General features: G+C 52.0%; 1 protein-coding gene across 1 annotated transcript; it reads right to left on the reverse strand.

Moving 5' to 3' along the window:
- Positions 1-7,912: 7,912 nt before the first annotated feature.
- On the reverse strand, positions 7,913-119,924 carry LOC125433998 (nuclear factor 1 C-type). The gene is made up of 4 exons (XM_048499000.1): positions 119,697-119,924; positions 75,365-75,896; positions 12,935-13,009; positions 7,913-8,031 (listed from the first exon to the last, which is right to left on the reverse strand). Exons 1-4 carry the CDS (start codon positions 119,724-119,726, stop codon positions 7,949-7,951), a joined length of 720 nt encoding a protein of 239 aa, XP_048354957.1. The 5' UTR covers positions 119,727-119,924; the 3' UTR covers positions 7,913-7,948.
- Between the last annotated feature and the right edge of the window lie 23,550 nt (positions 119,925-143,474).

A 143,474-nucleotide genomic window follows, 5' to 3' on the forward strand; every position in this document is an offset into this window, starting at 1 on the left:
CCCACCCCCCCCCCCCCCCACCCCCCCCCCCCCCCACCCCCCCCCCCCCCCACCCCCCCCCCCCCCCACCCCCCCCCCCCCCCACCCCCCCCCCCCCCCACCCCCCCCCCCCCCCACCCCCCCCCCCCCCCACCCCCCCCCCCCCCCACCCCCCCCCCCCCCCACCCCCCCCCCCCCCCACCCCCCCCCCCCCCCACCCCCCCCCCCCCCCACCCCCCCCCCCCCCCACCCCCCCCCCCCCCCACCCCCCCCCCCCCCCACCCCCCCCCCCCCCCACCCCCCCCCCCCCCCACCCCCCCCCCCCCCCACCCCCCCCCCCCCCCACCCCCCCCCCCCCCCACCCCCCCCCCCCCCCACCCCCCCCCCCCCCCACCCCCCCCCCCCCCCACCCCCCCCCCCCCCCACCCCCCCCCCCCCCCACCCCCCCCCCCCCCCACCCCCCCCCCCCCCCACCCCCCCCCCCCCCCACCCCCCCCCCCCCCCACCCCCCCCCCCCCCCACCCCCCCCCCCCCCCACCCCCCCCCCCCCCCACCCCCCCCCCCCCCCACCCCCCCCCCCCCCCACCCCCCCCCCCCCCCACCCCCCCCCCCCCCCACCCCCCCCCCCCCCCACCCCCCCCCCCCCCCACCCCCCCCCCCCCCCACCCCCCCCCCCCCCCACCCCCCCCCCCCCCCACCCCCCCCCCCCCCCACCCCCCCCCCCCCCCACCCCCCCCCCCCCCCACCCCCCCCCCCCCCCACCCCCCCCCCCCCCCACCCCCCCCCCCCCCCACCCCCCCCCCCCCCCACCCCCCCCCCCCCCCACCCCCCCCCCCCCCCACCCCCCCCCCCCCCCACCCCCCCCCCCCCCCACCCCCCCCCCCCCCCACCCCCCCCCCCCCCCACCCCCCCCCCCCCCCACCCCCCCCCCCCCCCACCCCCCCCCCCCCCCACCCCCCCCCCCCCCCACCCCCCCCCCCCCCCACCCCCCCCCCCCCCCACCCCCCCCCCCCCCCACCCCCCCCCCCCCCCACCCCCCCCCCCCCCCACCCCCCCCCCCCCCCACCCCCCCCCCCCCCCACCCCCCCCCCCCCCCACCCCCCCCCCCCCCCACCCCCCCCCCCCCCCACCCCCCCCCCCCCCCACCCCCCCCCCCCCCCACCCCCCCCCCCCCCCACCCCCCCCCCCCCCCACCCCCCCCCCCCCCCACCCCCCCCCCCCCCCACCCCCCCCCCCCCCCACCCCCCCCCCCCCCCACCCCCCCCCCCCCCCACCCCCCCCCCCCCCCACCCCCCCCCCCCCCCACCCCCCCCCCCCCCCACCCCCCCCCCCCCCCACCCCCCCCCCCCCCCACCCCCCCCCCCCCCCACCCCCCCCCCCCCCCACCCCCCCCCCCCCCCACCCCCCCCCCCCCCCACCCCCCCCCCCCCCCACCCCCCCCCCCCCCCACCCCCCCCCCCCCCCACCCCCCCCCCCCCCCACCCCCCCCCCCCCCCACCCCCCCCCCCCCCCACCCCCCCCCCCCCCCACCCCCCCCCCCCCCCACCCCCCCCCCCCCCCACCCCCCCCCCCCCCCACCCCCCCCCCCCCCCACCCCCCCCCCCCCCCACCCCCCCCCCCCCCCACCCCCCCCCCCCCCCACCCCCCCCCCCCCCCACCCCCCCCCCCCCCCACCCCCCCCCCCCCCCACCCCCCCCCCCCCCCACCCCCCCCCCCCCCCACCCCCCCCCCCCCCCACCCCCCCCCCCCCCCACCCCCCCCCCCCCCCACCCCCCCCCCCCCCCACCCCCCCCCCCCCCCACCCCCCCCCCCCCCCACCCCCCCCCCCCCCCACCCCCCCCCCCCCCCACCCCCCCCCCCCCCCACCCCCCCCCCCCCCCACCCCCCCCCCCCCCCACCCCCCCCCCCCCCCACCCCCCCCCCCCCCCACCCCCCCCCCCCCCCACCCCCCCCCCCCCCCACCCCCCCCCCCCCCCACCCCCCCCCCCCCCCACCCCCCCCCCCCCCCACCCCCCCCCCCCCCCACCCCCCCCCCCCCCCACCCCCCCCCCCCCCCACCCCCCCCCCCCCCCACCCCCCCCCCCCCCCACCCCCCCCCCCCCCCACCCCCCCCCCCCCCCACCCCCCCCCCCCCCCACCCCCCCCCCCCCCCACCCCCCCCCCCCCCCACCCCCCCCCCCCCCCACCCCCCCCCCCCCCCACCCCCCCCCCCCCCCACCCCCCCCCCCCCCCACCCCCCCCCCCCCCCACCCCCCCCCCCCCCCACCCCCCCCCCCCCCCACCCCCCCCCCCCCCCACCCCCCCCCCCCCCCACCCCCCCCCCCCCCCACCCCCCCCCCCCCCCACCCCCCCCCCCCCCCACCCCCCCCCCCCCCCACCCCCCCCCCCCCCCACCCCCCCCCCCCCCCACCCCCCCCCCCCCCCACCCCCCCCCCCCCCCACCCCCCCCCCCCCCCACCCCCCCCCCCCCCCACCCCCCCCCCCCCCCACCCCCCCCCCCCCCCACCCCCCCCCCCCCCCACCCCCCCCCCCCCCCACCCCCCCCCCCCCCCACCCCCCCCCCCCCCCACCCCCCCCCCCCCCCACCCCCCCCCCCCCCCACCCCCCCCCCCCCCCACCCCCCCCCCCCCCCACCCCCCCCCCCCCCCACCCCCCCCCCCCCCCACCCCCCCCCCCCCCCACCCCCCCCCCCCCCCACCCCCCCCCCCCCCCACCCCCCCCCCCCCCCACCCCCCCCCCCCCCCACCCCCCCCCCCCCCCACCCCCCCCCCCCCCCACCCCCCCCCCCCCCCACCCCCCCCCCCCCCCACCCCCCCCCCCCCCCACCCCCCCCCCCCCCCACCCCCCCCCCCCCCCACCCCCCCCCCCCCCCACCCCCCCCCCCCCCCACCCCCCCCCCCCCCCACCCCCCCCCCCCCCCACCCCCCCCCCCCCCCACCCCCCCCCCCCCCCACCCCCCCCCCCCCCCACCCCCCCCCCCCCCCACCCCCCCCCCCCCCCACCCCCCCCCCCCCCCACCCCCCCCCCCCCCCACCCCCCCCCCCCCCCACCCCCCCCCCCCCCCACCCCCCCCCCCCCCCACCCCCCCCCCCCCCCACCCCCCCCCCCCCCCACCCCCCCCCCCCCCCACCCCCCCCCCCCCCCACCCCCCCCCCCCCCCACCCCCCCCCCCCCCCACCCCCCCCCCCCCCCACCCCCCCCCCCCCCCACCCCCCCCCCCCCCCACCCCCCCCCCCCCCCACCCCCCCCCCCCCCCACCCCCCCCCCCCCCCACCCCCCCCCCCCCCCACCCCCCCCCCCCCCCACCCCCCCCCCCCCCCACCCCCCCCCCCCCCCACCCCCCCCCCCCCCCACCCCCCCCCCCCCCCACCCCCCCCCCCCCCCACCCCCCCCCCCCCCCACCCCCCCCCCCCCCCACCCCCCCCCCCCCCCACCCCCCCCCCCCCCCACCCCCCCCCCCCCCCACCCCCCCCCCCCCCCACCCCCCCCCCCCCCCACCCCCCCCCCCCCCCACCCCCCCCCCCCCCCACCCCCCCCCCCCCCCACCCCCCCCCCCCCCCACCCCCCCCCCCCCCCACCCCCCCCCCCCCCCACCCCCCCCCCCCCCCACCCCCCCCCCCCCCCACCCCCCCCCCCCCCCACCCCCCCCCCCCCCCACCCCCCCCCCCCCCCACCCCCCCCCCCCCCCACCCCCCCCCCCCCCCACCCCCCCCCCCCCCCACCCCCCCCCCCCCCCACCCCCCCCCCCCCCCACCCCCCCCCCCCCCCACCCCCCCCCCCCCCCACCCCCCCCCCCCCCCACCCCCCCCCCCCCCCACCCCCCCCCCCCCCCACCCCCCCCCCCCCCCACCCCCCCCCCCCCCCACCCCCCCCCCCCCCCACCCCCCCCCCCCCCCACCCCCCCCCCCCCCCACCCCCCCCCCCCCCCACCCCCCCCCCCCCCCACCCCCCCCCCCCCCCACCCCCCCCCCCCCCCACCCCCCCCCCCCCCCACCCCCCCCCCCCCCCACCCCCCCCCCCCCCCACCCCCCCCCCCCCCCACCCCCCCCCCCCCCCACCCCCCCCCCCCCCCACCCCCCCCCCCCCCCACCCCCCCCCCCCCCCACCCCCCCCCCCCCCCACCCCCCCCCCCCCCCACCCCCCCCCCCCCCCACCCCCCCCCCCCCCCACCCCCCCCCCCCCCCACCCCCCCCCCCCCCCACCCCCCCCCCCCCCCACCCCCCCCCCCCCCCACCCCCCCCCCCCCCCACCCCCCCCCCCCCCCACCCCCCCCCCCCCCCACCCCCCCCCCCCCCCACCCCCCCCCCCCCCCACCCCCCCCCCCCCCCACCCCCCCCCCCCCCCACCCCCCCCCCCCCCCACCCCCCCCCCCCCCCACCCCCCCCCCCCCCCACCCCCCCCCCCCCCCACCCCCCCCCCCCCCCACCCCCCCCCCCCCCCACCCCCCCCCCCCCCCACCCCCCCCCCCCCCCACCCCCCCCCCCCCCCACCCCCCCCCCCCCCCACCCCCCCCCCCCCCCACCCCCCCCCCCCCCCACCCCCCCCCCCCCCCACCCCCCCCCCCCCCCACCCCCCCCCCCCCCCACCCCCCCCCCCCCCCACCCCCCCCCCCCCCCACCCCCCCCCCCCCCCACCCCCCCCCCCCCCCACCCCCCCCCCCCCCCACCCCCCCCCCCCCCCACCCCCCCCCCCCCCCACCCCCCCCCCCCCCCACCCCCCCCCCCCCCCACCCCCCCCCCCCCCCACCCCCCCCCCCCCCCACCCCCCCCCCCCCCCACCCCCCCCCCCCCCCACCCCCCCCCCCCCCCACCCCCCCCCCCCCCCACCCCCCCCCCCCCCCACCCCCCCCCCCCCCCACCCCCCCCCCCCCCCACCCCCCCCCCCCCCCACCCCCCCCCCCCCCCACCCCCCCCCCCCCCCACCCCCCCCCCCCCCCACCCCCCCCCCCCCCCACCCCCCCCCCCCCCCACCCCCCCCCCCCCCCACCCCCCCCCCCCCCCACCCCCCCCCCCCCCCACCCCCCCCCCCCCCCACCCCCCCCCCCCCCCACCCCCCCCCCCCCCCACCCCCCCCCCCCCCCACCCCCCCCCCCCCCCACCCCCCCCCCCCCCCACCCCCCCCCCCCCCCACCCCCCCCCCCCCCCACCCCCCCCCCCCCCCACCCCCCCCCCCCCCCACCCCCCCCCCCCCCCACCCCCCCCCCCCCCCACCCCCCCCCCCCCCCACCCCCCCCCCCCCCCACCCCCCCCCCCCCCCACCCCCCCCCCCCCCCACCCCCCCCCCCCCCCACCCCCCCCCCCCCCCACCCCCCCCCCCCCCCACCCCCCCCCCCCCCCACCCCCCCCCCCCCCCACCCCCCCCCCCCCCCACCCCCCCCCCCCCCCACCCCCCCCCCCCCCCACCCCCCCCCCCCCCCACCCCCCCCCCCCCCCACCCCCCCCCCCCCCCACCCCCCCCCCCCCCCACCCCCCCCCCCCCCCACCCCCCCCCCCCCCCACCCCCCCCCCCCCCCACCCCCCCCCCCCCCCACCCCCCCCCCCCCCCACCCCCCCCCCCCCCCACCCCCCCCCCCCCCCACCCCCCCCCCCCCCCACCCCCCCCCCCCCCCACCCCCCCCCCCCCCCACCCCCCCCCCCCCCCACCCCCCCCCCCCCCCACCCCCCCCCCCCCCCACCCCCCCCCCCCCCCACCCCCCCCCCCCCCCACCCCCCCCCCCCCCCACCCCCCCCCCCCCCCACCCCCCCCCCCCCCCACCCCCCCCCCCCCCCACCCCCCCCCCCCCCCACCCCCCCCCCCCCCCACCCCCCCCCCCCCCCACCCCCCCCCCCCCCCACCCCCCCCCCCCCCCACCCCCCCCCCCCCCCACCCCCCCCCCCCCCCACCCCCCCCCCCCCCCACCCCCCCCCCCCCCCACCCCCCCCCCCCCCCACCCCCCCCCCCCCCCACCCCCCCCCCCCCCCACCCCCCCCCCCCCCCACCCCCCCCCCCCCCCACCCCCCCCCCCCCCCACCCCCCCCCCCCCCCACCCCCCCCCCCCCCCACCCCCCCCCCCCCCCACCCCCCCCCCCCCCCACCCCCCCCCCCCCCCACCCCCCCCCCCCCCCACCCCCCCCCCCCCCCACCCCCCCCCCCCCCCACCCCCCCCCCCCCCCACCCCCCCCCCCCCCCACCCCCCCCCCCCCCCACCCCCCCCCCCCCCCACCCCCCCCCCCCCCCACCCCCCCCCCCCCCCACCCCCCCCCCCCCCCACCCCCCCCCCCCCCCACCCCCCCCCCCCCCCACCCCCCCCCCCCCCCACCCCCCCCCCCCCCCACCCCCCCCCCCCCCCACCCCCCCCCCCCCCCACCCCCCCCCCCCCCCACCCCCCCCCCCCCCCACCCCCCCCCCCCCCCACCCCCCCCCCCCCCCACCCCCCCCCCCCCCCACCCCCCCCCCCCCCCACCCCCCCCCCCCCCCACCCCCCCCCCCCCCCACCCCCCCCCCCCCCCACCCCCCCCCCCCCCCACCCCCCCCCCCCCCCACCCCCCCCCCCCCCCACCCCCCCCCCCCCCCACCCCCCCCCCCCCCCACCCCCCCCCCCCCCCACCCCCCCCCCCCCCCACCCCCCCCCCCCCCCACCCCCCCCCCCCCCCACCCCCCCCCCCCCCCACCCCCCCCCCCCCCCACCCCCCCCCCCCCCCACCCCCCCCCCCCCCCACCCCCCCCCCCCCCCACCCCCCCCCCCCCCCACCCCCCCCCCCCCCCACCCCCCCCCCCCCCCACCCCCCCCCCCCCCCACCCCCCCCCCCCCCCACCCCCCCCCCCCCCCACCCCCCCCCCCCCCCACCCCCCCCCCCCCCCACCCCCAGAAGAAGAAGAAGAAGAAGAAGAAGAAGAAGAAGAAGAAGAAGAAGAGAAGGAGGAGTAGGAGGAGTTTGGATTTATATTCGCCCCATTTCTCTCCTGTAAGGAGACTCAAAGGGGCTTACCAGGGGCGTACCGCCCATGGGGACAGGATGGGTCAAATTACCCCAGGTGCACCGGCTGGGAGGGGGGTGCAAAATCACTCCCACCCCCTCCTCCCCCGTGCTGACCTGGGGGGTCATTTGATCCCCCCTTTCTTTGTAGGCGGCCCATCTGAGCCACCTCTTTCCCTCCCCAGGCCCTGCTCAATGAGCAGAAAAGCTATAAAGGGAAGGAAAGGAGGAAAAGAAAAATATAATGCTTTGGGGGTTGGAAGCTTCCAGGAACTTGGGTAGACAACTCCTGAATTGCAAAACTTTTTCCTTCGAGGTTCCAGAGGAGCTTCCCCGTGCTTCAGTGGAGTATAATAATTAATCCTTCAAGTGATGTTTGTTTAGCTCATATTTAGAAATATTTTCAGCTAGAAATGGAAGCACACCAGAAGATATCTGACACAGCAGGGGCCGTCAGGGCAGTCTTCTGTTTCCAGCTTGAAATGATGCCCAGCGTGAAACACTGAAGCACAGTCTTTTTTCAAAGTTCCTTCCACGGCAATCAGCAATCAAGGGACAGTTGTGGGCTCACTGGGGGTGGGGGCAGGGCTCAGAGGGGTGGGGCCCCACCCTGAGCCCCACCCCTCAGGCCTCGCCCCTTCCTGGCCCCGCCCCCAAGCCCCACACCCGTGTTTATAAAAGCAGAGGAGACGAGGACGGAGCCTTGCGGTTGCTTCTGCTCTTCCCAGAGCAGAATGGACTGCCGGCTGCCGGCTGGGAGCCCGGGGGGAGGTTTGGGGGGGAGGTGTCCTCGAGTTTCCTTGGCCCCGCCCACATCGATGATGACATGGGCGGGACCGAGGGCGTCTGAAGACGACGAGGCAGCAGGACTTCCCGCTGCCTTGCCGTCTTTCTGGTCATGTAGGGGGGGCCAATTTTGCACCCCCCATGTGACCAGATTAGTGGCGCCCGGGGACAGAGGGTACCTGTGCCCCATCCCACAATCTCACCCCTCAGAAAGAAGCAGCTATGAACTACTCACTTCGGGAGACTTGGATAAGCTCCGTGACACTGAAGACGCCCGACGTGACAAAATTTTCCTGGAAATCTGTCGCATCTAAACAAAAGAGATTATTTGCACACATCAAAGAGCGTTCCGAAAATAGTTTTATTTGATCCCCCACCCACCCTGAAATTGTTAAATTGTTGAGGTTTTGAAGCTGGAAAGATGATTCTTAACATGCAGTCTAGCATGTCATCTTAGGAACCCCTCCGTCACTTCCTCTGTGATATTAAGAGGAAAAGATGTACAAACATTACTTCTTTTGGTGCTGTGTGGTTTCCGGGCTGTATGGCCGTGTTCTAGCAGCCTTCTCTCCTGACGTTTCGCCTGCATCTGTGGCTGGCATCTATGAACATCTATGTGGCTGCCAGCCATGTGATTTAGGCGAAACGCCAGGGAGAGAAATGTTGCTAGAACAGGGGTGGGTACTATTTTTTTCCATAAATGCATAAGAAATAGAAAATATTGTGGGAGGGTCAGTCTCTCCTCCGGCCCAGAGGGGGCGTAGGTTCAGGCTTCAGTTCCTCTTCCCGCTCCTTGCCCCTTCAGCGGCAGTCCCAAGATAGCAAATAACAGTCACTCGCCCTCGCCACCCTCCCCACCTTTTCCTCTCACGGCGCTTGCGCAATGTGGCGGGGCTCTGAGGGTGGGGGGAGAACTACAGCTTTTTAAAAACTCTCTCGCGATCCTCCCCGTCTGTTCCTGACACCGCGCCTGCGTAAGAAGGCGGGGCTCCCAAGAGGGGGAAGTGCGCACACGCGCGTGAATGACCAAGAGAGGCTTTTTAAAAATAATCCCAGTCTCGCGCCGCTTCTCCCGGCCGCCATTTTGACGACGGGTTCTTCTAAAGCAGGGGCCAGTCAGGGTCATCCAGCGGGCCGGATGTGGCCCGCGGGCCGTATAATGCCCAGGTCTGTGCTAGAACATGGCCATACAGCCCGGAAACCACACAGCACCCAAGTGATTCCGGCCGTGAAAGCCTTCGACATTACTTCTTTTCTTCCTGTAAATTGTCACAGAGGGTCTCTTCACTCAACCCCGTTTTGTTGCCGGAGTTCCAGAATTGCCGCTCAATTTGATGCCATTTTCCCCCAATCAATGCAAAAATAACATCCAAAGGAGCGTAAACTTGGCAAAAAACCGACCGTAAAGAAACACACCACACTGCAAATCGAACGACTCCCAGGTTTGAGTCATACAAGAGAGACACGAGATTAAAATTGATATTTTCAAGATGAAACTTCAGGATTGTAAACTCCAATAGCTAGACCAATTTAGAAGAAGAAGCAGAGATTGGATTTATATCCACCCCCTTTCTCTCCTGCAAGGAGACTCAAAGGGTCTTACAATTTCATTTCCCTTCGCCCCTCAAAACAAACACTGTGAGGTAGGAGGGGCTGAGAGAGCTCAGAAGAGCTACGACTAGCCCAAGGTCCCCCAGGTGGTGTTTGTTGGAGCGCACAAGCTAATCCGGTTCACCAGATTAGCCTCCACAGCTCAAGTAGAAGAGCAGGGAATCAAACCTGGTTCTCCAGATTAGGGTGCACCTGCTCTTAACCACTACACCACGCTGGCTGGTTAGGGACTCCAGTCAAACGTTTCTTCAGTCGAAAATTTGTGCGATCGATTTTAGTTTACTTCATTTTTCGTTTGTTATTTTTTCATAGGTGGTTTAACATTGGGGGGGGGTGGGGTTGTAACATTTTCTGCTTAGAGAACTCGTTTTGGGATGGAACATAAGAACATAAGAACTAGCCTGCTGGATCAGACCAGAGTCCATCTAGTCCAGCTCTCTGCTACTCGCAGTGGCCCACCAGGTGCCTTTGGGAGCTCACCTGCAGGATGTGAACGCAATGGCCTTCTGCTGCTGCTGCTGCTGCTCCCGAGCACCTGGTCTGCTAAGGCCTTTGCAATCTCAGATCAAAGAGGATCAAGATTGGTAGCCAGAGATCGACTTCTCCTCCATAAATCTGTCCAAGTTCTTTTTAAAGCTATCCAGTTGAGTGGCCATCACCACCTCCTGTGGCAGCATATTCCAAACACCCAATCACACGTTGTGTGAAGAAGTGTTTCCTTTTATTAGTCCTAATTCTTCCCCCCAGCATTTTCAATGAATGCCCCCTGGTTCTAATATTGTGAGAAAGAGAGAAAAATGTCTCTCTGTCAACATTTTCTACCCCATGCATAATTTTATAGACTTCAATCATATCCCCCCTCAGCCGCCTCCTCTCCAAACTAAAGAGTCCCAAACGCTGCAGCCTCTCCTCATAAGGAAGGTGCTCCAATCCTTCAATCATCCTCGTTGCCCTTCTCTGCACTTTTTCTATCTCTTCGATATCCTTTTTGAGATGTGGCGACCAGAACTGAACACAGTACTCCAAGTGCGGTCGCACCACGGCTTTATTTAAGGAAAGCAAATGATCAGTCAAATAACTAAAATACCCCTCCCACATATACCAGTACCCAACAAACGACGATTTTCAAGCTGTTAATTAGAAAGAAACCCCACCCCCCAGATTGTTTTGAAACATTCCAAAATCGACTTGGCCGTGATTAAGAATACTTAGAATTTAAACTGCTCCACAAACATAATCTTGTTATAATCTCTACAACAGCCCTGGGAGGTAGGCCAGTATAGCTATCTCCACACTGCAGATGAAGGGACAAAGGTTGAGCAAGAGAGGATTGACCAGGGCCACCTGCTATGTCTGCAGCACAGACAAGATCTAAAACAGCAGCCTCCTAGATTGGAGCTATTTTTTTAGACACCTTATAATGCCAGCCGAATTTGGAGATGAGACAATCAAGATTGCAGTGTGGATGAACAAAGAACAAAGGGTAGATCCTAGCATGGTTCTGTTTTCTGGAAGCCCATTGGTTATCTCTGACCTGGATTAGCTATAAACACTTCCTGGGTTGCGGCAAGGTTCTGGCCTTGCTGGTGTAACTCCCTGGACACGTTGCCGCCTCCTCTCCCTTAAATGTGAATTTCCCCTCCTCATTGCCCTGTCTGACTACCCAATCTCCCAGCATCCCTTGCCCACCCAACTGCCTTCTGACCTGCCTCCCTTTCCCCCCCATTTCTTGGACAGCCTGCCACATTTTAAAGCGCATTTTTTTAAAAAAGAAAAATCAATGTAATAAAATCAATTAGGAATTAGAAACACATCAATCACATGTAAAACTAATCCCAGCAGGTGGCAAGGAAGCATACATTTAAAAATTCAGGAGCCAAACCCCAAACGAGACACGGGTCCCTTCCACACATGCAGAATAATGCACTTTCAATCCACTTCGCAAAATCCAGTTGCAAACAATTGTTAACAGTGGGCTGGAAATGCATTATTCTGCATGTGCGGAAGGGGAACTCACTGCCACAAGATGTCGTAATGGTTGCCAGCATCGGTGGCTTTTTTGGGGGGAGGGGATTAGATAAATCTGTGAAGGGAGGAGCATCAGTAGTTCTTAGCCACATGGAGCCTCCTTCGACCAAAGCAGTATATCTCTGAATGTCACTGTCTGGAATGGGGCCAATGTTTGCAAGCCACAATGTTGAAGAGGACGCCTGTCTAGATGGACAGTTGCTCTGATCCAGCCAGGTCACCCTACACTCTATGTTATCAAATTTTGGCCAATTATGCAGAAAACATCTGATGCACAAAGGGGGCAAATGGGCTTTGCCCGAAGTTTTCTTGGACAGACGTGTTTCCTTAAGCCCGCTTTCACTTTCTATTCTCCCTGCAACAAGCACGACCCCTTCTAGCTGAATTTAATTTTGCTTCTCAGTCAAAGTGGGCAGATTTACCAATCAGCACAGCTTTGCCCTGGACCTCTTCCCTTCGCCCACAGCCAGCCTGCCTAGTCTCAGCCTCCCACTCCCTCACGCTGCTCAGTTCACCCTCCTCCCTATTGCTGACTCCTTCCTGCTTCTCTAAATATGTGCACTGGTACATCCATATAGCTTTTGCAAAGGAACAGCACAAGCATCTCTTTTTGTCTCCACCCCACCTCCCCTGCTCTGCTTCTGCCCACCCCGATGGTTGGGGGACATTTTAAAAACTTTATTTCAGACAAGTTTCTATTTTAAAAACAAGCCTTTCTTGCAGCAGCAGCAGCAGCAGCAGCAAGAGATAGATAGATAGATAGATAGATAGATAGATAGATAGATAGATAGATAGATAGATAGATAGATAGATAGATAGATAGATAGATAGATAGATAGATAGATAGATAGATAGATAGATAGATAGATACCGTGTTTCCCCGAATATAAGACAGTGTCTTATATTAATTTTTGCTCCCAAAGATGCGCTATGTCTTATTTCCAGGGGATGTCTTATTTTTCCTGTGTTCTGTTCGTCGGGCATGCTTCCAAACAAAAACTTTGCTATGTCTTACTTTCGGGGGATGCCTTATATTTCGCACTTCAGCAAAACCTCTACTATGTCTTATTTTTCGGGGATGTCTTATATTAGGGGAAACAGGGTAGATGATAGATAGATAGATAGATAGATAGATAGATAGATAGATAGATAGATAGATAGATAGAGAGAGAGAGAGAGAGAGAGAGAGAGAGAGAGAGAGAGAGAGAGAGAGAGTGCGTATGTGTGTGTGCAGCGGAAGAGAGGGGAAGATAATAACAGTGAGATCTGTGCCTTTAAGGTAGTTGATGAGCAGAGTTTAGAGAAGCAGCAAAAAGAGTTGTGGGTTGAGACTTCAGCCAGCAGCAAAAAGAGTTGTGGGTTGAGACTTCAGCCAGCAGCTACCAGGCTGACTCCTCGCATGGAAACAGAGAAACACAAGGAGAACCCTCTGCAAGCCCACTGCACAGAAAAGAATTCCAATGTAAGCATAATCGGCCATTGCCTTCCTTTATTTACACTTTGGGAAGAGAGTGATACAATGGGATTTCTGTACACACAAAGACAGATACATCCCCCTTCCCATTCTTGCTCACCCAACGTGATGATAGGTTTGCTGTCCTCTTGGTCTGAACCGATTCCCGTCCTCGGGCTGCTGCTTTGATCTGAATCTGAAAGATAAAAAATGCAAGTTTTGCATGAGATCGGCGTCTTCTGCTGGCGTATCTCTGGTACTTTTTGAACAGATGTAGGGGTGGAAACCAGGTCACTATCTGGGACAGCAGAATGTCAGGGGTGCAACTGAAATTTCCCACCCGCCCCCTGGAGACACTACTCATGCTTATATTTTTTTAAAACGTGGTTCTTTCTGTTGGGATTGTGCAAGTGTCTGTCACAACGCAGTGATAAAAGGGTTAACTGCTTGTATGTTAACAAGTTGCTGAGGTCACTGTTTATGACCGGATCTATTGATTAGTTATTGGTCAGTCAGATAGCCATTGCTTACAGGTTTGTGAGCACATACATCTGAAGTCATACTCTGTTTCTTGGTTTGAGCAGACACGACACCACTACCACAAGAACGAGATAGCACAGTGGTGGCGAACCTATGGCACGGGTGCCAGAGGAGGCACTCAGAGCCCTCTCTGTGGGCACGCGCAAACAGAGTCCCCCCCCCACACACACACACATCTAGGCTGGCCTTGGCCGCTGGGCTCGATTATTAGCATTAAACCTAAGACCTAGTTTTGGGGAAGCAGTGAAGGTAACCCTGTTAAGCGCTGCTAAACCCCACTGATTTTCACACGAAGAACTAAAGCGCGATCTTTTACCTGGGAGTGAGCTCAGTTGCTGGCAATGGGGCTTGCTTCTGAGTAAACCCTCCTAGGGTCGTGATTCACCCGTTCGTAGAGTTGCACAGTTGCTTCAAAGCAAAGCCACTGATTACCACCAAGCTTACTCCCGGGTAACACACACCTCGGTGCCAACCGTTTTTTTCTAAACTGAAACCTCAGTATTCGGGTTAAATTGCCGTGTTGGCACTTTGTGATAAATAAGTGGGTTTGGGGTTGCAATTTGGGCACTCGGTCTCAAAAAGGTTCACCATCACTGAGATAGCAGATAGGTAGCCAGATGTAACCAAACGTACAGTGATATACATGTGCAACAGGAAAGGAAGGATTTCTTATTTTATCTCCACGTGACCCTCCCTTTATAGTTAGTAAACTCATTTATAAAAAGCAACTAAGAATCTGTCACTTTCTTTTGTGTTCTCAGAGCTCAGCTCCACCTTTTAAACTCTTTCTGGCTTGTCTACAATGGGAATCGTAGCCCACGAACATCTGGAGGGCCAGAGTTGGACACCCCGGGCCTAGATGGTGTATTTAATGCAAATTTTTAATATTTCAACATGGCTGTTTATAAAGGCACAAAGGAGGGGGGGTTGGGGGGCGGGGGTGCAACCCCAGCGAGATGTTCAAAAGCAAACCGTGGCTGACCACAAGACCACCGTCTGGGTCCACTCTGGATTGCAGCACGAACAGCCGGATGCTAATGGCTGTTCTTTTGTAATATCATTTTAGCAGTAATGGACAATCTCGCCCGCCCCCTCGGCGGTGCTCCCCCGGCACTCTCTTTGCTGCCGGCATCGTGATTAACGAGCTGCTGCCACAGATTGGAGCCTCACTCCCCCTCGCTCCCTTTGCTGGCTGCCAGAAGCAGACGCAGGCCTGACCTCAGAACCTGCGCGGCGCCACAAAGCCAGGGCAGGCGGCACCGTTGCGGATCCCGGACCGGGACAAACGGCGGGGCTTCGCTGGCTGTCACATGAGTCCCAAACCTGGATGGTGATAATATGTGGTGTTGATTTCTCCCTGCCTCTCCCCACCCTCCCAGTCGGAGAGATTGGTGACCCGCCAATGGGGTAACTACTGAGATCTTGAGCCCGCCCCCCTCCCGGACCAGCAATTATATCCAGTATTGCTCATTAAGGTTAAACAAAGGTCTGGTGTGGGTTTTTTTTAAAAAAATTAAGGTTCGCTTGGGATTGCAGTCAGAAGGGCAAACGGACAGGCTAATAACGAAGCTGTGATGGTCATGCTAACAACAGCTCTAGAAGGTAGGCCAGCATTATTCTCACTACCGTCTTCAAACAGCTGCAATCTTTTGCTCACTCGCCTTGGATTCAGGAAAGCTCAATCGTATGGGAATCTTCTTCTGAGTGGTCTGCCAAAGCACAAAGAGGGTGCCTTGCCAAAGGCCGCCAACTGAGTCCATGGCAGAGACGAGATTCAAATCACCTACCCCTCTCCTCCTGTTGATCTGTGGACAATTCAAAGTCCTGGAATCAGGACCGGAGCGAGGGGGAACAGCCCCCGGAACACATGTGTGCCCTGCACCCACGCCTCACTATATCGCCCCCGCACCAGTGCACCCCCTGTCCCCTTGGCGCTACGCCACTGCCCAGAATAGACTACTTTTTAGAAAGATCTCAGTTCAAATCCCCATCTGACATGAAAATCACTCAGGGATAAGGTTGCCAACTCCAGGTTGAGAAATTCCTGGAGATTTGGGAATGGAGACTCAGGAAACAGGGGTTTGGGGAGGAGAGGGGACACCAATGGAGTAGGTGTCGTACGAATTCTATGCACGGTCAACGCAAACCTGTGCACCACGCGTGCCCTGCTTGGGGGTGTGCATTAACACCACCTACAGGATGCAGGCAGCTCTGTTTCACCGGACATGTCTGCACAATTCCAGCCTGCTAGCCGATCCCCCTATTCATGATTCTGGTGGGTTTTCCAGGCTGTGTGGCCGTGGTCTGGTGGATCTTGTTCCTACGTTTCGCCTGCATCTGTGGCTGGCATCTTCAGAGGTATATCACAGAGGGAAGTCTGTAACACACTGTGGTTTAGGAAGAAGAAGAAGAAGAAGAAGAAGAAGAAGAAGAAGAAGAAGAAGAAGAAGAAGAAGAAGAGGAGGAGGAGGAGGAGGAGGAGGAGGAGGAGGAGTTTGGATTTATATCCCCCTTTCTCTCCTGCAGGAGACTCAAAGGGGCTGACAATCTCCTTGCCCTTCTCCCCTCACAACAAACACCCTGTGAGGTAGGTGGGGCTGAGAGAGCTCTGAGAAGCTGTGACTAGCCCAAGGTCACCCAGCTAGCATGTGTGGGAGTGTACAGGCTAATCTGAATTCCCCAGATTAGCCTCCACAGCTCAGGCGGCAGAGCTGGGAATCAAACCCGGTTCCTCCAGATTAGATACACGAGCTCTTAACCTCCTACCCCTATGGCCATGGTGGCGAACCTTTGGCACTCCAGATGTTATGGACTACAATTGGCCATGCTGGCAGGGGCTGATGGGAATTGTAGTCCATAACAACTGGAGTGCCAAAGGTTCGCCACCACCACCCTATCGTTTGGGTCCAGCAGAGGGAAATCTGCCAGACTTTGGTGTCAGGGTATGTGTTTTTAAAAAACGGCTGCATCTGTGGCTGGCATCTTCAGAGGTATATCACACAGTTACACACTGAGGTTTAGAAAGAAGGTAAAAAGATACCCCTATCGTTTGGGTCCAGGAGCCGGAAATCTGCCCGACTTTGGTGTCAGGGTATGTATTTTTTTAAAAACGAAACGAAAACACACCCCACTTGGAGATGGAGGTACAGCACACAATTCAAGGCCACGAGAACTTTTCGTTTTCCATCACGCCGTGGGCAACCTCTGCGAGGGCAGGTGGCAGGCCGCGCGGCTCTCTTCGGAACTCCGTCATCCGACCCCACTGTCCGCCCGCCACCCCCACCGAGGCCTTTCCTTGAGAAGGAAACAGGCCTTGCTGTTTGGGCAGCCGGAAAAAAAGAAGAAGCACGAAACTGAACACTGCCGCAACCCTTTCCTCCCTCCCACCGCCCTGCTCCGCTCCTGCTTTCTCTTCCTCATCAGAAACACAACTCACGCCTCACGCGGGCTGCAGCCCAGAACGTGGCGTGCTCTGCTTTCCATCTTATCTAAAAATAATCAAGCTCTTTGGGCAGCAGCTGCAGACGCTGAGCTCAGCATTATCGGTTCCTACCGGCATTCTGGATTAGCCTGCTCCCCCCCACCACTCGACACGCGCACACACACACACACACACACACACACAGAAACTTCCAATTCAGTCTCCACTTTGCTCTCCCTTCTCCCCTCCCCACGCCCACGCAAAAACTCAGTTTCTGATGCGGAAACCTTTGGCCAAAACACACACGTCCCTGGATATTCTCGGCGCAAGTTTATTTATTTTTTTGAAGAGCAGGACGTGGCCTAAAGGCGATCCGAGCACCGCTGCGCCAAGGATTTCTCCTTTTTCCCAATACCCGTCTCAGTCCCAAAACGTTCACCCGGTTTTGCCTTTGGCGGAGGAGCTGGGGATGCCTTTTGTAGTAAGCCCCAGCGCGCACTCGGAAGAACCTGGGTGCGTTCAGATTTCAGTCCCTAGCCCAGGGGTGATTTCCTCGCTGGCGATATAGTCCCCCAAAATATCCAGGTTCCCTCGAAATCTCCTCACAGCCGAACCACGGAACACAGATCAGTCCCGTTTCTGGCATCCCCCCCCCTTATTATGGGATTTTCCTGGACCTGCTTGTATATGCACCTTTTTGAAAAAACACTCCAACGGGAGCTAATAGGAGATGGGGGCTACCCATTTGAGGGTCCATAACTTTGGCCCCCATGAACCAAACTTCACCAAACCTGGGGGGCATCATCAGGAGAGTCTCCTACTGATACCACCCACGTTTGGTGAAATTTGGTCCAGGGGGTCCAAAGCTATGGACTCCGAAAGAGAGTTCCCCCATCCCCCATTGTTTCCAATGGGAGCTAATAGGAGATGCGGGCTACACATTTGAGGGTCCATAACTTTGGCCCCCATGAACCAAACTTCACCCAACCTGGGTGGCATCATCAGGAGAGTCTCCTACTGATACCACCCACGTTTGGTGAAATTTGGTCCAGGGGGTCCAAAGCTATGGACTCCGAAAGAGAGTTCCCCCATCCCCCATTGTTTCCAATGGGAGCTAATAGGAGATGCGGGCTACACGTTTGAGGGTCCATAACTTTGGCCCCCATGAACCAAACATCACCAAACCTGGGTGGCATCATCAGGAGAGTCTCCTACTGATACCACCCAGGTTTGGTGAAGTTTGGTCCTGGGGGTCCAAAGCTATGGACTCTGAAAGGGAGTTCTCCCATCCCTCATTGTTTCCAATGGGAGCTAATAGGAGATGGGGGCTACACATTTGAGGGTCCCTAACTTTGGGCCCCATGAACCAAACTTCACCAAACCTGGGTGGCATCGTCAGGAGTGTCTCCTAAAGATACTCTGAAATTTTGGTGCTGCTAGCTTAACAATTGTACCCCTGACGGCAGGCACCCCCGCCCCCAAGGGGCAGGCCTAGACGTCTTCACTAGAAACATGCTGCAGTGAGGATGTTGGAACCTGGATGAAAAGGTGCCGATTCTTTTGAAACTTGGGTGTATCTAGATTAAATTTTCAGTGGGAATTCGGCCAGAGTGGTATGGTGATGATCTGCAGAATTGGGTTTGGTTTCCCGTTCCTCCATAATTGTGGCACACACTTATCTGGTGAACTGGGTTTGTTTCCCCACTCCTCTGCATGAAACTTGCTAGGCAGAGGCGTAGCTGCAGTGGGGAAACTTGCTAGGCAGAGGCGTAGCTGCAGAGGCGTAGCTGCAGTGGGAACACTGGGAGGTTTGTCCCAGGCGCTGCCATTGCAGTCACGTGGGAGGAGAAGGGGGGCATTTCAGGGCGCATCAGGGTATGTCGGGGCTGTTCATGCCCCGGGCGCAGTTCCCCCTCCCTCCATCACTGTTGCTGGGTGATGTTGAGCAAGCCACAGTTCTCTCGGAACTCCCTCAGCCCTACCTACCTCACAAGCAGAGGTGGGATCCAGCAGATTCTCACAGGTTACCCAGAGTAGGTTACTAACTATTTGTGTGTGCCGAGAGGGGGTTACTAATTGGTGATTTTGCCATGTGATTTTTGCCTTAGTTACACCCCTCCTCTCAGCAGTAGCGCGCAGAACTTGAAGCAGTCTAGCAGGAGGTGCACCGGCGTGCGTGGCAGCCTGCGCGCATTCGTTTCCCGCCCAAGGACCGGCGCAACAGCTGCGTCCTTGCCACAGCCCCGCCCAGGAACATCCCGCCCCTGGAATGCCCGGCCACGCCCCCATCGTGCCCTGCCCAGTCCCATTGGCGCTACACCACAGTTTGAATCCCACCACCATGGGAACCTGTTACTAAATTTTTTGGATCCCACCACTGCTCACAAGGTGTCTGTTGTAGGGAAAAGAAGGGGAAAGGAGCATGTAAGCCACTTTGAGACATCTTCTAGGAGATAAATGTCGGGTATAGATCCAAACTCTTCTTCTTTTTCACTGATGGGATGGGGATACACAGGGATGGCAGATTCGTGTTGAGGAACTGCTAGAGCAGAGGTGTCCAACTCTGGCGCTTCAGAAGTTCATGGACTACAATTCCCCTCAATTGGTCATGCCAGCAGGGGCTGATGGGGACTGTGGTCCATGAACATCTGAAGCTCCAGAGCTGGACACCCCTGAGATTTTGGAAATGGATCCTGGGGAGGGCAGAGACTTCAATAGAAAACAATGCCATCCAAAATCTCCAGGGGAACTGATTTCTGAAGCCTGGAGATAAATTGTAATTCTGAGGGATCCACAGATCTCTTGAGGGGAGCAACCCTATCTCTCAGCAAGATGAAGGGTTTTTTAATCTAATTTGCCACCCCGGGGACCCTATTTGCAAGGAAATGCAGCATATAAATGTTTTAAATAAATACATGTTGAGTCAATGCGCTAGCACACAGGTGTCAAACTCGTGGCCCTCATGTTATGGTGCATGATGCTGGCAGAGGCTGATGGGAACTGTAGTCCATAACATCTGGAGGGCCGCGAGTTTGACACCTATGCCGGGAGCAGCAGTGGCATAGTGGTTAAGAGCAGGTGCACTCTAATCTGGAGGGTTTGATTCCTAGCTCTGCCGCTTGAGCTGTGGAGGCTTATCTGAGGAATTCAGTTTAGCCTGTGCACTCCCACACACGCCAGCTGGGTGACCTTGGGCTAGTCACAGCTTCTCGGAGCTCTCTCAGCCCCACCCACCTCACAGGGCGTTTGTTGTGAGGGGGGGAGGGCAAGGAGATTGCAAGCCCCTTTGAGTCTCCTATAGGAGAGAAAGGGGGATTAGGAGGTTAAGAGCTCGTGTATCTAATCTGGAGGAACCGGGTTTGATTCCCAGCTCTGCCACCTGAGCTGTGGAGGCTTATCTGGGGAATTCAGATTCGCCTGTACACTCTCACACACGCCAGCTGGGGGACCTTGGACTAGTCACAGCTTCTTGGAGCTCTCTCAGCCCCACCTCCCTCACAGGGTGTTTGTTGTGAGGGGGGAAGGGCAGGGAGATTGCAAGCCCCTTTGAGTCTCCTGCGGGAGAGAAAGGGGGGATATAAATCCAAACTCTTCTTCTTCTTCTCTTCCTCCTCCTCCTCCTCCTTCACATGGGCACAGTGCACACACAAGCCTTCCAAATGCATGTCCACTGGTTTCTACCCATCCCACTTCTCAGAAACCGCCCCCCCCCCCATTCACCTCACAAACGTTTCTCGGTGTGTTTGGACAGCAGCTATTTTCCCCAAATCACCCCCAGCCCCAAATGCAATTCAGTTTATTATTTTTTAAAGGAAATGTGTATGGTCAGCTTGCTAAAAATATCCTGTTTCTGACGCCATTGTAGAAACACCTTTCATAGAATAAGTGAACAGAAAATCCAGAGGGCGGACAAGGAGCTGGTTTTTCTTTTTTGGACAATCGGCACGACTGTTCATTGACCCGTTCCCGGTTGATTGACAGGTTGCTTCGCTGCATTTCTCCCTAACCCTGCAGTTCACGGCAACTGGATTTTCGCAGATATGTACTCTCCCGTAGCCCAGGTGACACCTGTTACCTGTCCTTGCTGCTTAGCTGCTCCGCTCAGCATGCGATTGTTTCAATAGACAATGGATCAGTCATAAATCACACGAATCAGTGATAAATAAGTGCTGTGTTTTAAAAAAATCCTAGCCGTTGGTGTTTGTCTAAGTCGCCCTTAGTGACTCGAATGGCTGCCAGTCAAGTTGAATGTAGCTTTAAATCTATTGGCAGTTCTGACTGTCAGACCCAATTGGGGGGGGGGGGGGGACAGAGCAGCCTCAAGCTGGAGTGTTGCCCCCACACACACACACACACTGCAAAAGGGGCAGCAGTCAACACAGGGAGCAAATGCATCAACATCCAGCTGTCCCTCAGTTACATGGCAATGACACCCAGAAGTTGGGGTCTCCGTGGAGCAATGCTAGCACCTCATTGGATGCCAGCGCGGGGGGGGGGGCATTCCTGGGGGTAGAGTTGGCTCCCACCTAGTTTTAGGTCTAGGACAGGGGTCTGCAACCTGCTGCTCTCCAGATGTCCATGGGCTGCAAATCCCATCAGCCCCTGCCACCATGGCCAATTGGGGCTGATGGGATTTGTAGTCCATGGACATCTGGAGAGTCGCAGGTTGCAGGCCCCTGGTCTAGGAGCACAGCACCCAAGCCCTCAGACTTACACCACTTGAAAATCCATTTAGCCCTATGGGCAGCGGGGTTTCTTTATAGTTTTCTAAGTACGGACCGAAAAATCACGCGACGCACGCGGTCTGCGCAGTGGCTTATGTGCATTACAATTCTAAATTACAATATTTAGACGTACATAAAATGCAATTGCTATAATAATTATTCTTTTTCATTACAAATATCTCCAATGGGAGAACTTCGGTGACACCGATGCGGACAGCATCCTCCTTTGTTGTGGTTAACAAGTTCACCTCAATAAAGGCTACTGTTTTAGCTGTTGTCTCTTTTCATGCGTATTGGATGTCGAATAGGTGACTGAATAATTGTCTTTAAGCTCAGTTTCTTTATAGTTTTCCCTGCCTCCCTGGGCCACTGGAAAGCCATGTCCCTGGCAGCCTCAGGCTTTGGATGGGGCTGCGAGAATTTAATTTGTGGTCTTGTGTGTGTGTGTGTGTGTGTGTGTGTGTTTGCAACCATTCTATTATTTACATTGTGAACTGCCTTGCGTTCTGCAAGATAGAAAGCCAGCTAACACACGTTTTAAATCATAGGTGTCAAATGCGTGGCCCTCTGGATATTATGGACTACAGTTCCCATCATCCCCTGCCAGCATGATGCTGGCAGGGGATGATGGGAACTGTAGTCCATAACATCTGGAGGGCTGTGAGTTTGCCACCTGTGTTTTAAACAATACTTTTTTTGCATAAGCACCCTTTTGCAAGCACCTGGTGCAAACCTATTTGGCAATCATTCACAGCTGCTCGGCGCAAACTGAACTGGCTGCATGATTGGCTCATGTCTGATTGCAATCGCCCGCTCTGGGTTGGGAAATGTCTGTAGATTTGGGAGTGGAGCCCGGGGAGGGCAGGGTTTTGGCAGGGGACAGACTTCAGCGGGGTATAATGCCGTGCAGCCCACCTTCCAAAACTGCCCCTTTCTCCAAGGGAAGTCTAGACGACCTCTCTGTAATCTGGACATGAGTGGTAACTTGGGCAGATCTCTAGGCTCCACTTGGAGGCCATGTCTGATCAACCTTCAAGCTTTCGGATGGCATCCCTACTCGAAAACCTTCACCCTTAAAACTGAAAACTTGAGCACCCTTCAGCGGAGCCTATATCGACCCAACATCTAATAAAGCACTTTGTTCTTTCTTTTCTCTCCCCACCCTTTTGCGGATGCTTTCTTACATTTTTGTAATTTATTAGATTTTCAACCAGCTCGTCTTCCAAGGATATAGGTGGCACAAACGGTCCCCCTGCCCCACTTTATCCCCACATCGATCCCATGAATTAAGCCAGGATTAAAGAACAGGGAGACTGGCCCCAGGTCACCCAGAAAACAACAACAGCTTCACAGGAATTCGAACTCGGAACCTAATCCAACAGTCTGATCACTATACCACACTGGATTTCCTGCTCAGCTTGAAGTGTTCGAGGGGGGGAAACCCTGCTGAGGGAATGGGAGATGCCTGACAAAGGAAATGTAGAGAAGTTGTCCCTGTTTGGGTATACCCTCATTCTGCATCTTCGAACTTAAAGACTTTTTTCCTTGAGCAGCAGTGGCGTAGGAGGTTAAGAACTCGTGTATCTAATCTGGAGGAACCGGGTTTGATTCCCAGCTCTGCCGCCTGAGCTGTGGAGGCTTATCTGGGGAATTCAGCTTAGCCTGTGCACTCCCACACACGCCAGCTGGGTGACCTTGGGCTAGTCACAGCTTCTCGCAGCTCTCTCAGCCCCACCTACTTCACAGGGTGTTTGTTGTGAGGGGGGAAGGGCAAGGAGATTGTAAGCCCCTTTGAGTCTCCTGCAGGAGAGAAAGGGGGGATATAAATCCAAACTCCTCCTCCTCCTCCTCCTCCTCCTCCTCCTCCTCCTCCTTCTTCTTCTTCTTGTGACAGAATGGTCTTTGTGACCACAGAAGGTCTCAAGTAGATACAGGGATTGGGAGAGATCTTTCCAATTGAAAATTTGAGACAGTTTTTCTGTGGGCTCTGCTCCCTTCGTGCAGCCTTCAGTATTTGAACTGTGAAGCCAAAAAGAGAATCCCTTCTTTAATTCTCCTTTTGGGGATGCGGGGGTGTGTGTTTGTGGGTGGTGGGTGGGGGGGTGTTAAAGTCTAATCCGGGCAGTTTGGATCACATGGCTGGCAAAATCCAGACGTTCAGGTTTGGACATGGTTTCCCTCCAGGTGTAAAAAGGGTTAGGGTTAGGCACATCATTCTGGAAAGGACTCGACTTTTGACTCCTCTGCCCATCTTTTGCAAAGCTTAAGAGGCAAAACTGCCGCAAAACGATGGTCAGACTATGCATTGTCGAAGGCTTTCACGGCCGGAATCACTGGGGTGCTGTGTGGTTTCCGGGCTGCATGGCCGTGTTCTAGCAGCATTCTCTCCTGACGTTTCGCCTGCATCTGTGGCTGGCATCTTCAGAGGATCTGATGCTCTGAAGATGCCAGCCACAGATGCAGGCGAAACGTCAAGAGAGAGAGTTCAGCACCATCACCCAACTCCAGAGTCTCTCACACGCTCAGTTCAGGCCTTGATTTCAGTCAGGAGCGATCCTGACTTTTTCTTCCATGCCGGTTTGACTCAAATGGCCTCGTTTAAAGGTTGATTCTCTGCCATATCAAACCCACAATCCATCGTTTCTATGCCTTTCTTGGCTTCTCGGCCTGTCTCCTGTGAAACTGTTTTTTGTTTAATTACTTTGCTTGGAAATACCTCTGACTGCATGAGTTAAAGTTTGCCAATCTTCAGGGGAAGGGCTCCCTCCGCCCCGGCCTTGCCTTTTGGGCTGGTGAGAGAAAAGCTGCAGGACAGAAATGATGTCAAGCTACGTGATGATGTCATACCTGGGCATGAATCCAGGAGTGACATCAGACTTCAGTCAATACTCTAGAAACTCTATGGTTTTTGCCTGGATGTGACATCAGCACCTAGCCCAACATCATTTCTGCCCCTTGCCCTGACTCGAAACTTCCAGAGATATTGGAATACAATTCCTGTCATCAGCAACTTACGCATTACACTGAAACCGTGTCTGAAAAGGCATACCTGAATCAACCAAACCAACCACGAAAAGTAGAGAGCTGCTTGCTTAATTCGTATTGGGCAATTTCCTGCCTGGCGTCGAGGCTTTGAAACCAGGGCCGATTGTGCACAAGGCGTCCGCTGCGCGATGGGGGTGAATGTCCATTGCAACAAGATGGGCATATTTCCTCAAGCCCTGCTTTTACTTTCCATTCTCTCCACGGCAAGCAAGACCATTTCTGGCATGATTTGAACTTGCTTTGCTGCCAGAGTGGGACAGATTTGCCAGGGAGCACAGCTTTGCCCCAGACATCTTTCCTCCGCCCACGGCCAGCCTTCCTGCTCCCCCCCCCCCCACTGTCATCCATGCCTTCCCCTTCCCCACCCTGCTGCCAGCTGCTTCAAGTAACAGAAAAGAAGCTCACTCACAAGGGCTTAGCCAAAACACACCAAACTCTGCATTATTGTATTGATATATCAAAATATCAATATAATACTAACAGAGAGTGCTTGGAAATAACAAGCCTCTCTGTCCTCCAGTGGTGGCAGCAGCAGGAAGAGTGGGGGGAGGGGAAGAAAATTTTAGCAGTTTGTAGTCCAGGGAATTGCTTTGCCTCTTTCATTTGGGGGAAATTATTTTTGGAACAGTAATATCGATATCAGTGCTGTTTAAAGGGCTAAGCCATTCTTGACTACTGGGTGTAATGAGATCTGTGCCTTTAAGGGTTGGTTGATGGGTGGAGTTAAGGGAACCAAGTCCGGGAGAGTTCTCTGCAGAAAAGCTCCTCTCGCATGGAAACAGGGAAATACGAGGAGAGCCCACTGCAAGCCCACTGTGCAGAGAAGAGCTCCAAAGTAAGCGTTCCATGCATAATGGGCCCAGAACCATGTAGTGGTTAGAGCGCCAAACAGGTATCCAAGTGATCTGGGTTCAAAACCTCACTCTGCTGTGAAGCCTGCTGGGTGACTCTGTGCCAGTCTGTCATACTGTCGAAGTCTACGGGCCAAACTACATGTTTGGATTTCCAAAGAGCTGGATTGGGTCTCACAGCAGTTACAGGGAATGGGTTGTAAGAGGGAAAAAAGGGGAGACCAAATGGACTCCGTATGCCACCGCAGGGGAGGAAAGTCTCCCCCTCCCATCATTTTCCCAGGTGGAAACAGCACAGGGAGTGGGGTTATTTCCCCATTCTTCTGCTCCGTGTGCTCAGAATACTGCACGGGGAACCGGAAAAACAATAACTCCCCTCTTGGGTTGTTTTGGCATAGGAAAACAGCGTGGGGGGGGCAGTAGTCCCACCTCCTCCCAGGGTGGCATTCTGAGCCCATTAGGGCTCTCTTTTTAAAAAAGCTATTCATCACAGCTGCTGTGTGGCTGCAGAAAACGCAGGTATGTTCTGGGAAACCCGGGCACAATCTTTAAAAACCCAAATGTGTCATTTGGCCCTAATCTACCTCGCAGGGTTGACACCAGGATAAAATGGGACGGGAGAACTATGCATACCGCTCTGAGCTCCTCTGGGGGAAGGTTGGAAGGAAAATGCACTCGGTTTAGGAAGAAAACAGTTTTATCCACAGGGCGGATTGCAGGCAGCAATCCATGGCGAGGCTGTGGTTAAAAAATGCCAACTCTGCTGCCGAAGGGGAGCGTCGGTGCAGTGGCTCCTCTGGATTTACGAGTCGAAATCAGCTCTTCGACCTGCCTGCAAGGGTCGTTCTTGCTGTTCCCGAAAAGTCTGGACCGCCGCTTACTTCCACCTCAGCCTACGCACAGACTCAGAAACTGGTCCAGAGCCAGATTGCCTTGCCAAAATATTTTCTCTCTCTATCTCCTTCCATCTCTCTCTGACTCACATACACATACACTCCTCTTTCTTTCTTTCTCTCTCCATCAGCCACCTCTTTCGCCCGTGGGCACAGCCTATGGCATGTCAGAGCCTCGGGCCGACAACGGGATCAATTGCGTGCTTGATGGGTGGGGGGTGGGGGGAGGAAGAGAATCGGACGGAGAAAATTCAAGAGGATCCAAACCCACCACGATCGTTACACAGAGCCCTCGGCTTCGCCATGTGATCCGGCGGTGGCGTCTCTGCCTCCTCCCCCCCCCCCCCCCCGGATGTGTTTTATACACCATGTCAAAAGAGGGTTTCAGTAACACATACTGAGTTCCCTTGGTAGCGACAGGGACAGAAATTTGGTCCGGGTGTGAGATTGCTTCCTCCTTCCCCCCCCCCCCCAAATTTTGGCATTAGACAGTTTTACTTAACTACTTCGTAGGTGATGGGAACTCAAAAGCAAAAAAGCAAGAGGGTACCCCAGGGATAGCTTGCCTAGCAACTCCTCGTGGGTGAACGTCACTGCCCAAGGCAGCCATTTTGTTTTTCCCCCCTCTCCACTTGCCAATGTTTACTCCCCCGTGCGGCCATTTTGTGCTCCTTTAGTTCCTTCCTAAGAAAAACGATCTCCAAATTGAATTTCTCTCAAGCATCTCCCCTCCCTTAAAAAAGGAAGTGTTTGTTATACCAGTGCAGGCAAACTTTTCTCCTTCCCCCCCCCCCCACGTATCTTCCCCCACAAAATGGTGGTTCGCTCACAAACTCGGTTTAAAAGGCACCCGTTCTCAATTTAAAAGCACACCACTTTGTTTCAAAGAAATGTTCCGTTTGATACGTGCAAAGCGAACGCTTGCAAACAGAGCGACGCGGTCCGCTTATACGATGCCCTTGATATCTCAAAGGGGGAGAAAGAAATTTAAAATGGGGGGGATTCAGAGTTTGCAAAACACCGTGGCGTGGCGAGAGAATGCACAGTTCACGGGCTGTTTACTTTGGAACTGGAATCGTGGCTGTTAGTTTCATCCTCCTTACACAACGGAGAGATTCCCCCCTCCCAAAAAATTATTTGCTGGCCCCCCACCATTCCCCTTCCCGGCTCCCCTCCAACTTCTCCCCCCCCTCACAAAAACACACACGGCCCCACCGCTCGCAGGCAGCCATTTTGAAAGAAAAAACAGAAGGAAGCACAGTGAACTGCGTGCTGTGAAAAAGTTTCTCTTGCCCTCCCTTCCCCTCTTGGCAGCCATGTTTTTTTTAAAAAATATCATGAATTCCTGCAGCTGTCCTGGCGGGAGTGTGTGTGCGTGTGTGTGTGTGTGTGGGGGGAGATATCAACATCAGCCAAGGGGATAGAAAAGGGTGCCAGTGCTCTGAGAGGGCGCGAGGGGCATTCTTCGCCTCCCGCTCCATTCCTTTTTGGATTTAAACTTAGTAACAAGCTGCTGGCAGACAGAGAATCCTCGGGAAGTCTGTCTCGCTGGCGTGAGCAATTTGAGCCGGGAGAGAAATCGAAAGGGGATCGGCGGGAGCGCCGGGTGAGAAATTGTGCAAGAGAGGGGTTGCCCAGGAAGGCACCCCAAAGCACATGCCCTTGGCTCGCACTCAGACTGGGGCACCCTCCCTCCCCCCCTCTGTGTGCGGTTTGCAAAACTTTACAACGCACACAGCAACTTTCTGGAAATCATTAGCAATGGAGAAACGCCAGAGCACGCAGCCCGGGGACGGGGTGGCGTTTCCCACTTGGCATAGGGGAGCGAGAAGGGAATCCAAGATCCGACGCCTGAGAGGAAGGGGCAGTGATGTGGAGCGGTTAGAGCACCCAGGAGTGGGGGAAATGAAAAAGCGGCACGTGGCATGCAAAATAGGACGAAGTTAAAATGGTTTCTTGTACGGACAGAGACTGGGGGCAGATAGATTCCACATCAGCGGCCATGGGCAAATTGAAGAAGAAGAAGAAGAAGAAGAAGAAGAAGAAGAAGAAGAAGAAGAAGAAGAAGAAGAAGAAGAAGAAGAAGAAGAAGAGGAGGAGGAGGAGGAGGAGGAGGAGGAGGAGGAGGAGGAGGAGGAGGAGGAAGAGGAAGAGGAAGAGGAAGACAAAGAAGAAGAGGAAGAGGAGGAGGAGGAGGAGGAGTTTGGATTTATATTCCGCTTTTATCTCCTGTAAGGAGTCTCAGTGGCTTACAAATTCGTCCCCTTCCTCTCCCCACAACAGACAACTAGTGATGTCAGTGGAGTTGAGAGAGTTCTGAAAGAACTGTGACTGGCTCAAGATCACCCACAGGCTCCCTGTGGAGGAGTGGGGAATCAAACCTGGTTCACCAGATTAGAGTCTGCTGCTCTGAACCACTACACCACACTGGGCTGTTGTAGCATGGCTGTAGGGGTAACTCAGCTCAGACCTAAAGTATCAACCATGTGGGTATACCACCAGCCCATCATCTCCTTATGCCGCATTGCCAGCAAGGTCCCAGCACTTGGCATCTAGCATCTCACTAGAGCAGAGTCCCACTGGGAAACTGTCCATCCCTGGTGACGGCATACCAGCTTCTGCTCATGTCCCCCACACTGACTAATATTCTAATTTCTCAGAGGAATGCTGCCAGAAATAGACTGTTCATCAACACTGCCACTTCTTTAAGTCAAAGGAATAGGAGGAAGGTATGTGGGGGGGGGGAGGCGGGGGGGGGGGGCAACAGTATTTTCTCCACTGACACATTTTGGCCACTGACACATTTGGCCGCTGACGCCTTTGTGTTCAGCATACATTCCCTTTGGGTTAGATTCTCGGTTGTGCACATGTTTTTCCCTTCGCCAGAACTCCCCACGCTTCGATTCAGACCCTCCGCGTGGTTTCCGAAAACATTTCAAGTGCGGCTTTTTGTGTCCCTCCGCAGGAAGAACGAAAGGAATCGGCATACATGCAGCTTCCCTCTCCAACCCACCTTTCCCTGCCCACAAAGCAGCAGTTCCGGACGGCATTTCAGGAGAAGCAGCGGGACTAAAAAACAAAACTAAACAAGGTAGGTCTATTGCAGGAGTGATAAAAACATTGCAACGCTCCCCTCCACCCCACCTCGTAGAAAGGTGGGAAGCAACTTTCCCCACTGGAGGTTGCAGAAACCGCGCAGAAACGCAGGGAGGCGGTTGGGCAAAATTTATTTGCTATCTCCATTGTTACTCCCATGCTATAGACTTCATTGTTACTCATACTTCTATTCAGATGCCCTCAACTATTGACCTGGTTGCCTTCTTTGTTACTTCCTCTCACAGACAATGTTTCTTCACCCAACCCTGGACACTCCAACAGGTACATATACTCCACTTGCTTTCCCAACATCAGATCCTCTGAAGAGGCCAGCCACAGATGCAGGCGAAATGTCAGGAGAGAATGCTGCTAGAACACGGCCATACATCCTGGAAACCACACAGCACCCAAAATTCATTCATTCATTCATTCATTCATTCATTCATTCATTCATTCATTCATTCATTCATTCATTCATTCATAGTTAAACTTATAGACCGCCCTCCCCCGAACGGCACAGCAGGGATTCTATGAAAATGAGAAAAATGCAAGAAAACCCCTCTGCGGAGCAAACAGCCTCAGGGTAAGCACCGCACGCGTAAAGGGACATTTTTTTAGACAAGACGAGAAAAGAGACGGAACAGTGTACGATAAAGGCAAACAACACTGCACCTTGTAAAAGCATCAGGAAAAGACCCGTGCAAAAGTAGAGTTCGCCCTTGCTAAACCCACTGAAGTTGTATTGTCGAAGGCTTTCACGGCCGGAATCGCTGGGGTGCTGTGTGGTTTCCGGGCTGCATGGCCGTGTTCTAGCAGCATTCTCTCCTGACGTTTCGCCTGCATCTGTGGCTGGCATCTTCAGAGGATCTGCATCTGCGGCTGGCATCTTCATCAGATCCTCTGAAGATGCCAGCCACAGATGCAGGCGAAACGTCAGGAGAGAATGCTGCTAGAACGCGGCCATACAGCCCGGAAACCACACAGCACCCCGCTGAAGTTGCTGGGCTTCGAAAGAGGTAACTCTGCTTAGGACAACGACGTAAGGCGCTGGCGCGAGAGTTTCCCAACTCCGGAAGTTTACGGGATGCTGGAAATGTGGGAAGGGAAAGCCTATTCATGCCTCTCACACCCGAAAGTGCGTAATGCCTTCACCCTCCCACATTCACACTTTTCCTTCAGCATGCTCCATGCCATAAATGTCAGCTTCTCGGCTGATGTGGGAAGCTACTACAGTCAGTTCGGTAAGGCACACACGGTAAACTCCTCGCTGCGGCTGCAAAGAAAAACCACAATCGACGCACTAAATCCCTCATAATGGCACACCTGTGGTAATCAGGTGTGGCGGATTAAGGGAGGATAGATTTCAGCTTGCTAAGTGCTTATGGAAATTCCTGAAACAACTTATTTCCTCTCGCAGTGTGATGAGTCAGCGAGACCTGTGACGGTGGTATGAGGAGGGGCGGCCAAAGCTCTTCCTGCCTTCCAGGCATCCTTCCTGCCAGATCTATCCAACCTGGCCGGGTCTGAATCCATCCTAACCCCCCCCCCCCTTCTATCTTCACCAGGCCAACCAAACAGCAGGCATTGGGCATGTATGATGGGCATATGGGTTCGTCACCACCCCTGAAATCTTCTGCTGTCTGCAACGTTCTGAGGAAAAGAACATAAGAACATAAGAACAAGCCAGCTGGATCAGACCAGAGTCCATCTAGTCCAGCACTCTTGCTACTCGCAGTGGCCCACCAGGTGCCTTTGGGAGCTCACAGGCAGGATGTGAAAGCAACGGGCCTTCTGCTGCTGCTGCTGCCCGAAAGCACCTATGGTCTGCCTGTACCTCCTTGGCAATCCCCAGGACTGGCGAGTAATCTACATTGGTAGCCATAAATCGACTTCTCCTCCATAGAAATCTATCCAAGCCTCCTTTAAAGCTACCTAGGTTAATGTGGCCATCACCAACCTCCTGTGGTAGCATATTCCAAACACCAATCACACGTTGCGTGAAGTAGCGTTTCCTTTTATTGGTCCCACTTCTTCCCCCCCCCAGCATTTCTACAATGTAATTTCGGTTCTAGTAGTATTGTGAGAAAGAGAGAAACATTTCTCTCCTCTGTCAACATTTTCTACCCCAACATTTTCTACCCCATGCATAATTTTGTAGCCTTCAATCATATCCCCCCTCAGACGTCTCCTCTCCAAACTAAAGAGTCCCAAACGCTGCAGCCTCTCCTCATAAGGAAGGTGCTCCAGTCCCTCAATCATCCTCGTCCCTCAATCATCCTCGTTGGATTTATATCCTCCCTTTCTCTCCTGTAGGAGATTCAAAGGGGCTTACAAACTCCTTTCCCTTCCCCCCTCACAACAAACACCCTGTGTTTGACATCTCGAAGAACTGTGACTAGCCCAAGGTCACCCAGCTGGTGTGTGTGGGAGTGCACAGGCTAATCTGAATCCCCCAGATAAGCCTCCACAGCTCAGGCAGCAGAGCGGGGAATCAAACCCGGTTCCTCCTGGTTAGAGTACACCTGCTCTTAACCACTAGGCCACTGCTGCTCTCCTGTGACACCTGTTCACTGCCAGACGACGAGGTGTTTCCTCTAGAGCAGCGGTCTCCAGCCTTTTTCAAATCAGTGGGCACCTCTCGAATCCCAGCATAGACACAGCCACCAAATTGGCTGCTGTGCAGGGCGCAAGGGCATATTGTTATAAAACAGAGCCCAGGGCAAGAGGAAGAGCTGGTTCAGGCATGAAGGGGAGGTCGGGGGCCTTGGCGCAAATCCACTGGCTCTGAAAGACAGAAGTGCATCGGGGGGGGGGGGGAGCTGCAGAGGCTGCCCTGCCCCACTGCAGCACCATGAAGCGCTCAGATAGGAGGGAGGCGAGCAAGTGGGGCAGGTGGATGAGCGAGGCAAGAGGGCGATGGCAGCAGGTGATCGAGCAGTGGTGGCGAGCAGGGCAATCAAATGTGCCCTCCGTGTGACCCAGGCGAGTGGAACCTGGGTTCCGAGCCCCCTCATGCTCCCCTCCAGGTACGCCATTGAGAGGGCGGAGCCAACCACCAAATGATATACAAGTCTAACAGCAACTCTTCAACATTTCAGGCCTTTGAATCTGCACAGCCAGTCAGAAGCTTTGCTGGGCACAACCCCCCGCTGGCCACACTCACTTTCCAAAAGCACCCGGCAGCCACCACAAAAGTATCCGGGGGCACAACGGCGCCCACAGACACCATATTGCAGAACCCCTGCTCTAGAGACTACATGCTAGGGCTCTGGTGGCGAACCTTTGGCACTCCAGATGTTATGGACTACAATTCCCATCAGCCCCTGCCAACATGGCCAATTGTAGGGGCTGATGGGAATTGTAGTCTATAACATCTGGAGTGCCAAAGGTTCGCCATCACTGTGCTAGGGGTTCAAGTCCAGATGAACAGTCCGCAATGGACTTTCTAGTTACGAAACCATTTTCAAGTCTAAGGCACTGTACATCCATTCTTCCTTCCTGTCTGTCATTTTCTTCTTTCCTTCCTTCTCACCTAATATTTTTTCTTTTCCATCCAATACTCTATCAGCAGAGTTTAAAGCGGAGTCACTCTGGTAAGATGAGAAGGTTTAGTAGTCTTCTTGCACTCACTGCAACCTTCTAGCACACTTGGAAAAGAATACTCTCCACGCAAGATGTTCTTTCCATAGGAAGGTTTTTACTTTGGCAGTTGCAAAGTTACACAAGTCTATTCTATACAAGACTATCAGACTATACAGAACTCTTCAGCAATAACAAAGTTCAACACACACAGAACTCAACTCAGCCTCTATCACTATCTCAGTTATCTGAACTTAGCATATCATATACAATACATCCAACAGGATACTTTTCCCCACCCAGGTATCAGCCTCTCATTGAGCCCATGTAGGACCTGCTTTCAGATAGCCTGAATCCATACTCCCATCAGCCTCTGTCAGCATGGCCAATTGGCCATGCTGGTAGGGGCTGATGGGAATTGTAGTTCCTGAACATCTGGAGAGCCGCAGGTTCCCTACCCCTGGTCTAGTGTCAGAGTTGAACTAACCAATCATGTTAAAGGTTAATCTTTGCAACTTCTTGCCCGTAGACTGACTGTCTCCGTCGTCTGGGGTTTGCAAACTTCTGCTAACTAAAGAAGATGACCTTTTAGTGAACCTTTACTTTTTAATATATATATGACATACTCTTCCTTCTTACTCATTATGCTTTTCCTTCCTTCCTTCCTTCCTCCCTCCCTCCCTCCCTCCCTCCCTCCCTCCCTCCCTCCCTCCCTCCCTCCCTCCCTCCCTCCCTTTATCTGCCTCTTTTCCAAACTGGACTGTAACTCAGCAAAGATGCTAGTTCACACAAAATTCCCAGGCCATCCCCAGCAACACCAACCCCCAAGATTTCCTTCAGCAAAGCATGACCACTCAACTTGGCACAAAATGATGTACATTTCCAGCAGTACAAAATGCCGTCCTCCTGATCCCCAGATTTTAATAGTGCATTTGCTACCCAGGAAGCGGGGAAGATCCAGACGTCTCCAGTTCAAGTTTCCAATTATTTCCTGCACACAATGGCAGTTGTTTCAAACTACGGTTTCAAACAGCTTCCTTGGTCTACTGCAGAAGAACAGGATGCAAGTCCAGTAGAATTTTAAGGACCTACAAGGTTTCCAAAGTATACGCTTTCAAGAGGCAACGCTCCCTTCGTCACCTACTGGACTCAACCCCTGTTTTTCTCCCGTTTCAAAACAGTGCTCCTGCAAAATTCCCATCCCAGTTTGACCATGGCCAGAATGTACCGTGTTTCCCCGAAAATAAGACAGTGTCTTATATTAATTTTTGCTCCCCAAGATGCGCTATGTCTTATTTTCAGGGGATGTCTTATTTTTCTGTGTTCTGTTCGTCGGGCATGCTTGCAAACAAAAACTTTGCTACGTCTTACTTTCGGGGGATGCCTTCTATTTCGCACTTCATCAAAACCTCTACTGCGTCTTATTTTCAGGGGATGTCTTATATTCAGGGAAACAGGGTAGGATGAGGATGCTACATCTAACAAACCTTCCAAACTTTGGTGGCCTTTCTTCAGGGCAGAGAACGGACAAGGCAAGCTAGTGGTTAGTGTCACTATCTGTCTTCTGACCTTCTAATCTATGGTGGCATACATATTAAACAAGTCGAGAGGGGCTCCCCCTGCCCCGCCCCGGCAGCTTCCACTAATTTTTCTGCGTCTCCTTCTATTGTTACAAGGCACACGAGCTCAATTAAAAACATAACCAAGCTGGGAACCTGACTATTGGCTGGAACCCAGATGGGTAACAATGAAATGGTTAAAGGGAGCCTCCTCTACATGCCAAGGCAAATGCCCCAGCCAGACAGCGTGGGTCAATGCCATTGACTCGACATCTGATTGGCAGTCAGAGGTGCTCGATAGCACTTCCCTCCTCCCCTCCCCCCCCCAAAATAGCATGCAACTGTGCACAAGCCCGAGATTTTAAGGCCTGCGTAGGTTCCACAGCAGGGGGGGTCTCAAAATGGCACCATCAGCAACTCAGCGAAGCCGTTTGCAATCCCTTTCGCTGCAGAAGCAAATTCAAATAATCTGGCGGGCTCTGGGCTTCTCTAACCAGCCATTTGGCCGGCAAAACGACATTCTGCCGTGGATCTGAAAATCAGATTACAGCAATGGTTTCTCAAACGAGGGGTCGGGGAATCAGGACCCTGAAGGAGGCCTTTAGCAGGTGAACTGTGATGCCCAATAAGAGGCAGAAGAAAAGGTGAGCCTGGAGAGGAAGATTTGGTATAAAAAGTTAAAGACAGGTGCTGTGCAAGCACTGGGTCATTACTATGTATGAGGTGGTTTGCCATAGCCTTCCCCAGCGGTCTACACTTTATCCCCAGCAAGTTGGGATACTCATTTTACCAACCTTGGGAGGATGGAAGGCAGTGGCGTATCTGCCTGTGGACAAGGGAGGGCTCTTGCCCATGGGCGCAATGATTTCAGTCACGTGGGGGGCGCCAAAATGTCTCAGCCCCGCCCACTCTGGACGGTGGCCCACTGGTCCCGCCTCCCAGTCCCAGCAAGCCACCAGAGCAGGAGGACGGGGGAACTCCGCCTCCCTCCGAACCAGCATGCCTTGCCCACGGAGGGGCGCCAAACTCAGGTTTTGTCCTCGGGCTCCAGTTTACCTAGCTACACCTCGGATGGAAGGTTAAGCCAATCTTCAGCCTGCTACCTGAAACCAACTTCTGTTGAGATAGCAAACAACATACTGGACCTACCCGATGACAAACCCGGGCTGGCTTCTGCATAAATGTGTGAAAAGGCCAAAAAATGCAGACTCTTGCTCCATGTTTATATATCTTCTTCTATATATATATATATATAAATCTATTAGTGCATTTTTCTGCTGACAGGTAATCTCCCAAACTACTGGACCGATTGCTTTGAAATTTTCACACAATATTGCATTTGCGTGCGGCCAGGTTTCCATACTGTTTCCACACCTCCTGTTGTGTACATGTCACAACTGTGCCAGTTATTGTGTACATGCCACACCTGTGACAGTTGGAACCACAGTTCTGATCCGCAACTAAATAGCTTCATCTGCTGGCTAATGCAAAGCAACACCCTCTGATACAAGGAAAATCAACCATGCCTTCCTTTGAAAACCACTGCCATCTGAGTGAAGTGACATGGGATAGCTGACCATCTGGCCACATACTGCACATGGCTCACCCACCCTAGCATGGAGGGAAGGGGAAGGTGAGGAGGGTCCTGGGTTTGCTGGACCAAACGCCTCTCCAGTTTGGAACACAACGTAGCCTCATGCCTCCCAGCGTGTTTTATGCTAGATAATTCTCCTGCAAGGGAAGGGAGGAAAGGGACAGGACCAGCCATCTGCGCATGGCTCCACCCACCCTGTAGGCAGAGGAAGAGGAATGTTAGGGAGGGACCTGACCAGGGTTGCCATGCAAAGGAACGGAAGAGGGAGGGGATGAGGGGCCCCTTGCCCTCCCTCCCTTGCAAGCATCAGTAAATGCCACATGTTCAAACTGTTCGCTTCCCCTTTTCTTTCTTTTCCACTTCACCACAGCAGCGCGTGGCTGGGACCACTATTATATAATTAAATTTATATACCACCCCTCCCCCGAAGGGCTCTGGACGGTGCACAACAGCTAAACAACAAACAATAAAATACACAAAATACAGACTAAATAGAATATTAACTATAAAATAAACCCTAAAATAAACACAGCGTAAATATTTATATAGACCAATTGGCCATGCTGGCAGGGGCTGATGGGAATTGTAGTCCATGAACATCTGGAGAGCCACAGGTTGCAGACCCCTGATATAGACAAAATATAAATACAAAACATTAAGAACAGAATATGGACACTCTTCCATAGTAAATTGGACTGCATTTGATATCTAGCAAGTAGAAAGCAACGTGGAGTCACCACGCAAGCGATTCCCCAAAAGCAGAACAAACTTAGAACTGGGTCCCACTTCAACAGGTTCGACAAGCACAGCACAGAGTTGAAGTCCGGATTTTGTCTGACTCCATTGCTGACTTGTACGAAATATGATGCAATTTGGTGCGGTGGAATATAGCAACAAACTAGAACGGAAACCTACCACACCAATGACTACCAGAACCTAGAAACACCTAACGGTAACATATTTTGGTGCAGAAAAATACCCTTCCTTGTGCACACTATATCCTTTCCAGTTCATTGCTCACTTGGCAGGCTGCACTGTTAGCCGGCCAGATTTCCTCCAAACTCCGCCCCTCCGCCCAAGAGGTTTCTCTTGGCTCTGTTCCCACTGTTTTCCAACCTTCCACACATTGACTAAACCCCGCGCCCTGCAAGGCCTAAGCTGCCTCGCAAACTCAAACTTTGCAAAAACCAGAGCTGTGGTCTACCTCTCCAGAAGCTCCCTAGCAACTTACGGTTTGCAAAACACATCGGGCAGTTGTTTCCCTGGCCTTCCAACAAGGCATCCGGAGCCGGTAAGGAACTCAGTTTGTTTAACAATTTGCAACCGAACCTCAAAAGAGCCCTGCGGGATCCTCTCGAGGGTCCTGCTAATACAGCATCCTGTTTTCAATGAAGGCCGGCCGGATTTCTTAAGCACGACACACAGTGTCCACTCCTCGCCACCTCACCAGCAAGTGACTGCTATTTGAAGGTAGGCTGCTGCTGCACATGGAAGATCCACAGACAACACGGTAAGGGGCTCCAGCTCTGACCTGCATGACCCAGGCTAGCCTGATCTTGACAGATCTCAGAAGGAAAAAGGGAAGAGTGGGCAGCAAAGCGGGAAAAGGGTGTCAGCTACATTGGAATGCTGCCGCTGAATTTGCCTAATTCCCTCTTACGTGAACTAGCCGGCATTACATCATCCACGTGGCAGAGAGTTCCGCAAAGGAATTATGCACTGAGTGAAGAAATGGTGCCCTTTGCTCCAACCTATGCCGACCCATGATTTTTCATACTCAAGTGAAACAAACACACTCCCATGGGGAGAAAAAGATATCTTCCCTTTTATCTACTGCAACTGTGATCAATGCAGGGGACTTAAAAGGGGGGGGGGCAGAGATTCCAGTACACACAAGTAAATGAATCAATAGAGTCCTGAAATGTTAGACTCAGTGGTGGGATCCAAAAATGTTAGTAGCAGGTTCCCATGGTGGTGGGATTCAAACAGTGGCGCGAACGTCAATGGGGCTGAAGGGCATGATGGGGTATGCGTGGCACAGGCATTCAAAGGCGGGGCTGCTAATAATTTCTCTCCGTTACTGTAAAGCAACTCTTATTGTAAAAAAAAAAGTCTCTAATTTCCAGCTGAGGTATTCTTTCTGTCCGTAATTTAAACTCATTATAGCAAGTCCTATCATCTACTGCCAACAGAAACAACTACTTCTCCTCTAATTGACTACTGCCTGTCAAAATACTTCATACTTTCAAATACCTCTAATTTTGTTTCTGTAGAAATCAAAAGAAGGGAGACTTTCCAAAACAAGCGAACTTTTACCATATGGCTTTCTAAAACATGTTTTTTAAATCAGCCTCAACAGGGAGAATTATCCCTTTTCTACCCTCGCTAACCAGCCACATAGGAAACAACAGGACCTTCGCAAGTGATTTTTGGACCTAATGCCGGGATTTCTAACTGAAAAGCAGACCCAATTAGTAACTCCCTCTCGGCACACACAAATAATTAGTAACCCACTCTCGGGAACCGGTGAGAACCTGCTGGATCCCACCTCTGGTTAGACTGGACTGCAACACTTCAGGCTTCAAGCAAAGAATTGCATTTCTTGTTTTAGACTGCTTCCTTGGAGCAGCATAGTGTTGCGGTTAAGAGCAGCAGGCCCGGAGAACCGGGTCCGATTCCCCACTCCTCCACATGAGCGGCGAACTCTAATGCGGTGAACCAGGTTTGATTCCCCACTCCTCCACATGAAACCTGCAGGGTGACCCTGGGCCAGCCTCAGTTCTCCCACCTCACTATGGCCCCTTCTCGCTATCAATGCCGGGGCAAAATACCATCGCGTTGCCAAACCACTTCATGTAACTGTTTGCAAAAGTAGATTTTTGCCATTCAAGACATGCTTCAAAGAGCACTGAAAGCAGTTTGAAAGTGCATTATTCTGCATGTGCGGAATGAGCCAAGGTGTCTGTTGTGGGGCGGAGGTGCAGGAAAGGCAATTGTGAGCCGCTTTGAGACTCCTTATGGTTGAGAAAAGCAGTGTAGAAAAACCAATTCTTCTTTTCTATTCCAAAAACAAACCCCGGAACTAGAAAACCAACATGGCAAGCAGAGAGGATAAAAGCTTCCTCCCGACTAGTTTTCTGCATGCAGGGTGAAAGGAACATCCAAAGCTGCTGAAATACACACAGAGGCTCTGGTCACGTCAGAAGTTTCCACTGGTTATGAGGAAGGCAGCAATTCCCAACCCCTTCCCTCCAGACCCACGCTCCCCTTGGAGCAGTTCGGCTGTCAGAAAGCGGTGTCTCCTCTTTCGCTGACCTGGCCGTTCAGTTTTACAGGTCCTAAAAAACAGGGCATAGATTAATTTGCATTTATCATAGATCGACCAAGAGGTCTGGGGCTGTTTTGTGCCGTCGAGATTCTCTTTCGAATCGCAACTATGTCATTTCAACGCAGAATATGCATATCGTATCGATTCACTGGCACACAAGCGAATTTTCACCGGGGAAATTCGCAGCAGAGAAACCGAAAAGTCCGCGCCTGTTTAAATCCAGGGTTTGATTCGTGCCAGGCAAAAGTAAAACCGCTGTTACTTTATTTTTTAAAATGGGAAATGGGTGGGGGTCAAAATAGAAGCAGGAAACCGTCCTTAACAACCAGAGACTTTAAGAAGAGAGCCATGGAAGACCCTTCCCCATAATTTCAGCTATGGAACGGGAAGCTGACTCAGCAACGAAGAGAAAGCTCTCTGCGTATGCTCAGAGGTGCTGGCCTCCTTATGCCCATCTGATACACACCAGGGCTGCCTTCGTTGCCCACTATCATATACCCAGATGCCAGCAGATGAAAGCCGCAGGCAGGGTTGGGGGCGGGGGGGTCCCTCTACCTGCATTTTGGAAGAAAGAGAAAGAGGAGGAGGCGGCGCTTTGCTTCTGAAAGGCGCAAAGGATCCGTGTGAGGCCACGGAGAGCCTTGTGCTTGGCCGGCTGCCCAAGCAATTACCGTAAGAGGGGCACCAGCGTTACCATCAATAGCAGCTGGGAGAGGCCCAAGATGGAAAGGCGGGGGGTGGGGGTGGAGGAGGAGGAGGAAGGCTAACTAGCAGCAGGTTTTTTAAGCTGACTCCAAACTTTGTTTCCTTCAGCCTCCTTCACACACCGATGGAATTTTCTGTTGCAAGTGGGAAGCCGCCTTTTTAAGTCAGACTGCTGCATCGCCTATTCCAAATGGCGGCGAGCTCAACCAGAGGAGTTCCATGGCGATCGAGCCAAAAAGCCATCCTGGTCTCCCGTTTCCCACAGTGGCCAAAAACACATTCCCTTCCTCCCCACCACCACCACCACCAGTGGTGGGATTCAGCCGGTTCGCACCACTTCGGCAGAACCGGTTGTTAAAATCGTGATCGTAAACAACCAATTGTTAAATTGTCAGCTTGAATCCTCTCAATTAGAACCGGGTTGTTAAATTCGATTTGAATCCCACAACTGCCCCCCCCCCCTGCACCCCCACTCATCGAAAACTTCAAGCGCAGCTGACGTGGAGGCCAAAGCTGACCTCTCTGCTATCAAAACAACTGGCGCTTTCCGGAACACAGAGGCCCAGTGATAAACAGTCGTGGATGGAGCCTTTATTTTCTCTGTGAATTCATCTATTAAGTCGGTGGTCCTCGCTGCATCCTGTGGGGGTGAGTTCCACAGGTCAATTCTTCTTCCTGTAAAGAAGCCATCGGCTATTCTTTAAAAAAGAAAAAGCTCTCTGCTCTCCGTTACTCCTTTTTTTAAAAAAATGGACGGAATCGTCTTCCCTCAAAAGCCATTTTATAGGCTTCTTAGGAAAAACATAATATGTAAAGCATTTGCTTCCACTCCCAAAGCACTGTCATTCTCTTGTAGTAATCAAGAGGTAGACTGCTTCTCTACATGGAAGTTTGACATCCAGAGGTAAAAATATCCAGATTCACACAAGCAGAATTTCAAGCACTGTCATTCTCTTGTAGTAATCAAGAGGTAGACTGCTTCTCTACATGAAAGTTCGACATCCAGAGGTAAAAATATCCAGATTCACACAAGCAGAATTTCAAGCACTGTCATTCTCTTGTAGTAATCAAGAGGTAGACTGCTTCTCTACATGGAAGTTTGACATCCAGAGGTAAAAATATCCAGATTCACACAAGCAGAGTTTCAGTTTCTGCCATGTGTGAATTGGTCTCCGGTCTCCCTTTCCCCGCCACGTTTCCCCTCATCCCCATCTACGCCGTTCCATTTTACAGATTTGGATCAGTGTTACTCTTTGGTATTTCAACCATCTATTTATAGGTAGTCCTGAACAATCCTCCCTTGGCTTTTTCTGCGGATTCACTTCTATTTCCACCATCAGCTTTGGAGATTTGTTTGCACGGCGCACAGACGTTGTGCGGGTTTTGCTCACGAGTTCCACGTCTAAAGAGACAGATAATGCTGGCTTATTGCTGCCCCAATGATTCTGAACAATTCTACAGGACCCCATTCTACAGGAACCATTCATTGCAAAGATACAAAAAAAAAAACCCGGTGCAAATCACGAGTTCAATTCACACCAAATCAGAGATTTCCGGGTCAAAATGACAGGGAGGGGACAGCTGAAACTGCAAATATTTTCCTGTCTTTCAATCTGCGTTTCCTCGTTGCCTGACCAACACGTCGCTGATGCCTGTTCCCTTCCTGCAACATTCACTTTCTTCCGAACAGCTTGCGATGCACGGCTCGGAACAGCAAGGGAAGAATTTGTTCTTCTTTGTGAAAATATACTTGGGGGAGGATGGGGAACCAATTACATTCCCCGAAAAGAAGTTATCGCCATGTCCGCAACAGCACGCGCTCCGGCCCATCGCGTATGTCACTCCCTTCCATGCCCATGCATGCGAGTTTAGATGCACCCAGGGTTCTGGCGTCATAGGCTGGTATTGCCGGAGGGCCTACAACTGCGCCTAGCTAGCAACTGCAGCCTGCTCTCTCTCTCTCTGCCAGCATGTTGGCAGACGTACGTCTGGGCCTGCCAGTGCCTCCTCTCTTCCTCACCATGCAGCCTTTCTTCTTCCTCCTCTTCTTCTCCTCAGCTGGTGTGGCTGTGCGCACTGTCCACTGTGTGCTACCTGGTCTGAGCCAGCGGTGATGGCTTCCAAGAGCAGCTGTTGCCCACTAGAGGGACAGAAAGACAAGTGAGGGCAACTTCAGATCCTAACAGCGAGAGCTGCTGATTTGTTCAAGCAGGTATATCCGCTCGTAACAACAACTAAGACTAGGCACCACCATTTCTGACCTGCCCCCATATCTACTGAGGGGTCTGAGCCAGCAGTGATGGCTTCCAGGGGCACCTGTTGCCCACTAGAGGGACAGAAAGGCAAGTGAGGGAAACTTTGGATCCTAACAGCAAGAGTTGCTGGTTTCTTCAAGCAGGTATATCCGCTTGTAACAACAACTAAGACTAGGCACCACCATTTCTGACCTGCCCCCATATCTACAGAGCCAGCCGTGACGGCTTCCAGGAACAGCTGTTGCCAACTAGAGGGACAGAAAGGCAAGTGAGGGCAGCTTTGGATCCTAACAGCGAGAGCTGCTAGTTTGTTCAAGCAGGTATATCTGCTCGTAACAACAACTAAGAGCAGGCACCACCATTTCTGACTTGCCCCCTATCCACCAAGGGGTCTGTGCCAGCCGTGACGACTTCCAAGAGCAGCTGTTGCCAACTAGAGGGACAGAGAGGCAAGTGAGGGCAACTTTGGATCCTAACAGCAAGAGTTGCTGGTTTCTTCAAGCAGGTATATCCGCTTGTAACAACAACTAAGACTAGGCACCACCATTTCTGACCTGCCCCCATATCTACAGAGCCAGCCGTGACGGCTTCCAGGAACAGCTGTTGCCAACTAGAGGGACAGAGAGGCAAGTGAGGGCAGCTTTGGATCCTAACAGCGAGAGCTGCTGGTTTGTTCAAGAAGGTATATCTGCTCGCAACAACAACTAAGAGCAGGCACCACCATTTCTGACTTGCCCCCTATCCACCAAGGGGTCTGTGCCAGCCGTGACGACTTCCAAGAGCAGCTGTTGCCAACTAGAGGGACAGAGAGGCAAGTGAGGGCAACTTTGGATCCTAACAGCAAGAGTTGCTTGTTTCTTCAAGCAGGGAAATCCACTCACAACAACAACTAAGAGCAGGCACCACCATTTCTGACCTGCCCCATATCTACTGAGGGAGTCTGAGACAGCCATGACGGCTTCCAGGGGCAGCTGCTGCCAACTAGAGGGACAGAGAGGCAAGTGAGGGCAACTTTGGATCCTAACAGCAAGAGTTGCTTGCTTGTCCAAGCAGGTATGTCCACTCACAACAACTAAGAGCAGGCACCACCATTTCTGACCTGCCCCATATCCACCGAGGGGTCTGAGCCAACTGTGACGGCTTCCAGGAGTGCCAGCTCGAGGGGCAGAAAGGCAAGTGAGGACGTCTTTGGATCCTAACAGCGAGAGCTGCTGGTTTGTTCAAGCATGTATATCGGCTCGCAACAACAACTAAGAGTGGGCACCATCATTTCTGACCTGCCCCCATATCCACTGAGCCCCCCCCCCCAACTGCATGCATTCATAACCTTGCACAAAGCTTTAACTTTTAGTGTCTTGGAGGGTGGCACAGGAAAAAGCCACGGGTTTCCAAAAAGCATGAAGATCTCTCAGGATAAAAATCAAGACAGTGATCTATCGGTGACACAGGTCCCGGGAAATCAAGACTGTTCCTTGTAAACGGGGGCCATCGCAGTGTTACATACCGGAAAGAGGATCACCCTTTAAGCAGCTCTGTTTGCTGTGTGCACCTCAACAGCAACACACACACACACACCAGCAGCTCTTTACATAAAACCCAGAACATTTCTGCTTGTATAATCGCTTCTTACGTAAGGACCCCATGAAACAATTTGTTCCCGCCACAAATCCTGGCAGGAGCTGCCAGAGTAGAACTGACTACATGAAGTCTAAAGTTTCTAGCATAGAAGATAGGGGGTGGGCGGGGGGGGGGGGCAGGTTTTGATGGGATACTTGGAGAACAGAGAAAGTAAGGTGTCAACTTTCCCACCCTACTCCTGAGCCCAAACAATGCACTGATAGATCACCATTATTCATCGCTGAAGGTTCATGTGAGCCAAAGGTATATCGATATTGATGCATCTCAAAGGCTCCTTCCGCACATGAAGAATAATGCACTTTCAATCCACTTTCACAGTGGTTTTGCAAGTGTTTTTTTTCTATTTCGCACAGTAAAATAGAGCAGCAGTGGCGTAGTAGGTTAAGAGCAGGCGCATTCTAATCTGGAGGAACCGGGTTTGATTCCCCGCTCTGCCATCTGAGCTGTGGAGGCTTATCTGGGGAATTCAGATTAGCCTGTGCACTCCCACACACGCCAGCTGGGTGACCTTGGGCTAGTCACGGTTCTTCTAAGCTCTCTCTGCCCCACCTACCTCACAGGGTGTTTCTTGTGAGGGGGGAAGGGCAAGGAGATTGTAAGCCCCTTTGAGTCTCCTGCAGGAGAGAAAGGGGGGATATAAATCCAAACTCCTCCTCCTCCTCCTCCTCCTCCTCCTCCTCCTCCTCCTCTTCTTCTTCTTCTTCTTCTTCTTCTTCTTCTTCTAGTCCATAACATCTGGAGGGCCGCGAGTTTGACACCCATGGAGTAATGCATTATGAAGGCCTGCAAAGGACCCAAATGCAGGTGGGGCGGGTACAGTTTTACTGGGGCCCAGAAGCTGAGTTGGGGTTTGGCAGGCCTTGGGCTTCAAACCATCATCAGGATATTTTGAACTCTTCAAGAATTAAATAAAAAACAAGTTTTCAGCTCATGAGATTGTCTACGTGTTTCAATTGGGGAGGGAGGTGGTGCTAAAAGGTATCACGGGGCCCAAAGTTGGCAACCTGGGGGTCTGAAATTTGATGTGTGTATAGGGTTGCCAACGGCAGGTCAGAAAATTCCCGGAGATTTGGAGATGGAGCTTCGAGAGATTGTGTGGCAGGGATGGGTTGCCCCAGAACCTGTTCTCCAAAGCTGCCATTTTCTAAAACGGGGGTGTCCAACTCTGGCGCTTCAGATATTCATGGACTACAATTCCCATCAGCCCCTGCTGCCATGGCCAATTCTGAGAGAACTTTGACAGGCCCAAGGTCACCCAACAGGCTTCACGTGGAAGAGCAGGTAATTGAGTCCGGTTCACCAGATTATAGGCCTCTTCCGCACTATTTATTTGTTTGTTTGTTTGTTTGTTATATTTATATACCTCCCTCCCCCGGAGGGCTCAGGGTGGTGAACAACATGCAGAATAATTAAGGTGACCAGATGGTCACCTTGTGAACCCGGGACGGGGGTAGGTGGCTGTGCACACATGCATGCGTGCGCGCAGCCGCAGGAGCACACTGCCTTCTGGGGCGCTGCTGTTTCCCGCTGAAACGGCAGCACCCCAGAAGGCTGTGCTCCTGCGGCCGTGTGCGTGCGCAGTCACAGGAGCACCCTGCCTTCTGGGGTGCTGCCGTTTCCCGCTGAAACGGCAGCGCCCCAGAAGGCCGTGCGCTCCTGCGGCCGCGCGCGCAGGAGGCTTCCGCACTGCCTTGCGCCCCAGAAGGCAGTGTGGCAGCCTCCCAAAAATCGGGACAATGGAAGGAACCCGTGGGACACAGGGCAAATTGTGCGAAGGGGGGACTGTCCCGCCAAAAGCAGGATGGCTGGTCAGCCTAAGAATAATGCACTTTCAATCCCCTTTCATTGCACTTTGAAGTTGGATTTTACTGTGTGGAACAGCAAAAACAATTTGTGAAAGTGGATTGAATGTGCATTATTCTGCATGTGCGGAAGGGCCCATAGCCCGCCACTCTTAACCGCCTCAGTGCACTACCTCCTGGTGTGGGAACTAATGATGTTCCAACACAACAGTTTCACCTGGGGTCCGTCCTGTACGGATTCTGGCGCCTGTGGCCATGATACATGGCCATGGGGCATACATTGAAAATGCTGGAGGCAGAGGTGGGATCCAGCAGGTTCTCACAGGTTCCCGAGAGTAGGTTACTAATTATTCGTGTGTGCCAAGAGGGGGTTACTAATTGGTGATTTTGCCACGTGATTTTTGCCTTAGTTACGCCTCTCCTCTCAGCAGTAGCGCGCAGAACTTGAAGCAGCCTAGCAGGAGGTGCACCGGCGTGCGTGGCAGCCTGCGCCTGTGTGCATTCGTTTCCCGCCCAAGGACCGGCGCAGCGGCTGCGTCCTTGCCACAGCCCTGCCCAGGAATGCCCCGCCCCCGGAATGCCTGGCCATGCCCCCGTCGTGCCCCACCCATCCCCATTGGTGCTACGCCACAGTTTGAATCCCACCACCATGGGAACCTGTTACTAAAATTTTTGGATCCCACCACTGGATGGGGGGGAGAATTAGGACTAAGAAAATGAAACATTTCTTCAGGCAATGCGTGATTGGTGTTTTGGAGTATGCTGCACAGGAGGTGGTGATGGCCACTAACCTGGATAGCTTTAAAAGGGGCTTGGACAGATTTATGGAGGAGAAGTCGATCTGTGGCTACCAATCTTGATCCTCCTTGATCTGAGATTGCAAAGGCCTGAGCAGACCAGGTGCTCGGGGGCAGCAGCAGCAGCAGCAGGCCATTGCTTTCACACCCTGCAGGTGAGCTCCCAAAGGCACTTGGTGGGCCACTGTGAGTAGCAGAGTGCTGGACTAGATGAGACTCTGGTCTGATCCAGCAGGCTCCTTCTTATGTTCTTAAGGCCATTGCTTTCACACCCTGCAGGTGAGCTCCCAAAGGCACCTGGGGGGCCACTGCGAGTCGCAGAGTGCTGGACTAGATGGGACTCTGGTCTGATCCAGCAGGCTCGCTCTTACGTTCTTATGATACCCTCTCCATTTTTACCTTTTCCTTCTGCCTAAGCTTGAAAGCGCCCAATTCTGTCGTTCCCCCTTAAAAGATGAGTGCTGCTTGTACTCATCTGTTCTCGCTGAGAAGAGCCAGCCAGAAAGAAAACTGCAACAGGATGGATCTGCCCTCCTCCTCCACACACACACACAGAGAAGCATGTGCTGCAGAGGCCTGCGCGCACCGTCGGAGGCCCTGGTGCGGGGAAGCAGACGGGAGTGCCACGTCAGGCCAGCAGTGACGGAGGACGGATCCTGTTGGCTAGGCCGTGTCAGACAGGGCTAAGCCGAGAGAGGAAAAAGGGGAAAGGAGAGCCGGGCAGCTGGGCGCAAAGAGACGCCTGCGCCTTTAAGCAGAGCGTCTGCGGGAGCCTCGTCCTCGGATGACCCCTGGTGCACAGATGGTGGCAACCACAGGCCTTCCATGGGCGGGTCTGACCCACATTCCTAGCCAGGGCGAGGGAGCCGAGCGAGCGGGAAGCGAGATGGAAAAACTGAGTCCCCCCCCCCCTTGTGCCTGAGAGAGGAAAGAAGGGGGGGGAAGCAAGATGGATTCCAAAAGGGGAAAAAAATCAGGAAGGGGTTGCAAAGATCGCTGTAGAACTTGAAGCCTGTGCGAAGCAAGACTGGAGGGGCAATAGAGGAGGAGGAGAAGAAAAAGAAGAAGAGGAGGAGGAGGAGTTGCATTTATATCCCCCCTTTCTCTCTTGCAAGGAGACTCAAAGGGGCTTACAAACTCCTTTTCCTTCCCCCCCCACCACAAACACCCTGTGAGGTGGGTGTCATTTAGAGAGCTCCGAAGAACTGTGACTAGCCCAAGGTCACCCACCTGGCGTGTGTCGGAGTGCACAGGCTAATCTGAATTCCCCAGATAAGCCTCCACAGCTCAAGTGGCAAAGCGGGGAATCAAACCCGGTCCCTCCAGATCAGAGTGCACCTGCCCTTAAGCACTACGCCACTGCTGCTCTTGATATAAGCAAGATACACCTGGGCAGCCTTTGGAAACTCCGGCTTTATTTGCGACCTTCCGCGGTTTATCAGACGCGGGCTCTGATTTGTTATAGCTCGGCGTTCCCCACACGGAAAATGCTTTGAGTAACCCGAGAAAGCAGTTCATAAAACATGCTAAACAAATAAAAGAATTAAAGAGAAAGGTGCGTTGCCAAAACCTGGCGAGAGCCCACAAGCGGTTCGCAGGACACTCAAAAGATGAATTCAAAGATGACCTAAAAGAGTAGGAAGTAGAAACTGTCTTCTCTAAGAGGAGCCCATCTGGTTCTATGAGCCAACAATCTCTGTTAGCTTCTAAATAGGAAGCAGGCACATATGGAACAGTGACTCACTCAGAGAAGCAACGGGAAGTCTTCCCCAGAGTCAGGGAATTCTGCTGTGCTCTTGCACTGGAGGCCGTTGATCCATCTGACCATACCCGATGCAGAGAGGCAGTAAATTTGCTCGCCTACAGTACATGCTAATTGGAAGGGGACTAGGCCAGAGCAGGAACTCATGCAGAGATGCAACAAAAAGGTATTTTTTGTAGGTAGATTTCTTTGGCTCTGAAATGCTTCAGTTAATGGTGTGGAAGCCCATGCACAACATACCACCTGGGGAATTACTATCGTAAAAAGGATCCCCCTTCATGCATGTTTTCACGAATGGCACCTGAAGGATGCAATCAGCACGAAACATCAAGTGGTAGAAGGCTATGTGAAAAGTCCGAAACACAGACCTAACAGCCATTCTACCTGCCAAAGATTCTTGCTAAGAGATAGCCTTGGGGGCGGGGGAGCAATCTCCAAAATGCTATGGATATTTGTAGATTGACAGATGCAGCTCAAAGTCTTGATATCTGTATTAGACATCCAGTGACACCCAGTGTTGTTATTTGAGTCTGAACACAACCAGTATTTGTCAGTGCTCCCCACATGCTGTCTGAAGCCCCTTCCGCACAGCAAATGCAGAACGGGCTGCAGTCGGGATTAAGGTACCTGTTTTCCGGTTTTCGAGTTCACAGAAACAATCCGGGTTGCTGTCACGCCTTCGCACAGAGACGCTCCTCCCTCTCTTTTAATTCCTTCCCTCACATGTGTAGCTATGCAGGCATGCGTGAATGACCCCCCCACACATCCATGCCGATGTCCCAGGATACGACCATCCGCACCTGCGTAGCTACACAGAAGAAAGCCGCAACATTTTTAAAAAGGAAAATGGAGGCAACTAAAGTACCTCCTCGCAAATGGCTGCAACCCGGGATTTTTAAAAAGGATAGCTTGTTTAGCAGTTTTCAAAAAACCCGGTTTGGGGAAAATAACAGAGGGCAGACTAGGAGGAGGAGGAGGAGGAGGAGGAGGAGGAGGAGGAGGAGGAGGAGGAGGAAGAAGAAGAAGAAGTAATAGTAGTAGTAGTAGTAGTAGTAGTAGTAGTAGTAGTAGTAGTAGTAGTGGAGGAGGAGGAGGAGGAGGAGGAGGAAGAGTTTGGATTTATATCCCCCCTTTCTCTCCTGTAGGAGACTCAAAGGGGCTTACAATCTCCTTGCCCTTCCCCCCTCACAACAAACACCCTGTGAGGTAGGTGGGGCTGAGAGAGCTCCGAGAAGCTGTGACTAGCCCAAGGTCACCCAGCTGGCGTGTGTGGGAGTGCACAGGCTAATCTGAATTCCCCAGATAAGCCTCCACAGTTCAAGTGGCAGAGCTGGGAATCAAACCCGGTTCCTCCAGATTAGATACACGAGCTCTTAACCTCCTACGCCACTGCTGCTCCTACGCCACTGTGGCGAATTCTGCACGCGCCAAAAAAAGCGGTGTGAAAACGGTGTAAAAGGGTTTAAACGGTGTAAAAGGGTTTACACTGTTTTCACACCGTTTTCACCCCGCTGTTTTTGGCCCATGCAGAATCCTTTTTCTGTGCACAACAACCCCACGCGGAAGGCTTGAGTGAAATCTGGGGACTTCACCAGCGCTCTTAAGATTCAAGCTGTGCACAGCACCTTCGTGGGCCGAGCCACTCACCGCATCGTACTGTCACTCATTCATTTATGTTTGGTGGCATTTTGAGAGCAGTGTGTAGCATTTGGCAGCTCAGGCGATTCTGCAGTCTGCCCTAAACGGAAAAGCAAAAGGGGAGGAAAAGACGATTTTGCAGGGAGGCAGGAAGAAGGCCAGAAGACAAGGTCAACGCTTGTACGAGGCCCAAAGTCCTCCCAGTCCAGCACCTGATACCCAAAGGAGGCCAAAAAAGCCGAAATTGTGTGTCATGTATATGACAGAGAAACAAGACAGCATGTCACACGCTGAAGACGGAGGATCAATATATTCAATAAATGTATTTATATATATTAGTATAATTGTCCAGTTACTGAATCCAATGATTGTACGTCCAGTTTTTTGAAAAACAAGTAAAATATTTTTTCAACAACAGAAGTTCATTTTTGAGATATATAATCCGTATCTTCAATATCTACGGAACGAAAATAGTTCATTTTTTTCCCAGTATCTTTAGGATGATTATATTCCATATAGAAAGTACTTCCGAAATGATCTCCATCGCTATAAGTGCACGCTTTCACCTGTATTCGTATAATACAGTGAAGAACGCCAGACTTAAAAACGCCGCCGCCACAGTCGCGCTAGAAGCGTACTTTCTATATGGAATATAATCATCCTAAAGATATTGAAAGATATATAAATACATTTATTGAATATATTGATCCTCCGCCTTCAGTGTGTGACGCACCCAAAGGAGGCCAGCCAGACACCCTGAATGGTCAATGCTTATCCAGAGCCATTGCTCCAACCAGTGGCAGCGACTTCCCTCCACGCGTTAGACCTCGCTTGAAGGTTTTCCTTTGTCTGCTCCGAAACTGCTCCCCATCAATTCCGTACGATCATCCTCACACGCGAGTCCAATTCCCAGCACGCACGAGAAGGAGGGGAAACCCACTCTTCCGTCCCTCCCCGCACCGCCCATCGTTTCATAAATTTCTTATCACGCTCCCTTCTCTTGCTGCTCCTCCGACCCTAAACTCAGCAAGGCAAAAAAAAATCGAGGCCTCTTAAGACGAGACGGGCTCTCCCGGTCTCTCGTTCTCAAGGCACGGCTGCTCTACGTTCCACACGCAATTCCCAGCTGCTCCCCCCTCCCCCCAAAAAAACCCTGCTCGCCACCACTGTGCAGTTATTCAGCCATGCAAACAGGCCTTGCCAGTTACGATAGGGCAGGGATGCCCAGATTCAAGCAGCCATCTGGTGCCCGCCGCCCCCCACTACATTTTTTTTCTTCAAAAAGGAGACAAGAGTACCTCCCCCCCTCAGTCCTGTTCCTCTCTCAGGCACCTTGCCACCTGCCGCCATCTGCCCAAAACTGGCACTGCCATCTGCTTGGCCTCATCAGCGAAGTGCCCGCCAGCACCAGGGCGACAGCTGCTGTTGGGCTTCCCCCAGCAAATGGAGAGAGCGAGGCCACGGCGCTCCAAATGGCAGGCGTCTGTCTGCCTCTTTGAAGAAGGTGGCATGGAAGGGTGCCAACGGTGGGCATCAGACTCCGTTCCTCTGAGGCGGGGGGGCGGGGGGGGGGGCTGCTGTCGTGCCAAGAAAAGAGAGTAAAATAGGGGAAGGGTCCTTGTGCAGAGGTGGGCAAGGCAGATGGCGAGTCAGATGGAAAAACAGATCAGAAATTCAGCCAAGGATTAGTCATTATTGGTCCAAACGGAGCTTCAGTCAAAGCATGGAAAAGCGCTAGGACAGTGATGGTGAACCTTTTCGAGACCGAGTGCCCAAACTGCAACCCAAAACCCACTTATTTATCGCAAAGTGCCAACGCGGCAATTTAACCCGAATACTAAGGTTTTCGTTTAGAAAAAACGGTTGGTTCCGAGGCGTGTGTTACTCGGGAGTAAGCTTGGTGGCAGTCGGTGGCTTTGCTTTGAAGCAACCGTGCAACTCTTCCAATGGGTCAATCACAACCCTAGGAGGGTTTACTCAGAAGCAAGCCCCATTGCCAGCAACCAAGCTTACTCCCAGATCGTGTTTTAGTTCTTCGCATGAAAATCAGTGGGGTTTAACAGCACTCTTCCTCATACACGGCTAACGCTCCCCTTCAAACTAGGGTCTTTAGGCTTTAATGCTGGGCTAATAATTGAGCCCAGCAGCCCAGACCAGCCTAGATGTGTGGGGGGTGAGGGTGACTCTGTTTGTGCGTGCCCACAGAAAGGGCTCTGAGTGCCACCTCTGGCACCCGTGCCATAGGTTCGCCACCACTGCGCTAGGAATTGTACAAAGACGCACTACTCGCAAACGTAAAAAGCAAGACTTCGACTGAGGGCATCTAATGCTACTGAGTAGCACGGACCTATCAATAGTGAGTTCGCAGCAGTGTCCGTAGGAGTTATCCCTGCCACATTTTTATATTCACAACAACCCTGAGAGGAAGGTTAGTACCAAAAAGGAGGGATTTGTGCAGCAGGAAGACGACGCCACCGAGTAAGACCAAGGGCCAAAAAGCGATCCAAATCTGGATTTTCCAAGCCTAAGAAGAAGAAGAAGAGTTTGGATTTATATCCCCCCTTTCTCTCCTGCAGGAGACTCAAAGGGGCTTACAATCTCCTTGCCCTTCCCCCCTCACAACAAACACCCTGCGAGGTAGGTGGGGCTGAGAGAGCTCCGAGAAGCTGTGACTAGCCCAAGGTCACCCAGCTGGCGTGTGTGGGAGTGTACAGGCTAGTCTGAATTCCCCAGATAAGCCTCCACAGCTCAGGCAGCAGAGCGGGGAATCAAACCCGGTTCCTCCAGATTAGATACACGAGCTCTTAACCTCCTACGCCACTGCTAACATGATCCAAACATTGCCCAGCATTGTGGATGGAACCCTCCACAGACCGCAGGGTCGTCGTTTTGAATGCAGGAGAACAGCATACAATTATCATGCTCCCCGGCGCTGCCACCACATCGTGCACCATGTTACAAGATTGGTACATGGTGTGTGTGTGGGGGGGGGGGATTACCAAAGCCTTCTTCCCTGGTGATCTGGCTTACTAAACACAGAACGATCTCTCACAGAGCATCCAAAAATATCTCTCTCCGCACCCAGACTGAAGTGGGAGTCAAAAACTCTGCAACTTCTCCTTGCGGGGAGGGCACACGGTTTGGTTCCCAATGTTCCCAATGTTGACAACTCCCCGCAAAGAGAAAGCCAGACTGGCCAGCAAGGGGGAGGGGGCAGAAGCTTCCTCCCTGCTAGCTTTCAATGTGCAGGGAGTTCTGAGTTGTTTTGTGCTTTACAGCAGTGGCGTAGCAGCAGTGGCGTAGGAGGTTAAGAGCTTGTGTATCTAATCTGGAAGAACCGGGTTTGATTCCCCGCTCTGCTGCCTGAGCTGTGGAGGCTTATCTGGGGAATTCAGATTAGCCTGTGCACTCCCACACACGCCAGCTGGGTGACCTTGGGCGAGTCACAGCTTTTCAGAGCTCTCTCAGCCCCACCTACCTCACAGGGTGTTTGTTGTGAGGGGGGAAGGGCAAGGAGATTGTAAGCCCCTTTGAGTTTCCTGCAGGAGAGAAAGGGGGATATAAATCCAAACTCTTCTTCTTCTTCTTCTTCTTCTGTGTAAAGCGAGAATCCCTGTTTTGCACTCCTAAGAGGCTATCCACTCCGGGCGTTGTCATCCAGTTTTTCCAGGCCGAAAACATGACAAGAAAATCATTTGGCTCAGGAAACAAACATATTTCTATGCATGGACTGTACAGTTGTCCAGGGCAGGATCCATTCCATGTTTTTGAGGGGTCCAGAGCAGAGCGGAGTTCGGGGACCCTCCCCTTCTCTGCCCACCACCAGGACCCCCACTGACAGTCCTTTTTCTGCCCCCACCCGAGGAGGAGGAAGAGGAAGAAGAAGAAGGAGAAGAAGAAGGAGAAGAGGAGGAGGAGGAATTTGGATTTATATCCCCCCTTTCTCTCCTGCAGGAGACTCGAAGGGGCTGACAATCTCCTTGCCCTTCCCCCCTCACAACAAACACCCTGTGAGGTAGGTGGGGCTGAGAGAGCTCCGAAGAACTGTGACTAGCCCAAGGTCACCCAGCTGGCGTGTGTGGGAGTGCACAGGCTAATCTAGTTCACCAGATAAGCCTCCACAGCTCAAGCGGCAGAGCGGGGAATCAAACCTGGTTCCTCCAGATTAGAGTACACCTGCTCTTAATCCACTATGCTACTGCTGCGCCTGCACTTGTTTGTGCCTCCTGCCTCTTTGTGATCCCTCCTCTTGGCCACCCGCATGCCTTTTCCACAACAACACTGGGCCGCGTGTGAGGGTTGTCAGTGCCACCGCTGAGACCATCAGGCACAGTGCCGGGCAGCCCAGATCACAGTACAGCAACGCTTGTGAGCTGGTGGGTGGTTAATGGTGCCCAGGGTAGTGGCAGAGGAAGGGGACACACAGAGGGTGGTGGCAGTAGGCTCTGCATGAAGATCTAGACCCTGGCAGACGCCCCACCTCGGAGTAAGTTGATGCCGGCCATACTTCTAGGGAGAGATAAATCAGCATATGCCTTTTCTCCCACTCCCTCAACTGTCCAGTTTTTGGTGTCTTCTTTTTGGAGGGTTGGGAAGAAATCCTCATGCAAAGATTCCAGAACAGGCAATCGCAGTTTTGAGCCGAGGCCAAAAATCAGAAAGCACTTAGCGAAAAAATTTAAAAGCTCTCCATAAAAGATTCATCCGCCACAGACGCCTCTTTCTTCTTGGGTCTGGTTGCAAGCAGTTCCTCGGTTTGAGAAACGGCCTTGAAATCGCTTGTTGCTCTCTTCGGACCGTCAACGCGCCTGTGTGAACCGGTGCGGCCCTTGGTTCTGGATTAGCGCTTGCCGTTATTCACACAAGGTTGCCAGAGCATGTGGTATAGTGGTCAGACTGTTTAAGACCTGGGAGCCCAGGATTTAAAATCTGCCCTGCAGCTCATTGGGTGACCTTCAACCAGTCACCCTCTTTCAGCCTAACCTACCTCACAGGGTGGTTGTGAGAATATAGTGAGGAAAAGAAGACCAAAGAATGAGAGCCTCAGAGACAGGGAGAAATGAAATGTGATAGATCAGTGGTTCTCAACCTTCCTAATGCCGCGATCCTTTAATCCAGTTCCTCATGTTGTGGGGACCCCCAACCCTAACATTTATCCATTTTACAGATGGAGAACACTGATGCAGAGAGTCTTAGGCAGTGGTTCTCAACCTTCCTAACGCTGCGACCCTTTAATACAGTTCCTCATGTTGTGGTGACCCCCAACCCTAACATCGATCCATTTTACAGATGGAGAACACTGAGGCAGAGAGTCTTAGGCAGTGGTTCTCAACCTTCCTAATGCCGCGATTCTTTAATACAGTTCCTCATGTTGTGGTGACCCCCAATCACAAAATTATTTGTGTCTCGGTTCCTATCGGAAATATGTGTTTTCCGATGGTCTTAGGTGACCCCTGTGAAAGGGTTGTTCGACCCCCAAGGGGTCGCGACCCACAGGTTGAGAACCGCTGTGATAGATAAATGTGTTTATTTCACTTGAAAAATGGAACCTCCATGTTCGGAGGCATTTGGCAGATACCAAGGGCTCTTTCAATGCTCAGTTTGTGAGCTTTGCAAAGCCAGCGTGGTCTGCCAATCATAAAAGGACTCAAGAAGACCAGGCTCAAATTCTCACTCAGCTGTGAAGCTCGGAAGGGAAGGGGCGATAATTTCTCAAAACATAAACAGCGTGGGGCGGGGGTGGGGGGAGAGGCACAGAAGATCTAACCAGTATTCTTCTTTGTGTCTTGACAGGATGCCAGCATGGCTGAGCAATAGTGGAAGACGGAATGCCAGACTAGATGGGCTTGTACGCTGGTTAGGCAGCGTGGTCCTTAAGTTCTGGCTGAGCACACCTGCGAAATCTCTCTCTCTGCAAACAAGGGTACGAACTAGCTCAGGGGGATGCCAGCGAAACACGGATGACCACCAAATGCCGGACTAGTTGGGCACTCGGCTGATTGGGCCAGGGGGGTTTTAAGGTTTCCATCTGGCCGGGCCGGGAAATCCCTTTGTGCTGACTGCCCTACATAGAAACATCCACACACATTCACGCTCTTATTACCCAGACGTCCCTACCCGGCTGCCTCCCCCCCGCCCCCGACCCACCCCAAATCTGCAGTTGTCAGCTTCGGAAAGCAATCCCATGGGGAAATTATTTTCTCTGCGCCCTTCTAGCTGTTGGTGCCCCACCTCCCACTCCTAGCCTCAAACCTGGCATCTCTCTGTCTGCCAGCAGGGTTGCCAAACGGGATGGAGTGAACCCTTAATGGACTTCTTGGCAGGGGAAAGTCTGTACAATGAAGCGGCAGGGCTCATGGCGGCGGGAGGGGGGGGGGATTTGGGAAGCCCTGGCAGCTGCCGCTATCGTGGCATTGAATGAAGGCGGGCCCCGTGCCAGCTGGGTAACTGCAAACCCATTAGAGGGCAAGGAGTCTGCCAAAGGAGGAGGGCGGAGGAAGGAGGGGAACAGGTGCGGGCCAGACACTTCCCAGCTCATCTTTAATTCATGGGGCACACAGCGCAGGCATGCAGGCCGGGAGACGTTTCCTTCCCACGCAGCCGTGGGCATCACGGATCTCCCTGCAAAAGGGCGACCCCCGGCTCTGAGCCGTGGCGTGCCAGCTGCCGCCGACTCGGGCAATTGTGTGCGCTCCGATCCGACATGGGCCAGGAGAGGGGGGCAGACAAGGGCGCCAAAGATAGGGTACCCCCTTCTGCCCTCCAAAGAGAAGCAGGATGCGAGGAGACTTTCAGACCAAGTGAGCTGGCACCCCAAGAAGGTGCTTTTGAAAAAAGAGCAGAGAGCGAGAGACGCCTTGAAATCCTCATCTACGAAGGAGAAACATTTTCACTCTTTTCCTGTAAGACTGGAACCCAGAAGCACCCAGGGAACGGATCGAAGATATCAGGCAGAAAGGATATGTTCGATACATATAGATCAGGGGTCTTCAAACTATGGCCCTCCAGATGTTCATAGACTACAATTCCCATGAGCCCTACCACTTGGTGTAGTAGTGCACCGCTGACCCAGCAGCTTGCACCCAGTATGGTCGTAGGCACTGGAACACCCTACTGCTTCCTGACCTTCTTGGTCGCATCAAGCTTCCCACTCCTCATGTCCCCTCTAAGTGAGTCAACTGGTCATGAACTGTCTTGGGCTCCAGTCACCGGTAGCTTAGGGACAATGGTCTTGCCCCCAGGTGAGGATTAGGCTCAGACGCTTACGCTCCTCTCCGCACGTAGCCAGGTGAGATCATGCATCACATGATGATCTCCCGACCTCCCGCTCTCCCGGAACTCCCTCCGTTCCTCCCTCCTACACGCCCCCGATAGAATGACAATAAAAGGTGCCAGGAACCAGCACGCGGGAGACTCGCTAGGAACACGGAGCTCCGCGCTCCCGCTGCTGGCGATCTCCACCAGATGTTATCTCCGCGTCTCGTCTCGTTCTTACGCTGACCACGTGGGCCGACTACACTTGGCCATGCTGGCAGGGGCTGATGGGAACTGTAGTCCATGAACATCTGGAGGGCCATAGTTTGAAGACCCCTGATACAGATGAAAATAAATGAATCAGCGGTCATTTACTCAACTCCTAATTCATCTAGGGGACTCACTGCCACAAGGCATCATGATAATGCCTGCCCACCCTAGCTTAGAATTTTTTTAAAAAAATTAAATGGAATCGCAGAGAAAAGGTTTCTGGATGGCTACAATACAAATTATATTGCAGTTGTGAAATTGCATGGATAAGATCCATAGGTGTCAAACTCGCGGCCCTCCAGATGTTCATGAACTACAATTCCCATCAGTCCCTCCCAACATGAGCATTGGCTATACTGGCAAGGGCTGATGGGAATTGTAGTTCACAAACATCTGGAGGGCTGCAAGTTTGACACCTGTGAGATAGACTATTATGGACCTTTCACAAGTGCAGATAACTTCAATTCATAATGCAAACGCGTGTTTTGATATTTGGTAGTTTTATATGTAGTGGCTCCTTAAACAATCTCCTGACATTTCAAGGTTCTTAATTCTAGTTTTGTAGGATTGAGTTTTCCCCCCTGTTTTGCTTGTGGCCACAAGATATGACAGCTCAATGGAACCTCCATCTTCAGTGATAGTTTACTCTGAATTCTTGATGCTGGGGATAAGGAGCAAAAGGAGAAGCAAAAGGAGCAGCAGTGGCGTGGGGGGTTAAGAGCTCGTGTATCTAATCTGGAGGAACCGGGTTTGATTCCCAGCTCTGCCGCCTGAGCTGTGGAGGCTTCTCTGGGGAATTCAGATTAGCCTGTGCACTCCCACACACGCCAGCTGGGTGACCTTGGGCTAGTCACAGCTTCTCGGAGCTCTCTCAGCCCCACCTACCTCACAGGGTGTTTGTTGTGAGGGGGGAAGGGCAAGGAGATTGTCAGCCCCTTTGAGTCTCCTGCAGGAGAGAAAGGGGGGATATAAATCCAAACTCAAACTCAGAAGGCCTTCGTTCCCTGCCGGTGGGCTTCCCAGAAGAATCGAACTGACCACTGCTGGAAACAGAACGCTGGGCTCCACATTTCCCTTGCATGAATAAGATTGGGACAATCAACCCTTACCACTAACTTATGTTTGGGGAGCCGATTAGTTATTTCCTGATGACAATTTAACATTCACAAAATGGACAGAAGTCGGGGGGAGGGGGACATACGAAATGAACGGGATATGGTCATTGTTGACCCTGCCACAAATAAATTCGACTTCTCGAAACCTCACGGAAAAACATCACTGCTGAGCAGCCAAATCAGGAGGGGGGGTGCAATTTTGCTTTGCTGCCATATCTAAGGGACCGTCTCTCCATACACTGCCCCTCTAGGCCCCTCCGCTCCTCGGAGGCGGACCTGCTGGTGATCCCTGGCCCTAAAGCGATCCAACTGGCCTCAACAAGGGCTAGGGGTTTTACAGCCCTGGCCCCTACTTGGTGGAACAGGCTCCCAGGTGAGATCAGGGCCCTGCGGGACATACAGGGTTTCCGCAGGGCCTGTAAATCGGACCTGTTCCGCCCGGCGTTTGGCTAGCTGGGGTAACATCGGCAACTCGCCATATAATAAACATCTGGCCTCTCATGGGTGCAAGAAAGGGGGAGGGGTGGGAATTCTGAAGCCATCTGTAATGTATGTATGGTTCTTTTAATTATTGGGTTTTGATGGTTTTAGTTGATTTTAATGTCTTATTACTGATGTTGGATGCCGCCCTGAGCCCTTCGGGGGAGGGTGGTATATAAATTTGATAAAATAAATAAATAATAAATATATCAAAATGTCAACAGAGCATGTTTGGAAATAACAAGCTTCTATGCTCCCGTGGCAGCAGCAGAGGGGGGGGGGATATCAGCTATCGCACAATGTCCCCTTCTTTAACAGTGTGTGGTCCAGGAAACTGCTTTGCTCTTTCATGGGGGAGGGGGAGATTATTTTTGGAACAGGAAAATAGATAAAAGTGCAGTTAAAGAGTAAGCAAGCAATCTTGACTACCGAGCGTAGTGAGATCTGTGTCTTTAAGAATAAGTCCCTTCAAGATCTGTGCCTTTAAGAATAAGTTGACGAGCAGGGTTAAGAGAACCAGGTCGAGAGAGGTCTCTGCAGAAAAACTGCACAGCCAGGAAGGAGTGTCTCCTCCAGAGGCGTAGCGCCAACAGGACAGGAGGGTGCGACACCCCGGGCAGGACAGCGATGGAGCCGGGGCTGGTCCGTGGAGGCAGCGTGGAGGGGGCATTCTGGGGCATGGCGTGTGCAGGGCGTGCGTCCCCAGGCGCAGTTACCCCTCGCTCCACCCCTGGTCTCCTCACATGTAAACAGACAAGCACAAGGAGTGTCCACTTAGCAGACCAGGTGCTCAAAAGCAGCAGCAGCAGAAGGCCATTGCTTTCACATCCTGCTTGTGAGCTCCCAAAGGCATCTGGTGGGCCACTGTGAGTAGCAGAGTGCTGGACTAGATGGACTCTGGCCTGATCCGGCAGGCTCTTTCTTATGTTCTTATGTTCTTAAAAACCCTCAATTGTTTTCATTTGCGTAGGCACTCTAGCATGACCACACACTTACGCTGAAGCAGCAATTCAAAACATATCTCAGCCTCTATTTCAACCATTGAGAACTGCCCACACAAAATGGAAACACCCCCCCCCCAAATCTATTGGAGCAGACATCATAGCCTGAACGAACAGAAACATGTAGCCTACCCCTCCCCAAATACATTAGAGCTGCAGTAACACGTTATCATTACTGCGGCTGTCCCTTGCCAATTTCACTCATTCCTAATTGCAGATACAGTGTATCACTGCTTTAAGTCACACCCCTAGTTTGATATGAAATTGACAAAGCTGATCCAGTTGCCTTGCTTCTTTCTTTCTGTGCCTGAATTCACATTGCAAGCTCTATGTGAAATTAACAAAGGTGGTCTAACCGGTCCTGCTTCTTTCTATCTGTGACTGAACATTTACATCTCAAGCTCTATGTGAAATTGACAAAGCCGACCTAATCGCTCTGGCTTCTTATCTATGACTCACTGCTACCTCACTCGTTCAAAACGACAGAGAGAACATTTAAATCATTTTTGAAAATCGAGGACGAAAGAGAGGAGAAAGTGGCTGAAGGGAAGGTTGGGTCGGAATAAGGGCCAGGTGTTTGGTGGGGAAGAGAAATAAAGACCATTTCAATACAATCGCACGCATAGGGGAAAAACATCATAATCTTCCTCTGGAAAACGACAGTGGAAAATTAAAGGAAATTTTTAATGGAACCAACTAGAATGAAAAACGTGCAGGATTCAACGAAATACCCCCCCCCCCCGTAGAACTTGACAGTGAGATTTGTTGTAAATAATTCATGTGAAAAAGCCAAAGCGTTTCAAGAAGCCAGGGAAGTTTTGTAGAGAGTTTTCACACACGTTGTTTAGATGATTAAGAAATTCCAAGAAAATTAGATGTGTTCCTTCTCGTACGAAGCATCAGAATGCTGAAATGCAAAGGCAGAGCTCGACAACCAGAGCGCCCGTTTCCCGTAAAGCACAGCTCGTACTATCGGGACGACAAGAAAACAAACGACATTCCACATCATGCCAAATCAGTCATTCTTCCAGACTAGCACACGAATCCGGCGAGGCCCTTAAGACTGCGTTGGTGATACTGTGATCAATTGTCATCTGAAACGGGGTCTTTACTCACAAATCCATTATATACACATTCCCAATTCTGGAACCGCTCGTGTCCGCACATGTACACTGCAACGTGTATCATGCTCGCGGACCTGCAGTGTTGATATGCTGCTATTTTGTCTCACAAACTAGATTTCTGTCATTGGTGTTCAGAAAGAAAAAAAAAATCGAAATGGCGAAGTTTGCTTTTTTAGAGAGGGCAGTGCTCCTGTTATGGCAGGTTTAAGCCAGGGGTGTCCAGCTGTGCCATTCCAGATGTTCATGGACTACAGTTCCCATCAGCCTCTGCCAGCATAATGCTGGCAGGGGCTGGTGGGAATCGTAATCCATGAACACCTGGAAGGGCAAAGTTGGACACTCCTGATCTAAGCAATGTATGTGAAAACTCTCTACAGAACTTCACTGCCTTCTTGAAGCTCTTTGGCTTTTTCACACAAGTTGTTTACAGCGGATCTTGCTGTCAAATTCTACGGGGTTTTTTTTTTCTTTGAATTCTGAATGTTTTTCATCTGGTTGGTTCCACAATTTGTGCTTCTCGCCAGATTTTGAAATGCAGGGTCCTCCAAAACCAACGAGCTACGCTAGTAGTGTTAAAATTGACATTGAAGATGTTGTATGTATGTATGTGTGTGTGTGTGTGTGTGTGTGTGTGTGTGTGTGTGTGTGTGTGTGAGTTCGCTCTCTCGCTCTCTCGCTCGCTCGCTCGTTCGTTCGTTCGTTCATTCGTTCGTTTCACTTACTATACCGCCAGGGGGTGGGTGGTATATTAAGTGAAACGAACAGACAGACCATCTTCAGTGTCAATTTTGACACTCATAGCATAGCTCGTTTAGAGTATAGTTGGTTTCGGAGGACCCCCAAACAATAATCACTCAGATGTTGAAATGGGGAATGAGTGGATTGCATGTGGGCTGGAACCTCGTCTGGTAGTCTAACCTTATTGCCCCATCTCTCTGTTACGTTTTTTAAAAAGCCAGAAGACGAGTGGTTTGATTCTGTGCCTTGAAATCCAAATTGTATGAAGAAGGCATGTTCTCTTATTGCCAATAAGTGTGCCACCTCATATGTGGGGGCGGGGGGGTGGGGGGGACATCTCAGCCGTGTGTGTGGCACAGACCAGAGCTGGCACAGAAGCAACACCCGGCAGAAGGATAAAGACTGGCAGATTGGGGGCCATCTGTGTGCTTTCTGTCCTTCCAGGGGTCGGGCTGGTAAACAGAGGTGGCCAGTTGCCAACTGGGGGAGGGGCAGGGGAGAAGAGAAGACACAACAGATACTGCTCCTTCAAACCTTTCCCATGACATGTGTGTCTAATGTGTGGTGGATAGCTGAAGGGTTTTGTCTGTACCTGCTAGCTTGCGCCTGAAAAAGAATAAAACAAAATCAGCCCAGAGGCCTTGATTTGTGCTTCTCACCAGATTTCTTAACATGGAAGTTAGTGCCTCACCAACCAGGTACAAACTTCACCAGGAGAAGGAGAAGAAGAAGAAGAGTTGGATTCATATCCCCCCTTTCTCTCCTGTAAGGGGTTGGCAATCTCCTCCCCCCCCCCACACACACACACAACAAACACCTCGTGAGGTAGGTGGAGCTGAGAGAGCTCAGAAGAACTGTGACTAGCCCAAGGTCACCCAGCTGGCATGTGTGGGAGTGCCCAGGCTAATCTAAATTCCCCAGATAAGCCTCCACAGCTCAAGTGGTAGAGCGGGGAATCAAACCCGGTTCCTCCAGATCAGAGTGCACCTGCTCTTAACCACTAAGCCACAAGGCCCAATGCTCTCAGACTTTTTCTCTTGCTTCCCTACCCAGCTCTTCTTTCTCCGCCTCCCTTCTTTCTTCACAGAACCCTGGAGTAGTTTGAACTCCAATGGAAATCCTCTTTATTTTTTTCCACACACCCCCCTCCAAAGGTGTTAGTATCTGGAAACATGTCTAAGTGTCCCTGCGCCTATTTCTCTTCCTTTAACAAACTCCACCCAGACCAGTCTTCCAAACCAGCTCCCAGTTCTGAGAAGAGGGAACTTTCTAAGCCCACAAAGAAAGCGAATCCAGAGCTGCGCGTCCGCACCACCAGATTTCCGCAAGAAAGACAGTTTTATTTGTTGTAGTGACTTCATTTATTCCCCCCCCCCCCCCCCCGTTTTTCCCTAACGGAGACACAAAACAGTTCACATCATTCTCCTCATCGTATCCTCACAGGAACCCTGTGAGGTAGGCGAGGCCATGCTGGCAGGGGCTGATGGGAATGGTCAATTGGCCATGCTGGCAGGGGCTGATGAGAATTGTAGTCAATGAACATCTGGAGAGCCGCAGGTTGCAGACCCTGGGCCCTGTCCTAGCCTGACGCTCTACCACAACATTAGGTTTGTAGACAAATGTACTGCTTTTATGAAAGCAGCTCGGACGGCTTTCCCGGAAAGTGAGTCTACTCTCGAGTAAACAAGCTGCCGGTCGTCACAAACCTTAGGAGCAGCAGTGGCGTAGGAGGTTAAGAGCTCATGTATCGAATCTGGAGGAACTGGGTTTGATTCCCAGCTCTGCCGCCTGAGCTGTGGGGGCTTATCTGGGGAATTCAGATTAGCCTGTGCACTCCCACACACGCCAGCTGGGTGACCTTGGGCTAGTCACAGCTTCTCGGAGCTCTCTCAGCCCCACCCACCTCACAGGGTGTTTGTTGTGAGGGGGGAAGGGCAAGGAGATTGTCAGCCCCTTTGAGTCTCCTACAGGAGAGAAAGAGGAGATATAAATCCAAACTCCTCCTCCTCCTCCTCCTCCTCCTCCTCTTCTTCTTCTTCTTCTTCTTCTTCTTCTTCTTCTTCTTCTTCTTCTTCTTCTTCTTCTTCTTCTTCTTCAGCGATCCACAGTTCTTATGCCATCTGCCTTGTTGCTGCAGTGAACATAGTGTGTGTTTAATTGGGGTTTTTCTGACCATGCAGGGCTTCCCCCCTGCCACCCAGCAAAAGCCCTCCCCACCCCCACCCCTACAGCCCAGAAGCCATTTTCTCACCAGCCTGCTCAGACTGAGGAGCATTGCGGTTTGATCGATGTAAGAGATTGATTACCATTACGCTGCAATGCTTTTGACTTTCACCGGTGACCTCCTCTCCGGGTCCCAGCCAATGGCTGCGAGAGGAACATCCGCCATCGCCTCCCCCACTGCAGTCCCAACGCCAGGCCCCGAGCAGAATATGGGGAGGAGGGGGGGAGCCGATAGAAGTGGGGGCCCCCATCGATCCAGCTCCGCTTACGGATTTAGAACGGCCACAGAATCGCAGGTTATGGGACACCCGGGAACAGGTGCAAGCAGGGGAGAGCAGAGGGCAGACTAGATGGGCCCTTGGGGTGCCCCCTGTTCTCCTGACTCTAGATCGCAAAGCGGGCACAGACAGGGCAGTGCCTTTGGGACGGGGAGAAGCGAGGATCCCTCAGGCCTTTCCGACTGGCATGCAGCCCGCTCCAGGGTCTCCCTTTGCCGAGGAGCCGGCGGAGGGAATTTTTTGCTGACGCCGGAGGAAAAAAGAGCATTATCTCAAGGAGGGGGAAAGAGGCTGCGACTGCTTCAGACTGATAATGTCACAGGCGACGGCGGTAGCATCTTAACGAGGGCTGGCTTTGGCCCATCCCTACGCTGCTGCAGGCACCTGTCTCAGCTTCACCATTGAAGCCACCCAGGAACGACGGGCCGAACCAGCCCCTGTTCGTGCCCCCCCCACCCCCACCCAGAGCCACAGTCGGCCTCTCCAGAGTGGCCGGAATTTCAGACCAAAGAAACTTTCTCGCCACCAGAATGAACACAGGCGTTGCCCAAAAGGTTACTGAAATGGAGTGGGCCTAACTTCACAGTTGGTCAGAACTCTGCCCCCCCCCCCCGCCCAGTCACACTTGCAAGGAGAGTTGAAGCAAAAAGAAGAGCCTCGTTTTATAAAAAATCCCACTGCTGGATTGAAGTGGGGAATCCTTTTCATGTGTAATGGGAATCTCTGGATTGTTAAGGCGATCCCCGATTGGCTGGGATAAGCCATGTGTCTAGTACAGAAAGCTCTACTCTCTCTTGTTTGGTTAGCAGCAACAGCAGCACAAATGTCCTCACCGCAAGCAGCCGTTCCATTTCCCTTTCAATCCATTAAAGCAATCCCTGATTGGCTAGGGTAACCCATGTGTCTAGTACAGAAAGCTTCACTCTCGCTTGTTTGGCCAGCAGCACAAACGTCCTCACCGCAAGCAGCCATTCCATTTCTCCTACTAACCACTAAAGTAATCACTGATTGGCTAGGATAACCCATGTGTCTAGTACAGAAAGCTTTACTCTCACTTGTTTGGCCAGCAGCACAAACGTCCTCACCCCAAGCAGCCATTCCATTTCTCCTACTAACCTCTGAAGTAATCCCTGATTGGCTAGGATAACCCATGTGTCCAGTACAGAAAGCTCTACTCTCACTTGTTTGGCCAGCAGCAACAGCAGCACAAACGTCCTCACCACAAGCAGCCATTCCATTTCTCCTTCAAACCATTAAAGAAATCCCTGATTGGCTAGGGTAACCCATGTGTCTAGTACAGAAAGCTTTACTCTTGCTTGTTTGGCCAGCAGCACAAACGTCCTCACCACAAGCAACCATTCCATTTCTCCTACAAACCGTTAAAGTAATCCCTGATTGGCTAGGATAACCCATGTGTCTAGTACAGAAAGCTCTGCTCTCACTTGTTTGGCCAGCAGCACAAACGTCTTCACCGCAAGCAGCCATTCCATTTCTCCTACTAACCGTTAAAGTAATCCCTGATTGGCTAGGATAACCCATGTGTCTAGTACAGAAAGCTCTGCTCTCACTTGTTTGGCCAGCAGCACAAACGTCCTCACCCCAAGCAGCCATTCCATTTCTCCTACTAACCACTAAAGAAACCCCTGATTGGCTAGGATAACCCATGTGTCTAGTACAGAAAGCTTTACTCTCACTTGTTTGGCCAGCAGCACAAACGTCCTCACCCCAAGCAGCCATTCCATTTCTCCTACTAACCACTAAAGAAATCCCTGATTGGCTAGGATAACCCATGTGTCTAGTACAGAAAGCTTTAATCTCACTTGTTTGGCCAGCAGCACAAACGTCCTCACCCCAAGCAGCCATTCCATTTCTCCTACTAACCACTAAAGAAATCCCTGATTGGCTAGGATAACCCATGTGTCTAGTACAGAAAGCTTTACTCTTGCTTATTTGGCCAGCAGCACAAATGTCCTCACCACAAGCAGCCATTCCATTTCGCCTAGTGACCACTAAAGTAATCCCTGATTGGCTAAGATAACCCATGTGTCCAGTACAGAAAGCTCTACTCTCACTTGTTTGGCCAGCAGCAACAGCAGCACAAACGTCCTCACCACAAGCAGCCATTCCATTTCTCCTAGTAACCACTAAAGAAATCCCTGATTGGCTAGGATAACCCATGTGTCTAGTACAGAAAGCTTTACTCTCGCTTGTTTGGCCAGCAGCACAAACGTCCTCACCACAAGCAGCCATTCCATTTCTCCTACTAACCACTAAAGAAATCCCTGATTGGCTAGGATAACCCATGTGTCTAGTACAGAAAGCTCTGCTCTCACTTGTTTGGCCAGCAGCACAAACATCCTCACCACAGCCATTCCATTTCTCCTACTAACCATTAAAGTAATCCCTGATTGGCTAGGATAACCCATGTGTCCAGTACAGAAAGCTTTACTCTCGCTTGTTTGGCCAGCAGCACAAACGGCACAAATGTCCTCCACACAAGAAGCCAATCCATTTCTCCTCCAAAAGATCCCTGATTGGCTAGGATAGCCTTGTACGACCTTTCCCAGCTACATGCCACATCAGGAACCAGGGTATGCAGAAAAGCATTTGGGGCTTGGATTTTCTCATCGTCTACAGATTTACCACAGTCTGCGCCACAGCATCTTCTCAAAACAGTATGAAAGTTTTCGGTACCTTTAAACAAATCTACCCTGCGGGGTCATCCAAGTTAGGTTGCTGTGTAGGGGAAGCCTTTGAAAACAGCAGAGAAACTTCCGCTGGTCAAAAATGAAACCAGGTTTTCGTCCAGGGCGGGATTCAAGGATTGTACGAAAGTGATGGTTCTTACTTTTAAAGTCCTATCATGGCTTGGGAATGAAATGCCCAAAGGACTATCTTCTCTCAATACTGTCCAGTCGGCCAGCTATGGCACTGGTGGCGAACCTATGGCACGGGTGTCAGAGGTGGCACTCAGAGCCCGCTCTGTGGGCATGTGCAACAGAGTCCGCCCCCACACACACATCTAGGCTGGCCTGGGCCGCTGAGCTCGATTATTAGCATTAAACCTAAGACCTAGTTTTGGGGAAGCAGTGTAGGTAACCATGTTAAGCGCTGTTAAACCCCACTTACTCCCGAGTAACACACGCCTCGGAGCCAACCGTTTTTTCTAAACTAAAACCTTAGTATTCAGGTTAAATTGCAATGTTGGCACTTTGCGATAAATAAGTGGGTTTGGGGTTGCAATTTGGGCACTCAGACTCGAAAAGGTTCGCCACCACTGAGCTATGGTCTTCCATTCAAGCTATACCAGCGATTCCCAACCAGGGTTCTGTGGTACCCTGGGGTGCCGTGAGCATGTCCCAAGGGTACCATGGCAATGCTACTGCCCCCCTCACTTTTGTGGTGTCTCCCGCCAGCTCCAGCAAGGACACGGAGCTGTCCAGGGGGCAGGGCCTGCCACAAGGTCAGCAGCAACTTCCCGCACACACCCCCAGTGGTTCCCCTGGGAGGGGAAGGGGGTGGCATGCAGGGCACTGGGAGGGGAAGGTGGGGGATGGCAGGGGTACCGTGAGATATGAGGTCAAGGGTACCATGGTGTCAAAAAGGTTGGGAAACACTGAGCTATGCTCTCTGCCTTCAGGGGTGAGGCGGCTGGGAGGTCAGCGACAGAACTTTTTTAGTGGGGGCAATTCACAGGCAGAATGCTAGCAGAATGCCCCAACTCGACTCTCTTTTAGGCACTCGCCCAAACAATTCAGTTTTACCCAGTCGTTTAACGAGGACAATGAACTTTCGAAGGGTTTTTACAACCTGCCTCTAGCCAGAAGGAGGTTATAAGGATCGTTTCGACTGCTAAAGGTTTCGCGCTCGAGTTTTAACCCGCAGGGTTTTCATTATCTGGGTTCTTAACGGCCGGTTCATTTTAACAATTTCCGGTTTTTTTGGAAGCCGCCTCGAAAAGATTTCTGCAGAGGCGGCATGTAAACGTTCAAATTAAATAAATAAATGGGTATGGTTGTAATGGAAGGATTCCAAGTAAACTACGGAAAATAAGTGTGAGGGTAACATACCTAAAACTACCACTGACTTAACGTGGAGCTTCACAGAGCAGCAGTGGCGTAGGAGGTTAAGAGCTCGTGTTTCTAATCTGGAGGAACCGGGTTTGATTCCCAGCTCTGCCGCCTGAGCTGTGGAGGCTTATCTGGGGAATTCAGATTAGCCTGTACACTCCCACACACGCCAGCTGGGTGACCTTGGGCTAGTCACAGCTTCTCGGAGCTCTCTCAGCCCCACCTACCTCACAGGGTGTTTGTTGTGAGGGGGGAAGGGCAAGGAGATTGTCAGCCCCTTTGAGTCTCCTGCAGGAGAGAAAGGGGGGATATAAATCCAAACTCTTCTTCTTCTTCTAAACATCAGTTGGATTTTGCTCAGGTTGAGTAACATCGGCGTGGCAGAAAGGTTTTGAAGCCGACCTCCCTCCCTACTTCTGAATGCAGGCACTTATTGCAGCATATCAGACTCTAAGAAGCTTGAGATGGCATGCATTTGATCCTCCCCCCCGCCCCCACAACCCTGCAAGGCAGGTTTTGTATGAGACAGATGTCGACCAATCCCAGTTTCACAGCCTGAAAAGGGATTCAAATCCACGTCTGTGTCGCTCCACGAAAATGCTTTCACCGCTATGCCACCAGTAACAGATGACCGTGTTTCCACGTGGCGCCCGTTCCTAGAAGCGCATAAACACCGGGCACCCAACCCACGCGCCCGTTCCTGCGACGAACAAGGGTCCTTTTACTACGGCTGCACCCAAACCCTTTGGCACCGGCGCAAGGAAACGGCACAACTCCCTCCAATAGTGCAGCCAATGGCGCGAGTCGAATAGCTGGCAAATCATTTTAATGACCCCCCAGCACAACCGTTTGCATTTCGCTTCGATTTCACATAGTTTTAATTCGCCTCGTTTTCACTGCCGCCGATCCCTTTGCTTCTTTTACGCCCGTCGACAGGCCAAATTAACTTTGAAAAATATCTCAATTTTCTTACAGGAAAAACTCCGCGCGAGGAAACAGGTGAGAAAATAAAGACTTGACAAGGCCGGCTTTCAGAAGAGAGAACTGAAACAGGGAGATATTCAGGCCAGAAACCGTGCAATTATTTAGTTTTGGCCCTGCTTTTCCTGTAAGTGTAGGGGGGGAAGGGATGCCAAGATTCACCATTCCGCCTTAAACTGCAGCCCGGAACCACCTTAAGAAAGACCGCTTCCAACTAAGGGAAAGTGACAGGCTGAAGGAGGCCTTATCAGCTGTGTATTTACTGCCTGCGGTTGTTACCAATTAGGTGGATCAGGTGATTTCAAGGCCGCCTGGGAGACCCAGACTGTCTGGGGTCAAGGTTGGAAGGCTAAGGGAGAAGTAAAGAAAGCCAGAATAGACAGAGAGATGTGAGGTTTGGAAGGCAGTGCCAATACGGTTCTTACAAGGACCGAGTCGCAACACCCAGCTGTGCGGGCCCCACACAATGTCGTCTTCCTGGCAGGACGTTCCTTCTTGCACAAGTTTGGAACAATTAACAATAAAAACAGAAATAACAAACTAAAGTACGATCTCTCCCATTGGAAAGTCCACATGCGGCTCTGAAACTCCAGTTGAAAAGTAAAATGGTATTTCAAAGAAGCCACAGGCTTGGCGGGGGGCGGGGGGCGGGGGGGGGGGAGCTGAATAATGCATTTTCCATCCACTTTCAATGCACTTTGCAGCTGGATTTTACTGTGCGAAACAGCAAAACCCACTTGCAAACAATTGTGAAAGTGGATTGAAAGTGCATTATTCGGCAGGTGCAGAAGTGCCCTTATCCAAAACTCAGAGTGTCATTCTCAAAGGAACAGCTAACAAGTATCAGGCTTTTCAATTTCAAAAAAAGGGGGAGTGAAGAAGAAGAAGAAGAAGAAGAAGAAGAAGAAGAAGAAGAAGAAGAAGAAGAAGAAGAAGAAGAAGAAGAAGAAGAAGAAGAAGAAGAAGAAGAAGAAGAAGAAGAAGAAGAAGAAGAAGAAGAAGACGCCCAAATTGACGTTGGTTAAACACTGCAAAAAAAGAAAAGCAATATTGATGAAAGTCACATGATGTGCAACCACACGATCCTTTCAGTGCCCCTGTGCATGGTATCTTATCGATGCACACAGTGATCCTGTGCAAGGAGGAGGAGAAGAAGAAGAAGAAGAAGAAGAAGAAGAAGAATAAGAAGAAGAAGAAGAAGAAGAAGAGGAGGAGGAGGAGGAGGAGGAGGAGGAGGAGGAGTTTGGATTTATATCCCTCCTTTCTCTCCTGTAGGAGACTCAAGGGGGCTTACAATCTCCTTGCCCTTCCCCCAAACACCCTGTGAGGTGAGTGGGGCTGAGAGAGCTCCGAAGAACTGTGACTAGTCCAAGATCACCCAGCTGGCGTGTGTGGGAGTGCACAGGCTAATCTGAATTCCCCAGATAAGCCTCCACAGCTCAAGCGGCAGAGCGGGGAATCAAACCCGGTTCCTTCAGATTAGAATGCACCTGCTCTTAACCACGACGCCACTGCTGTGAGGGGAAAGAGTACAATAAATATTCTATAAAAGGATGCATCGGGGGGAAAACATGGAGCAAGAGATGTTTTCCGCCCTCTCCCAAAATACAAAATGGACAGCAATCCAATGCAGTGTGCGAGCAATGGATTCAGGACAGAGTTCTTCACATAATATTGAACAAACCTGCAGAACTCAGTCCTTGTTGGTTATTAGCCCAAGAAGATTAGAAGGGAATTCGTCAAATTCTTGGGAGAAGGGCCACCACGACAGTGGCTACTAGCCATGATAGCTAAATGGAGCCTCCATATTCAGAGCCAGTATAAGCCTGAATGCCACTTGGGGTCAGCGGAAACAAGAAAAGGCTTTGGTCTCTATTCCCCTGCTTACCAGCCTCACTGGTCACAGAGGGAAACAGAATATGGGATGCGATCAGGGCCCTCAACCGTTTAAAATCTTTGTTTACCTTTGGAATTCTGGCACACAAAATGGCTACTTCAAAATGGCAGCTGCAGGAGGCAGAGCTACAAAATGGCCGCCCCAGCTCACGTTCAGTCACACGGTAAAGATCTTTGTACTGTGGTGGCAGCTACCACCCGAGCGACACTTTAACAAATCTACACGGTCAATCAAACCTCCGGCGGCCAATGAAGAAGACCTGCTGTGCAAAAGCATCGCCTGGCCCCACCCACTGACTAAAAACACTTGGTGGGTGCCGGAAAAGTTGTTGGGGACACCGGGACTACGTTGGGGACACCGAGACTAGATGAACCATCAGTCTGATCCGACAAGGTCTTCTTATAAAACTGAGGTCTCTTATTCAGAGATGCACTCTCTATGCTTTTCACCTTGCCTCTCTGATCACAGGGTGAGATTACCTTACGGAGACAGAGCTCACGAAATCCTCTAGAGATTTCATCTTTAATCCTCTCCGCCAGCTTGTTAGAAGCCAGTGTGGTCGGCGACAACCACACAAAAAAACCCCTACCGAAAAGACTCTTTGCATGGCGGAGATCACAAGCACGGCCTGGCCGATTACTACATAAAGTGGATGGCCCTTGTGCCAATCACAAAAGCAGAACAATTGGGCCATTCATTCAAAAGCCGGGGTGTTTACATATCCAGGGAACTCCCTGGATTTGCAGAAAAATACGATTTTGCAAAATAACCATTTTTTAAAAATTGCCCCAAAACACTCTGATGAGGCTTGACCTTTTTCTAGGATACAAGAGAGGCAACAGATACCCAAGAGTTTAAAGATTCTTGGAGGGGAAGGTCTTTGAGGCAGGGGTTTTAAACTGTTCCGCCTCTTCCTGATCCTCACAAGCCTTCGGTTTCTTCCACCAGTTTGTTTAGAGAGCCGGCATTGGTGTAGTGGTAAGAGCGGCAGAATCTGGAGAACCAGATTTGATTCCCCACTCCTCCACACGAGGGGTCGACTCTTAACCGGCGAATTGGATTTGTTTCTCCGCTCCTACACATGAAGCCTGCTGGGTGACCTTGGGCTAGTCACGGTTCTCTCTGAACTCTCTCAGCCCTACCTGACACACAAGGTATCTGTTGTGGGGAGAGGAAAGGGAAAGGGGTTTGTAAGTTGCTTTGAGACGCCTCAAAAGAAAGAACATAAGAACATAAGAACATAAGAACTAGACTGCTGGATCAGACCAGAGTCCATCTAGTCCAGCTCTCTGCTACTCGCAGTGGCCCACCAGGTGCCTTTGGGAGGATGTGAAAGCAATGGCCTTCTGCTGCTGCTGCTCCTGAGCACCTGGTCTGCTAAGGCATTTGCAATCTGAGATCAAGGAGGATCAAGATTGGTAGCCATAGATCGACTTCTCCTCCATAAATCTGTTCAAACCCTTTTTAAAGCTATCCAGGTTAGTGGCCATCACCACCTCCTGTGGCAGCACATTCCAAACATCAATCACACATTGTGTGAAGAAGTGTTTCCTTTTATTAGTCCTAATTCTTCCCCTCAGCATTTTCAATGTACGCCCCCTGGTTCTAGTATTGTGGGAAAGAGAGAAAAATGTCTCTCTGTCAACATTTTCTACTCCATGCGTAATTTTATAGACTTCAATCATATCCCCCCTCAGACGTCTCCTCTCCAAACTATGGGGCATGAAAAATGGGGCATGAATTCAAACTGTTCCTCTTCTTCTACTACTTTGTTCATAAATGTCTAAACATCTGTTCCTTAGCTTGCCGCTGAAGCAACCAATGATGGCTTGCAAAGTGAGCCATTCTCATTGGAGGACACCTCCAGAGTTGATCACTGGGGTAGAATGCCTTGGGATCAATTTGGCAGGGCTGGGAATTCAGAAAATTTGATATCCTCCAGTGGCTTTCCAAACACACCATGCTCCAAGGTCACTAGGAGGATGCCTGTCATTCAAGGAAGCTTATTGGAGAACCCCCAATAAGTCAAAAATGCATGGGAACTGAAGGAACAAGCGGAGATTCCTCTCCAGACATGTAACCCTGTTTCCCCTGGTTGTCTCCATGGTGAACAATGGGGAATATTTATTAAGATCCAACTGGTAACCACTGTCTCCATTTCTGAATGGGACAGGTTCCCTCGCCAGGCCCTCCTCAGCAAAAGGGGCAGAGGCGTACCTAGGCAAACCTGAGCCCTGGGCAAAACCTGAGTTGGAGGCCCCCCCATGGGCAGCCACCCCACCACGACCCCCCAAAATTTTTTTGCACCAGTTCATTTCTAAATCATTATCATGTTATAGAAAATGCTCCAACTCACAAATCTGAACACAGCAATGGTGAAACACACAGGTTCTTTGATAGAGACTGGTGAGATAAAAGGTATGAAAGGCTGAGAATCAATGAATTGCAGTACCTGAAAGGGATTAACCCAGTTCAGGGAGTTACATTATTAGTCGCAATTGCTATATGGCACCTTCACGTTCAAAGGCAGGATGCTTCTCGGGGAGGCGAGGCCGTGGAGATGGAAAAGCGGACCCTATTAGTCACCCCCTCTCGGCACACCCAAATAATTAGTAACCCACTCTCGGCAACTGGTGAGAACCTGCTGGATCCCACCTCTGGACGTATCTCCTCATTCTTTCAAAAGAGCACATGGTCAACATGATAGAAATGATGGGGCTAGCCCAGGGGTCTGCAAACTGTGGCTCTCCAGATGTTCACGGACTACAATTCCCATCAGCCCCAGGCCATTCTGGCTGGGGCTGATGGGAATTGTAGTCCGTGAACATCTGGAGAGCCACAGTTTGCAGACCCCTGGGCTAGACAAACATTATTTCGCCCCAGCCTCCCCCCACTCCCTGCCCTAGTTCTCTCTCATATCACTGTGACCCTTTTCAATTCTACCCATTTTCCTTCCTGGCATCCCAAGTTCCCCCAGTTTCTTGTCTCTGTCACATCATCTCTGTGACTTCTTATGCCCCTCCACACCAATCTTACACAATTGGTGGAAAGTCAAAATGCTGGGTATACAAAGTGCAGTCAAGTCACCGGGGACTTTCAGAAACGCTAGCAAGGGGCTTCCAAGGCAAACAAGGAGCAGAGGTGGTTTGCCATGGCCTTCCTCTGCAGTCTTCCTTGGTGGTCTTCCTTCCAAGGACCAACCCTGCTTAGTTTCCAAGATCTGATGACATTGGGCTATACTAGGAGTGGCTCGCTGTGGTGCTCCAGGAACATCGGGCAAGGGCTGATAGGAATTGTAATCCAGGAACATCTGGAGCACCACAGTTGGCTACCCCTGGGCTATACTATACCACCTTGCCTCCCCAAAGTAGTAGTAGTAGTAGTAGTAGTAGTAGTAGTAGTAGTAGTAGTAGTAGTGGTAGTAGTAGTAGTAGTAGTAGTAGTAATAGTAGTAGTAGTAGTAGTAGAAGAAGAAGAAGAAGAAGAAGAAGAAGAAGACTCAGTGTTGCCATGGAGTTGGATTTATATCCCCCCTTTCTCTCATGTAAGGAGACTCAAAGGGGCTTACAAACTCCTTTCCATTCCCCCCTCGCAACAAACACCCTGTGAGATAGGTGGGGCTGAGAGATCTCAGAAGAACTGTGACTAGCCCAAGGTCACCCAGCTGGCGTGTGTTGGAGTGCACAGGCTAATCTGAATTCCCCAGATAAGCCTCCACAGCTCAGGTGGCAGAGCGGGGAATCAAACCCGGTTCCTCCAGATTAGAGTACACCTGTTCTTAACCACTACACCACTGCTGCTCCAGATTCCTCCAGATTAGAGTATGCCTGCTCTTAGCCACTACGCCACTGAGATGTGGTACAAAAGATGTGCCAAGGAGCACCAAGACCTACCTCTCTCACGAATAAAATACGCCAGGTACAGATCGAGCTCTTTGACCGAGACGCTGATGTGGTGGGGCTGGACACAGAGGATTGGGTTGGTGCACTGCGCAGCCTTGACGAGCCGTTCCCCATCGGTGCTCTCCAGGGGGATGCCCTTGAAAAGGATGACCATGACCAGGTCCAGGCGCCATACTTTGTCGGCCTGGCGCAGGCAGTCGATCCGGCGCATCTTCCCCTTCTGGTCGGGGTTGGCGAGGACGCAGCATGAGGGCTTCTTGCCCGTAATGGAGAGGACAAAGTCTTCCCGGAACTCAGGCCTGATGTCCTTCCGCAGCTTGGCCAGCAAGCGGGAGGCCCACTTCTGCTTCACCTCGGGTTTCTCGTTCAACAGCTCGTCCTTCACGGCCCGCTCCTCGTCCTTGGTCATCCGTTTCTCGTGCTTCTTGAAGTACTTGCGCTTCCGGGCCTGCAGGTTGAACCAGGTGTAGGCGAAGGCCCGGACATGAGGGAGGAGAGCCTCAATGAAGGGGTGGAACTCATCCTGGAAAAAAGAAAGGCAAGAGAGGACAGTCAGGATTCGGGCTGCCGAAAATTCGGTAGAGCAGGACCACTGAGGGAAACGGTTAATTAAAGACCTAACATTCTGCAGCCACGATGACAGATCTTATCAGGAGCTGCTGAAAGCCCCCCACAGCCTCCTAGCCAAAGTTTTCTTCTAACTCCCCCCAAACACCAACCGGACCCAACTATCATAGGAAAACAAACCACGGGAATTACTGATAGGATCCATATCTTGCACGCAACATTCGAAAGTCCTTTCCCTTTCATTATATCCTTCCTCCAAGCTTACCCTCTCCCACATTACCCTCACAACATTCCTGCAAAGCAGACAAAGCTGAAAGAAAGCAACTGGCCCACGGCTGGATTTCCTCTTTCCCTTTGGCTCAACAAAGGGCCCAACAATTTTACAGCTGCAGATTTTGCCTGTTCCCCAGGGCAACCAGAATTTTCTCCTAAATCATCCCCCCACTCTTGGTTGATGTAGTAGGCCAGTGGTGGCGAACCTTTGGCATTCCAGATGTTATGGACTACAATATCCCAGATCTTAGCCCTACAACTCCCCCAAAAAACCCGATGTGCCGTTCTACCAGTAACAGCACAGATCAAAGCCTGAGCATGTTAAACTCTACCACTGAGTCAGAATCTCGACCACTGAGTCACAGCCCCTCCTGTTCCCTTCTGCCTCGAGGTTTCATATAGCAGTCATCCTAGCTATCAGCCACCAAAGGACCTCTCCTTCTCATCTCTGTTCTCTTTTTAAAGCACTGCATCATGTGGCAATGAGTTTCACAAGCCATTATGCGAGAAAAAAGTTATTAAACCTGGCAAACTGGGGCAATAAGAACCGATCAATATGCACACTGTTGTTTAAAACCAGAAGGAAGGAAAACAATCCCAATTGGCGACCTCAGGTATGTGTAAGGCTGAACACACTCACACAAAGTCGACTTTAATAGAAAAGGAACAAACTGTATTGAATTGCAACACCCTAGCTACAAGGTGCTGGAACTGAGGGTTCTTGCCCTCAGTTCCAGCATATATGGGGTTTTCGAACGGGCGGTTCATGGCTGTGATTGGTCCTTTTCCCGCCACTGTTTCCCACCACTGGAGGATCAGCAGGAACTGGTGGATTCTGGGGGACGTAGTCCTGACAGGTATGTGTGCATCCCAGACCAAACTTCCAAGCAAGGGTGTCCTTGGAGTACTGTGTCCAGTACTCCAAGTACTGTATGATTGGAGTACTGTGTCCAGTTCTGGTCGCCGCATCTCAAAAAGGATATTGAGGAGATAGAAAAAGTGCAGAGAAGGGCAACAAGGATGATTGAGGGACTGGAGCACCTTCCCTATGAGGAGAGGCTGCAGCGTTTGGGACTCTTTAGTTTGGAGAGGAGGCAGCTGAGGGGGGATATGATTGAAGTCTACAAAATTATGCATGGGGTAGAAAATGTTGACAGAGAGACATTTTTCTCTCTTTCTCACAATACTAGAACCAGGGGGCGTACATTGAAAATGCTGGGGGGAAGAATTAGGACTAATAAAAAGGAAACACTTCTTCACGCAACGTGTGATTGGTGTTTGGAATATGCTGCCACAGGAGGTGGTGATGGCCACTAACCTGGATAGCTTTAAAAGGGGCTTGGACAGATTTATGGAGGAGAAGTCGATCTCTGGCTACCAATCTTGATCCTCTTTGATCTGAGATTGCAAATGCCTTAACAGACCAGGTGATCGGGAGCAACAGCCGCAGAAGGCCATTACTTTCACATCCTGCATGTGAGCTCCCAAAGGCACCTGGTGGGCCACTGCGAGTAGCAGAGAGCTGGACTAGATGGACTTTGGTCTGATCCAGCTGGCTTGTTCTTATGTTCTTATGTTCTTATGTCCTTTAGCATCCCCGTCCCACCCCTCCATACGTTCATCTTTAAAATTCTTTATTTCTGAAGCTACCAGTCATCTCTGTGGGCATTCCCTAGGCATGGTGTCTCTTAAACCGCTCCGGATACCCAGTCCCTAAATTCCAACCCTGTTTGCCCGTGTCAGAACCAAAGCTCCCACCAATACAGCTTGTGTGCCTCCATAAAAAAACAGTGCAAAAAATTTAAATTGTTCATTTTTATGGCTGATTCATCATCTGGATGCTCTCTCTAGCACATTTCCATCACAACCTCCCTCCAAGCTCAAAGAGGCAAATGGGATTCTTCTGCCCCAATTTTAACCTCACAACAACCCTGCAAGCTAAGCTAAGCTAGACCAACAAGAGAGACAGAGCGGGCGCAGTAGTCTTCAAAGAGTTTCGAGGCTATATCAGGATTAGAACGCAACTCTCCCAGCATTGTACCACACAGGTTTTCTATTGTAGGGCAAGTTTGTTCGCACACTTTGGGGGAGTTTGCAAAGACAGTCCGGAATATCTTTAGTCTGAACTAGATAGGACCGTTGCAGTTACAAATGATGGGGGGGGGGTCTTTTTTAGTCACTCAGGGGCCCATTCCACCAACCAAGCGAGTGGAATCTCAAAATGGTCAAGGGGACGACATCAAGCCAGGATGTAGAAGAGACCTCCCCTCCACCCGCTCCTTGCACCTAGAAACCTAGCTCAGCAGAAGGAAAGATCTGCTACTCGCTGTTGTGATTTTCTACTTGCGGGGTGTTTTTCTTCTTCTTAACGCCGGAGATAATTTTAAAACGACGTTCTCTGAGCCTGCCCACACCTTAAAGAAGAAGAAGAAGAAGAGTTTGGATTTATATCCCCCCTTTCTCTCCTGCAGGAGACTCAAAGGGGCTTACAACCTCCTTGCCCTTCCCCCCTCACAACAAACACCCTGCGAGGTAGGTGGGGCTGAGAGAGCTCCGAGAAGCTGTGACTAGCCCAAGGTCACCCAGCTGGCGTGTGTGGGAGTGTACAGGCTGATCTGAATTCCCCAGATAAGCCTCCACAACTCAAGTGGCAGAGCTGGGAATCAAACCCGGTTCCTCCAGATCAGAGTGCACCTGCTCTTAGCCACTGCTCTTAGCCACGTCACTGCTGCTCTTAAAGTGGCCTAGTCCACCGGCTCAAAAAGCTGAACGCTTCAGTCCTGTTGCGCACGAACACGAGATTTTAAGAGATCCGCTCCAGACTTGTCAGCTCGGGCCAAGATGCCGGACCTCCCAACCAGAGCTCCTTCCTCAAGTCTGGTTCTTCTTAAGCGTAATTGAGCATCCCACCACAGAATCAACAACACCCCTTTCCTCCCCTAGCCAAGAATGCCCTGGCTTCGCACAGCTCGCCTGACTACGGCTTTCTTTCTGCGGTTTGGGATTAGAACCAGTTCTCCTACTGGAATCCAAGGCTTCTTCCATTTGGGCTGAGCAGGCCCCGTATCAGAGGAAGGAATTGGTCTCAGTACGGATGTGGGGAACGGAAGAAATGGGACTCTGAACTTTCACAATAAAATATGGAAAAAAAGAAAAAGGGAGAAAATACAGCCCCACAATCCCCCCCCCTCCCCCCGACTTCTGCATCCATACAATTTGGCTTTCCAGGCAAATTGGGAATGTGTTAATCTACATTTTTAAAAAGAAACGTTAAACTTTCTTCATCGGGAACGGGATACTGTCTTTGCAAATCGAGAAAAATGTGTCCACAGCACATGGATAATTTCAACAGAAACGAAGAAACCATGAAAATGAACAAAACTTGGCTACCAGTGTTGAAAAACACTAGAGTCAAGACAGTGACTAATCCGCTCCACCCAAACACAGGATGACTATAGACAATAAACAATCAATTGGAACAAAGGCCAGGCTACTTCTATTCGGATGCCCTCACTTATTGACCTTGCTATCTTCATTGTTACTCACATGCTACATACTTCATGGTTACTCACATACCAGGCTACTTCTATTCAGATGCCCTCACCTATTGACCTTGCCATCTTCATAGTTACTCACAGGTATATATACTCCACTTGCTTTCCTACTATCAGATCCTTTGAAGATGCCAGCCACAGATGCAGGCGAAACGTCAGGAGAGAATGCTGCTAGAACACGGGCATACAGCCCGGAAACCACAGAGCACCCCAACTGTCTACTGTTTACACCAAATTAGAGTCTATGTCATTGTATTCCCCCCCCCCACACACACACACACACCTTCTAGCTGCTCAGGTTTAATTGGGGTGTATTCAACTTTAATAACAAACCAGTAAAGTGACTTTTTAAAAGGATCCAGTCCCAAGTGTATCCTAGAAAGTTTTGGAAGAACGTGGCTTTTTGAAACTCTTCTCCACTGCACCCACCTGGGTGGGGGGTGGGGGGTGGGAGCAGAAGAATAGCTGCTCGTCTCAGCCTTTTGGAAGAAACTGCAGAAAGACATGGAAGGGCCACAGACGGCAGGACAGCCCAGCTGGGCGAGAGCAGTTTGCTGGACGCTGGTAAAAGACCCCAGGGGCACCCTAGGGTGCGGCTTCCGCCATCTTTCTTCTCCAAACTTCCCTCCCAAAGCAAAGCCACATGTTCTAGGTGGGGCCCGAGGTTCTCCCAGAAGCAGGACGGAGAGAACCGTTCCCCGGGAGGAAATGGCAGGTGGGTTTCAGAGGTCAGACTCGGTGGCAACACATCGCCACGGAGTCCCTTCTGCAAACTCGACCCTCCCCAGACCCCCCTTCCCCCACAAACAGCACAAACGAGAGGGGGAAAGGAAAGAAGGTGGTGGGGACACGAGGCCTCACAACACCACCAGACAAAAATAAGAAACTATACGATATGAGAAGAATAGAAGACAGAAAGGAATTGCAGAGCCTACAGGATTTTGCTGCACCCTCTGACGAGGCAGGAAAGATACTGGGGACTTTGGCGCCAACACCAGACAGGAAGTGACCTAAGTATCTTTCCTGCCCCTCAGATCGAGCGTGGGGAACACCCCAACAAGATGGACTCCTCCATCCAGGAGAACCTAGATTTTCAACGTGGTAAATAAACCATCTATAGATAGCGTCTCTATAATGTTGCATTCTGGGTACGTTGTCATATCGTGGGAGCAGCAGTGACGTAGTGGTTAAGAGCAGGTGTACTCTAATCTGGAGGAACCGGGTTTGATTCCCTGCTCTGCTGCCTGAGCTGTGGAGGCTTATCTGGGGAATTCAGATTAGCCTGTGCACTCCCACACACGCCAGCTGGGTGACCTTGGGCTAGTCACAGTTCTTCGGAGCTCTCTCAGCCCCACCTACCTCACAGGGTGTTTGTTGTGAGGGGGGAAGGGCAAGGAGATTTGTCAGCCCCTTTGAGTCTCCTTACAGGAGAGAAGTGGAGGATATAAATATAAATCCAACTCTTCTTCTTCTTCTTCCTCACAACAGCTCTGTAAGGTAGCCTAATATGAATCCCCGAACACACTGCAGATGGTGCAAAAATTTATACTGTACTGGGGTGTGTGGTTACAAGCATCTGGAGTTGAATAGAGCAGGTTACCCTCCATGTTGCAGGCTACTTTATTCCACCCTGATGTCTGAGAATGCGGGGAGGCCCCTATGTTTTAATGTTTCCTAGTTCTGAAAAACTGAACTAGATGGGGTGCTGTGTGGGTTTTGGGCTGTATGGCCGTGTTCTAGCAGCATTATCTCCTGGCATCTTCAGAGAATCTGATGGTAGGAATGGAAAGCAAGTGGAATATATTCCTGAGCCGTAGTTTTTTCCAATTTCCGAGTGTCTTGGAACAATTTCTCCCCGTAGAGCTGTTGCTTTCCATTCCTACCATCAGATCCTCTGAAGATGCCAGCCACAGATGCAGGCGAAACGTCAGGAGAGAATGCTGCTAGAACACGGCCACACAGCACCCCAGCGATTACGGCCGTGAAAGCCTTCGACAATACATTGAACTAGATGGGTTTTCTGTTCCTCAGTTCACTAGGCTCACAAGCTGCCCCCCCCCACCCCCGCCGATTTGGGTAAACATACAAGAATTCTGCTTACAACTGATCAATTCCACACAGAGCTTTCTAACAGCAGAAAAGTCATGACTTGGGTGTGGTTTTGCTATGGATTTTAACATGGAGAGGGAGAAGGCAAAAGACCGCCGGATACAAAACCGAGGCTATTATGAGAAAACAGAAAGGAGAGAGAAAAGAATCTGGAGAGAAAAGAAAGATCAGATTTCACATTCAGAGGGGAGGAAAAAAACGAGGCTTTCTGGTTTCCCGCATTTCCGGAAAAAGTTGGGACGCCCGACGCCAACCCGGCTATATTTTCCCATCTGTGCACGAAACGCACTTAGGGGCTTTGGGAGATAGGAAGGCGGGCAGGACTAGGAAACGGGGAAATTAGCAAATCCCGCAGCAAGGTCAGGCAGGGACATTGCTCCTTGCAACAGAGGAGGGTACGCAGAGGTCAGGCCAGGTGAGGTCGGCACGGGTAGTAATTCATTAGCCAGCCGGTACATCTGTGTTCAGTCTTGGATAATCCCCGATTGGATTTCAGCCTTCTGCGAGGGCACACACCTACTCTGAGCCGCTCACGGAGTGCCCTTCTCTTGGCCTTTCCTCGGCGACAAGAGTTCCTGACCGTCATAAATTCCACGCTAGTGCCCAGATTGGGACCTAACAGGCCGAGATCCTGCACGAGTTCTTGGAAACAAAATTCAGCTCCGTAAAATATTCCTGTGGGGGTTTTGCCATCGAGAGCGAGCAAGTTCCTAGCCCTCAGGGCCAGGGGACGGAGTTGCCAGCGATGAGGCCCCTTCCGCACACGCAGAATAATGCACTTTTGATCCACTTTCACAACTGTTTGTGAGTGGATTTGGCTTTTCCGCACAGCTTCAAAGTGGATTGAAAGTGCGTTATTCCACATGTGCAGAAGGGGCCTCAGATTGGGGAATGCCTGGAGATTTGGGAGGTGGGGCCTGACATGGGTGGGGTTTGGGGAGGGGAAGGGAAGGGAAGGGAAGGGAAAGGAAGGGCTTCAATGGGGTAGAGGATATTGAAGAGATAGAAAATGGGGATAGGATATCGAAGAGATAGAAAAAGTGCAGAGAAGGGCAACGAGGATGATTGAGGGACTGGAGCACCTTCCTTATGAGGAGAGGCTGCAGCGTTTGGGACTCTCTAGTTTGGAGAGGAGACGGCTGAGGGGGGATATGATTGAAGTCTATAAAATTATGCATGGGGTAGAAAATGTCGACAGAGAGACATTTTTCTCTCTTTCTCACAATACTAGAACCAGGGGGCATTCATTGAAAATGCTGGGGGGAAGAATTAGGACTAATAAAAGGAAACACTTCTTCACGCAACGTGCGATTGGTGTTTGGAATATGCTGCCACAGGAGGTGGTGATGGCCACTAACCTGGATAGCTTCAAAAGGGGCTTGGACAGATTTATGGAGGAGAAGTCGATCTCTGGCTACCAATCTTGATCCTCTTTGATCTGAGATTGCAAATGCCTCAGAAGACCAGGTGCTCAGGAGCAGCAGCAGCAGCAGAAGGCCATTGCTTTCACCTCCTGCCTGTGAGCTCCCAAAGGCACCTGGTGGGCCACTGCGAGTAGCAGAGAGCTGGACTAGATGGACTCTGGTCTGACCCAGCTGGCTTGTTCTTATGTTCTTATGTTCTTATGGGGTATCATGCCATACAGTCCACCTTCGGAAGCAGCCATTTTCTCCGGGTGAACTATCACCTGGAGACAGAGGCATAGCTGGGCCAACCCGCACTTGGTGCACATTCTACATTTTCCGCCCCCCATGCTCCCCCACGACGCCCCCCTACCCCCCTTCCCATGCTTATCTTAGTTCCTTTCCTTTTTCTTGAACTTTTTCAGGATGCAAAAGGCCTGTTCACAGTAAAATCGGCCTGATGGGAACTATACTTCCCAGGAAACCTTGTGAGCCCCAAGGTCTCCTCGGAACTGTAGTTCCTCAGGCCGTTTTTACTGCAAACAGGCCTTTTGCATCCTGAAAAAGTTCAAGAAAAAGGAAAGGAACTAAGGTAAGTGTGGGAAGGTGGGGGGGGCACTGCGGGGGGTTGGGGTAAAGGGGGAGTGGCCTGGGAATGATTTTCTGTGCCCCCAGGCGTGTGCCCAGTGCACAGCGCGCGCCCCCATCCCCTTGTAGCTCCACCACTGCCTGGAGATCCATTGTGACCCCAGGATATCTCCAGTTACTACCTGGAGGATGGCACGACTATGTCTGAGGATAAGCGTACAGAAAGACCTGCAGAATTCCAGTACCTGTGAAAAGAAACCTGCTAGTAAATAGGAGGTGGAATTTCAGGATTCAACAAACACCCTGTGAGGTAGGTGGGGCTGAGAGAGCTCCAAGAAGCTGTGACTAGCCCAAGGTCACCCAGCTGGCGTGTGTGGGAGTGCACAGGCCAATCTGAATTCCCCAGATAAGCCCCCACAGCTCAGGCGGCAGAGCTGGGAATCAAACCCGGTTCCCCCAGATTAGATACACGAGCTCTTAACCTCCTATGCCACTGCTGCTCCTGCTGGATGACCTTGGGCTAGTCCACAGTTCTCTCAGAACTCTCTCAGCCCCATCGACCTCTCAAGGTGCCTGTTATGGGGAGGGAGCCCACTGTCCGCCACTTTGAGCCACCTTACGATGGCGAAAAGAGCGGGGGTATAAAGACCAACCCTTCTTCGAAAAACAAATTGCCAGCAACCCTTCTCATCCGCCCTGGGTCTCAAATCTACCTTCAACACGGGGGCAGGGGTGGGCGGGCGGGGGAAGTCAGTCCCCCCAAAGTGAAAAATGCAAACACAGCATTCGAAAACCTGGATTTTGAATCGGAGAAATTGACCGGCAAATCGAGAAGGGCAATCCGGAGACATATGCATGTGATTAGACTTAAGCTGTGGTATCTGCCGTGGATCTAGGTCATATCGGTTTCAAAAGCTAAGCAATTGCGTTCTGATCAGAGAGGGATGGGAGCAGATTGCAGTTAGTAGTTTTAACCTATTTCATTGATCGTTACAGTATTTACTCAACGCAAGACTAGCTTTTCCCATAAAAACAACATTAAAAAAACCAGAGGGGGTCACCTTCCAGACTCAAATAAGTTACTCGGGCAATAATAATATTTTGGGGAGCGTAACACTTTTAACACTGGGAAAATAGCCTAGAAAGAAAAAGGGTAACATTTTTAAAGGGGCTGTCTTACATTCAGGTCATCTTAGTTTTGAGCAAATACAGTATTTTCTGTGAGGCCCCCTCGGGTACCCGAGTAAGCCTAAATTTTTCCACACAGTCCCTATTAAGCGGAGAACCTTCTTCCTAGACAGAATCCGTGCTTTTTTCTTTCTAGAAGAAGAAAAAGAAGAAGAAGAAGAAGAAGAAGAAGAAGAAGAAGAAGAAGAAGAGGAGGAGGAGGAGGAGGAGGAGGAGGAGGAGGAGGAGGAGTTTGGATTTATATCCCCCCTTTCTCTCCTGCAGGAGACTCAAAGGGGCTTACAATCTCTTTGCCCTTCCCTCCTCACAACAAACACCCTGTGAGGTAGATGGGGCTGAGAGAGCTCCGAGAAGCTGTGACTAGCCCAAGGTCACCCAGCTGGCATGTGTGGGAGGGCACAGTCTAATCTGAATTCCCCAGATAAGTCTCCACAGCTCAGGCAGCAAAGCTGGGAATCAAACCCGGTTCCTCCAGATTAGATACACGAGCGCTTAACCTCCTACGCCACTGCTGCCACATTTCTGTTGTTGTCTCCTAGCACCGGACCTTCAGGGGTATCCTGCCTCTGAAACAGATGATCTGGTCAGACATCATGGCTACCAGCCATTTACAGATCTATCTGTGGTGAATTCTGCTAACCCCCTTAGGCCAGTGGCTACCACCACACCTTGTGGCAGGGAGTTCCACAAGTTAATTCTGCATTTCGTCAAGAAGCGGTTCCTTCCGTTTCCCCTAAATCTGCTGGCTTGGAAGCCCTCAAATTCCAATGTTCAGGGAAAGCTAAGAAAAAGGTTCTCTGTCCATTGCCTCTGCACCTAGTGTTGCCATCTCCACAGTGGCGTATCTGCCTATGGACAAGGGAGGGCCCTTGCCCACGGGCGCAACGATTTCAGTCATGTGAGGGGGCGCCAAATTGTCTCGGGCCCACCCACTTTGGACAGTGGCCTACTGGTCCCGCCTCCCAGTCCCAGCAAGCCACCAGAGCAGGAGGACGGGGGAGCTCCGCCTCCCTCCGACCAGCATGCCTTGCCCATGGAGGGGGCGCCCAACTCAGGTTTTGTCCCTGGGCTCCAGTTTGCCTAGATACGCCTCTGCAGCTCCAGGTTGGGAAATACCTAGAGATTTGGGAGGTGCAGCCTGAAGAAAGTGGGGTTTGGGGTGTTGGGAGATCCACACCTGGTGCGTGTGTATCCCTTGAAAAGTAGCAGAGTGGCACAGAGGCTAAACACAGGGAAGCTTACCTAAGCAAAAACACGTGGTTGAGCTTGCTAGAGAGAACTTCAAACACAAAAGAAAGTCAGAGTCATTTGTAGTTTCTAATCTAATAAAAAGAGTATTTATTAGTGAACTCCATTCTGGATAGAAAGGTGGAGAGATAGGTTCACTAACTATCCTATTCTAGCTGGATGGAGACAAATGCGCAGGAGACACATCCTCTCCCTAGGCATGGTGAAGGTAAGGGTAATGGAGAGGTCCGAGAAGAAGGCGGAAGCAAGGGAGGAAGTCCCTAAGAGTATCAGTCTACATCAAAGGGATAGACTCAGCATGATAGAGTAAAGGTGACAAATTCCTAAGTCCCTATCTAGCCACTAGCTCGCTAGTAAAAACCCCCTCTGTAGGATGAGGCAGGAAACAGCGTAAAGTCCCTTTTCTTCCAACATGGGGAAGGGAGTGGTTTCAATGGGTTATAATGCCATAGACCCCACTTTCCAAAGATCTCCAGGTGATCTCGGCTGGAATAGCAGAGGATCTGCAGCCGCCACCCGGAGATTGGCGACCCCATCAGAACCTCACCTCACACCGCCGCTTCCTACACAGGAATTCTTTTGCTTCTGAGTGCTTCCCCCCGCTTCTGCTCTCGGCTTTCTCCCCTGGCTAGCTTTCAACAATACTCCTGTGCTATTCCTTACACTCGCCATCAAGTTAAGCAGGGGATTATGGTAATGTGACTTCCATTTGAACCCAGCCGGGAGAAGACAGCCTGCATCGGTACCGGCCTTGCCAACATCCAAACCAAAATGGGCACGCCGGTTCTCGTCCGTGGACACTTGGAAAATCCCAACTGATATATCCAACACTGCCCGGACGCCTTTGCTTAGGAAACTGCATTTTCCCCACCATAACACTGAAGCTATAACAAAAAATACATTTCTGCTCTCCTGCATTCTAGTCTGGATTGTATCTTTGCCACTGTGATCCAGGGTATCTTTGGGATGCTTAAGAAACAGATGAACTCAAGGGAATTCCTGTTCGGTAGGTTAGGCTGGCCCGAGTGACTGATGCAGGGTCATCCTGGGAGCTTCCATGTCACGAGTGGGGATTTGAACCGGGAACTTCCAGATTCTAGTCCGACACTGCTAACCACTGAACATAAGAACATAAGCCAGCTGGATCAGACCAGAGTCCATCTAGTCCAGCTCTCTGCTACTCGCAGTGGCCCACCAGGTGCCTTTGGGAGCTCACCTGCAGGATGTGAAAGCAATGGCTTTCTGCGGCAGCTGCTCCCGAGCACCTGGACTGCTAAGGCATTTGCAATCTCAGATCAAGGAGGATCAAGATTGGTAGCCACAGATCGACTTCTCCTCTATCAATCTGTCCAAGCCCCTTTTTAAAGCTATCCAGGTTAGTGGCCATCACGACCTCCTGTGGCAGCATATTCCAAACACCAATCTCACGTTGCATGAAGAAGTGTTTCCTTTTATTAGTCCTAATTCTTCCCCCAGCATTTTCAGTGTAGGCCTCCTGGTTCTAGTATTGTGAGAAAGAAAAATTTCTCTCTGTCAACATTTTCTACCCCATGCATAATTTTATAGACTTCAATCATATCCCCCTTCAGACGTCTCCTCTCCAAACTAAAGAGCCCCAAACCCTGCAGCCTCTCCTCATAAGGAAGGTGCTCCAGTCCCTCAATCATCCTCATTGCCCTTCTCTGCACTTTTTCTATATCTTCCATATCCTTTTTGAGATGTGGCGACCAGAACTGAACACAGTACTCCAAGTGTGGTCGCACCACGGCTTTATATAAGGGCATGACAATCCTTGCAGTTTTATTATCAACTCCTTTCCTAATGATCCCCAGCATAGAGTTTGCCTTTTTCACAGCTGCCAGGCATTGAGTTGACATTCCCATGGAACTATCAACTAAGACGCCCAAATCCCTGTCCTGGTCTGTGACTGATAGCACTGACCCCTGTAGCGTGTATGTGAAGTTTGGATTTTTTGCCCCTATGCATCGGCCCTTGGGTGTCTGGTCCAAGGTGGGCCCGCATGCTTCCACGGCAGGAGCAGGGATTCAAATCCAGCTCACCTGGATTCTAGTCTGACGCCACACCTCAAAGGTACAGGCTTCACCTTTCGCCTCGCAGTCTCCAGTTCTCAGAAACTGCCCAGGTAGATTTCGTGCTTCTGGCTTTTATCAGGATGCTTATTTATCATCCAAAGATAAGCTTGTCTCCCTAAGCTTGCCCTAATCCCACCTAAAAGCCAAATAAAAATCCTGGCTAAAGTGACACTCTTATCCAGAGCTTCAAATCCCTGTCTGATGGAAGAAGGGTTTTCCTCCCCCTTTATTATATTGAAGCTTGCTCACCCTCACCCCCACCCCACCCCCGCCCTCACAGCCAGCAGGCTCTGATTGGCTGACAATCGCTTGGATTTGTCAGAAGCTATAATCGCAGGGATTGGTTCAAAGCCCTGGAGGAGAGGCGGGACTTTGGGAGATAATTGTCACTCACTCTCGCACTGTGACCTACCTCACAGGGTTGTTGGGAAGATAAAAGGACAGGAAGAAGAAGAAGAAGTGTTTGGATTTATATCCCCCCTTTCTCTCCTGCAGGAGACTCAAAGGGGCTTACAATCTCCTTGCCCTTCCCCCCTCACAACAAACACCCTGTGAGGTAGGTGGGGCTGAGAGAGCTCCGAGAAGCTGTGACTAGCCCAAGGTCACCCAGCTGGTGTGCGTGGGAGTGTACAGGCTAATCTGAATTCTCCAGATAAGCCTCCACAGCTCAGGCGGCAGAGCGGGGAATCAAACCCAGTTTTGGACAGGATAAAAATTGAGCACAGTCACCAAGTTTCATACTTTGCATGCCAAGCAGCTTGAATATTTTAATAACTGGGATAGTTTTAATAATACTGTCACTGTCATTTAATATTTCTCAAATATTTAATAGTATACTTTTAATTGACTGATAATAAACATCTAACATTTCTTAAAACAACACTGAAAAAGGCGTTTATTTTTTAGAGGTAAAAAGAGTATGGAAATAAACACAAGCGTTGCAAGCAAGAATCAGAGGGTGTTTAAGCAGAAATTTAAAACTTGCAAAGTTCAATTTGACCCTCCACTATAATCCTTTGAATTACATCCCCATTTTTGTTACCTGATCTTCCGCTCCTTCTGTACCTGTGTCAAACTTGCAGCCCTCCAGATGTTATGGACTACAGTTCCCATCATGCTGGCAGGGGGTGATGGGAACTGTAGTCCATAAAATCTGGAGGGCCGCGAGTTTGACACCTATGCGTGTCACACCTCTTCATTAGATCACACATTATGTGCTACTGATTTGTAAAAATAGCAAAAAAACAAATGTTGCAAAACTAGAAGCTGAAAATATGACGTATAGGTTTGACTGATGCAAAGGAAGGGGAATAAATCAAATCAGCAGGCTTCAAATCAAACCAGCTAGTCTGTAACCTGGTCTCACCCCTATGGGTCATCCTTTACTCTTTTCTAAGTCAATCATATTTCCCGCCAAGGCAGTCTCAGAGCAGCTTTGTTCTCCTCTCCTTCATTTTATCCTCGCAACAACCCTACGAGGTAGGCTAGGCTGAGAGATCAGGGAAAGCGGCTTCTCCCAGATGCTAGACCAAAACTCTAATCACTACTATACCAACAACATCTAAAGGCGGGTCCAAAATTAACCAGAGAATTATAATGTAATTCGCTCAGTGGTTCCAACACCAAACATTAGCTTGCATGTGCAAAGGTGCCATTGTGGATATACAGTGCTCAAGGAAGGAAGAAAGGGAAGGAAGGAAGGAAGGAAGGAAGGAAGGAAGGAAGGAAGGAAGGAAGGAAGGAAGGAAGGAAGGAAGGAAGGAGTTGGATTTATATCCCCCTCCACTATCTCCTGTCAGGAGACTCAAAGGGGCTGACAATCTCCTTGCCCTTCCCCCCCTCACACCCGGTGAGGTAGGTGGGGCTGAGAGAGCTCAGAAGAACTGTGAGTGTCACCAGCCCAAGGTCACCCAGCTGGCCTGTGTTGAAGTGCACAGGCAAACCTAGTTCCCCAGATAAGCCTCCACAGCTCAGGCAGCAGAGCGGGGAATCAAACCCGGTTCCTCCAGATTAGAGTGCACCTGCTCTTAACCACTATGCCACTGCGTAGTGGAAGGAAGGAAGGAAGGAAGGAAGGAAGGAAGGAAGGAAGGAAGGAAGGAAGGAAGGAAGGAAGGAAGGAAGGAAGGAAGGAAGGAAGGAAGGAAGGAAGGAAGGAAGGAAGGAAGGAAGGAAGGAAGGAAGGAAGGAAGGAAGGAAGGAAGGAAGGAGGAGTTGGATTTATATCCCCCTCCACTATCTCCTGTCAGGAGACTCAAAGGGGCTGACAATCTCCTTCCCCCCCTCACACCCTGTGAGGTAGGTGGGGCTGAGAGAGCTCAGAAGAACTGTGACTGTCACTAACCCAAGGTCACCCAGCTGGCCTGTGTTGAAGTGCACAGGCTAACCTAGTTCCCCAGATAAGCCTCCACAGCTCAGGCAGCAGAGCGGGGAATCAAACCCGGTTCCTCCAGATTAGAGTGCACCTGCTCAAAGGAACGAACGAACGAACGAACGAACGAACGAACGAACGAACGAACGAACGAACGAACGAAGTTTTCCACTGCTACTCAAGATTCTTTTGACTGGAGTACCAGAAACCAAACCCAGGACTTGCCTGGTGCAAAGCAGGTGCTCCACCTACAGGTTCTCCTAGAGCAAAAGGTAGCATTGGCCCATCCTGTTCGGTCTTGTCTTGCATGACCGGCCACAGCTTCCCAAGGCCTCAGGCAGAGCGAAGGCCTTTCTCCACACCCGCAAAGATCCTCAAAGTGGAGACTGAAGCTGGGCCCTTCGGCCTACAAAACAGATGTTATGTTGACCTCTGAAAGCAGATGTTTGAACCAGATCCATCACTCCAACCACATGTCATTAGGAAGCCGGACCAAAAACGCTTTGCAATCGTGGCCAATCTGCCTTCTCGCCTTCCTCAACTGGGATCAGTCACAACCCACAGGAGTTTCCCACAATGCATTGCAAGGATGCTAGGGCAGGCCAGGCCTTGGGGCATCTCACGGCTGCCAACTCCAACTTCCTCAATCTCCCCTACTCTAGAGAAGACCCCAGCACGGTCTGTCTGCAATTACCCATGGAGAAGAAGAATAACGGCAAAATAACCAAGAGGCAGTCTAGAATTTATGAAATGTTTGGAGCTGTTCACTCAACAATGAAACGGCAATAGCCAGCATACATAAAGTTTGGACTGGGAAGTGCTGGATTCAAATCCCCCCACAGTCATGAGTCCTTGGGGCCAGCCACTCGCTATCAGCCTAACTTTTATCCCTGGGCTATTTTGAGAATTAAAAAGAAGGGGACACATCAAACCATTTCATGTGCTTAAACGAATATGATTATTAGTAGTATTGTTAATATTTATTAGATTTCTACGTCACCCCTCCTCCTTTGGGCTCACTTCATAACAATACAGTATAAAACAATTAAAGCAACATAAAAGTTCCCAATAAAATTGCAGCAATAAACACATCCTCGTGCATAATTCTCTAAAGCAGTGGTTCTCAACCTTCCTAATGCCGCGACCCTTTAATACAGTTCCTCATGTTGTGGTGACCCCCAACCATAACATTATTTCCTAAGATCCCGATGGTCTTGGGCAACCTCTGTGAAAGGGTTGTTCGACCCCCAAAGGAGTCGTGACCCACAGGTTGAGAACCGCGGCCCTAAAGCACAGGTGTCAAACTCGCGGCCCTCCAGATGTTATGGACTACAGTTCCCATCATTCCCTGCCAGCATGCTGTAGTCCATAACATCTGGAGGGGTGTGATTTTGACACCTATGCCCTAAAGGATAGAATGTTGGATGATAAACATCCTGTGTTCCCATTGGTGTGTGACATGAAGAAGAAGAAGAAGAAGAAGAAGAAGAAGAAGAAGAAGAAGAAGAAGAAGAAGAAGAAGAAGAAGAAGAAGAAGAAGAAGAAGAAGAAGAAGAAGAAGAAGAAGAAGAAGAAGAAGAAGAAGAAGAAGAGGAGGAGGAGGAGGAGGAGGAGGAGGGGAGGGAGTTTAGATTTATATCCCCCTTTCTCTCCCGCAGGAGACTCATCCTGCAAGGGAGATCTTACAATCTCCTTGCCCTTCCCCTCACAACAAACTTTCCCTGTGAGGTAGGTGGGGCTGAGAGCTCAGAAGAACTGTGACTAGCCCAAGGTCACCCAGCTGGCATGTGTGGGAGTGCACAGGCTAATCTGAATTCCCCAGATAAGCCTCCACAGCTCAGGCGGCAGAGCGGGGAATCAAACCTGGTTCCTCCAGATTAGATATACGTGCTCTTAACCTCCTACGCCACTGCTGCTCCTAGGTTGTACACGAACCTGCTCCTAGGTTGTACAGGTTGTACACCAACCTGCCACGGGAACCCTGCTGCCAGAATCTGGACCAGAATTTTTTATTAATGACCTTTGTGTACAGGTGATAAGAGTTAAACGACAATGATGGCAGTGTTAATAAACGGGAGTGGTTGCAACAGTGCAGCTAATAATGGGAGCCAGCTTCGTGTAAAAGTTAGAGTATTCGGCTAGGATCTGGGAAACCAAAGACTCGAATCCCTCCTCTGTCATGAAAGCATGCCGGAGGACCTTGGGACAGCGACGCTGTCAGCCTAGCCCACTTCGCAGGGTCGTCACGAAGAGAAAATGGAGAAGAGAATTATGTAGGCTGTGTATTGTCGAAGGCTTTCACGGCCGGAATCACTGGGGTGCTGTGTGGTTTCCGGGCCGTCTGGCCGTGTTCTAGCAGCAGTCTCTCCTGACGTTTCGCCTGCATCCGTGGCTGGCTTCTTCAGATCCTCTGCTAGAACACAGCCATACAGCCCGGAAACCACACAGCACCCTATGTAAGCTGTGTTTTCTTCCATTGGGTACACACACACAAAAGACGATGATATCGTATCTTCGAGACCGCATCACCCCATATGTCCCTGCACGGCCTCTCCGCTCGGTGGAGGCTAATTTTCTAGTGGTCCCTGGCCCCTCTATAGATGCGGCTGGCCTCCACGCTGAGCCCAGGGCCTTTCACGGGCTCTGGCCTCCGCCTGGTGGAACACCCTTCCTCCGGCTGTTCGGGCCCTGCAGGACCTCAATGAGTTCCGCAGGGCCTGTAAAACGGAGTTGTTCCGCCGGGCCTTTGGAGAGACCAGCCGCTGAAATGGTGCCCTAGTGGCCTTTCATCTTGGCCATTATCAAATGTGACTTCATCACCCCTCCTCCCTCTTTTTTTTGGGGGCCAGGAGAATTTTAAAAATGGGGTTAGTCGGACGCCTCTATTATTACTTTTACTGCTATTGTTATCGCTGTTTTAAAGATTTTATAATTTGTCTATTTATATTTTTTGTTGTACACCGCCCAGAGCCCTCCGGGGATGGGGCGGTATAGAAGCTGTAACAATAAATAAAAAAATAAAAAAATATTGTTATGGCTGTTAACACGAGCATCCAGTTTTATCTCAGAAAGGCAGAGAAGTACATGTGAATAATTTTTCAATGAGCATCTATTTCCGTGAGCTCGTGGAGGACCCCTAAATTAATTCCCCCCCTCCAGAGATGGAGCAGACAACGAAAGCAACCACAGAAAGCCGCTATGAGTGCATGAACCGAAGAGGTCCGGGTTCGAATTGCTCACTCATCAACGAAGCTCGCTGGGTAAACCTAGCCCAGGGGTAGGGAACCTGCGGCTCTCCAGATGTTCAGGAACTACAATTCCCATCAGCCTCTGTCAGCATGGCCAATTGGCCATGCTGGTAGGGGCTGATGGGAATTGTAGTTCCTGAACATCTGGAGAGCCGCAGGTTCCCTACCCCTGGGCTAGCCCATTCATTCTCAGCCTTGACCACCTCCCAAAGTTGTTTTGGGATCAACTAGAGGACAATCAGATACACTGCCCTGCGTTCCTTGGAGACGGGCTCGAATAAGAATCCGAGGAGATGTCACATCCCTCGGTGGTTAGTTTCCTGTTACCTTATGCTGAGTCTCCAACATGGAGGGGGGGGGGGGAAATGCCACCCAGAGACTTTTATTTATTTATTTATTATTTAAATGTATAGACCGCCCCATCCCCGGGGGGCTCTGTGGCTTAGAAGCACAGATCGCCTCTCCCTGTTTATGGGTAAGGAAAGGAACGACACTCTGCACGGGCTCAAGGGACTCCCACTGCACGAACCCTTGCCCCAAAAGCAAATCATGGCTTAAGCCCCCCCGTTTCAAAAGATAACTCAAGTCCCAGGGCTGCCGCAAGCCGAGTTGCGGTTCTCCGCAACGAAAACGACGAGTTTGCAAACTTTCCTAGGCTTCGGATGGGGTTGGGGGAGGAGTCCCAAATTTCCTACCTGCTAAGGCCACCCCCCTTTCCCTGCCCCACTCACCCTTGGCGTGGCCATCTGTCACCCCCTTGCTCCTCTGCAGCAAACAAAAAGGGGGTGTGTAGAAATCCAGGCCAGCAACGCAAGTCGCAACTTACTGGCAGTTTAAAAATAGCCAGGGACTTTTGCACGGGGAGTGAGCCGGCGACGGCCGGTGGGGATTGGCTGGCACCAGAGTGTGGCTTTCCAGCCTGGAGATCAGGGGGTGAAAAGTTCACCTACACCCCCCCCCCCCCATGAGAGGGAAGGAAGGAAGAAGGGCGAGCTAGGAAAAGGAAGAGTCGCTCCGGAGGAAAGCAAGCAGAGAGTTCTTGGCAGGATCTGCCCGAGAGGCCACGGCTGGGCGGCTTAGAGTAACGGCCCGTCACAGGAGAAAGGTCAGCTCCAGAAAGTCACTAGATCTCTCCCGCCCGTGGACCTTCAATTAGACGCCCATCACTCAATCTCGCTATTATACCTTTGAAATATTAATAAGCCCTCCGCATTAACATTCCCTCGAGGACCAACTGTGTGAACTGACCATGAGGACTGTACATTCCTTGTTTGTTTGTTTTCTCCAGTTCAGACTGTTTTTTATGGGCTGGCAGCTTTCTGGAGCACAGAGCCTCTATGACATCAGAGCAGCCCAACCAATGGCATTTGGAGCAGGAGTTTCCACCAGGGCCAAGATGAGCCGAAACCAACTCTACTTCTTCTTCTTCATAGATTACACCTTACAAAGTGGCCATTTTGCTCCACTGATCTCAGTCACCTGGAGACTGGTTATAATAACAAGAGATCTCCAGCTAACACCTGGAAGTTGGCTACCCCATTTCCAACTCAGAGTTGGCTACCAACCACTTACCAACCTACTAACCACTTACTAGCCTTTATGGCTTTACATGCAACCGAGGTCATCATAGGGAATTTTGGCACTCCAGAGTTGACTCATATTTGATCAGCCCCTGCCAGCATGCTCAATTGGCCTTGCTGACAGGGGCTGATGGGAATTGTAGTCCATAACATCTGGAGTGCCAAAGGTTCTCCACCACTAATCTAATATTTTCTCCTTGCATATGGTTTTCCATCAGAGAAATGGAAGTCCTAGAACCGTGGTGGTGAACCTATGGCACTCCAGATGTTCATGGACTAGAGTTCCCATCAGCCCCTGCCAGCATGGCCAATTATAGTCCATGAACATCTGGAATGCCATAGATTCGCCACCACTGTCCAAGAACATCATTGGACCCTGTTTCCATTTATCTTACACGTTATGGTTCATCCCAGGAAAGTGATTTTTGTAATCTTAGATAACTGTTGCAATTTTGGGGGACCTCCAGGCCCCACCTGGAGATTGGCAAACGTGAAGACCAACAATGCACAAATCATACTGGGGAAAGAAATGTTTGGCCAAATAGTAGCACAGTAACAGGGGCGCATCCAGAGGTGGGATCCAGCAGGTTCTCACCAGTTCCCGAGAGTGGGTTACTAATTATCTGTGTGTGCCGAGAGGGGGTTACTCATTGGGTCCGCTTTTCCGTTAGAAATTCCATTAGGTCCAAAAATCATAAAAGTCCTTGCTTTCGTTTCCTATGTATGGCTGGTTAGGCTTAGGTAGAAAAACAGGGAGATAATTCCTCCTGTTGGGCTGTTTTAAAACATGTTTTAGTAACATGGCAAAGTCTCCCTTGTTTAAGGAAAGTATCCCTTCTTTTGATTTTCGGTAGAACAAAATTAAGCATTTGAAAGTATGAAGCGCATTTGACACGCAGTCAGTGCCAGAGGAGAAGTAGTTGTTTCTGCTGGCAGTAGACCATAGGACTTTGCTATAATGAGTTTAAATTATGGACAGAAAGATACCAGCTGGAAATTAGGAACTTTTTTTTTACAGTAAGAGTTTTTTACAGTAACAGAGAAATTATTAATGCCCCGCCCCCGGAATGCCCGGCCATGCCCCTGTTGTGCCCCACCCAGCCCCATTGGCGCTATGCCACTGTTTGAATCCCACCACCATGGGAACCTGTTACTAAAATTTTTGGATCCCACCACTGGGCGCATCGACAGAAAATGGCACCCTTGGGAAGCCCTGAAATTGCACCCACCCCGACCACCCAAATCTGACAGGTCTTCCTCATCTTCGGGAGCCAGGTCTACCCATTCCTTTCAGCAATGGGTAACCAGTTGGTCTACTTGCCAATAAGAAGAATTGGTGGACTCTGTGTAGGAAAGGTCTACCCACTAGTTTCATTTGTGGGTATCCAGCTCTCCGGAGGGCTGGTCTACCTGTCACTAGGACCAATTGGTAGACCCATTGCTTCTTAATGGCAATAGACCTGCCCTCTGAGTGGCAGCGACTTCCTGCTTTGCAAAGGGCACCCCTAGACAAGTAGCACCAGGGCCAGAGCAAGGGGAAACTGCGGCTGGGGAACGCGTACACCTTGCAACCCTGCCATGCCCCCGCACATCCCGGAATGCCCCCGCCACGCCATGCCCCCAGAACGCCCCCACCACCACCCCCCGCATTGGCGTGCATCTGGTGCGTCATGCAGCCCCCGTCCCCTTGGTGCTACGCCACTGAGTAGCAACCAGGGCTCACACCCTGGCTTGCCCTACCCTACATACACCATTGCGCGGTAACTAATAATGCAATCCTTGTTAGATTTCAGAAGCTAAACTGGACCGGTCCTGGTTGGCATTTGGATGGGAGACCACCAAGGAAGACCAGGGTCACGACACAGAGGCAGGAAAATGGCAAATCCCCTCTGTTCGTTACGTGCCTTGAAAATCCCGTATGGGGTTACCGTATGGGGGTCACTGTAAATCATCTGTGACTTGACAGCAAATGAACAGGGAAACCAATCGGCTTAGACTGGCGCAGCTCACCTTGTCCACACAGCCTCGCCAAGTGAACAGGCACAAACCAGCGCCGAACAACCGATAGCCCAGTGGTGGCGAACCTATGGCGTGCCAGAGGTGGCACTCAGGGCCCTCTCTATGCTGGGGGGAAGAATTAGGACTAATAAAAGGAAACACTTCTTCACGCAAGGTGTGATTGGTGTTTGGAATATGCTGCCACAGGAGGTGGTGATGGCCACTAACCTGGATAGCTTTAAAAGGGGCTTGGACTGATTGATGGAGGAGAAGTCGATCTCTGGCTACCAATCTTGATCCTCCTTGATCTCAGATTGCAAATGCCTTAGCAGACCAGGTGCTCAGGAGCAGCAGCAGCAGAAGGCCCTTGCTTTCACATCCTGCATGTGAGCTCCCAAAGGCACCTGGTGGGCCACTGCGAGTAGCAGAGAGCTGGACTAGATGGACTCTGGTCTGATCCAGCTGGCTTGTTCTTATGTTCTTATGGGCACGCATGCACAGAGTTCGTCATGTGTTGGGAGCAGAAAGGCTGGCCTTGCTTCTGAGTAAACCCTCCTTGGGTCACGATTCACCCGTTCGAAGCGTTGCAGAGTTGCTTCACCAAGCTTACTCCTGAGCAACGCGCACCTCGGAGCAAACCCTTTTTTTCTAAACTGAAACCTCAGCATTCAGGTTAAATTGCCATGTTGGCACTTTGCGATAAACAAGTGTGTTTTGGGTGGCAATGTGGTCACTCGGTCTCGAAAAGGTTTGCCATCGCTGCAATAGCCCAACGAACGAGCAACATTTCCCAAAAAGACGTCACACTGCTGTGCTGTCGGATCCAACAACTGTTTCGTGCACTCCGGGCATCACAAAGCGGTGCTCTCAAGCCCTGTGAATGTGCCTTTGGGTTCCAGCTCCTACATGCCTGAGCTTCAACCGGAGGAAGGAAAATCCCCCTGCCGTGTCCAAGGGACGGCACGCCCGGCCAAATCCATCTGCGGCTGCACCTTCGCAAAACGGCTTGCCGGGTTTACGAGCCAGGCACTCTATTATATGGGGCGGCGGCAGTGGCAGGGAGGGGGGAATTATATGGCAGAACCGCAGAGGAAGCGAGCGGGAGAGGAGGCGGTGCGCAAGCTACTGCATCCCGGGGAAAGCACGGAGGGTGAACCCTCCAGAAGACTACGAGCCAGCGACAAGGGAATCCAAGGGGCAGGGATAAACGGGAAGGCAGTCGACAGGGGACCAAGGCAGCCCAGAAAAGCAGAGACTCCAGAGATTCATGTTCAGTTTCTGAACAGAGGCTGACGCTGGGTTCAAGGTCGGAGCAAGAACGACTCTGTCCTTCTGATCCTGAGCAACGTGGAGGCCGGCTTCAGCTACTCTCTGTATACTCTGAGGACACTTTGTTTTGAATTATGTCTGCTATAGCTGTGCGTCATCCTAAGGATGCTCGTTCAGACCAAAGGTCCACCTCATTCAGCATCCTGTTTCCCGCAATGGCCAATGAGGTAGCTCGGGAAAGCTAGCAAGAGTAGGGGAGGCCTGCCCCCTCCTGCTGCAACTAGCTTTCAAGAGTACACTGCTGCTGAATGTGGAGGCTCCATTTTGAGCTCGTTACACAATTACACCACGATGAACCAGTCCTCCATGAATTGGTCGAATCTAAGCCACCATCTTGTGGCAGTAAATTCCCAGCGTGAATTACACATTGCACGACGAGATATTCCTTTACAGCGCTGGACCTGACTACCTTATCTCTGCCTCCTCCTTTTTACCCTTGCAACAACCTTGCAAGGTAGAGTTACAGGGACACAGGGGGGCTGTTGTCAGGGACATTGTGGCATCACTTCCAGGGGAAACCTGGAAGTGACATCACACCATTGGACTGGCGGCCATTTTTTTCTGTCACTGGGAGACAGGCAGAGGTGGGATCCAGCCGGTTCTCACCAGTTCCCGAGAGTGGGTTACTAATTATTTGTGTGTGCCGAGAGGGGGTTACTAATTGGGTCTGCTTTTCCGTTGGAAATTCCATTAGGTCCAAAAATCATAAAGTCCTGTTGCTTCCTATGTGGCTGGTTAGCGAAGGTAGAAAACGGGATCATTCTCCCTGTTGGGCTGTTTTAAAAACATGTTTTAGAAATATGGTAAAGTTCCTTGTTTAAGGAAAGGATCCTTCTTTTGATTTCTAGAAACAAAATTAAGTATTTGAAAGTATTAAGTATTTGACAGGCAGTCAATTAGAGGAGAAGTAGTTGTTTCTGTTTGCAGTAGACGAGAGGACTTGCTATAATGAGTTTAAATTATGGACAGAAAGATACCAGCTGGAAATTAGGAACTTTTCTTTTACAGTAAGAGTTTTTTACACTAACAGAGAAATTATTAATGCCCTCGCCTCGAATGGAATGCCCTCGACCATTCTGGTCGCCGGCTCCCTCATTTGTGCTCCCATTCTACATTGGCGCTACGCCACTGTTTGAATCCCACCACCATGGGAACCTGTTACTAAAATTTTTGGATCCCACCACTAGAGACAGGTACAGGGGATCCCCTATGCCCAACAGGGGCTTTGGGGGATCCTTAGGTGCATGACTGGCCGAAGATCATCCAGTGCTCATGGCTGAGTAAAGATTTGAACCCTACTCCTCTAGGCCTGCTCTGACCACTACACTACACTGCTCTCCCCATTTAGCCATCCAGACTAGGTCCCACTTGTCTAAACTAGTGGTAGGCCCTCTGCAGCTTGCGGAGAGCCGTAGGTTGCTCCTATCACTAGTCTAATTCTTTCTCACTACAACCTTGTTCATGACACCGTGAACACATGTATGTCGTGTCTGCACGTGCATATATCTACCCTGTTTCCCCGAATATAAGACACCCCCTGAAAATAAGATGTAGTAGAGGTTTTGCTGAAGTGCAAAATATAAGGCATCCCCCGAAAGTAAGACGTAGCGAAGTTTTTGTTTGGAAGCATGCCCGACGAACAGAACACAGAAAAATAAGACATCCCCTGAAAATAAGACATAGCGCATCTTTGGGAGCAAAAATTAATATAAGACACTGTCTTATTTTCGGGGAAACACAGTATTTGTGAGAAACAGTTGCTGTGCGTTCACTTTACAAACAACACCAAGGCACAGTACCTGGATCTGTGGTTTAAATCACCCATTCGGCTGCATATGTGCTGAATGTAACATGAGAATCGTCCTATGCACAAATAAAGAAAAACAGCGGACATGCGGCGTGTGCACGTTCCCCGTTAACTTGTGGACGGGGCTTTTATCCTGTGCCAAAGGACTCCATAAATCCCATCCACTCCCCTATTCTAATCCTGCGGCATCAGCCAGAGAAACTGCGGGGATTGTAATTCCATCTAGAAGGACGTCTCTCACGCTTGTAAGCTCCTGCATGCATCCCAGAATCCTTCGGGGAGAAGCCACGCCGGTAAGACGTGGCTAAACCAGCAAAGTACAATTGTTGCACAAATATGTCCACTAAGAAGCCTTCTCCTCTCCACCTCGAGTGGGGGTGGCCACCCTATGGCGCTCCAGATGTTTATGGACTACAATTCCCATCAGCCCCTACCAGCATGGGCAATTGGCCATGCTGGCAGGGGCTGGTGGGAATTGTAGTCCATGAACATCTGGAGCGCCATAGGTTGGCCACCCAGCATCAGCATACATAAGAACATAAGAACAAGCCAGCTGGATCAGACCAGAGTCCATCTAGTCCAGCTCTCAGCTACTCGCAGTGGCCCACCAGGTGCCTTTGGGAGCTCACATGCAAGATGTGAAAGCAATGGCCTTCTGCGGCTGTTGTTCCCGAGCACCTGGACTGTTAAGGCATTTGAATTTCAGATCAAAGAGGATCTAGATTGGTAGCCATAAATCGACTTCTCCTCCATAAATCTGTCCAAGCCCTTTTTAAAGCTATCCAGGTTAGTGGCCATCACCACCTCCTGTGGCAGCATATTCCAAACACCAATCACACGTTGCGTGAAGAAGTGTTTTCTTTGGTTAGTCCTAATCCTTCCCCCAGCATTTTCAATGGATGCCCCCTGGTTCTAGTAGTGTGAGAAAGAGAGAAAAATTTCTCTCTGTCAACATTTTCTACTCCATGCATAATTGTATAGACTTCAATCATATCCCCCCTCAGACGTCTCCTCTCCAAACTAAAGAGTCGCAAACGCTGCAGCCTCTCCTCATAGGGAAGGTGCTCCAGTCCCTCAATCATCCTCGTTGCCCTTCTCTGCACTTTTTCTATCTCCTCAATATTCTTCTTGAGATGCGGCGACCAGAACTGGATACCCTAGCTGGGGCAGCTGCCAGGGCCCAGGGTGCCCACTGCGTCAGAGCTCCCCAATCTGATTAAATGATCTCTGCCTCCTCCTTTGTACCCCTGCAACAACCTTGCAAGGTAGAATTACAGGGACATGGGGGGGGGGTATTGTCAGGGACATTGTGGCATCACTTCCAGCGGAAACCCGGAAGTGACATCACACCATTGGACGTGTGCCAGGGAAAAACTTGCGGGGAAGTGTACCATGACAGCATTTCTGGAAGGCACCGTGGCAGCATTTCTAATGGCTCACAACCAGGCAGCCCCACTGAGGAAACCCCACTGTGGTCTGTGGGAAGGCTCCCCAATGGGCTAGTTGCCAACTCTGGGTGGGGAAATTCCTGGGAATTTGGGGATACAGCCTGTGGTGGAAGATGGGGCTTGTGCTATAAAGCCAGATTCACCCTCCGAAGGAGGGGCTTGTACTATAAAGCCAGATTCACCCTCCGAAGCAGGGCTTGTACTATAAAGCCAAATTCACCCTTCGAAGGAGGGGCTTCTACTATAAAGCCAGATTCACCCTCCGAAGCAGGAGCTTGTCCTTCGGCTTGTACTATAAAGCCAAATTCACTCTCCGAAGCAGGGGCTTGTACTATAAAGCCAAATTCACCCTCCGAAGCAGGGGCTTGTACTATAAAGCCAAATTCACCCTCCGAAGCAGGGGATTGTACTATAAAGCCAGATTCACCCTCCGAAGCAGTCGCTTGTACTATAAAGCCAAATTCACCCTCCGAAGCAGGGGATTGTACTATAAAGCCAGATTCACCCTCCGAAGCAGGGGCTTGTACTATAAAGCCAAATTCACCCTCCGAAGCAGGGGATTGTACTATAAAGCCAGATTCACCCTCCGAAGCAGCCATTTTGTTCCAGGGAACTGATATCCATTATCTGGAGATCAGCTGCCATTCCAGGCGATTTCCAGACCCTGCCGGGAACTTGGCAACCCCAGGAACATACAGGCAGGTGGGGAGATGTCTGGGCTGAGAGGAAAGCACGAGGGGGGGGGCTGGTAGTAGGAAAGGGCCCTCCCAGGTACTCTCTACCCATGGGTCCCCGAACCGGCCTGAATCTGATAGGTAACCAATAGGTATCCACCTGTAGATAGTTTTGCAGTATTGGCAGAGGTACATTTTATAAGGCACCCTGGGAGACAGATGGCACAAACGGCCCCTTGGAATCGGTTCGGAGTGTTTTATTATTATTTTTTTCTAGGTCATTTGGCATCTCCCCACCCCCGTCCCTCCCACGCCCACGTGGCCCAAGTCTGCTGACTCCATTCCCCAAGCATTCCGAGGCCCCTGTTGAATGCCGGCTATCTATAGCTATAGCTGTGACGAGCTAAGTGAAGGGCCGGCCACAAGCTTTGCTTCCTTCAGTCTGGCAAAGAGGCGAAAATCGTCTGCCACCAGCCAAAGGGAAATCTCTGCAGCTAGCAGAATCCCACACCGGCCCCCTGGCCTGTCTTCCTGCCTCGCCTTCCCCTGTCTCTGATAAAGCCTTGATTTCCTTCTACTGAAGTGCCTGCATGTTTAAATTCGGTGTAAGCTCCGCTGGATCAGACCAAACGTCCTCCTTAACCCAGAGGTGGGATCCAGCAGGTTCTCACCAGTTCCCGAGAGTGGGTTACTCATTATTTGTGTGTGCCGAGAGGGGGTTACTAATTGGGTCTGCTTTTCCGTTAGAAATCCCATTAGGTCCAAAAATCAGAAAGTCCTGTTGTTTCCTATGTGGCTGGCTAGCGAAGGTAAAAAACGGGATAATTCTCCCTGTTGGGCTGTTTTCAAAACATGTTTTAGAAATAGGGTAAAGTTCCTTGTTTAAGGAAAGGATCCTTCTTTTGATTTCTAGAAACAAAATTGAGTATTTGAAAGTATTAAGTATTTGACAGGCAGTCAATTAGAGGAGAAGTCGTTGTTTCTGTTGGCAGTAGACGATCGGACTTGCTATAATGAGTTTAAATTATGGACAGAAAGATACCAGCTGGAAATTAGGAACTTTTTTTTTACAGTAAGAGTTTTTTACAGTAACAGAGAAAGTATTAATGCCCCGCCCCCGGAATGCCTGGCCACACCCTCGTCGTGCCCCGCCCAGCCCCATTGACGCTATGCCACTGTTTGAATCCCACCACCATGGGAACCTGTTACTAAAATTTTTGGATCCCACCACTGCCTTAACCCAACAACTGCGGCCAGCCAGATGCATCTGGAAAGCCCGCAAGCAAGGCAGCTCCCCCATCCTTCCTCCCCCTCATGATTTGCATTAAGGTATACTGCTTCTGGACATGGAGGTTCCACCGAACTACGATAGTCCTTGAACTTCTCTCATCCCTCTTAAAAAAAAAAATCCAGAGAGATCTGCCGAATGAGGCTACCCAGTCCAACGGCCTTTATGATACAACAGCTGACCGAACAAAGTTTTGGGAAGCCTCTCGGAAGCAAAGCCTGATGGCTTGTTTATTTATACCTGCGTCTGGTTATACAGAGGTAGACTGCTTCTGTACATGGGGATTCCATTTTAGCTCATTGCTGCTAATAGGACCCCACAGATTGTTCTTTTTCACTCTGCACACACCTCTGGACTAGAGCTGCCAACCTCCACGAGGCACCTGGAAATCTCCTGCTTGTAAAGTTGATTTACAGGCAACCCAAATCCATTGGTTGAGCTCCCAATGGCACCTGGTGGGCCACTGCGAGTAGCAGAGTGCTGGACTAGATGGTCTGATCCAGCAGGCTAGTTCTGATGTTCTTATGTGCTATTCCCCTGGAGAAAGTGGCTGTTTTGGAAGCAGTGGCGTATCGGTAACAAAGATGTAGGTAATGTCTAAATAACACATTAAACACGTCACCCACTAGGCAGCCAATTTATATTTGGTATTTCTTATATATTCTTCCCATACAACTGTAATCATATATCTATCTCATATCAACAGAATTCCATTGTTCACTGTTGTATCATCACGTGAAATATTTTTCGCTTTTTCTATTCAATAACCTAAACATAAACAGTCCCTTCGAAGGTGAAGGCCGCAATATTTATGAATGAACTTTTGTGATCAACTGCCAGAACCTGGAATGTGAATGAATGTGGAAACACCTTCGAAGGGACTGTTTATGTTTAGGTTATTGAAGAAGAAGAAGAAGAAGAAGAAGAAGAAGAAGAAGAAGAAGAAGAAGAAGAAGAAGAAGAAGAAGAAGAAGAAGAAGAAGAAGAAGAAGAAGAAGAAGAAGAAGAAGAAGAAGAAGAAGAAGAAGAAGAAGAAGAAGAAGAAGAAGAAGAAGAAGAAGAAGAAGAAGAATTTGGATTTATACCAAATCAAGGCGGCTCACAAACTCCTTTTCCCGTCCTCTCCCCACAACAGGCATTTTGTGAGGCAGGTGGTGCTGAGAGAGTTCTGAGAGAACTGAAACAAGTCCAAGGTCACCCAGCAGGCTTCACGTGCAGGAGCCGGGAAACAAATGCAGTTCACCAGATTAGAGTCCGCCTGCTCTTACCTACCTATTGCACCATGCTGGCTCTCAGTAGACGTTAACTCCCTGAAAGCCAAATGTATTTATTCTTTATTTATGTGCCGCTGGAGTGCTCAGGGTGTTTCCTCTAAAGTGGTCAGGGTGGCTGACCGAAACCAGTCCTCAATAGCACTATAAAAACATTCAAACCCTTCCGCACACGCAAAATACTGCGTTTTCAAACCACTTTCACAACTGTGTGCAAGTGGATTTTGCTATTCCGCACAGCTTCAAAGAGAACTGAAAGCATAAGAACATAAGAACATAAGAACAAGCCAGCTGGATCAGACCAGAGTCCATCTAGTCCAGCTCTCTGCTACTCGCAGTGGCCCACCAGGTGCCTTTGGGAGCTCACAGGCAGGAGGCGAAAGCAATGGCCCTCTGTGGCTGTTGCTCCTGAGCACCTGGTCTGCTAAGGCATTTGCAATCTCAGATCAAGGAGGATCAAGATTGGTAGCCATAGATCGACTTCTCCTCCATCAATCTGTCCAAGCCCCTTTTAAAGCTATCCAGGTTAGTGGCCATCACCACCTCCTGTGGCAGCATATTCCAAACACCAATCTCACGTTGCGTGAAGAAGTGTTTCCTTTTATTAGTCCTAATTCTTCCCCCCAGCATTTTCAATGAATGCCCCCTGGTTCTAGGGGTTCAATGAATGCCCCCTGGTTTCAAAAGCAGTTTGAAAGTGCATGATTCTGCATGTGCGGAATGAGCCTAAGGCAAATGGGAAGAGAATGGGAGAGAAAAGTTAAAAGGAACAGGGAGGGGGAGGTCAGATGGGATGGGAAATGTTGTCGCTGTCCTCAACCACAGGCCCCGGCGGAATAGCTCCGACTCACAACTGAAACGCACCAAACGGCCAAAAATATACAGACACAGCCTAAGACGTTTGTGCCTTAACTGCTGATGCTCTTCAGAAAAAGCAGGGTGGGGAATAAAGGCAGGTGACAGAGGCCAATTCAATATTAATGCACTCTTCAAAGCGGCGGACGCTTAACCAATAAATCTATTTGTGGCATGAAGAAAACATTTCAGCTGGCATGGATTCCTGACACTCTTTGGCTACAGGAAGGCACTCCTTCTTGTGGAACGTGGCATCAGCAGACGGATCAACTGGTTTGTTACTTGTCGTCCCCCCGCCCCCCCAGCAAAATTGTTGGCATAGTAAGCCCCGGAAGTTGAAAGGGACCTGTCGTTTGCTTGCGGAACTCATTGCCACTAGATACACCTTTTTTGGGAAGAGGTTATACTCTGTTCTACAGAAAGATAATAGCGCAGCCTGGGCAGATAGCATGCTTTTGCATTAGAATATAATCCCAAATGGGTAAGAACATTAGCAGTGGTGGGATCCAAAAATTTTAGTAACAGGTTCCCATGGTGGTGGGATTCAAACTGTGGCATAGTGCCAGTGGGGCTGGGCGGGGCATGACAGGGGCGTGGCCGGGCATTCCGGGGGCGGGGCATTCCTGGGCGGGGCTGTGGCAAGGAAGCAGATGCTGTGCCGGTCCTTGGGCGGGAAACGAATGCACGCAGGCGCAGGCCACCTTCAGGTTGGGAAATTGCTGACATTTGGGGGTAGTGCCTGGGGACAGTGGGGTTTGGGGAGGGCAGGAAGCTTGGCAGAAATGGGACGCCAGGCAACCCACCCTCCTAAAGCTCGTGTTTTCTCCAGGGAAACTGATCTCTGCCATCAAGAGATCAGATGGAATTCTGGGAGATCACCAGACCCTGCCTGGAGGTTGGCATCGCTATGCCCCACATACCCTTCTAAGATAGCAGCTGGGGCTTCAGGAGAGGAAGGAACAGGTAGAAGGCAGTGGCGTAGCGCCAAGGGAATGGGGGAGTTCCTTACGCACCGGGTGCATGCTGGGGCGGGGGCGTGGCGGGGACGGGCAGGGACATGGCAGGGGTGCGGGGCGCACGCGTGCCCCGGGGCGCGGTTCCCTCTCACTACAGCTCTGGTAGAAGGGGTTACTAATTTGTGTGCTCAGATACATTTCACACCAGTCCCCCTGAACACTCAAAAAATGCCCATCAGGTGTTTTAGAGTGTTCAGAAGAGAGGTTCACACAAACACTAGCAGTTTGCGGGACGCTGAACGCACGAGAGTTTTCTCGTCACTCGTCAAAACAGTCGGCCTTTTACAAACCCATCTTTGGTTTTTTGGAGCAAGGAGGTCACACACACACACACACACACACACACACCCCGAAAGGCATATCCCTCCTGTCCTTACCAGGGCTTCACAAATAAACCCACGGCCAAGAAGCCCCCCACAAAACCCTTTCACTCCCCACCTGCCCACAAAAAACAGAGAGAGGGCACGTCTCGCCTAAAGGCAAAGAAAGAATCCGCATCGAGCCTTGGCACTAAGAAAGGTCCCGGGGTGAGCCAAGCAAATTGCTCTTTGTAAAGCCAGCATTATGGCTAACCACAAGTTCGCTTTCTGGAGGCAGCAACACAGCCCTGTGAAAAACAAACTGGTAAACTCATCACCGGAGCGCCTGCCTTTTTTTGGCCGACCCATTTAATCGACGGCTTCGATTCCAATTAGGTTTGCCAACCTCTCAGTGCGGGCTGGAATTCTCCCGGAACGGCAGCTCAACTCCAGATGACAGATAATCCGTTCTTCAGGAGAAAATGGCGGAGGGGAGACAAACGCCAAATAATGCCCTTTCAATCCCCTTCCGATGCACTTTCCAGACGGATTTTATTGGGCGAACCGGCCAAAGCCACTTGCCAACGATTGTTCAAGTGCGCCGGAAGCGGATTGAAAGTGCATTGCTCAGTACGTGCGAAAGTGCAATGCGTATACCAAGGATTCCAGGTGAACTCTCTCCAAAAATATCCGCCTCCGCAAGCACTGCGCCCAAATCTCCAGGGATTTCTCAGGCTGGAATTGGCAACTCGAACTGCTAGATAATATCTTCATAAGAAGATTACTCATATCAACGGTGACAGTTGCATTAGTAACACAATGTATAAGTCACCAGCCACAATACAAATTATTCCTATTGTAAAGTCACCGATTCAGAAGAATCAGATTCAGAGGCTATGCCCGTGGTGGGGAACCTTTGGCGCTCCAGATGTTATGGACTACAATTCCCATCAGCCCCTGCCACCATGGCCAATTGGCCATGCTGGCAGGGGCTGATGGGAATTGTAGTCCATAACATCTGGAGCGCCAAAGGTTCGCCACCACTGGGCTATGCGTTCTAAGCCTTTGTAAGCAATTTCCAGAAGAGGCTGCCCCACATCTGGGTCTCATTTAGCGTTGCCAACCACGAGATGGTACCTGGAGATCCCCCCCACCTGTCGCTTTTGCTCCTCAGACAACCAAGGTCAGTCCCCCTGGGCAAAACGGCTCCTTTAGAGTGTCTGAGGCTGTTTCCACACAGGCAGAAGACAGCGCCCTAGGGACGGTAAAAACACCATCCCTGGGGTGCTGGGCCTGCCCAAGCGGCGCAAAGACGCCGCTTCTTGCGCCGCCGCTTCCAAACCTCGCTCCCCAAGCGAGGTTTTTCAAAAGCAGAATCTTCACGCCGGCGCAGTACGAACTGCACCAGCGTGAGGGCATCGCTTCTGGCCCCTCCGGTGTGTGCGAAAGACTCACCTTGCCTTCCTGTACAGCTCCGGGCGGCTGGAAAGACATTCCCATGCTGCCCTCTGACCTCTGGGGGCCAGAGGGCAGTATGGGCGTGTCTTTCCAGCCGCCCGGAGCTGCACAGGAAGGCAAGGTAAGACCCTCGCACACATCCTGGGCGGCCCCATGCAGAGCTACCCCTGCAGGCAGCGGTAGCGTCGGGACTGCCCGCACGGTCCCGACACTCCACCAGCTTCATTTAAGCCGGTAGGAAGCCACTGCCTCTGGCCGTGCAGAAACGGCCTATGGCAGCGGTGTCCAACTCTGGCGCTTCAGATGTTCATGGACTACGATTTCCATCAGCCCCTACTGGCATGGCCAATTGGCCCTCTTATTGCCCTGTGCACTGGCTGTGTATTCGACCATCTGCCAGCCCCCTCCCAGGGTTTGATCACTGGGGTGTGATGCCAGACGTCTCTTGTTATTAATTATTAACTATTTATTGAAGGTTACTGCTGCTATAGTTTTAAGGTTTTGCATTACTTTTAACTGGGATTATTCGATTTGTTTTTACTGGGTTTGTTGTTGTTCTGTTGTACACCGCCCTGAGCCCTTCGGGGGTAGGGCAGTTTATCAAATCGAATAAATAAATAAAATATAAATAAATAAATAAATGGCAGGGGCTGATGGGAATCATAGTCCATTAACATCTGGGGCGCCAGAGTTGGTCACCCCTAATCTATGGCATTATTCCCTGCTGAGGTCTTTCCCCTCCCCAAACTCTGTGGTCTCCGGTATCTTGTCCCCAAATCTACAGGAAATTCCCAATCCAGAGTTAGCAACCCTACCCTACTGCCACGTAACCCCAGGCCTAGTTTTCGGGGAATGGAATTGTAAATGCGCCAAGTTACACAAGCATAACAATACAGCATGCCTCTCTCTCTCTCTCTCTCTCTCTCTCCCCTGTTCTATCGCAAAGATGCAGCACATTGTGCCTGTAATCTCTCCACAGGCACCCCTAACCATTCCAAGTTGTTTGGGCACCAGGACAGGCCAAAACGAACGTTTCTGAGTTAGTCCGGGTAGGGGAAAGGGTGGGAAAAAAGATAAGATTGCAACATGGTTTTCGATTCTGCCGTCTGGTGCGGCAAACGGTTTTGAGCAAACACTAGGCCCATTCTTTCCAAGGAGCCTTCCTCATTCTTTCAAGTTAGAAGTCTCGCTTTCTTCTTTCCCTGCCTTCCCACTTGCGTAACCGCCGGCGTTTCCAAAAAGCAAAGCCAACGTCCCCCACCGAGAAAACTAGAGTAAATATTTTAATATCGGCGCTCGTGTCTGCCGTTCAAATGCGCGTTAAACATTTAAGAGATTTTGTTTTTGCATGTGTTTGCCGTCCCCTGAAATGGTAAAGTTCGCACATTTGGCAAGAGCTGCGCAGCTCCTATGCATCCTGTAGTGTTGGCAAGAATTCCTCAGTCTTGGGCAGATCAGAGAGAAATTTCACTCCTTGAAACAGAAACCAGGGACACAGCCACAAAAACACTTTGGCTGGTTAGTCAAACCACTCAGATGACTTTCCCTTGCCTCTCTGCCTGCTGGCTAGGGACAAAATTCCACTCTCTGGCCATCCTGTCTCCCAGACTTTTCCTCTTACTGGCCTTCTCCTCTTATGTTACCTTATATACTCGAGTATAAGTCTACTTTTTCAGCACATTTTTGTGCTGAAAAAAGACCCCCCTCGACTTATACGCGAGCGAGGGTCCCACTTAATTCTTGTGTGGGGTTCCCCCTCTCCCGTCTTCGCTCTCCCCTGCCTTCTTCTCTGCCTCCCCCCTTTCAGCCGCTTTCTCAGCCTCCTTCTCCGCTCTCCTCTGCCTTCTTCTCTGCCTCCCCCCTTTCATCTGCTTCCTCTGCCTCTGCCTTCTTCTCGGCAGCGGCCAGCCCCTGGATCTCGGCGGGTGAGCTGGACAAGCTGCGGGATAGAGAGGTCGGTGGCAGAGACCTTGGGGTTGGTGAGATGGGGGGTCAGTGGCAGAGACCCCCTAATAGCGCCCGACCGTATCTATTTTTATTTTTGAAATTTACCAGTAGCTGCTGCATTTCCCACCCTAGACTTATACTCGAGTCAGTAAGTTTTCCCAGGTTTTTGTGGTAAAATTAGGTGCCTCGACTTATATGCGGGTCGACTTATACACGAGTATATACGGTATTTTTTTTGCAGTGTTTGATCTTCTATTCCTCTTTCTGCAGCCATCTTCCTACCCATCCTTTATTCTTTACAAACACCTGGCTCCTCTTTTATTTAATATAGTCACGTTCGACCTTTCATCCAACATCCTACCTATCGAAACACGGACCTACGCAGCCCAACTTATACAGCGTTACAAACCTCCAGGTGGGGCACGGAGAACGCCTGGAATTGCAACTCATATCCAGACTATAGAGGTCAGCTGCCCCAGAGAAAAAGGCTCCTTTGGGGAGTGGGCTCCACCCCCCCCCCCAAAAAAAGTTCAGGAATTTTCCATCATGGAATTGGCAAGCCGAAAACCTATATTATACTCTGGACCTTTCCTAGACTGCTGCCCTTCTCCTCCCTTCCCCCGGACTACTGATGCCTGTCACACCCCCTTGCGGTTCTCAGCCAACCACAGGCAAAAAACCCCCCTACCACCTGCCTGTCCCCTCTGTGACATCACAGAAGCTCCCCTCTGTGACATCACAAATGCCTTAGGTTTGATCTTCAAAAAGGGACTGCCGCCACAGCAAGACTGAGGAGCCCCTAGGCCAGATGAGCTGAAATCAGCATGAGGTGGGTTCATGGACTCCGCTCACAAAATATCTTTGTCATCCAAATGGTAACTCAAGGAGTGCTTGCGATACGGGTGTCATGTGGCAAGATCACCATCAGCTAGTCTGGTTGCCACATTCCGAGCCCATAACAGTTTCCATACCGTCTCCAAGGGCAGCCCTGAGCACCGTTCATAGCAGTAGTCTAGTTAAAAGCTTGCCGGGGCATGCAAGTTGGCGTATCAGCTGAATCTCCCAGGCACGGCCTGGGTCAAAAGTCAGGTGAGCTGCCAATCTCTGAATCAGAACTGTTAGGAACCAGAGCCGATTGTAATTTTTTTTTTTTTTAGCAGTCCTTTGAATTGGGATGTCGCCCCTCTCCCGTTGTTCCTTTGATGGAAGGATTACAACTCTCCGGCACTTCTTTCCATCCGAATGGTGCCGGCAAATCTAAAAGGAACATCTTATTTCGTGGTTCCCTCTTATCCCCTCTCATTCTTTTTCACCAGCTCTCCCCCCCCCCCAAGGCCCCCACAATATCGCAGAGACATCTGGGGCAACCTACTGTTTTGAGCAACCTCGCAGGGGGATCTGGGATGGCCTTTCCTATAACTTTACAGGGCAGCTCCGGGACAATCCCTCTTTTGGGGCAGGGATCTTGGGGCAACCTCCCAATTTGTGAGATCTGGCGGCGGCGACCTCCGGGGGGGGGAAGGAGAGATTGGAGAAGGCAGCAGAGAAGAGAGCAGTTTTGCCCCCGCCTGAACTGTGGGCCTTGCTATGCCGGCAGCTGCTGAAGCCGACACTACCATGTTTCCCCGAATATAAGACAGTGTCTTACATTAATTTTTGCTCCCAAAGATGCGCTGTGTCTTATTTTCAGGGGATGTCTTATATTTCTGTATTCTGTTCGTCAGGCATGCTTCCAAACAAAAACTTTGCTACGTCTTACTTTTGGGGGATGCCTTATATTTCGCACTTCAGCAAAACCTCTACTACGTCTTATTTTCTGGGGATGTCTTATATTCAGGGAAACAGGGTACTACCGTGTTTCCCCGAAAATAAGACAGTGTCTTATATTAATTGTTGCTCCCAAAAATGCGCTATGTCTTATTTTCAGGGGATGTCTTATTTTTCTGTGTTCTGTTCGTCAGGCATGCTTCCAAACAAAAACTTTGCTACGTCTTACTTTCGGGAGATGCCTTATGTTTCGCACTTCAGCAAAACCTCTACTACGTCTTATTTTCAGGGGATGTCTTACATTCGGGGAAACAGGGTAGGAGCGGCATCACGCCTAGAACAGCAAGTTATCAGCAGAGAATAAGACAGTATTTGCCAACTTGTGCCGTATTAAACATTCGACTGCGAAACACACTCGATAATCGCAGGATTAAAATCCATTTTGAATGAGAGAGCCCCACACGTCCGTCCCCACAAGAGCCTGCCTGTTGCCTCTCTGCCTCCGTCAACACTCTTCCAATAAAGAAGCACCCCCGAAACAATACACACAGCACAACGCAGAGCAAAAAAAGCTCTTCCCAGGACAGAGGCTTCAGCTGCGAAGACTTCCAGTTTTAAATTTCAGGACAGGAAAGGCCTCCCGTGCTGCCGCACAGAGCTGCGGGCTCAGATCACGGATCCGGGTATTTTTGAAAACAAATTCTGGTTTGAAGGCTGCCTCTGTAGGGAGCCAGACGGGAGGGAGACCCTGGGCGGAGAGAGACAGCGGGAGAGGACTTGGAGCAGAGCTGTCAAAGACCGGGGATAAAAATCAAGCGGGTCACCGTGAAGCCTGGCTAGGCCTGGCACACTCTCTGCCAGGGCTATTTTTGGGCCTGCTGGATCGTGCCGGGCAAAGGGGAGGGGAGGGAACTCCCGATGCAGCAGTGGCATGGAGCGCTGCAGACGTCGCTGCCTGGCCAAGAAAAGGGATGTTCCCAAGTCAGGAGTATTCTGAACTTAACTCCTGTGCACACAGCCGCTCTCTGCCAGGTCGGATTCTCTCTCTCCAGATAACTGTCAAGGCTCCTTCGTGAATGAAAGCTGGGCTCTGAAACCAGCAGGCCTTTTCCCCAAATTTCCCCGGAGGTGCAAGTGAAGGTCAAAGCCTTTGAGGACTGCTCTGCCCATGCTCAGAGAACGGCTGAAGAAGAAAAACAGGGGTTCTCAAGCTAACTCAACTCGGTGGGGTGTCGTGGGGTTTCCGGGCTAAGTGGCCGTGTTCTAGTCGCATTTTCTCCTGACGTTTCACCTGCATCTGTGGCTGGCCTCTTCAGAGGAGATCCTCTGAAGATGCCAGCCGCAGATGCAGGCGAAACGTCAGCAGAAAACGTGACCAAATTCCCGCCATGAAAACCTTCGACAATACGTAACTCAACTCCCTTCGTTTTTTTCCCCGTGCGGGAGGATCTTTCACTGATCAATAAATGGAGAGAAAAGAAAAGTTACCAGAACTCCGGTTTGGCACTCGCTTGACTTTTCTAACATAATACCCCAATTCATGGCACAACTGAGCCCAAATACACACCGTCAGCCTCGGATTTCATTTTAAAAGAAGGGGGGACTGTGAGTTTCTGACCTTTCACATCTCAATAATCGGAGCGAAACTGTCAGGGGGCAATGAGTGTTGACGGTGCACCCCAAGACACCCCGCTTCACAGCCCCAGAGAGGTATCGATCACCCCAGTATGGCATAGTAAGCTTGAAGGCCAAAAGCTAGTTTTCAGAAAGTGGAAACAAAACCCGCCTGCGCTGCATAGAAGTGTTTCTTCTCAAGGTCCTGGACACAGCGCTTTGGGAAACAAAGGTTTAAGTCGCTGTCCCCCAAAAAAACCCCAAACCATCTTCCGCCCTGCAGCTCGAAATCCTTCTGCTAATTACTGAACAGGAAGGATAATGCCCAGGCACGCTTTATTATTAATATGAGATGATTACCGACGATTACAAATATGCAGTCGGTTTATCGGGTAACTGATTAACCTGCAGACATTTGCACATGGGAAAAGAAAGCCTAACCCCGAACGAACCGTGCTTGTTCGGTTTTGGAGCGCAGGCGCTGTCTACAAAGAGGCATTCTTACCTGCCTTCTCCCCGGGGGGGGGGGGCGGGCGGGGGAGTGAATACGTCTTCCATGGTGCAGCTGATTATCTGCCGCTTGAATAAATACTTTTATTTTAAAAAAATAATTAATGTACGGGAGCCAACCTTCCTTTAGTCACTCAAAAAAGTTTTGAATCTGGTTAAATAAGCTAAGGTTGCCAGTTGCATTATTATTATTGATATTTAATTTTGTTCAATGTCACCAATTATTTATATATAATAATGATAATGCAGCCGGCAGCCTTAGCTGCTGCTGCTGCTGCTGCTGCTGATGATGATGATGATCATCATCATCATCATCATCATCATCATCATCATCATCATCTTTATTGTTATCATTATTATTATTATTGACAAAACAATAATAATAAGAAGCATATTATTATTATTGCTATTATTATTGCTATTATTGCTGCTATTATTATTATTATTATTATTATTATTATTATTATTATTATTATTATTATTATTATTATTATTATTAAATTGTGTTTAACATCACAGCTACCAGTTCTTTAGCTGGTGGTTGGCCTTTCATTACAATTTGAACATTATTATTATTATTATTATTATTATTATTATTATTATTATTATTATTATTATTATTATTATTATTATTATTATTATTATTGAGTGAACAGTGCCATCGAGTCACAGATGACTTACAGTAACCCAGCAGGGTTTTCAAAGCAAGAGACTAACAGGGGTGCATGGCCATTGCCTACCCTAGACTTCCTTGGGGGGTCTCCCATCTGGGTACTAACCAGAACCCACCCTGCTAAACTTCTGAGATCTGATGAGATCAGGCTAGCCTGGACTATTAATATTATTAATAATGATTATAATAACAATAAGATCCAGAAGACTTGCCGTCACGGCATATAATTTAGGGGCTGGCAACCAGATTTCCCTTCAACTTGGAGGGGGGAAAAACCACCTTGCGCCTTTAACAAATGCTTAATTTAATCTCCCTTTACTGTTATTCTCTTTCTTCCAGGGCTCTTTCATTTGAATCTCGCCACAATAGCCTTCTGGGGAAGGTTAGGCAGCACGAGAGTGCGCGGCAGCCAGTAGGAGGGTTGAACTTGGCTTATATAATCAAATAGTTTTGGGTTTTTTAGCCCCAGTTTGTTTTCTGAAATGGAACGGCAAATCAGCCTAGGCAGCACTGCAAAGAGGGGGAAAGTTTGCAAGGCTTTCTCCTAGTGCTTCAGACCTGTCCTGTGGTTGTTCCTGCACTCTTCACATGGTCAGAGAGAATGTTTTTTTGGGGGGGTTGCATGGCATTATTAAGTTCCTGGAAGGAGAGCCAGGTAACTGTCCCAGACCCTGCCAATACTAAACCCCACCGAGATCTCTCGGAACTTCCTGGGAAAGTTAGCCAGGCAAGAAGCAGTATCCGAAATTTTGGCAGCTGTAGGGACCTGGTGGCAAAGAACAAGACAAATACAAGCAGAAAAAAAGGGAGGGAGAAAGAAAGGAACTGGTTTTGCGTTCCTCTCTTCCCTTACTGACTCACGGCCTGACCTCTGGCACGTTCTATTTCCTTGGCCTCAGTTCCTGCCCTGCCAAATGGGGCGATGAAAATTTTATTATCCAAACTGGGCACCATCTTCACCCACAGCACACACGCTGGAGCCGAGCTCTGGCACTGCCTGCGATCTACCTCTTAGGGCCGTCGCTACGCATGCCGCCGCAAAGTATTCGCAAACCTGCCCGAAAGGAGGAGCAAGTTTCGCAGGCCTCCTGTGCTGCTATGGTTTTCCCCTAGCGCAGAAATTATTTTTGTGGGTGAGGAAGATTCCCAGGTGGATGCTGTCTCAGCTTGAATTTTGCTTAAAAAAAACAACAACCGTCCTTCGACATTCCCTATGTATATAAGAAAGGCCTAACTGCCGTCGGAATTGAAATCACCCTCCATTGGAAATCCACCAAAGCCTCTAATATTGCCCGCTGCCCAAGAAGCCCACCTGCCTGTTCCTGCAGGAGTCCCTGACCTGAGAATGGTTTGGAATGGGAAAGGAGGAAGCACAGAACTGTGACTCCACGCAGAGACACAACAGGCAGCTTTTAGCCACTGTTTCAATTCCCTTGAATGTTATCAAAGGTTACAACTCACAACAAAAGGGCCAACATAAAATGCATTCCACAAAAATCTGTTACGATTCAGATTCCGAGGGGGGAAATTAAAGCTTGCAGAAGTTCACATCAATTTGGGCCCTGCCCCGAACACTGTTTCCCAAATAGGTGAAATATGTGCCAAACAAAAAAACAGGGCTTTTGAAGAAAGAAAGTTCTACTGGGAAAACATTCCTTAGAGTCTCTTCTACAACTTAAGAAAAAACCGAAAATTCCAAGCAGCGGGTTTTTGAAATTTGGCTCAATTCCCTCCCCGGACCTACCCGAAATTTCGGCCAAAAATTCCACACGGTTTTTGTTTCTCTAACAGCCAGCTGTCACAAGCTCACACTGTGTTATTTCAACCTGCCCTGTTGTTTTGGGGAAGCCTAAATTGAAAGCACCCAGCTTTGAAAAAAAAACTGAGATCACAACTAGGGACCAGGAACAAACATATGTGATCCCCTGCCTGCATATTGTGCCATTCAAGAGCTATCATGGTCCGGCTGGAAATGAAACTAACCACAAGCCGAGATCCAGTTCAGGAAATCTCTTAAACTTACAGAGTTTGCATTTGGCTAGCCGCTAGCAGAAAGGAAGGCGTTACGTGGGATCGGGAAGACACTTGTTCAATAATTAAATAAATATCAGGAATCGATAGAGAGAAGACGAGAAAAACAGTCTGCCACAGTTCAGGGGACACAGCTACAAAACCTGCACAACGTTCCCTCCTTATCTGACAGGAGTCTTTAACAGCCTGCTCTATCGTTTGCCACACAATGTAACAGACGCACAATGCAAACTTGCTCGCTCCAAAATAAAAAGTCCATAGAGCTCCGGAGCAGAGCGCAACGCAACGCCGGGGCGAAGAGACATCATGTCCTCTAAAATGGCGCAGGAAACACACATGGGGCATTGTAAGCCCCACAAATCAGCCCTGCCACCACACTGCAACGTGGGCCACGTGTCTACACAGCCGTCCCACGGCCTGACAAATACAAATGCATTCTGCCTCCCAAAACACACCGGGAGAAAAGCTTCGACAAGAGTAGTTATACATCCGAAACGCAGCATTGCTGATGATCTGGCAGCGCAAAGAACAGGCCTCAAACCGCAGGACTGGAGCATGCGGTTCTCTCAATTAACAGGCCCATAAAAAAACGGGGGGGGGGGAGTATAGAAATGCATTGCTCCAAATTTTTCAGAGGCAACCTGCATTGGATGCGTGGCGTACAGATTCCTGCAGAGGACTTTGCCATAAAATATACAGCATAGCGTGTTAATATTTCATGCCGTAGGGCGACACACAAGTGTGGTGAATCGATCTACGGCGCATGGGACAGCACAAGGGGGAAGCTGCGCACTTTGCTCCCGTTCCTCCCCAGGCAAGCGATCTTTTGCACGCTTCGGAGGGCACGTGGAATCGGCGTGCAAAGGAGAACGAGGGCCGCTTGCACGGCGCCACACGCTCCGATGCCAGAAGCCAGAAGTTTTCCCACACCAACGGCCCAAAGACACCGGCTTCACCCCTTGCACAAGCATGCACGCTCGGTTGCCCGCACATGTGCCCAAGGCCCTCTGGCTCAGGATCAAACTCAGGAGGGTACCGGCAAAGACCAGGATTGCGCACACGTCGATCGAGCGCACACTCGGACACATTCCTATACATTCTCGGACGCGGCATGCACAAACAGCCTTCTACCCACTGCGAGACTCTCTCGCTTACACACCCTGGCACGGAACATATACATAATATATACATGGCACACACTGCATTATAATATAGATTTGACACGGCTATCGTTTGAGTCCGCCGGATCTGTGCCATTAACACACATGGTCCTAGGCAGACATGACCACGTACCCCATTGCCCCAGCCCCCCCCCCCGTTCTAACTTATCCATGCTCCACCTTGTGGAAAAGCTGTTTTTATTTACTTTCACTTAATAAAGGGTGTCTTCCCTCCACCCCATAGCCTGCTCCCCCCCACCCCATTCAGGGAGGGGGTTCCCATGTGCCCCAAGCAGACGAGACATTAGTAGTTCTCAAACTGTCACTAAGCTGTCCAGGACATTGGGCGCGCGGAGGGGGGGGGAGAGCAGCCCATGCCAAGTCCTGCCATCCAGAATTGCTCTGCCCCCCCCCCCCACACAAAATCAGGGCATTCCCTAAAAGCTGCCCCCCCCCCCCCGTCGCTTTTCAACATCAGATTCAACCCAGTCCCGGGGCAAAAAAAAAAAAAATAAGCAAAATAACTGTTTTGGCGGGCCGGGTTTGCGGGGGGGGGGGGCAGGCAGGGAATAGACTAGCAACTACTGAGCCGGCTTCAGTTCGCCCTTTTCCCCCATCGACGATCGTTGCGAACGGAGCTGGGGGCCGGGGGGGGGGGCGCTTGCCAAAACTGCCCCCCCCCAGAAAGCCCTCTCTTCCCTTCCCCTTGCCCCCCCCCCCTCCGCAAGTAGCGGGGAGGCTTTTCTTCTTTTGGGCAAAACAAGCAGGCTCCAAGAAGACTTTACCTCTCTCCCCCCCCCCCCCCAGGAAAATCATGCTACAAACAGGAAACAGAGTTTTCAAAAATTAGCAAAGCAAAAGGCGCGGCGGCGGCGGCGGCGGCGGGGGGGGGGGGGCGGCGGATTTCAAAGGGGAATGCCAGAAGGGGGGGGCTGGGTTTTTTGGGGTTTTTTTACCTGGGCGAGGCAGAGAGGCGAAGAATACATCTCCAGGCTGTCGGGGGCTTCCGATGCTGGGGGGTGGACGGGGAGGGGTGGGGGAAAGGAGGCGGAGAAGCAGATCCCGGCTGAAAAGTTACTGAGTCATGTCGGCGGCGAGGAGAGTTTTCTTTTTCCCCCTTTCCCTTCTCTCTCTCCCTCTCTCTCCCTCTCTCTCTCTCTCGCACACTCTCTCTTTCCTGGCGATGGAAAGCGCGGGGGAGGGGAGGAGGCGGGAGGGGAGGGGGGAAGAGGAGGGGGAGGGACCAGGGGGAATCCTCCCCCCCCAAAAGCCCTGAAAAAAGGACCCAACTTTAAAGGGGGGGGGGGGGAGAGAGAGATCAAATGAAGCTGTCAATTTTTTTAAAATGAAGTGTTTATATATGTATGTGTGTGTGTGTATTTAAGGGTGAGTGTATAACTCTACTCTGTATATTTCTGTGTATATTTCTGTGTCTGTGCGTGTATGCATATATACGTGTGTGTGTGCATATATATTTGCGCGTGCGTATGCATATATACGTGTGTGTGCATATGTGTGTATGCATATATGTGTGCGCGCGCGCATTTTTTGCGCGCGCGTGTGCATATATACGTGTGTGCATATGTGTGTATGTATACGTGTGTGTGTGTGCACGCATATATATTTGCGCGTGAATATGCATATATACGTATGTGTGCATATGTGCGTATGCATATATGTGTGTGTGCATATGTGTGTATGCATGTGTGTATGCATATATATGTGTGTGTGCGTGTGCATATATTTGCGCGTGCGTGTGCATGTGTGTGTGTGCATATGAGTGTATGCATATGAGTGTATGCATACGTGTGTGTGCACGCATATATATTTGCGCATGAATATGCATATATACGTATGTGTGCATATGTGTGTATGCATATATATGTGTGTGTGCATATATATTTGCGCGTGAGTATGCATATATAGGTGTGTGCATATGTGTGTATGCATATATGTGTGTGTGTGAATATATATTTGCACGTGTGTATGCATATATATGTGTACGCGCGCGCATATATGTGTGTATATGCTTATATGTGTGTGTGTTCATATGTGTGTATGCATATAAATGTGCATGTTTGTGTGTGTGTGTATGTATGTACGTATGTACGTGTGCGTGCGTGCGTGCGAATATATGTGTGTGTGTGCATATATATGTGTCTGTGTGTGTGCATATGCGTGTGTGTGAAATGCTCTCACATATACATACACGCAGAAATATAAAAGAAAGCTGCCCCCAAATGACAGAATTCAGATCGGGCATTCAAGGGTCTTTTTTCCGTCGTGTTTGGGTTTTTTTAAAAAAAGAAAAAAGAAAAAGAACTGCACCACAAAGAAAGACGCATTTCACCCTCCGCCGCCCCCCCCCCCCCACCTCCGGTCCCGATTCTGAAACTGCGAAAAGAAAGAAAGAAAGAAAAGAAAGAAAACCCTCCCAAAACTTTTGAAAACACGAGAGAGAAATAAAATGAGACAGATTCCCTCCTGCGCGGGAGAGTGTCTATGGAGGCTGGTATTTGGAAAATAAGAACAGGAAAAATCGGTGCATTTTTAGGAGAATCCGAGCCGGAGGAACGGGGTGGGGGGGGGGGAAATGAAAGATGAAGGGGGGGGAGAGATTGGGGGAGGGGGGGGTCAAATGACGCGAGGCAGCTCTCGAAAATATTACAATAGCTCCCCTCCCCGGCCGCTTTCTGTCTATAAGGGGGGAGCCAGCAACTTCGTCAGGAAACCGGGGGGGGGGGGGGGAGAGACCACGTGGGAATCCAGTCTTTCCGCAACTACATGACAATCTCTCCGCAAGGTAGATCGTGGGCCCCAAAGTCCCCCCCCCCATCCGAGGCACAGGGACGCCCCCAAACTATTAGGGACCCTCCCGAATTTCCCCTCCTTAAGAGAAAAAAAAAAGTTCCCAAAATCTGACACTCCCTCCCGTCCAACGCCAAGAAGGTGGGAAAATAAAAACTTTTCCTCTGCGGTCAGAGAACTTCTCTCTCTCTCTCTCTCTCTCTCTCTCTCTCTCTCTCTGCCCCCCCCCCCAGCAATTCCCCTTAACTTTCATCCAGCCAACTCCTGCCCAACTCTCTTCTTCCTCTCCTCCCCCCCCCCCCACTAACTATCAAGCCCTGACGAAGATCCAAGGTTTTTTTTTTTATTTGACTCTCAAAGTGATCAAATAAAATACCAGTTGGCGCAATGGAGAGACGGAAGGGTTTTCCAAAGCGGTTTTATTGTAGGCAGGCGATTAATCCGGAGTTATTGGACGCGGGGGGGGGGGGTACAGATTCAACTGCAGCCCGGAAATGCTGCGAGACCCCTCTTTCCTCCCCCCAAATCCATCACGCTTCCTTCCTTAGCCAAGAGCCTCTTTCTTTCTTTCTTTCTTTCTTTCTTTCTTTCTTTCTTTCTTTCTTTCTTTCTTTCTTTCTTTCTTTCTTTCTTTCTTTCTTTCTTTCTTTCTTTCTTCCCCACTCTCCCGCTCACCCTCTCTTTCTCCAGCAAAGAGTTACCACCAAGGGAACCCCTATTCCATGGGAAAGTAGATTTGCCCCTTAACTTTGGAGAGGGTTTTCCTTTGCGCCCAAGGATCGCACTGTTCGCCAAACAGGTATTTGGGGCAGGTGACCGCTCACCCCAACCCTTCACCCCTAACACGGGACTCTTCTCCCAACTTTTCCCCGCTGAAACCTCCTCTCCTTTCTCGGGTTAATAATTGCCCAGATCCACGCCGGGGGGGGGGGGCGGGGGGTGTTCCAGGAAGTTGGACGTCCCCCGATGAACTTGGAGCGCTGAGAAATTGACCGACTGTCGTCGATTTTACCTTCTCGGTGAGTCTAGGTCAATTTCACTTCCTCTTCCTCTTCTTCATCGCGAAGAAGGAAGGGTTTTTTGGGGGGGGGGAACGCATTCTCAAGGGGGGCAGCCCCCCCCCCCAAAAAAATGTCAATCCCCTTTCTCCGGTGCGTTCACACCCCGACTGCAAAGAGATCCCAATCAACTCCTGTTTAAACAAACTGTCTGTTTTCTCTCCTCTCTGGGATTATTAAAATCGAGGGGTGTGTGGGGGGGGGGGGGAAGAGAAATTATTTTCCCCAAAGCTTCAGAGCCCGGTCGACTTCTGATTCCTTAGGCCAGTGGTGGCAAACCTTTGGCACTCCAGATGTTATGGTCTACAATTCCCATCAGCTGGCAGGGGTTGATGGGGGTTGTAGTCCATAACATCTGGAGTGCCAAAGGTTCACCACCATGGCCTTAGGCTGTCCGTTCTGCAAAGCCCTCCCGCCGCCTCCGGCGTTTCTTCCAGAGTTTTCACGAGAACTTCGCGTCCCGACACCGGTTCGAGCCCCTCCGACCCCCAACACGAAACTCTTTCCAAATCAGAGCTTCTATAGGGAAACGACCAGGGCCGGCAGGTCGGCCGGGGCCCCGAAGGGACGTCGCACCTTCTCACACCTTACTCAGCCCCTGCCTTTGCCTGGTTATTATGAGAAGCACCAGCCAAGACCTCAAAGCGCGTCTCTGGGGGGGAGAAGGTGGTTTTGTAAGGCGCCTGGGGGGTCGCCTGCAGGCAGCCGATCAAAACGACCCCGACCAATTAAAACGGTCGCAAAGCAGGCCTTTATTGGTGGAACCGACCGGGGAGATGCCCTGGGGGCGTTTACAAGTGTGTGAGTGAGTGAGTGAGTGAGTGTGAGTGTGTGTGTGTGTGTGTGTGTGTGTGTGTGTGAGAGAGAGAGAGAGAGAGAGAGAGAGAGAGTTGTCTAATTAGAAACCAACCTAATTAGAAGTGAATGGGGTTTACAAGTCCTCTTGTGAAGTTGAGTCTTCGGTCAAATCGATACCCAGGGGCTGTATGTTTTTTTTAAAAAAAAACCTAAAGGAAAGTATTTTAACGGACAGAAAAATTAAGGAGGGGGGAGGAGGGACCCAGTATCTCACCGGCAGGAATGACCGGGCAGCCTCAGACGGCTGGAGAAGATTCCCCCCCCCCCCGACTTTTCTTCCCTGGCACTAGAAAGCTAGGGTGTCGGGCTCATGGTAACCGAAAACCCTTCTCTCCGCTGTCTCCTTTTCTGACCCCCATGGGTGGCCCCTGCAAGCTCAGGCCAGGGTCTTCTTAAGGCCATACCGCACAACAAACAAGCCGCCCCCCCCCCTTTGGAGCTAGCTTTCTAACTGCAAGGGGGATTTCCCTTTTCCCCAATTGTCCAGATGCCTCCCCACCTCGGGGTCTTAGCAGGCCAACTAGGCCCCAGTTCGAATAAACCTTGTTCAGGGTTTGGAATTTGATTCAGGGAGTCTACCAGGGACAGATGCGGGGGTGTGTGGGGGGGGGTAGTTTGTTCTTTAAATGTACTTGAGGATCATTTAAGGATCCTCACCTTCCCCAAATTATCATCTGCCCCAAGTCTGCTCTTAGCTTGCAAAGGAGTGGATTTGAAACGTTTGTGCCTCGAAAGAAGCGGGGGGGGGGGGGGGAGCGGGGGGGAGGCGAAAGACCCAACCGCGGCGGCAGGTCGCTCAGCCGTCTCGGCAAACTTTTCCTCCCCTTGTCTAAAGTCTCCTTAGCAACTTCTCTCCCTCCCTCCCCCCCATCCCGCCCCCGCCCCGGATTTATTTTATTTCTGATTTTTATTTTGAGAAACCTCTCGCTGGGAGCGCAGCGCCTTCCCCGGACAGAGCGCCATCCTGAGCGCGTTTACGGGGAAGGGCGGAAGCGCCGCTCATTTTCACGACAGGTTTTATTTGCCAAGGCGGTTAGGAAAGGCAGTTTCACCGGGAACGGGAGAGAAGAAAGAAAGAAAGAAAGAAAGAAAGAAAGAAAGAAAGAAAGAAAGAAAGAAAGAAAGAAAGAAAGAAAGAAAGAAAGAAAGAAAGAAAGAAAGAAAGAAAGAAAGGGAAAGTGAGAGAAAGAAACATAAAGAAAGGGAAAGTGAGAGAAAGAAAGAGAAAAAGAAAAAAGAAAGAGAAAGTGAGAGGAAGAAACAGAAAGAAAGGGAAAGTGAGAGAAAGAGGAAGAGGAAGACAGAAAGAAAGAAAGAAAGAAAGAAAGAAAGAAAGAAAGAAAAAGAAAGAAAGAAAGAAAGAAAAAGAAAAAAGAAAGAAAAGAAAAGAAAAGAAAAAGTGAGAGAAAGAAACAGAAAGGAAGGGAAAGCGAGAGAAAGAAAGAAAGAAAGAAAGAGAAAGGGAAAGTGAGAGAAAGAAAGAAAGAGAAAAAGAAAAAAGAAACAGAAAGAAAGAAAAAGAACAAGAGAGAAAGAAAGAAAGGGAAAGTGAGAGAAAGAAAAAGAGAGAAGGAAAGAGAAGGAAAGAAAGAAAGAGAAAGTGAGAGAAAGAAAAAGAGAGAAAGAAAGAGAAGGAAAGGAAGAAAGAAAGAAAGAAAGAAAGAAAGAAAGAAAGAAAGAAAGAAAGAAAGAAAGAGAAAAAAAGAGAAACAGGGAAAGAGAAAGAAAGACAGAGAGAGAGAGAAAGAAAGAAAGAAATCTAATAAATCCCACTAAAAGAGCCCTGCTGCCGGTAGCTGATCCTCGTGCGAACGAGATCTCGGGATCGATGCAGGCCTCTCGACTGGGGCTGGAGGCCGCCCGGCCGGGCCTGCAAAGGAGGTTTAATGGGAGACGCTGAAGCCGCGGGCGACAGCCGGACCCCTCGACCCTTCCCGGCTGACCAGCACCGCAGCCCGGCTTATTGATTGATCGGAGACCCCCCCCCCCTTGTTTTTTTACAGCTGGGGGGCAGGCCAGGCTGAGGGATGCAGGGATGCAGGGAGGGGCGGGAAGGGGGGGGCTCGAGGCGTCCCCGCGCCGTTTGAGCGCCCGCCGGAGACCTCCTCGCCTCGGCAGCCTGCACACAGAACCCCGCTTGGCTCCCAAAGCAGCGCCCGCGGGTCCTGACGGCTCCCTCCCGGGAAGGGGATCGGGGAGGGGGGAGAGATCTGGACTTGGGGCGGCATCTGCGGGATCCACCGGGCTGGGAGTGCGCAGGGGGGCGAGGAGAGGGTTGGCTGCCTGGGCGCGAAAGGCCCGCGTCCGCCGCGGGGACCTCGGCCTCCGCCGCCTCTCCCTCTCGGGCTGCCAGGCGTCATTTCCAAGTTCAGCGCGGCTGGCCCTCCCCCTCCCTCCCTCCCTCCCTCCCTCCCTTCCCTCCCCCCTCGCCAGAGCGGCCATTTTCCGCTACATCTTGGGCTTTGCTGAGCTGGCTGCCAAGAGAGGAGGAGGAGGAGGGGGGGGGGGACGACACAGAGCTCGCCGGCCATACTTCCCTCTTACGCATTTCCCCCCCCTCCTCCTCCCTCGCCAAATCCATGCGTAAAAGCGCACCGCGGCCCGGAGGATGCGGCCAGACACTCCGCAGGCTCAAAAGAGCCCCCTCGCCCCCTCCACACGCGGTGCTCGTCAGAGCGGGGGGGGCGGGGTGGGGTGGGGCGGGGTGGGGTGGGGGGCGCCCGGGACTCTTGGACTCTCCTTGAGCGCCCGGCCCCCCATCCTGCGGCTCGCCGTGCGCTTTTACGCACGGCTCGGCTCCCTGGGATGGGCATCGCCTGCCAAGATCTGCCTAGATCTGCTAGACACAGTCCGTTTCCTGCCACCCCCGGCAAAGATCCCTGCGGCCCGGCTTTTGACAGGACATCCCCCCCCCCCTTCCCCGGCGCCTTTCCCTTCCTGGGCCACCTGCCCGCCACTTTCCCTCCTCCTTCCCCGCCACCCCCTCCGCGAGGGAACCATAAAGTTCCGACCCGCCCCACCCGGGCCGAACGATGGGGAACTGGCATGAAAACTTACCATCAGGCGAGTGAAATTGACCGGGGCGAAGGGACGCCTCGGATGCCGGAAGAAGCCAACGTTGGCGAAGGCGGCGGCGGCGGGGGTGGCGGGGGTGGCGGGGGTGGCGGGGGGGGGGCGCCTATTTAAAGGGGGAGCCAAGCCCGGAGTCCCACCGAGTTCAAATGCATAGATATGTGTGGATGGAAGACCGGATATTTTTTTTTGTGGGGGGGGGGGGAGAGGAAGAGAAGGGGGGTCAAACCAGGGCCATCCCCGCTCCTTGGCAGCGCCTGATCATCTCGCAGGTACCTTCTTCCTGGGGGTTCTCATCTTTAGTTTGGTGCTGGGGGGGGGCGGGGAGGGAGGGGGGAGGCTTCTGTTTTGGTCCTGCGAGAAGCACCCCGCTCTGGAGGCGTCCCCGAGTTTTTTTTTTTAAAGGGGGGGAAGGAAGAAGGTAGTGACGGAGTTCTTTCTCTCCTGGTCCCCCAACCCCGCCACCCCGATCTTCCGTGAGCTCACTTCGGAAGGGTCATTCGCTTCCTAGGTTGGACCCCCCCCGATAAGGGCTGTGAAGTAGATGCTTTCAACTCTGGAGAGGAGGAGGAGGAGGAGGAGGAGGAGGAGGCTGGTGGAACGGGGCAGAGGAAGGATGGCGAGGGGTGGGTGGGTGGGGGGGAGAGAAGAGACGCCTCACTTTTCCTGGGACGCCTGGCCTCTCCAAAAAGTCCGGGGGGCGGGGGAGGAAGGAGAGGGGGAAATCTCTCTTTTGGGGCTCCCGAGCTGGAGGTGGCAAGAAGGTTGCTTATCAAAGGCAGCGACGGGTGGACTTGGCAAAGCCTGGGGGGTGGGTGGGGGGCTTGGTTGGTTGGTTCAGGCGACACCGACCTCCGCCGCCCGCTTCTGGCGTCTTCTGCCGTTTGCGAGGAGCAAAACCAGCCTGATCGCCTCCCCCCCACCCAACTCCCCCCCCCCCGCTCCGGGCTAGCGCGGCTCCCGGCTGCTTGGCTGTCCAACAGCACCCATGACCTCCCCCCCTCCCTCCCTCGCTCGCTTCCTCCCTCCCCCCTCCCGTCCTGAGCCGCCAGATCTCTGCCCCTCGCTCCGCCTCCTTTTGTGGGGTGGGGGGTGCTTTGGAAGGGTCTGGGTGAGAAGGACTTGGGGTGGGGTGGGGAGAGAGATGCAGGCTGGGGGTGACCTCTCCGAGCTTCGCCCAGATTCTCTCCCCCCCGCCCCCCCCAGGTGGATCGCTGGGGGCGATAAATAAGGAAAAGCCGCACCAGCAGGTTGCTGATGGGAGGGGAGGCGAGATAACATCTCCGAATTGTCTGCGCCAGGCGGATGCAGCAAGCGGCTCGCCTGGAGAAAGGCCGCTGCAACATGGAATGTAAATTGAGTTTATCTTCAGGGTGTTTATTTCCTTTTAATCTTTGGCAGGCTTGGCGGAGGCGGCGCCTGGGCCCAAAAATCGCAGCCTCTGCGAAAAGGCAGCAGCGTCTCGGAGCATGTGCAGAGTGACGCCGGCCCAGTTTGCCGTCCCTGTGGCTGGACAGATGAGGAATCCCCTTTGCTCTGGATCAGAGAGCCCAGAAAGCTTTGGAGGAGGGGTGTCTCGAGTTATGCCGGCTCTATGTACCGAATTGGGGGAGAGGGCTCCGGTCACACAAACATTCCCTTGGGGGGTCTCTCTTTTGATTTGTTTCTCTGCCCTGCTCCTGCGGGGGCGAAGGGCTGAGGAGAGATTCCCAGGAGTCACAATAAGGGGCACCATTCAGAAGCAGCAGCCCTAGAGCCATGCTGGCAGGGGCTGATGGGAATCTTAGTCCACGAACATCTGGAGCAGAGGTCTGCAACCTGCGGCTCTCCAGATGTTCGTGAACTACAATGGGCCGCAGTGCCGGCAGGGGGCTGATAATGAAACCACGGATGGAGTTCCGCAACCTGCGGCTCTCTCCAGATGTTCCTCGCGGGAACTCGCTACCGGGCCATGCTGGCAGGGGCTGATGGGAATCTTAGTCCACGAACATCTGGAGCGGAGGTCTGCAACCTGCGGCTCTCCAGATGTTCGTGAACTACAATGGGCCATGCTGGCAGGGGCTGATGGGAATCTTAGTCCACGAACATCTGGAGCGGAGGTCTGCAACCTGCGGCTCTCCAGATGTTCCCGTGGAATCTACAATGGGCCATGCTGGCAGGGCTGATGGGGAATGCATTAGTCGCATGAACATCTGGAGCGGAGGTCTGCAACCTGCGGCTCTCCAGATGTTCGTGAACTACAATGGGCCATGCTGGCAGGGGCTGATGGGAATCTTAGTCCACGAACATCTGGAGCAGAGGTCTGCAACCTGCGGCTCTCCAGATGTTCGTGAACTACAATGGGCCATGCTGGCAGGGGCTGATGGGAATCTTAGCCCATGAACATCTGGAGTGGAGGTCTGCAACCTGCGGCTCTCCAGATGTTCATGAACTACAATGGGCCGTGCTGGCAGGGGCTGATGGGAATCTTAGCCCATTAACATCTGGAGCAGAGGTCTGCAACCTGCGGCTCTCCAGATGTTCATGAACTACAATGGGCCATGCTGGCAGGGGCTGATGGGAATCTTAGCCCATTAACATCTGGAGCGGAGGTCTGCAACCTGCGGCTCTCCAGATGTTCATGAACTACAATGGGCCGTGCTGGCAGGGGCTGATGGGAATCTTAGCCCATGAACATCTGGAGTGGAGGTCTGCAACCTGCGGCTCTCCAGATGTTCATGAACTACAATTCCCATCAGCCCCTGCCAGCATGGCCAATATGGCCGCAGGTTGCAGGCCCCTGATTCTGGAGGGTAAGAGTTGGACACCCCTCCCCGAAGGCAAAGTGATTCAGAGAGAGACACACAAACCAGCAAGAAACCCGTTCGAATCTCTCCACTGCCACAAATTCAGGCCACCCCACTCTGCGGTACGAGGCGGCCGATATTGGACTACCTATCAGAGCTGTGACCACAAGAAAGCCAGGGTGGGGTAGCGGTTAAAGTGGTGCCCTGGGATTGGGGCGATGCCGGTTCAACTCTCCAAACAGCCACGAAGGCTAGCGGGCTGACCTGGGGACAATCGTACGATCTCTGCCCAGCCTACCTCACAAGGTTGTTGTTTTGAAGGCAAAATGAAGGAGAGGGAAATGGCATTTGCTTCTGTGGAGGGAAAAGCAGGGTATTGGTGGAGGAGGAGGAAGAGGAGGAAGAGGAAGAGGAAGAAGAAGAAGAAGAAGAAGAAGAAGAAGCAGAAGCAGAAGCAGAAGCAGAAGCAGAAGAAGAAGAAGAAGAAGAAGAAGAAGAAGAAGAAGAAGAAGAAGAAGAAGAAGAAGAAGAAGAAGAAGAAGAAGAAGAAGAAGAAGAAGAAGAAGAAGAAGGGGAGAAAACTTTGGATTTATATCCCACTTTTCTCAACTGTAAGGGGACTCAAGGCGGCTTACAAACTCCTTTCCTTCCAACAGACACTTTCTGAGGTAGGTAGGGGCTGAGAGAGTTCAGAGAGAACTGGGACTAGCCCAAGGTCATCTAGCAGGCTTAATGTGGGGGAGTGGGGGCAGAGCCATATGGGGGGGAAATGGTGCCCGGGAACAAAACCATTTCTGGGTGCCCCTCCCATGGATCATGGAGCCCCGCCCACTAAATTTGCTAAAAAAAGAGGCCGGTGGGTGAGTAAACGAGCGGGGGGGGGCCTCACTTTCTCGCGGGTGCTACTGGAGGCGCTGGTCCGCGCGCTGGACCTCCATGACTCACTGGTCACGTGCGGGGCTGATTTTGTGCCCTTACACATGACCAGATGGCGTGCGCCCGGGGACATTGGGTCCCCCATGTCACCGGGCGGATACGCCTCTGAGTGGGGGATCGAACCCGGTTCTCCAGATCAGAGTCTGCCAATTTTAACCGATGCTCCGTGCTGCAGAAAGAAGCCCAAGAAGGGTTAAAAACCACCACAAGGCTTATGAGAAGATCTGTAGGCAGGAACAGGAAGGACACGGTCTTGTTTGGGAAGCTGCTGTGGTCTAGGCCAGAGGTCTGCAACCTGTGGCTCTCCAGATGTCCGTGGACCACAATTCCCATCGGCCCCTGCCAGCGTGGCCAATTGCAGTCCGTGAACATCTGGAGAGCCGCAGGTTGCAGACCCCTGGTCTAGGCACTTAACTCACAGCCGGGCCATCAGCGGGAACTAGCTTGCCCTCTCTCATCCCTTGGCCAGCCAGTGGCCACTGTTGGGCTGCTATTGTTCATAAGAACATAAGAAAGAGCCTGCTGGATCAGAACAGAGTCCATCTAGTCCAGCACTCTGCTACTCGAAGTGGCCCACCAGGTGCCTTTACTAGTATTTACAATACTAGAACCAGGGGGCATTCATTGAAAATGCTGAGGGGAAGAATTAGGACTAATAAAAGGAAACACTTCTTCACGCAACGTGTGATTGGTGTTTGGAATATGCTGCCACAGGAGGTGGTGATGGCCACTAACCTGGATAGCTTTAAAAAGGGGCTTGGACAGATTTATGGAGGAGAAGTCGATTTATGGCTACCAATCTTGATCCTCTTTGATCTGAGATTGCAAAGGCCTTAACAGTTCAGGTGCTCGAGAGCAAAAGCCGCAGAAGGCCATTGCTTTCACATCCTGCATGTGAGCTCCCAAAGGCACCTGGTGGGCAGAGGACATGGCCCTCCCCTTCCCTCCCCTCCCTTGCATGCCACCCCTCATTCCTTCCCCTCCCCCTTCCCCTGCTAGGGTGGGTGGGCCATGTCCAGATGCCGGGGCCCCTCCCCTCCCTTGCATGCCAAAACAACTGAAACTACTGATGGACTCTGGTCTGCTACTGTCTGATGGACTAAATGGACTCTGGTCTGATCCAGCTGGCTTGTTCTTATGTTCTCATGTTCTTTGGGAGCTCACCTGCAGGATGTGAAAGCAATGGCCTTCTTCTGCTGCTGCTGCTGCTCCCGAGCACCTGGTCTGCTCAGGCCTTTGCAACCTCAGATCAAGAGGATCAAGACTGGTAGCCACAGATCGACCTCTCCTCCATCAATCTGCCCAAGCCTTTTTTTAAAGCTATCCAGGTTAGTGGCCGTCACCACCTCCTGTGGTCTTCCTGGGTCACCATTCCTGGGTCTCGGTTCTGCTTCTCTCCTGGTGCCACACCAGTGGCCCATCTGGAATTCTCCCTGTAAGAATAAGGGCTTGCCGGCCCCTGCAAACATCCCCAGTTGCTGGCCAGGAAAAAGTTGCAGGCAGGAAGGATCTGATTCGGAGCAGGGTGCTGAATTGAAAAACCTGCTTTTACCGGTAAGGGCCTGCCTCAAAGCCCACCCGTCCTTCGGCCACCGACAGGTGCACAGACTAGAAAAGGAGACGCCAGTATTCAGACCCCCGCCAAACTCTGTCGCTTGTTGGGTGAACTTGGCCTGGCTGGCCTCTCTCAGCCTGGCCTACCTTGCAGGGTTGCCAGGAGGTTGAAAGGTACGCAAGGAGAACCAGGTAAGATGCCTATCCGGGGTTCTGTTGCTGTGTGCCCTCCCAAACTCCAGGGGGCACCAATTGGGGAAAGGTATGAAGCTTGCCTTTTTGTATGCAGGCCTTGTATACTTAAAAAGGCAGCGATACACATGGCCTCTAACTGTAAACCATTAAAATATATAATTATTAGACGCGAGACTTGTCCTTTCTCTTTCTTCCTCTCTTTCTCTGAAAGCTGTACACTTACATTTGGGCGTCGATATACATCTGCTTCTATTGGAAAATGGCATCGTTCCTAGCATCTGCTCACTAGAAGTATGCTGCCACTGTCCATGGAGGTTCAACCCAGTATAATTTTCTCCCTTATCCTCTGAAGCGACGGGGGGGAGGGGGGGACACTGTGAGCCAGGAGGTTCCTTCGGATTTCAGCCACAAATTCCCAAGGTGGCCTTAGTTCTGCCACTGTCTCTCCCACGCTGCATTATGAGAGCAATTGCATTTGCCTACCTTATAGGGTGGTCGTGGGGATCTCTGAGAGCAGGTACAATGTCATACAATCAGACAGAAAAGATACCTCTACTCCAGTGTTCTGTTCCCAGCTGTATCTAGTCACCAGGGCATGAAACCATTTCCCGCTATCTTTCCCCTGAATTTATTAATCTGCTTTGGAACATGACGGTTCCATTTATCCTTTATTTCTTACTTATTTTACAAAACTCATGCCCTGTTTTTCTGAGCCCAGAAGGCCACCGAGGGAGCCGACAAATTAAATCACTCTTAATGAAAACACATCTTAAAAGCTTAAGCCCAAGAACGTATAGTTAAAGCAATTGAAAACCAGAGCTAAAATATTTAGAAAAACATAAAGACAACAGTTCAGGAAAGACTGACTTCTCTTAGCTATTAGCCACTGACAGAGCTAACATCTGGGTTGTCTTACTAGATTAGACCAACAGTCTACCCTGCTGAGGACTGAGGCGGCTCTCTGGCTATGATAGCACTTAGAAAGGCTATTCATGCACCAGTATTATTTTATTTTTATTTTTATTTATTTTATTTTATTTTATTACATTTATACCCTGCCCAACTCCCGACCAAAGGCAGTTTCAGGACTGCTTACAAGTATAGGTCAAAATCTAGTACAGCATCAGAAGAATCAGAAATAAAACCTACACACACACTCTAGGAGCAGCAGTGGCGTAATGGTTAAGAGCAGGTGTACTCTAATCTGGAGAAACCGGGTTTGATTCCTGGCTCTGCTGCTTGAGCTGTGGAGGCTTATCTGGGGAATTCAGATTAGCCTGTGCGCTTCAACTGACGCCAGCTGGGTGACCTTGGGCTAGTCACAGTTCTTCGGAGCGCTCTCAGCCCCACCTACCTCACAGGGTGTTTGTTGTGAGGGGGGAAGGGCAAGGAGATTGTCAGCCCCTTTGAGTCTCCTACAGGAGAGAAGGATGGGGGGTATAAATCCAAACTCTTCTTCTTCTCATACATAGACAATTCTATATTCCCGGTACTTCTTTAAAATGCAAAGATCAATTCTTGTAGATGCTCGCCGGTTAACAAATCCCGAGCCTAATAACAGTCTCTCTCCTCTTTCTGTAATTTGTGTACTGAGGAAGGGGACAGAGAGCAGCGGGCAATGCACCAGGCGAGAGAAATTAAAGGCGCTGGTGATAGTAATATAAACACCAGATGTAAATATGGGTAGGGGAGGCTGGCTACTTCAGACGGGGTACTCAGTTCACAAGATGGCCTCAACCAAAGGCCTGTCAAAGTCTGCAACCTGCGGCTCTCCAGATGTTCGTGGACTGCAAATCCCATCAGCCCCTGCCAGCACAGCCAATTGGGGGAACCCAAGTGGAACCTCTCCCTCTGGCAGACCACCGGCAAATTACTACTGAGCATCTTCCATGGGTGATGCAAAGAGCTCTGGGGGTGGGGGTGGCGTAGGAGGTTAAGAGCTCGTGTATCTAATCTGGAGGAACCAGGTTTGATTCCCCGCTCTGCCGCCTGAGCTGTGGAGGCTTATCTGGGGAGTTCAGATTAGCCTGTGCACTCCCACACACGCCAGCTGGGTGACCTTGGGCTAGTCACAGCTTCTCGAAGCTCTCTCAGCCCCATCCACCTCACAGGGTGTTTATTGTGAGGGGGGAAGGGCAAGGAGATTGTCAGCCCCTTGGAGTCTCCTTCAGAAGAGAAAGGGGGAATATAAATCCAAACTCTTCTTCTTCCTCTTCTTCAAGGCCTTAAAGCAGGGGTCAGCAACCCGTGGCTCTGGAGCCACATGCGACTCTTTCATCCTCATACTGCGGCTCCGCAGCGGTGACACCAACGACGGCAAGTTGCATTTGGGACGTGGCGAGCGCACCTCCTTCCTTCCTTCCTTCCTTCCTTCCTTCCTTCCTTCCTTCCTTCCTTCCTTCCTTCCTTCCTTCCTTCCTTCCTTCCTTCCTTCCTTCCTTCCTTCCTTCCTTCCTTCCTTCCTTCCTTCCTTCCTTCCTTCCTTCCTTCCTCCCTCCCTCCCTCCCTCCCTCCCTCCCTCCCTCCCTCCCTCCCTCCAGCGTCCTTTCTTGTGGGAAGGAGGGGAAAGGACGCCGGAGGGAGGAAGGAAGGAGAGGGCGGGGAAGGAGGTGCGCTCGCTGCATCCCAAATTCCACTCGCCGTCATTGGCGCCATCATTGGCGCCGCCGCCGCTGTCTCTCCCGCCCGCTTGGCTGAAGGCAGGGCTTGGGGAGGCCGGGGGGCCAAATGGCTCTTTGGGTGCTAAAGGCTGTCGACCCCTGCCTTAAAGGTTCAAACCAGCACGTTGAACTTATTGTGTGTATCCTGCCCTGAGCCCAGCTTTAGTGGGGAAGGGCAGGATAAAAATATAATGAATAATGATTATAATAAAATGCTGTCAACCCCGGCGAGGGGCTTTCAAGACAAGTGGGAAACGGAAGTAGTTTGCCCCCACCATCCTCTGCAGAGCCTTCCTTGGTGGGCTCCCTTCCAAAGTACCTGTCCTGTTTAGCTTTCGAGATCTGATGAGATGGGGTAACCGTCAGTGGTGGGATCCAAAAATTTTAGTAACAGGTTCCCATGGTGGTGGGATTCAAACAGTGGCGTAGCGCCAATGGGGCTGGGCGGGGCACGACGGGGGCGTGGCCGGGCATTCCGGGGGCGGGGCATTAATAATTTCTCTTACTATAAAAAAACTCTTACTGTAAAAAAAAAAGTTCCTAATTTCCAGCTGGTATCTTTCTGTCCGTAATTTAAACTCATTATAGCAAGTCCTATCGTCTACTGCCAACAGAAACAACTACTTCTCCTCTAATTGACTGCCTGTCAAATACTTCATACTTTCAAATACTTAATTTTGTTTCTAGAAATCAAAAGAAGGATACTTTGCTTCAACAAGGAACTTTTACCATATTTCTAAAACATGTTTTTAAAACAGCCCAACAGGGAGAATGATCCCGTTTTCTACCTTCGCTAACCAGCCACATAGGAAGCAACAGGACTTGATGATTTTTGGACCTAATGGAATTTCTAACGGAAAAGCGGACCCAATTAGTAACCCCCTCTCGGCACACACAAATAATTAGTGACCCACTCTCGGGAACTGGTGAGAACCTGCTGGATCCCACCTCTGGTTACCATTATACCTTCCCTCCCACCAGTATAATCAGCAAGAAACCAACTGGAGAAAAAGAACTGCATATTCCACAAACCAAAAAGAAGTGAAAGAAACTAGGGCAGGATGTGGGGTGCGGGGGGGGGGGGTGTCGTTTATCTCTGCAACAGTTTGCAACCAGATTAAACCTTGAAGCCCAAAGTCTAGTCTGTGTGCACAAAAACCCACTTCATTTAAAAAATTGCCATGCATACAACAAGAGAGAGAGAGAGAAAGGGGGAGAGAGAGCTTCAGCTTTATTTATGGTGACACAAACCACTTAGCGTGAACTTTCCGGATTGCCAGCGTCAGCAAAAATGCGCATGGATATCCTTCAAAGCGTCACCGGGTTCTGCCGCATGGGAGGGAGAAATCTTAACACAATCGCATTAGATTTTTTCTCTCTCGCTAATTTCAATGCACGTCTGCTCTCTCCCTTGCTCTGCGTGTGCAATTACACACGTGCAGACCCATACGCGTGGCAAAAGCTGGGATCTGGATCTCCGTCCCACTGACTTTCCTAGGTTTGTTTGGGATCGTGCTTTATACTAAATTAAATCGATTGTCTGCTCAGTCTGGCGGTGGCTCTTTAGGGGTCTCTTAGTGGCTCTCTAAGGGTCTCTCTCGAAATCTTTCGCATCATCTCCTACCTGAAACTGTTAAATTGGAAATGCCAGAGATATTAGGGGTCTGCAACCTGCGGCTCTCCAGATGTTCGTGGACTGCAATTCCCATCAGCCCCTGCCAGCATGGCCAATTGGCTTCAGTGTTTGGAATATGCTGCCACAGGAGGTGGTGATGGCCACTAACCTGGATAGCTTTCAAAGGGACTTGGACAGATTTATGGAGAAGAAGTCGATTTATGGCTACCAATCTTGATCCTCTTTGATCTGAGATTGCAAATGCCTTAACAGTCCAGGTGCTCGGGAGCAGCAACAGCCGCAGGAGGCCATTGCTTTCACCTCCTGCAGGTGAGCTCCCAAAGGCACCTGGTGGGCCACTGCGAGTAGCAGAGAGCTGGGCTAGATGGACTCTGGTCTGATCCAGCTGGCTTGTTCTTATGTTCTTAGATTTTCATGGACTACATATTCATGGACTGCAATTGGTCATGCTGGCAGGGGCTGCTGGGAATTGTAGTCCATGAACATCTGGAGAGCAACAGGTTGCGGACCCCTGGAACCAAGGATCTTCTTCTGCAAGCCAAACAGATCCTCTACCAATGAGCCCCCGGTACAGTTTTAAAGATTCGGCTTGTATACCCCTTGCCCCTCCACTGATCATGATTTGGATCAATGCTATACATCCGATGTATAACTTTTTTTTAGTAAGTTTCCTTCCCGCCCTTCAAGTACTTCCCAGGGGCAGGTTACACAATCTAAAAAGGCATCCAGCGTAACGCTGCTCAAGAGTTGCACAAATGAACATTTCGGCAGGGGGGAACGATAGTGTGAGAAAATGGGGAGACGGCGCACCACAAACATCTTGAGCGTTCCGTTCACACCAGGGATGCTGGGATTTCAGGGGTCGAAGCAACAGGGTGAAGAAACGCGAAACCGATGTTGCAAACTGTTCCTGAAGACGACACGACGGGGCTGTGCCGGCTTGCTCCCAGCGACGGCATAAGCAGGAACGCCGTGATCCAGAGCTTGCTTGCAACATGGGATCAATACCAGAAATACTTGCTGCTAATCCTCAATCAGAAAGTTCAGCATCAGACTCGGTGAAACGTTTAAGCCGCTCCGGGCTTTGTTGTCATGCAGGAATTTCACTCTGGCTCTTTGCCTTCCAAACGTTCACAGCCCCGATTGACTACTGGGGATCTGATTGGTTTCGTGCAGAATGGTTAAAATAGTGCTTTAGCAGCAGCTGCCTCCACGGCACAAGACTCCACTGACTGTGTGACTGGAGTCAAGCTACAGGCAATCGTTTCATGGCAGGCTCTGCCTCCAGGGCAGCCATTTTGTGGCTGGGCCCACGGCGGCGTGTCAGAATTCCACACTGGCCCACAGAGCTCAAAAGAGGCCGGGGAAAACCGTCCTCAACTACATTTAAGTTCAATAAGCCTTTATTGGCATACACACGATAATATAAAAATACAGGTCCCGTTAAAAAGTGAACAGTAAAAAACTTCGCGTTTGTCATACGTTCAGTTTACAAACTTCTGACAAAAACTTTGCCACTATGAGGCAACAGTGAAAATCCTGACAATTTAAAAGCATAACTACTTTATCTGATTCAGTATAATCAATCATAGGGTCTGTAGCTTGGGATAGCAGGCTGGATCGGAGTTCTTGGTAATACGCAGTTCAGGAGAATGTGTGGGATGGAATCCAGCTGTCCTGTGCTACAGGGACAGAACCTCTTATCGCTCGGAAGACCTTCAAGTCTTCCTCTATGTAGCGGAGATGGCATGATGTTAAATCTAGCCAGCATATAGGCTCTCCTGTGTATGGGATTTGTGAGCGCTGTAATATAATAGGCTGGGTATCCCTGCGTGAAAGGAATTGACATATTTGTTGGTGAACAAGATTTATATGCCAAGCTCTGTAGTTGTTGATAGTATTCTTAACCCGTCCTAAACATGTTTGCATCTCACGGGTACATAATTGGGGAGAGGTTTTTAAAGCCATCGTTTCATCGCAGTGCTTTGCAGGAAACAGTACCCCCCTCAAGAGAACAAAGCAGGGGTGTTCAGCTCTGGCGCTTCAGCTGTTCGTGGACTACAATCCCCATCAGCCCCTGCTGGCATGGCCAATGTTAGTCCAGGAACGTGTCATCCATGAACATGTAAACCATGAACATCTGAAGCACCAGAGTTGGACACCTTTGGAATAAAGAAACAAACCAGAATCCTGGGCAGCCATTTCAATTCAAAGCAGGATCCCCAAACAAGGTTGTCCTTTGAATTTGGGCTGCCAACTTCCAGGTGGGGCCAGGAGAGCTCCTGGAATTACAACCGATCTCCGGACCAGGAAGGTCAGACTTCCTGGCGGAAGTGGACCGTACGGCACGGCACCCCGCTGACATCCCTTTCCTTCCCAACCCAGCCACGCTTAGGCTCTGTCCTCTAAATCCCCAGCAATTTGCCAACCAGGAGTGGCGACATCACCCTTCAATTGGGGCAAGCCAAAGAAACCCCAAAACAACTCACAAGGTTTCAAGAGCTCGCAAGCTGGGTGTCGAAAATCAAAAGCAACCGCTCTGTGCCCTTCTGCCGTGCACAGAGCCAAAGTTGTGCCCTGGTACTAGCCCCACTTGGCACTGCTCTATCTGTTCAAATCTGCCTTGGGCACAGAATACTTGCTGCAAGAGGATTTCAGACGGGGCCTGCAACAGCTGCCCACAGCCCCTCCCTTTTAATCTCTTCTACCCGGATGAAGAATCCAAGAGACCTCGGAAGTTGGCCTACTGTCTTTGGGGCTTTCCCCACTACAGAAGGGAGCTAAGGTCGACTCGGTTCCCTTCAGTGGGGGGCGATTCCAGCCTGTCCACACAGCAACTGAGTTGGCCCCCTGGAACCGAGCTAAGTGGGTGGGATCATCTTGGTGCCTGTTTCGCTCCTTGATCGTGATTGGAGCTTGTGTTACCATGGGAAACGGGAGCGTTCTTTTTTTTTTTACAGTTTTTACAGTTTACAGTTACATGCCCACCACGACTCTCCCGTTCTGCGCATGCCACAAAAGCGGCTCCTGATTGGTTGAACAGATGAGGTGTTGTTTCGATGCGTCCGCACTTCGAAGCGGTATCGACCTTGTTCCAGCAGAAAGGTGCAGTTCATAACTGCGACAGGGATGTCGCAGTTCTGAGGGGGGGGGGAACTGAGACAAAACAACATTGAGCTTAGTTGCAGTGCGGATACACTGAGGTGAACCTAGATAGAAACCAGTACAACTCTGTCAGTGCGGAAAGCCCCTTTGTGTGACTTCGGTTGGTCTGGATCAGGGGTCTGCAACCTGCGGCTCTCCAGATGTTCATGGACTACAATTCCCATCAGCCCCTGCCAGCATGGCCAACTGGGGAAGTGGTTAAACTGCCAATTGGCCATGCTGGCAGGGGCTGGTGGAATTTGTAGTCCATGAACATCTGGAGAGTCGCAGGTTGCAGACCCCTGAATCAAACACTCTTAACTGCACGCTTTCTGGAGAACGAAACAGGCACCTAGAACAGTGGTGGTGAACCTTTGGCACTCCAGATGTTATGGACTGCATGTGAGCTCCCAATGGCACCTGGTGGGCCACTGCGAGTAGCAGAGAGCTGGACTAGATGGACTCTGGTCTGATCCAGCTGGCTTGTTCTTATGTTCTTATGTTCTTATGACTACAATTCCCATCAGCCCCTGAATTGGCCATGCTGGCAGGAGCTGATGGGCATTGTAGTCTATAACATCTGGAGTGCCAAAGGTTCACCACCACGGACCTAGAAGAACGTTACTGTTTGGGAAATCGAAAGTTCACTGTCTCTCCCTAAAATGCATGAGAGAGAGAGTGTTTGCATAGCGATGGATCTATGAATCAAGAGAAAAAGAGGAAGAGCAAGAAAGAGAGGAAGAGGAGAAGATTGGATTTATACCCACCTCTCTCTCCTGTAAGGAGACTCAAAGTGGCTTACAAACTTCTTCCCTTTCTTTCCCCACAACAGATACCTTGTGAGGCAGGTGGGGCTGAGAGAGTTCTCGAGAGAACCGTGACCGGCTCCCTATGCAGGAGCAGGGAAGCAAATCTGGTTCACCAGATAAGAGTCTTCTGGGGTGGGGAATCAAACCCAGTTCTCCAGATTGACGTCTACCCACTCTTAACCGCTACCCTACGCTGGCTTTCTAATGCTGCAATCCTATGCCGGATTGTGCAAAACTGAACCCACATAATTCAGTAGGATCTGGCCAGAGTAATCGTGGATAGGATTGCCCTGAGAATCCCAGCTCTGTAAAATATTTACAAGCATCACACACCTGCTTCCATGTGCAATTGGATGACAAAAGTTGGACCTGCCTTATGAGGTTCTTGGAAGAACCATCTCGAGATAATTGGTGCTGCGCAAACAGATCCTTTCTGATTCTGTTTTGTGTTGTCATCTGTCCTTTGGCTTGGTTTGGTTTCTGGCACCCCCTTCCCTTTATGCCACTCTTATTTTGGTTTTGCATATTCAGGCCACCGACAACGGCTTCCTATTTTCGCTCCTTTGCCCTCCCTCCCCCTGCCCCCGTTGGCAACAGATCTGATTTGCCAAGCCTTGCTAGGCTGCTGGTACCCCATGCCATTCTGCTAATGTCCCTGGTTGTGCAGGTAGCAACCGGCTGCTCTCCTGGGGCCTCCTTTGTGAGTGTCTGTATGTGCTGTTTGGCAGCTCCCAAGGGCAAGAGCAGAGATCATGGGGTGTGATCTCAGCTGAGCCCCCAGAGCACAGGGGAACAAAGGTGCTGGAAATTCTACCGGGTGGGGGGGTGGGGACCATAAGCAACAAGCGAGGAACTCCTTAGCAACCCAGCCTCCGCCGTGGCCAAATGCCACTTTCATGCAATGCACACATTCAAATCCAGATTCAACAAGACAGACATCCTCCCAGGTTTCTTTGTTTGTGAACAATGGAAGGGTGGCCCAAATCGATTCCCTTCCATTATGTTCCACGCTCAGCTTTGGAGCAAGGGTCTGGAGGTAGACACAAAAAGCCGCAAAGCTCGACACTGCTTTTGTGGGAACAACATCTAAATAGCTCTGGAGCTGTTCTTGGTGCTGAAGTCCCCCCCCCCCCTAGACCGCTATCCTGTTCCCTGAGCAATTTGCCATCTGTTTCTCACCCTACAAAATCTGCCTTCGGGGGACCTCTTTTTGCCAACTCTCCGAAGAAAGATCACTTTTGACAAACAAATGCCAGCTGTAGGCGCATATTTAGCGCAAACCAGATGTCTTCATGCCCAGTGAGAATAACAACAAAAGAAAGAGCATCATCCCTCGTTGGGCAGCTTTGGGAGCCCCCCCCCCCCCCCGGCTTCCACAAGACCCTTTTGGTAATATCACCAACCAACCTTGGTTTGTCTGGCACTCTCTGTTGAGCCCCAGGGCTATTTTTAAACTTGCGGGGGGGGGGGGATTTGGGTTCTTAGCAGCTGGCACAACACAAGCTGATTTGATTCTTAAGTTAGAAAGCTTGGCAGAATGTGAGCGAAAACAACACTGTCCTCCGCCAACCGGGTCAGTTAATGGCTGGCCCTTTCTGTCCCACCATGGTGGAAACATTGGACCACATTTTATGTTATTGCCCAAAATATAATCCCCAGAGGGAAGCTTCAATACTACCGATAATGGGAAATGTGCCCCCCCCCCAATATCAATCCCAAAATTGTTAAACAGTAATAATCCTTCTATACTTGGGAGAATAGCCAATTATTTGCTGCAAGTCATGTCCTTAAGAGGTCTGTAAAATAGGCAAGTACAAAACTATTTAAATGTGAAATACTCCATACCTCTGATACTCCTGGGATACACCTTTTAGAAGGTGTTTATAAGGAGCTCACTGTTATTTATTGCATTTTATGGAAATTTAATTAATTTATAGTATTAATTAGCATATACAATTTATAGATCTTGGGGAAGGCTATACCTTTTTTAGTAAATAGGCTGTGAATAACGAATGGCTAGAAATATCTTAATCCTGCCTTTTAAGTGTAGTTTTACTATACCTGTTCACAATCCCGTGTACAATGGAATGGACAAAATTTTTTAATCTACATTATTTTTATCAATGAAATAATGGCTGGCAATGTCTGGTGATGCCCAGGGCAAGCTGACACCGAGAGATTTTTTTAAGGTCAACAAATCTCAATAATACCAACAACAAATTACATTTTTGTAATTAGGATCAATTCCCCCCTTGTTTTGCCATCAGGTCAATAGCCGATTTGTGGAAAGCTCATAGGGCAGGGGTCTGCAACCTCCGGCTCTCCAGATGTTCCTGGACTACAATTCCCATTAGCCCCTGCCAGCCATTGGCTGGCAGGGGCTGATGGGATTTGTGGTCCAGGAACATCTGGAGAGCCACAGGTTGCAGACTGCTGTGATAGGGTTTTCAAAGCAAGGGACTAACAGAGGTCGTTTTCTACTGCCTCGGACTGCCTTGGTGGTCTCCCATCCAAGAATCAACCACGACTGATGGGAGGAGATTGGACTAGCCTGGACTATTTAGGTCAGGGCTCAACTCACGTAGGATATCGCAAACATTACAGTTCACAATCAATAACCAATCATATACTTCTATTCAGATGCTCCCGCCTATTGGCCTTGCTATCTCCATTGTTACTCCCATGCTATAGACTTCATTGTTACTCATACTTCTATTCAGATGCCCTCACCTATTGACCTGGCTGTCTTCTTTGTTACTCACAGACGATGTTTCTTCACCCACCCTGGACACTCCAACAGGTCTATATACTCCACTTGCTTTCCCAACATCAGATCCTCTGACGATGCCAGCCACAGATGCAGGTGAAACGTCAGGAGAGAATGCTGCTGGAACACGGCCATAAAGCCCAGAAACCACACAGCACCCCAGTGAAAGGTTCCGGCCGTGAAAGCCTTCGACAATACAATAACCGATCAAGTCACAGACTGACAATTAACCAAAATTCCATTTGCTCCTGCCTGGTAACATTCCCTTGTCTCATTGACTGTGCCTACAGAAAGGTCACTTTCCCCTTTTAAGAACCCAGATTGTATCTGTTGCGTGCATTTATCGGGTGCCACATTCTCTGAGTTGTAAAGCATAAGTCAATTTTAAACAGAAGAATGTACTTCATCTTCTTATTTCCCACTCCTCCGCGGATGGTAATTTTTCTGATAT

The sequence above is a fragment of the Sphaerodactylus townsendi genome, linkage group LG05 (assembly GCF_021028975.2).
Source record: "Sphaerodactylus townsendi isolate TG3544 linkage group LG05, MPM_Stown_v2.3, whole genome shotgun sequence".
Classification (NCBI taxonomy): Eukaryota; Metazoa; Chordata; class Lepidosauria; order Squamata; family Sphaerodactylidae; genus Sphaerodactylus; species Sphaerodactylus townsendi.

Coding starts and splice junctions, on each gene's coding strand:
- LOC125433998 (XM_048499000.1), bottom strand. CDS start 119,726: ATGTATTCTTCGCCTCTCTGCCTCGCCCAG. Junction 75,897..119,696: donor CGCCTCTCTGCCTCGCCCAG/GTAAAAAAACCC, acceptor TCTTTTTTCCAG/GATGAGTTCCACCCCTTCAT. Junction 8,032..12,934: donor CAAACCTATCATCACGTTGG/GTGAGCAAGAAT, acceptor TCTTTTGTTTAG/ATGCGACAGATTTCCAGGAA.